Source organism: Mustela lutreola, chromosome 15 (genome assembly GCF_030435805.1).
Source record: "Mustela lutreola isolate mMusLut2 chromosome 15, mMusLut2.pri, whole genome shotgun sequence".
Lineage (NCBI taxonomy): Eukaryota > Metazoa > Chordata > Mammalia > Carnivora > Mustelidae > Mustela > Mustela lutreola.
This window is the reverse complement of record NC_081304.1, coordinates 20,981,101-21,101,325: the sequence shown is the minus strand read 5'-3', so window position 1 is coordinate 21,101,325 and position 120,225 is coordinate 20,981,101. Positions and strand designations below refer to the sequence as shown.

Genomic DNA, 120,225 nt, shown 5'->3' with positions numbered 1-120,225 from the left:
CTACTAATATTCACATGAAATTACTAACAGTAGAAAATGAAGATAAGGGTCTAAGTTAATCTGTATACATTTTATTTAATTTAATTAATTTTTTTTCCAGTGTAGTGCATTTTCTCCCCAAATCAGTTGTTTCTGTGGTAGGAAGGACCTGGACTCTTTAGTTCCAGTACACTATTTAGACTTTAGACGTGGTTCAGTGTTTAAGAGGGAACTCTCTGTAGGCTTCTGTGCAGGATCATCCCGACCTTCACACCATTCCACTCAACTTTGACTCACTCATACTTCAAGCCATGATTCTTCTCACTTGCTCCCCACCGCTTCCTTTAAGTATACCTGTGTATCTGTGCATGATAGCAGAGCATGTCTATATGGTTTTCCTGGATGGCATGTAGATTCAAAAGGACCATATTAGGAGTCAGAAAGCTCTTTACTAATCACAGTCCTGCTCATTGTCTCCCTTGTTATGGTAAGTCATTCACATTCTAGAGCTTCATCCTTTCTCCTTTGCAAGATAAGAATCATAATATCTACATTCTTGTACTTGGAATATTATTTTCCATAGACAATCATAAAGTGCTACACAAACTAATCATTATCCAAGTAAGTTGCAGATCAAATTTGAAGTAAGGAAAAGGGGAAATAACCAGTCTAAAGAAAAAAAACATAGCTGCAGACAAGTAGAAGAGGAAATCTATAGGAAACAGCAAGCATTTATTTAAAGGTTCATACCTACAATTAAAACAGCTGGCACATAAATTAATAAAATTTATTTTTCATTTTTTTTTTTTTTTTTTTTTAGATTTTTTATTTATTTATCAGAGAGAGAGAGGGAGAGAGCGAGCACAGGCAGACAGAATGGCAGGCAGAGGCAGAGGGAGAAGCAGGCTCCCCGCCGAGCAAGGAGCCGGATGTGGGACTCGATCCCAGGACGCTGGGATCATGACCTGAGCCGAAGGCAGCTGCTTAACCAACTGAGCCACCCAGGCGTCCCAAATTAATAAAATTTAAATTTAAGAAAGTACTCTATGAGTTGGGAAAAAAGGATTTTTTTTTTTTTTAGATTTTTTATTTTATTTATTTGTCATAGAGAAGCGAGAGCAAGCACAGGCAGACAGAGTGGCAGGCAGAGGCAGAGGGAGAAGCAGGCTCCCTGCCAAGCAAGGAGCCCGATGTGGGACTCGATCCCAGGACGCTGGGATCATGACCTGAGCCGAAGGCAGCTGCTTAACCAACTGAGCCACCCAGGCATCCTGGGAAAAAAGGATTTGTAATCTCTGCTGGTGTCCCTGGACTTCAAGCAGATTTATCTTTGAGTGAATACCTGCCAAATTGCTCATTCTTTTACTTAGGACTAACTAACATTTTCAGTATTTTAAAAATAATTTAATAGACATTTATTGAGCAGTTCCCACGTGCTAAGCACTGTGATAAATTTTAGATACATAACCGTGAACAAAATAGACCTCATTCTTGCTCTTGTGGAACTTGGAGTTTGATGGAAGGTTTACCATACACATATTATTTTAAGTTGCTGTTATTATACATTATGATAGGAAGGGTTCTAAGAGCATAAACATTAAAAGCAGAAGGAAATTATTTTAACATACTAAGAAAAACAGTATAGGGAGGTTTTCAGATTCTCACAGAATTTCATGGCAGAAAGAGATCACTCTTATTTAGAATGTGGTGTTACTTTGAGTTAAGCTTATAAAGATAAAGAAATTATTACTGTTCTGTATAGAATGTTATGTTTTCATAATTATAAATATTTAAAGTTATAGATTTGAAGCAGTTGTAAAGTAATACGTTTATGATAGTAAACTCATCTCTTTTATTGAAAAGACTTGTGGTGCTTTATTAAATTTTTTTTTTTTCTTTGCCAGGGTCTGAGAGACCTGGAAATAACTCTCCTTTGTTCGTAAATTAGGACAGTGAATCCTAGAGCGGTGAGGTAATTTGCCTTAGATGGCCTGGTGACTGACTTGTTATAAACTAAATATAGGAGCTATTGAAATTGAGCTACCTTTTTGTGGTTTAACATGCAAGTTTAAAGTATGTGTCAGAGATACTAAACATTTTATTTTAAGAAACAAAATTCACCTTTTTCCTTTAAGCAAATGCAGGAAAAACGTGGTGATTCTGATTAGATGGTAGATTTTCAAATTGCTGAAAATCTGCATACATGTACACATGCACCTGCACACACACACAAGTACTTGCCCAGTTTTAATTATACCATCTATAGTCAGTGGAGGTATGGGGAAGGAGAAAATTCTTCCTCTACCCTTGAAGGTCTTCCAGCTGGCCTAAGAATTAAATTTACATGAGAGAGATTAACAGGAGAAAACACCAAAGTTTTATTATGTGCTCATGGAAGGCCAGTAATGAAGTTGAGACCTAAAGAAATGACTAAGGCAGGCAAAGAGACAATACGTGAGAAATTGGCAGGTCAAAAAAACCCTTAACTTTGGGAACTTCAAATAGTAGGAATTGGAAATGGAATTTGGGCTGTGGTAGTAAATTAGGAGCAAGTAAAAGGTAGCAAGGTTTGTTTATATACGTCCTTCTCAGCTTTACATTTCTTATCTCTGGTAATGATGAGGATGTGTCTTTACCTCCTAATACAGGGAGGGTACCTTTCACAATGGAGATTTATTTCCTGCTTTCACAGGGACAAAGGAGGATCTGGATGTCCTTGCATAGGCTATCTCTGAAGTAATTTTTATTTAAAATAATCAGTATAAAAAAATTAGTATGCCAGAGTGGCACATCTTGGGGTAGCCTGCCCTTGGCCCTACAGGGGTATCTGTGACAGTGAAGACCTAATTCAAAGGTTGATAATAAAAAGAAAATAACAAAATAGGATTGTTAGTTTCTTGCTTCAGATCTCTCTTTGCTTGGAGCTTTCAGTCTTAAAACCCTTTGCTTAGGGAGCCCCAACCTCAGGGTCTTTGCATTGCTTCTCTCCTCCTCCCCTCACTTCTTCTCCCCATCTTCAGTGGACTCAATCCATGAGTTAGTAAGCTGCTGTTGTGTCTGGAACAGCATCTCCCCTCCTCTCCTGCCTTGTCATCTTCTAATTTTCAGCCTGGATAGCTCAGAGGCTTTCCATAACTATCCCTCACCCTGACACTGAATCACCAGATCTGGAGTTTAGTTCCTCTGTGTGCTTGCATGCCATGCTGCTCACATCAATCATAGCAGGATCCACATGGCATTATAAATATATTCATATGCTTATGGAAAACACATGTATTGTGACTACAGTAACTGGTTTGTCTTAGGGTTCCTGGGTGGCTCAGTTGACCGAGCATCCGACTCTTGGTTTTGGCTCATGTCATGATCTCCTGGGTCATGAGATTGTATATTGGGCTCTATGCTCGGTAGGGTGTCTGCTTGAAAGTTCTCTTCCTCTGCCCCTCCCCCCACTCTCTCTCTCTAAAATAAATACTTTTTTTTAAGGATTTTATTTATTTCGGGGGGGAGCTGGTAGAGAGTGAGAGTACAAGCAGGGGGAGCAGCAGGCAGAGGGAGAAGCAGGCTCCCTGCTGAGCTAGGAGCTTAACGTGGGACTTGATCCCAGGACACTGGGATTATGACCTGACCTGAAGGCAGATGTGTAACTGACTGAGCCACCCGAGTACCCCAAATTTAAAAAAAAAAAAAAAAAAAAGACAGCTTGTCTGCCTCCCTCATCAGATTTGAGAGAAACTTGAGAACACTCCATGTAATAACATTTCTTTTATCTTTACAATCCTAACACAGATATGGTGCCTGGCACAGAGGAAGCACTCCTGAAATACTGGCCAAGTGAATGAATGAATGGACTAAATTCCTTGTTGGTATTATTGTAGCCTGAATCCATGTATCCCATGGCTGCTAAGTTCTGTTCATTCAAACCACTAATAAGCCTGGGAGATTGTTTGAGAAATCCCTCTCTGGAGAGACTGACAAACACACTAAGGACATTGAGAAACACATTTATTTAAAAGTTTTTATTTCTTCTCTTCCTTGCCCTGCCTTTTTCTTTTTTGCCTTTATTCTTTTGGTTTTAGCCCAATGTTTTTCAGATTTTGAGTTGTGCCTTTGTATATGAATGACACATATATACATTACACATGTATATGTATACTTCTTGATATGTGTAATATATGAATTATGTATGTATTCTCTCTTTAAGGCTGGGTAAAGGGTAATCTCAAGATAAAAGTAAGTAGATTGGTAAAAACAAAACGAAGTCATAGATTAAATCATGTTTATTTTTTGCATTTTGTTTCTTTTTAAAGATTTTATTTGTTTATTTGACAGACAGAGCACAAGCAGGGACAGGGGCAAAGGGAGAGGGAGAAGCAGGCTCCCCACCAAGCAAGGAGCCAGATGCTGGACTGGATCCCAGGACTCTGGAGCCAAAGGCAGATGCTTAACCAATTGAACCACCAGATGCCCCATTAAATCATATTTAATCAAGCCTTAGCTCTAGTTCTCAGCTCATCACCTGGAAAGTTTTGACATTCTTTTGATTTGAATTTCTGTGCCAAGGATGGTGGCAAGTAGAGATACAGTGCCCTGCTTCTAGAGTTGGCCACTTAAGTTCTCTTTAAGGGAAAATGAAGTTGAAATTGGTAGACCCATTAAATAATCCAGATCTTAGAACTGAATACCTGCCACTTTTAATCTGTGAGCCAATAGATCCTTTTCTGTTATAATTGGATGTGATGATTTTGTTAAAGATTCTTACATTTTTTTATTTTTCTTACATTTTTGAAGTTGATGTCATAACTGTTCACTCAGCTTCTGGCTGTTGGTATTAGAGGCTCTGTCATATGATAGAAAGAATTGGGCTTTAAAATCAGACATACAAGGAGCTGAATTCTGGAGTTCTTACTAAGTAACTTTGAGAGTGTTGAATAATTCTTAAAGCTTCATTTTTCTCATCTATGAGTGATATTTTAAGGATTATGTGAGTTACTATGATTTACCCAGCAAAATGTAGGGAAATAAATATGGGCTCACCTCCAAATTGTATTTGGCTGAGGAAAAGGAGAGAACATAAAAGATAACCAATTTGAAGGTAACAAGCCTAGGAAGCTAGCTAGTTCCAAGCATTCTTCTAACAGATTATTTCTTTTAATAGAATAATCATCTTATCTTTACCTTTTTTTAAAAAATTAAACATATACCCCAAACTCTGACATACACAAACAACAAATCTTGCCAGAGAAATAGTTTATTGGAAAACCCATCATGAATTTTTTTTCTCTAAGAAAATATCCAGTATAAGAAATGGGATCCACAAAGCAACATGACCAGAAAATACAGCCGAGCTCTTAAGAGAATTCATTAGTATTTTGATAATAGATGATATTCATCTACCTAAATGAATGAAATGGTTATTCAGCCAAACAATCATAAAAAAGGGTCTCAATTTTTCTTTCCGTTAAAATGAAAGGTAGATTTTCATATCTGGGCCATCTGGTCTGCCTCAGCATCTGATAAACTGCTGAGGCAAGTGAATACTGAATAGACAGCTTCTGGGTTTTTCATTGTCAGGCACGGAGCAAAGCAGCCATCATTCAGCAGCAGCTTGAGATGCAGGGCTCACAGGAGGGCTGAGTGAAAGTCGTGAGGTTGATGGTCTCCAGGCCTGGGGTGGGGTGGCAGGAGTTGAGCAGGAAGCAGGTGGGCACACAGGGCTGAGGAATGTGGCAGGGTGGGGGGCAGTTGTCACAGCAGGTTGGCTCCAGTAACCAAGTGGTGTGAGGGCAGGTGCTGGGCAGGCAGACTCCACACCGGCAGCATTTGTCAGAGGAGCAGATGGTGGTGGCGGGGCCGGTGGGGACACTGCAGCAGCAGGGAACACAGCAAGCCATGGTGTTGAGAATCTGGTCTGCTCTTGGTTTCTTGGAAAGATGAGGTTTCTCAGGTTCAAATGTCTCCTCTTGCTTTGGGGCTTTTATATACGCTCCCCAGTGGGTGTTGGTCCAACCAGAAGGCTTCCTCTCATTTTTGTTTATCCCACTCCTCTTCACCAAGATTCTCTAATCAGTTTGGTATTTACTTGTCCATTAAGAGTCCTGCCCTTATTAAGGTAAATCATGTTTTTGACTCACTGACTTGTCATTTTTGTCGTAAGATGATTACATTTTATCTTCACAGGGTCCTGGAATGCCAAACCTTATATGAATTATGGATAATCGGTCTGAGAGACAATTTAGCTATTGTTTCAGAGGTTATATTCTTTTCCTTGTTTTTCCCCCTTAATTTAAAATAGTTGCATAACATGATACAATTTTTAATTACTAATTTTAGTACATATAACTCAAAGGGTTAATTGGACCATCCTCTCAAGAAAGTCAACAGGGACATGGCTACTTCTAGATGAACACTGCATATGGCTGTATGCATCTCAGACATATTTACTTTATTTATTGAGGCTATAATTCAGGTTCTATTGAGTAAGTAGGGTAGAGCCAGAATGGAATAAGATGAAACTCCTTTTCATTATTTTTAATTTATTCCAAGTTTCTGAAATCTGTATTACGATTTTTTTTTTTTTTAGCATTCTTTACTCAAAGTTATGTCAAAATGTAAATTCACTGGGAAGAAAGATCCACACAGTTGCTGGCTTTTGTAAAATGTACTGTTAAAAGAAAATTTACCTCATCTTTATTCATTTTCAAATGAATGCACTACTAAATTTAAAATAAGTTGAAACAAGGACTAAAAGGAGTAGACATAAGATTCACAAAATGACAGTGGGTTCTGGAAGTCCATCTTATCCAATGTGATTTAGAACTATAGAAATCCTTACTTCATGGACTTATTTCCTATTGTGCATGTTTATTTGTTTTCATATCTTGGATCTTCAATTAACGTTGTAAATTCCTTTGAAGAATGCCTTATAAAGCATTCCTCACCTCACTTGGCCTTGGTTTGCCAGAGTCTATGTTGGTAGATGAGGAAGTTGGACTGAATAATCTCCAGGGTGTAATATCCTGATTCCAGCATCTTCCCCTTGTTTAGCACAAAACTACTCAGGTAGTAGAATCTAAAATACATAATTTGTTGGATGGCAAGTTGTTGAGGAAACATAAAGTACGCATTCTTTGGTGGGCTGAATCCGAGGGGCCATTACGGAAAACCAACTTGGCCTGTTTAAAAGCGAAGAAACCTGGTTGAAACAATCAGCAGAAAATACTAAATGTCATTGGTAAATAAGCTTCATGCGTTTTATTGGAAGAAAAACTCATTAGTGAAGTTGGCTTGATTTTTGCTTGAATATTGATATGTGTCACAAAGCTTATCAAATAAAAATGAAAGTTAGCGCCTTCTAGGAACTTTGCATCTTTGTGTGATCACCCATTGCAGTGTCCTTCCCCAACTCTCTACTTCTCAAATCCTGCTTATTCCTCAAGTATTAGCTCATTTATTTTCTTCATGGCAACCTTTAGGTGGTTCTTCTAGATGTTTTCATTCTTTGCTTTCACAAAGTATGCTGCCTATCGTTTCATGTAAACCTTGTTTCAGTCTGTTATATATTATGGCTCATCATTTTTATCTGTCTTCCTCACTCCAATGCAAACTCTCTGAAAGTGGGAATTATGACTTCACTTTCTTTGTCTCTGTCAAGTACCTAGGTCAGAGTAGTCATTTGATAAATGTGATTTGAATTGGATTAAATTGCAGATTAGAATGTAAAAGGTATGTATTTATTTTTAGAATATCCCTTAATAATAATAATAATAATAATAATACTTTACATAAGCAGAATGATTCATTTCATTTCTGAAGTGCATTTACACTTGTCAAAATGGTTTTACATTTGAAACTTCACCTAAATGAGTAAAAAATATGGCTCAGCTCAGTTTTTGGGGTCTCTTCTGTATGTGGATGTTTAATTGCCAGTTTCTCAGAATCTTTAAAAGGAGAAACACGATGTAATTACTTAAAGAGGCAGGGAAATATTAAAATTAAAAGTAAGAGCTGACTTTGGAATTTAAAATGATTTTAATCTTAGGGTTAATATATTTGACCGTTCAGGCAATTTTCTTCAAGTATGTGCATATCCTTGTGAGGCCTCCTTTTGCCTCTGAGATTTATGTTGATGTCATCAGATTGTGTCATTCTCCTGGACGTATTTATAGGTTTATGATGTGCACACATGTGTCAAGAGTTGTTTGGTAATTATAGCATTAAACACGAGACAGCACGTGGTTTGGGCACAGTGATGTTTATTTAGTTTTAAAGTGAGGAGGTCCATGACAGTGTTTATTTGACTTCTCACTGGAAATCATTCAAAATGTAGAACAGTTCTGCAAAACTGAAGGCACAGGGTCAGAACATTTTCTTCCAGAGTTTTTAATTAAAGACCATTTGCTGAGTGGCCCTTAATGACTATCGTTGTCTCTTGGGGCAGTGTGGGCAAGCTCTTGGACCTATCTTTGGCTAGCAGCTTGGTGCTTCACACTCACCGGGCTGGACACAGGTTGTGACAGAGATCCCGCTCAGGTGTGGAGGATGGTGGTCGCTGTTGAGCAGCCAGCATGATGGAACGTAGGAGTCAGGCTCACAGTGGGGTGGGGGGCAGGTGTCGCAGCAGGCGGGCTGGAGGAGGCTGATCTCGTGTGGGCAGGTACTGGGCAGGTCGACTCCACATTGACAGCACAGGTCAGAGGAGCAGATGGTGGTGGCAGGACCTGTGGGGATGCTGCAGCAGCCTTGGAGACCAGACTCACAGCAAGACATTTTGTTGCAAAGGAAGATATTCTACAGAGTTGTTCTCTGAGTCTTTTATATGGAGCTGTCTCAGGGAACACAGCTTCTGTCCATCATAAAGTTTCCCTGTTGTTGTTTGTATAATCCCATACAAATAACTCACTAACTTCTTATTTATCAGCTGTGGGATGAGCTCTCCTTCAGTTTTATTTGGTTGTGTTGCTACATTTCAAACGTGCTTCCTGTTGCTGTTTCAAAATGGTATCAGTGTAGGTTCTCTACTTACTCAATCACGGGCAAATATGTCACGGTCTTTTCTAACTTTCATCTTTTTTACCAACCAGAATGTGTTCTTAAAAAGGATCACTGCTGAGTGTAAAGAATCAAGAGTGATTTCCCTAGAAAGTAAGAAATGATCCTTCTTAAAATGTGTGTTCTGGATATATTTGGGAAGTCAAAACCTCTGGGACTTTTTCCCTGCCAGATTCACCTTGCTATCTTTCATGGATTTGAGGAAATAAATGAGTATCAGAAATTTAAAAAAAAATCATCTTCATTGGGAAGTTCAGAGCCTGCTAGATGATTTCTGTACCAATCCACTACATTGTCTGTGTATGCAATTATGTATAAATAAGCTCTCAAAGGACATTTTTTTTTAATTTTTAACCAGGAGCCTGAACATATTAAAACATAGGTCCATAAGATTATATATGGTCTGAAAAATGAGCTTTCCTCTCTTTGCAAAACACCAAACTTTTCAGAAAAGCCAAACTGCTGACCTGCCTATTTCATTTTTCAATACTACTGCCAAAGCTGGTAGTCACCTCCCATCAAACTTTTAGAAAAGTCCTTCCACTTTAATTCAAGGTAATATTAAGATGTCATGGCCAAAGCTAGTACATAACTACAGTAAAGGACACTGGTAAGCAAATCTATTCATTATAAATCAAATATTTATTCAATCTGTAATACATTCTGAAAACTGTAGGAGAGAGAGAAAAATAGAAGGCATGGTGCCTGCCCTCCAAGAGTACCAACTCTGATGGAAAAGGCTACATATCCCTTTGCATATGATTCAAACAATGTATAATTAAGTACAAGACAAGGTTATGGGAGGAGTGCTGGAGCTAGGTTTGAATCCAAATTATAAATTACATGTTGTGAGACCTAGATCAAGTTATTTGGGCTTTAGTTTTCTCAACTACAAATTTGGGAAAAATAGTAATATACACCTACTATAGTCTTACTTCAAGAATTAAATAAAGATGACATGAGAATTCCTTATGCAAATCATTCAGCCTTGCGTGTGACACTGTCAGGTCATTTTGGTGCAGTTTCCCGGATAGGCACTGTGAGAATGTCCACAGGAGGAAATACAGTGGAGGGGCTTAGTGATCAGAGATGCCTGCAGGGTTTGGAATAAGTCGTTTTGATTAGACAATGCTTAGAAAAGAGATTAGTGTCTTTGGGGCAAGGAAAACAATGACTTCTTCCATGTTTTGCCCCTATGCTGCCCCTGTCCTTGGTAGAGCTGGCCAGGCCTTCTTGGGCCTTGATTGCAACCCCTATCTACCCATAAAACTTGGCTGCAGTTTTTGCACACGTGTTGGTTCTTAACTAGAATGTAATCTTCTTCAAAGCAGAGACTATGTCTTATTTTTCCTGGTTTCTGTAGTACCTAACCATAGGGCCTGGATCATGGGATGGAGTTTTGGGGGTGGAACACATGGAAGGAATGGTTGAGGAAGGAAGGTTGGAAAATAATGATAACTGACGTTTATGATGCAAATAAATCTGTATCAAGTTTAGTCAGGAAAACCTCACACAAAGTATTTCAACAGAGAGAATTTTAAGTTAGGGGATTGGTTAAATAGTTATTGGAGGACTGAAAAAACCAAAAAGGAAAACTGAGGTAACAAACACAAGAAGCAGGCTACCAGCCTTAGGGCGGGGACTGGGGAGAAGAGGCTGGGGGCAACTGAACCCAGATGCTTGGAAGAGTGGCCCTACAGAGCTGGGCACAGACCCCGGGGGCTAGAGCACCCCACTGGTGCTCTTGCCTCAGAAGCTCAGGGGAGAGGCCCTGTGGGGCCAGAATGTGGGCCTTCATGGGTGGGAGTCACCCCCTTGCTGGTATAGGTGTTTCTGAGGGGGTGCAGTGATGCTATTTTTGGAGCATCATAGAAAGAAGCTGGAGACTAGAATCTACTGTGGCTGCCTGATAAAGGACTGGATGCTGGGGCAATAAGATCTTCTCTTCCTTGGGCCTTACAGGCTCCTTCTAGTGCCCTCCATTGGTGGAATCTACTAGAAAGTCAGGCAAAGGAGATTAAGAGTCCTCACCCCAAGCATCGCAGAGTATAAAAAGATGAACCTGGAGGTTGAGGTTGACAGTTGGTACACAGTGTTCTAAAGGCTGTACATGTTTTAATTAACTTAATCTTGACTACAGTTTTAGAAGGTATATACTTTTTTGTAAAACTTTTTTTTATTAACATATAATGTATTATTTGTTTCAGGGGTACAGATCTGTGATTCATCAGTCTTACATAATTCACAGGATCCCCAAAGCAATATCCTCCCCAGTGTCCATCACCCTGCCACCCTATCCCTTCCACTCTCCTTTCCTCCAGCAACCCTCAGTTTGTTTCCTGAGATTAAGAGTTTCTTATGGTTTGTCTCCCTTTGATTTCATCTTGTTTCATTTTCCCCTTCCTTCCCCTATGATTGAGTCTTGTTTATCAAATTCTTCATATCAACTATCGTATGATAATTGTCTTTCTCTGATTGACTTATTTCGCTTAGCATAATACCCTCTAGTTCCATCCTCATCGTGGCAAATGGCAAGATTTCATTTTTTTGATGGTTGCATAATATTCCATTATATATGTGTATGTATTTATATACATATGTACATCCCATCTTTTTTATATGTTCATCTGTTGATGGACATCTAGGCTCTTTCCATAGTTTGGCTATTGTGGACATCACTGCTATACACATGGGGGTATACATGCCCTTTGGATCACTACCTTTGTATCTTTGAGTTAAATACCCAGTAATGCAATTACTGGATTGCAGGGTAGGTCTATTTTCCACTTTTGAGGCACCTCCATACTATTTTCTGGAGCGGCTGCACCAGCTTGCATTCTCACCAACAGTGTAGGAGTGTTCCCCTTTCTCTGCATCCTTGCCAACATCTGTCCTTTCCTGACTTGTTGATTTTAGCCATGCTGACTGGTGTAAAGTGGTATCTCACTGTGGTTTTGATTTGTATTTCCCTAATGCTGAGTGATGTTGAGCACTTTTTCATGTGTGTGTTAGCCATCTGAATGTCTTCTTTGCAGAAATATCTGTTCATGTCCTCTGCCCATTTCTTGATTGGATTACATGTTCTTTGGGTGTTGAGATTGGTAAGTTCCTTATAGATTTTGGATACAAATCCTTTATCTAATAGGTCATTTGCAAATATCTTCTCCCATTCTGTCGGTTATCTTTTGATTTTGTTGATCATTTCCTTTGCTGTGCAAAAGCTTTTGATAGTTCATTTTTGCCCTTGCTTCCCTTCCCTTTGGTGATGTTTCTAGGAAAAACTTGCTGCGGCTGAGGTTGAAGAGGTTGGTGCCTATGTTCTCCTCAAGGATTTTGATGGATTCCTGTCTCACATTGAGGTCTTTCATCCATTTTGAGTCTGTTCTTGTGTGTGGTGTAAGGAAATGTTCTAGTTTCATTCTTCTGCATGTGGCTGTCCAATTTTCCCAGCGCCATTTGTTGAAGAGCTGGTCTTTTTTTTCCATTGGAAATTCTTTGGAGGTATATACTTTTAAAAAATGTTTTTAAATTGCAATATAGCTGACACACAATGTTACATTGGTTTCAGGTGTACAACATAGCAATTGGACAGATCTGTACATTGTGCTGTGCTCAACACAGTGTGGCCACCATGTGTCACTATCCAACACTATTGCAATACCATTGACTGTATTCCCTGTGTTGTACTTTTCATCCCCGTAATTTATTCATTACATAACTGGAAGCCTGTATCCCCCACTCCCCTTTACCCCCTTTGCCCATCCCCTACCTCCTTCACTCTGGAAACCACCAGTTCTCTGTATTTATACATACTTTTCAAAAATCACTTCTTTATTCTTGAATAATTTTAGACTTACACAAAGTTTGCAGATAGTACAGCATTCCTATCTACCCCTCACTCAATTTCCCTTAATGATAATATCTTAACAATGACGTTGTGCATATATTGAAACTAAGAAACCAACATTGGTACATTGCTGTTAATTAAACTTCAGATGTTATTCAGATATCACTAGTTTTTCCATTAGTTTTTCCATTACTGCCTTTTTTTCTGTTCCAGGATCCAATCTGAGATCCCAATATACATTTAGTCATCACATCTCCTTAGTCTTCTCTGGTCAGGGACAATCTTTTCTCAGTCTTTCCTAGTTTTTCATGACCTGCACAGTTCTGTGGTATACTAGTTATGTAGGTTACAAACTATTTTTAATCTTATTTGACAGTTGAGGAACCTGAGGCAGAGAGGAGTTAAATGAGATGACCAAAGGACACATAGCTAGTAAGTGTTAGAGATATGATTTAAAAGCAAGACAGTCTGGTTGCAGAGACAACTCTCTTGACTATCAGATAGGGGACATTGCTCTGACAAGTGTAGGTTGCACAATGCCCCAGGATTAGTAGCAGGTAAGATTCGCTGGAATTGACTATATCAGGTTATTGGGGGGTCTTAAAAGCCACATTGAAGAATTTAGCTTTGATTCAGTAAAATAATAAAAATAATAAATTTTGAGTTATCCTAGAGTTTTGAGCAATCCAATTTAGCCAATATTTATAATAGGAATAGAAGCTTGGTCTCACAGAGGTATAGTTTGGATGAAGGGAGAGGCATGGGATTATTGAACTAAGGTTAACTAGGAGGCTGTGATCAGGGGTCTGGTGATCTGTGCCTAAATTAGGGTAGAATCAGTGAAGATGGAAAGAAAGGTCTGGAGGCCAGGATAAATTTGAAAGAAAAATGATATGACGGGTTTCTGTTCTCTTATCATGGATAAACAATTATTAACTTTACAGATAGTTTGTTTTTGCATTGAACTGGGTTATTGAAACTCATTAGAAAATCGAAAATGTGTTTGAGTTGCCAAACATTCCATATTTCAGTGCAGGCTTAATGACCCAGTCCATGTTTTTCCTGTGCTGAGGTTGCTAATCACTATTTAATGTCTGACTTAAAAAAAAGATGATTTGTTTTCACCTTAGAACCTAAACAGTTTTTCCTAGACTCACTGTATATACTCATTTTGTCTTAAACTATAATCACCCCAGAAAGAGTGAGTTACTATATACAATCAGATATATAATTTAGGGGGATAATTGAAAATGTATTGTTAAGTGGCATATACTTTCTCCTAGATAAAGAGAGCCATGTGTAATCTTATTTATCTTGAACATAGTGCTGTTTGCAAAGGAGCTGTGTACTTTGGTATAGTGGAAAGAGAAGCAGTTTTTGGACCCAGGTGGTTTTAGGTTTGATCCCTCGTGGCACTTACTATTTGTGTAACTTTGGGAGCCTCAGTTTTCTCTCCTGTAAGAGAATGGTGGTAGTTATCTGTCTGTGTTTTTTTGTTAGAAATGAAATAATGCCCATGAAGCATAAATTAGAATTCCTGGTAGATATTCACCAAATGTTAGCTATAATGAATGAAATAGCAAAAGTGATAAAGTGGGGTGGAGTTGGTTAGTGGCATGGAATAATTTTACTCAAAATGCTTCTGGACGATCTAGAGCCATAGAATTTTAAAGCTGAAAGTGTCCTAGAGAGCTTCTGATCAACCAACCCTTTTAATTGATTTAAGATGCACAGACTCCAGTGACCAGCTCAGGGCCGCAGAGGCAGCTCAAGCGCAGAGCCACATCTTTCCTGGGTTGCATCTGGGGCATTTTTAACTAGAGCCAAGGGTCTTTGATTGCCTAAAGGTCCACAGAGGTAGTACTGGGACACTCAGACTTATTTTAAGTATTAAAAATAAAGTCTAAATATTTATCCCTTACAAGCATGTATGAAAATGTCAGACTGCTTTGCTTTTGACTAAAAAGAAAGGTAACGGGTATATTAATCCTAAAATTCTCACTGATGCTTATAAATGTATTTTGAACAAACATGAAGGAAGCAATGAATTATTTTACAAAGGTACATGGGAAAAATAATGTTTTTCTAGAAATAAGGGGGTGCCTTTTGGTGAGGAAGCTGGGAATCCTTGTGTGGCAATAATGGCGAGTGTCTCTCACCATCCAGAGTGGGGCTGTCAACACTTTGGGTTGTTTGATTCTCACAATAATCCTGAAACATAAGCAGGGATAAGAGTATCATTTCTGCTATGATAACAAGGAAACTTAGGCTGAGAGGAAGTGCATAGCCCAAAGTTCCAAGGCAAGTCTAAGAAAATATATGAGATTGCAGTTTGGGTATTGGTAAAAATCTTGCACACTTGGAATTTTACAGGACAACTGTGGAGATGAATTAATGGTCATCACCAAAGTTTTGTTCTAAGAGAAACTGTGTGTTTTTGCTTCCAGAATTGTGTGCCTGTTTCTTGTGTTTGGAGAATACTGTACTACAGTCTGATACTTTTAATTCATTTTAACACCATGATATTATATGACACTTGGACTAATAAACTTCTAAGGAGAATTCTGACTCATGTAAACCAAGCCTTATTTGAAGGATCAAGGAATAACCAATAAATGCTAATATTCAGAATTGATTTTTCTAGAAGATAGCATATATGAAGAAATGGGTATTTGGTCTTCCCCAAATTACATTGCATTTTGAGCTTGGAATTTTGCTGATGGCTATAACTAAGGGAATCAAAATTATTTCTACAAATTGGCCAGTTTGTTTAGTCACCTAGGGAAGAAAGAAAAATCAATTTCAGGGTCAGTGGAAATTACAATGAATAAGACATTTAAAAAACATATTAATCTCCAGGTTCCAGGATAGGGCTTGGCATAGTGGTTGTCTTCAAAAAATACCTATTGAGTAAAAAGATCTTACAAGATGACCTAGTGAATTTTTCACTTTTCAACCCATGACAAAGAGCCAGTATCTAATTTTTCAATGATTCCACCACACATGCTCTCCTTCTGCTGAGATAAATCTTGGATACGATGAATTGCTGTTCAGATTTAGGTAGGCATTCCACTTTCCCTGAGAGGAAACACGAGAATAAATCATCACAAAGCAACATTTGCTAAGCCAGAATAAAGTTTATTAAGGAATAGTCAAAATAGTTATTTCTCAAAGAGCCATGAAATGGCCTAAAAGACAGAAAGAAGGTCTTTAACTCCACTCAAAGGAGGAGAGAAGAAGTTGAGTGAATTCATGAAAACATGGCCCAGGGACTTGGGATTGATTTAGCCTGATGTAGGTGGTAGCAGGGGTTGAAGGTCAGATGATGAGCCCCACATCCCTGACCTATGCAGAGATAGGGTTGCTTAGCAGGGCTCACAGGGGCTCTGACAGCCAGGCTGCACGTAGGTGGTCAGGTTGATCCCACTCATTCCAGGGGTTGGGTAGGAAGAATTGAGCAGCCAGCAAGTGGGCACATAGGTGTCAGGCTCACAGCAGGGTGGGGGGCAGGTGTCGCAGCAGGTAGGCTGGAGGAGGCTGATGTCATGAGGGCAGGTGCTGGGCAGGCAGACTCCACACCGGCAGCATTTGTCAGAGGAGCAGATGGTGGTGGCGGGGCCGGTGGGGACGCTGCAGCAGCAGGGAACACAGCAAGCCATGGTGTCAGGAGTTGGGTTTTTGTTGGGTTGAGAAGAGAAGTCTGTTGGTGTCTCAATGCTTCTCTCTTCTGCCTTGGCTCTTTTATACTCACCTCCCTGGGCGTCAGCCTATTACCACGATTTTTTTTTTCCGTGTTTCAGTTTATAGCTATCACCATTAAAACCGTCTAATTACTTAAGTGTTTATTACCTGAGACACATTCTTTACCTTATAAAAAGGGTTTAGGTTGTTTTGTTGTCAAATTAGGACTCTTCATGTTGGCTCTTTGTCACTTTAAGGACACTTCATTTCAATCTTCAAAGGCACCGAGTCATTAACCTCTAATCATTATACATCATTAGTGATGGCCTGGTATGTTAGGTATCTGCAAATCATCCCCACATTTCTTTTGTCTGTTTTTCAGATAAGGAGATAAGTAGGCTTTTTGATTGCTGGTCTTCTAGCAACCAAAGATTCTATGGGATAATCCAGGTCTTCTGCTTGAAAAAGTGCTAAGGGTCTTAGATTTATTCTTCATGGCTCCGACAAGCTGAATTTAGATGAACAGTTGGGATCTGTAGAGAAGGAGATTCTGATTCTGTGTAAAGAAACACCTCCTTAGCTGTAAAAATCTTTTGCTTTTTATTCCCTCCATGCGGGCCATGAACGATAACTTGTCAGGGACAGGCAGATGAGAGTCAGAAACTGTACAGTGACAGATGCCCTTTAAAACTCCATCCAACAATGTTATGAACTAGGATTATTCGTAACCCAAAGAACCGTCATATGGGACCATTTAGAGACTAAACAGTATTTCATAAAATGAGTTCCATGAACACATGTTTGAAGCAACATGTGTTGCTGGTAAATACATTTGGGAAATAGAGTTTTTCATTGGTGGACCTTCCAGGGCCTTTAATATGCAAAAGTGCTCTGTGATTTTCCAATAAAGAGATGTAACATGTATTTTTCTCCAAACTTGCTTGGCCATGGAATCATTTCATTTGTTTCCATAAGTTAGCTTCTTAAGTTAGTGTTCTATGGAGCACATTTGGGAGATCTCCAAGTTACATCTAAACTACTAAAGCCTTATTGATCATATTATTCAATTAAATAAAGATATAAAACTTACTGTGATGTTTTAGAACTAGTAAACCTTCAGGAAATATTTTACTTTGAAAGTCCTTTTTTTTTTTTTTAAAGATTTTTTTTATTTATCTATTTGATAGAGAGAGATCACAAGTAGGCAGAGAGGCAGGGGGAAGCAGGCTCCTCGCTGAGCAGAGAGCCCGATGTGGGGCTCGATCCCAGGACCCTGAGATCATGACCTGAGCCGAAGGCAGAGGCTTAAACCACTGAGCCACCCAGGCGCCCCACTTTGAAAGTCTTAAAGAATATGTTTTCTTGACGCATCTGCATATAAAATGGCTCAGGCTTTAAAAAGATAAGTAGAAAATTGTACAACATAAAGATGTCAGAAGCCAAAATCAACAAGACGATGGATCCAAAAGCTGCTTTACATGAAAACTTTTCATTTTAGCCATCTTATCACTACTAGAATGATTTTGTGGTTTTGGATTTTTCTGCTAGAATTTTGCTTGTCATCCACATTCCTCCCACAGATATCTCTTGTTCAGTCAAACCCTCATTGGTCGAACACCTATTGCAATTCAGACATTGCATAAAAAAGAAGCAAATATGTGCCTGCCCTTGAAGTGGTAGAGAAGAGACACAGAGAAGTCAACTGGTAAATGACAACGGGGTTTTACATCCAGCTGTTTTGGGTGAGGTGTGGGAGTTTAGAAGGAGGTACCACTGACTCTACGTGGAAAATTCAGGAAGTGCTTCATGAAAAGAGAACAATTGTGTGGGTATCGGAGCATGATGAGGAGCTTAGCATGTAGGAAGGAATAGGAAGGGAATTTCAGCAAGTAAATCAAGGAAACAAAATGCCGCGAGTGTTCATGGGATGGCAACAGGGTTGACTGGGGGAAGCACAAAGCATGGACTCCTGATCTTTACTCGGGGAGGCTGTGGAGGAGGAGCAGTGCGAGATGGAGTTGGAAAGGTGGGCTAGGGCCACATAGGAAGAATTTGCTCTAGTAGGCTCCACGCAGGATTTTGAACTCCGTCCTCTTGGCAATAGAGGTTAATTAAAGATTTTGAACAGATATAGGGCATGTGTGGATTTGTTTTTAGAAAGATGACTAGTTTTTGAGTAGAGGCTCAGCAACATCGTCACTTACTAAGTATTAGGCCTTGTGCTGGGTGCTTAACATGTGTTACACAGTTCTCATCCCAGGCCGAGCCCGGCAGAGTTGTTATTCCTGCCACTTCCCAGATGAGGATCCTGGGCCGTAGACAGGCTAAGTAACTAGTCAGAGAGTAGGTGATGGAGCTGGCATTTGAAGCCAAGCAGTTTGGCTCCAGGTTGTGCACTCTCAGCCACTCTACAGATTTCCTCTTGGTGGATGGGGGTGGGGTGGGAGTGTTGTTCTGACTAGACAACCCTAAGAGAAGTTGATGTAAAATGGGTGGGATCAGGTTATTGAAGTGCTTGAGACCATAAAAAAAAGGGGAGTTGATTTGAAAGCCTGTTTTCTTAACCAAAATGCTAGCGGTAGAAAGGAGATAATTTGAAGGCAGGGGCAGTAGATGGGAAGCTATTTGGGTGTCCTTTGGGGGTATTGAGGAGGGTGTGGTTTTTGTCCTACAGACAAAAGAGGGGATATATCTGGGATTTCTCGTCAGATTATTCAATTTCCTGGGGACCACTGGTGGCTTAGCAGTTTCCACAACAAAACTAATATTCTTTTTTTTTTAAGATTTTATTTATTTATTTGACAGACAGAGATCACAAGTAGGCAGAGAGGCAAGCAGAGAAGAGAGAGAGGAGGAAGCAGGCTCCCCACGAGCAGAGAGCCCAATGTGGGGCTCGATCCCAGGACCCTGGGATTATGACTAGAGCCGAAGGCAGAGGCTTTAACCCACTGAGCCACCCAGGTGCCCCCAAAACTAATATTCTTGTTTTTAAGATGACTACAATATGGTCATCTTCTCCTCGGCTAATAGGTAACAATTATTGAACATATATACCATATGCCAGGTATAATACATAGTATTTTATGCACATTTTCTTCCTTATTTCTTACAACCCTATAAGACCAGGACTATTACTGTACCTGCTTCCCAGAAGACAAAACTAAGAGTGAGGATATTAAATAATGATTTAAAGTAATACGGGTAGTAAATGGCACCTTGTCTAATAGCAGTTCCTCATACTTATTAATAAAAATCAGCATTTTTCTGGAATTAAATTTACATAACTGTAAATTGTGTTCATTCATTTTTTAAAATTAGTTAAATCATTCAGCAGATCAGCCAGCACTGTGGTAGATGCTGTACATACAGGTGTTAACAGACCAGATAAAGTCCTTGTTATCAAGGTGTTCATTCTAGTAGGGGAAAACAACAATAAAAAAATGAAGGAGTAACCATGACAAGTGACAAGTGCCAGGAGAAAATGAAACAGGGTGAAGTGATAGAGTGGTTGGAGGTCAGGGCAGTCAGTGACAGCCCTTGCCAGGTGGCTGGTGTGCGTGTGGCAAAAGAGGAGTGTGAAAGTGCATGAGGTTCACAGAGGTAGGCAGATGCTGGGCCATGTAGGATTTTTGTAGGTTCAACACAGTTTAGCTTTTATTCTGAAGGCACTGAGAATGCACTGGGTGCTTTGCAGCAGGGGGTGAAAGCATGTGTTATGTTCTGGGGAAAGGTAGGTGCTCCAGGGCCAAAGTGAAAACAGGCAGAACAATCCATGGTCCAGGTGAGAGGATGAGCTGTGGTGCCAGTGGTGGAGGAACTGTTAAGAGGTGGAAGAGTTGGAGAGACATTTTGAAAGTAGAGATGGTAGGTTGTGCTCATCAGGAAGATGTGTGGAGAGAGAGACCAACAACCATGTTTAGATCTCCGATTTACTCATAGGTGAGAGGGGAACTGAGCCACAGAGCTGCCATCTGGGGCAGTGGGAAGAGGTGGATGATGAAGTCAGTGTGGGACCTGCAAGGTAAGCAGCCTGAAGCCCTTGAGAGGGAGCAGGGCTGAAGACACAAGAGGCCCCAACACCCAGACGCAGAATGTGCTGACTGCCAAGTTCTTGGCCTGGGATGAAAGGTCACTTTTATGTGTGTTAGTCACAGTTATTTTGTGAGCCTCTGTGTGCCTTACCAACATCCTGGATTTCCTGGGTGCTGTCGGGAAAACCCTCCCATGACAGCACCTCCCGAGTCAGCAGGAATGTCAGTGTGGGGAGATTTCACACTTCGAGGCAACTCAATTTTCTTTAAGCCTGAAGGAGCACTTCATCCCTTCACAAAAGCAGGCTATAGGAGCCTTTTCAGTTTGTCATCCTAATAAAAATGCCTGTAAGTAAAAACATTTGGTCTTTGTTTTCTGAATTGCATGATCTATTCAATTTCTGGTGAACTCCTTTATGATATCATTTGGAAGAGCAAATAGCTGGCATGAGGACGGCTACGGACGTCAGTCTTTTCATTGCATGATGTTCACTTTATTCTTTGCTGAGCAGGCAGGCAGAGGATTCTGGGGTTGGGTTAAGTGGTGGACTTTGGGGGCTTTTTCTAGATATTTTCTAGTGTGTGGTTATAGCCAAGACAGAATCAAGGCTTGCTAGCTTATTAGCCTGTGCCGACTGGATTTCTTTTAAATGGAAATAATGTTTTGCGACTTGAAGACAGCTGATACTGGCTTAAAGGGAGGGGTGAGTGAGCCCTTCCACCCTGTGTCCCATGGACACGTATGGTCCTGCTGCAACATGCCAGAGCAGGTTTCGTGGTACTCAGCCACACGGCACATGCATGCTTCACCCAGCTTCTCCTCACTGGCAGTGCTGCCTGTTTTTCTTGGAGGGTTAATTCTCATGTGTTACTGTGGGCTGTAGAATGTGCAGTAGTAACAGGAAATTATACACAGTTAAGGAAGGTATAAATTATATGTGTTAAGTAAAATTAACCTGGTTGGGAAAATGGATGTTTAATAAAATTTGGATGCCTAATACATGACAGGCATTGAGGAAATTAAATTTTTGGCTGTTCACTGTGTGAAATCTAGTATTGAGATAGTTAAACATAATTATTCTATAGTAAACATAGGGTTTTTATTCCTTGGAATTATTTGCTAACAATAGTTATATCAAATAATTTTATTTTGAATCAAATGTTTCTCATTGATTAGTTAGACAAATCTAATTACTGGGTTAAATTAAATAGCTACTATATTTCCAAAGAATTCCTGTAAGTGGCTGAAATTTTTAAAAATTAAGATAATTAAATGTTAATGTATTTAAATAACTGGCATGATGACTTTAAAATACATTTTGAGTTGTTAGTTTACTATAATATGCAGCTGATTATATAATAACAGCAAACCCTTATATAGCATTCACTATGTAGCAGATATGGTTCTATGCTTTGCATGTATTATGTAATTTAATTCTTACAGCAGCCCCTTGTGGTTGTTATTAAAGATATCCTCTGTTTTACAGATGAGGGAAACTGAAGCATAGCGAGAATAAATAAGTTGCTCAAAGTCAGCAACTGGTAAATAGTGGAGTTGGGATTTGAACTATCTGACTCCAGAGTCTGTGTTCTTAATCACTGTATACTAATCTATAATCTCTCCATTGTTGCTGTTATATTTTTGAGGAGAAAAGTCTTTGTTGAGCCCCTGCTATTTGCCTTGCACTGTGGTAGGAGACTGAGGGGACTTAGGAATGAGCAGGACACAGTTGTACTTTCAGGTGGTTTAGATTCTACTGGAGTTCTTTGGGCACACAGGACTTGAAGACAAAGCAGAATAGGAAGGTCATTCCAATTGTAGCGAGCAGCTGCAGTAAAGGCACGGATATGGAAAAGAACCAATTGTCATTAGGGAGCAGTGAATATTATACTGTGTCTGGAAAAGAGTCTTGGAAGGTAAAAGCTAGATGGAGAGTCTTGACTCACAGGCTGAGGAGTTTGAACAAAAGTAAAGTAGTTAGACCATTGAAAGCCACTGGCATGTTTTTCTAAAGCAGGGAAATTACTTCATTAATCTCCCCATTTGTAAAATACCACATCACTAGAATGTTTAAGGAATAAAGTAAATAATGCATTAAGAATGTTTAACACGGTGTCTGGAACATAGCGAGTGCTCAATAAATGGTTCTAAATAAAGGGTAGTTATTAATTAAATGAAGGGGAGCTAGAGTTCTTTTTCCATCATTTACAGGTGTTCTATTTAACAACGAGGTAGTCTGGGGTAAATCCTAGGAGTTTAGCTTTCCAGTCTCTCAATGTCTGAAAAGTCTTCTGCCTGTTCAGTCTTCACTATAACTTTGCAACCAGTAGGAGCTCCACCTCTCCAAAGGAAGGCCTAGTGGCTCTCCGCCTTGCTTTGCTGGAACCCTGTGAAGCTATTGGGAAGCAGTGTCTTCTTCTCTAATACCTTCTGCCATGTTGCTATTTTGTGGAGGTAGTTCTTGCAAACCCTCAGTAAGATTTATTATTTAGAAGGGACTGAAGCACAGCTCTGTCAGGGAGTATGGTTTTTTCCATTCTGAATTCCTCATTAATATCTATGGTTTATGGGAAATGCTACAATTCACACTGAAATTGAAAAAAAATTTTTTTTAAAGATTTTATTTTTTTAATTGACAGAGATTACAAGTAGGCAGAGACGCAGGCAAAGAGATGGGGGAGGCAGGCTCTTCGCTGAGCAGAGAGCCGGATGTGGGGCTCGATCCTAGGGCCTTGAGGTCATGAGCTGAAGGCAGTGGCTTAACCCACTGAGCCACCCAGGTGCTCCTGAAAAAAATTTTTTTAAGACTTTATTTTACAGAGATCACAAGTAGGCAGAGAGGCAGGCAGAGAGAGAGAGAGAGAGAGAGGAAAGCAGGCTCTCTGATGCAAGGCTTGATTCCAACACCCTGAGATCATGACCTGAGCTGAAGGCAGAGGTCCATCCCACTTAGCCACTCAGGCGTCCCCAGTTTGAAATTTTAACTGGAGAACTATGATGTATTAGGACAGCTTAAAATCATAGCTGGTCAGCATTCATCAGTAGAAATTTGGCTTCTTGGTCAGTTGGGAAGAAGTACGTGAAAAGGAGAGGACCATCATCTGTGGGAAAAAATTCCTGCAAGTATTGAGTGTTTTGATTTTTCTGAGTGCAGATGAGTTGGATAAAGAAGAAGCAACCACCTAAATGGAGTAAAACATCACCCTGGACAGCCTTCTTCCTAGTTTTCTCAACTTTATCCTCTACTCTTGTGTATTTGGGTATTGTTAACCTCCTAGTAGTAGGGTTTTGTTCTCCTGAAGATGTACACTTGAATGGAGAGGAGGAAGAGAAAAAATTATTTATTTTTTTTAAATGCCAAGCACATTACTATTGATAAACTTATTTTTAAAAACTATTTTATTTATTTGACACAGAGAGAGAGAGAGGTCACAAGTAGGCAGAGAGGCAGGCAGAGAGAGAGGAGAAAGCAGGCTCCCCACTGAGCAGAGAGCCCAATGTGGGCCTCGATTCCAGGACCCTGAGACCATGACCTGAGCTGAAGGCAGGGGCTTAACCCACTGAGCCACACAGGTGCCCAATAAACTTATTTGATACAGGGACACTGAGATATTAGAACCCCTATTTGATAGGCAAGATATAACTGGGTAGATTTGTGATTTTCATCTTAGGTCTTCTGATTCTTTTTTTGGTTCCATCCTACAATTAAAAAGGTCTTTAGAGTGATCAAAGTGTACAGTCTATACTCAAATACAATATAACAAGATATTTGTTTGGCTTACTTCCAGTTTCAACCTCTGGTCCACACGAATTTCTGTTCCTAACCTCTCTTTGCTTCTCTCTCGTTTTTGCCTCTTCTGTTCAATAAAACAGTAAGTGTTGGGGTGAAGTTTCAAAATGCTAAACTCAGAGTTTCCTGAATTCTATCTTTAGGATTCATTATATTATCTCCTGCCTTCCCCATGATGCCCTCTAGGGTAGAACCATGAATTTCTCCTGCTTCGAGATCTTCTGGCTGTTACTCTACATAAACCTCTGTCATCTTGATTCTTCTCAAACTTTCTCATGGCTTACCACCTCAGAGGCTCTGAAAATCCTGTGTTCCTTTGTTTCTCCATCCCACAATGTTATAAACCTACTAGGATCTTTTCTGCAGGCCTACAGGTCTGATCTTTTGAACAAATGAATACTATCTTTACTTTATTCTGGCTCCATTCAAACCAAGATTCCTCCCATCATTTTGAGAAAAGATTTAGTTTGTCTCTTCCATCGAAGATAAATACTGTATTGAAAAGTCTTAAAAAAAATGAAGAGCCCCAATATGAACAGATATTTGGTGCTTTGGATTAGTCTCTCTCAATTTCACGAGAACACTTTTACCTAACTTTCAAATCCCCAGGCTCACCTAAAGCTTTCATGCTTCTGTTGATGTGATGATTCAGCATTTTCTCCCTTCAGTTTCTCAAAATCCCTTTGAATTCTTGGACTTTTAAAACTAAGTTTGCCTATTAGTGTTTAATAGAACAATTATGATGGAAAGCAGAGAAACCTGCTTTCTATCATAGTTGTTATAGTTTTGGGGATGTCAGTAATTAACAAAGGGCCACCTGCTGTCAGGTCTCCATGGCACAGCCCACTTTGCATAGAAGGTTTTTATAGACATGGTAGAGCTTTCCTAACTACAGAGCTAAATGGTCCTGAGTAGTCTGTCTTGTTCCTCAGTCAGAATTTGTCAGGCCTATAATGTGATTCTCTGGCTGCCACTGCCAAAGCTCAGAGTTTTTTTTAAAGATTTTTATTTATTTATTTATTTGACAGATAGAGATCACAAGTTGGCAGAGAGGCAGGCAGAGAGAGAGGAGGAAGCAGGCCCCTTGACGAGCAGAGAGCCCATCCCAGGACACTGAGATCATGAGATCATGACCTGAGCCAAAGGTAGAGGCTTTAACCCACTAAGCCACCCAGGTGCCCCAAAGCTCAGAGTCTTATTTGTTCCATAGTTAGTTCCCAGGATTAGCCAAAGTTAGATGGGAAGTCTGAACAAATGGTTCAGTAGATAATCTGAATTTTTAAAGGCAGTAAGAGTGTAACAGTAAGGGTCCCTTCAAGAAACAAGAACGGTGGGGCACCTGGATGGCTCAGTCAGCTCAGGTCCTGGGATTGAGCCCCACATTGGGCTCTCTGCTCACCGGGAAGCCTGCTTATCCCTCTTTCTCTGCCTGCCTCTTTGCCTACTTGTGATCTCTGTCTGTCAAATAAATAAATAAAAATCTTAAAAAAAAAAAAAAAGAAACAAGAACCACACCCATTATTTGAATCAAGTAAGTTGTATATGGAGACTTTAAAACTAAGCTCTTAAAAAAAGGAAAGGGTTAAAAGGGGATACTGAGATGTTACAAATGTAGGAACTACAGAGAACCCTGGGAAAGATAGTTTCTTTCAAGGGAAAAGGGAGGGAATTAACACTTAGAAATTTAGAGAGGGGGTTGTCCTGAGAATCAGATGTTTCAGGAAAACTGGCTAGCTGGTGACTTTGAGTGGGGTGTGCTGTGAGGTAGTTTCTCCAAGTGTTGAGAATATCGCAGACTGGATTTAGGTGCTTTTTGGGGAAGGATCTGGGGCTGCTGGAGTGAACAGGTATTACTGGGGGAGACTCCTGGGAATTGTCAGCATTCAGGAAGTCCCAATTAAGCAGAAGGAAGCAAAAAGGAAGGAGCACGTGCCTTCTTCCTCTTCAGCTTTGCAGCTTTCCTCTGTCACCCCCTAGTGGCAAAGCCCGACAAAGTGGTTTGCAGAGCATCACAGGGCTGATAACAGCAGGGAGGGCATGCAGCTGGGACAGTATATTAGCACCTGGCACAGAAGAGCTTACTCTGAAAGCCCAGAGCTTCCCAAATAGCCATCTTTAAATCAGCTGAACCAACAGTATCAGCAAGGGAGACAAACCATAAGAGACTCTTAACTATAGGAAACAAATTGTGACGGTTGCTGGAGGGGAGGTGGGTAGGGGGAAATGGGGTAACTGGGTGTTGGGCATTATTAAGGAGGGCACGTGATGTAAAGAGCACTGGGTGTTGTATGCAACTGATGAATCACTAAACTCTACCCCTGAAACTAGTAATATGCTGTATGTCAATTATTTGATTTTAAATAAAATAAAAAATAAATCATCTGAACCTTCCCACACCATTCTTTATTTCCAATTCCTTAATGTCATTGTCTCATTATGAGATTTGGAGTCAGAGTTGGGTTCATATTTTAGCTTTTCTTTGTGAGCTGTGTGACTATAAGCAAGCTATTTAATTTTCTTTAGTCATTAAATAACTACTTTGAGATATGATTGACATACAAAAAACCAAGTTTAATGTAAATAACTTGATGGGTTTGGAGGTAAGTATATGACCAGTGAAATACCAATAAATACCAATAATCAAATGCCATAAACTTGGAAAGTTTCCTCTTCTTTTTTTTTTTTCTCATTTTCCTCTTTTTTTTGGTGATAAGAGCACTTAATATACATCTTTTTAGCAAATTTTGAAGTATATATTGCAGTATTGTTAACTATAGACCCTGTGGTACACAGTAGAACTCTAAGACTTACTCATTTTACATAACTGAAGTTTTGTACCCTTTGACCATTACCTTCTCAATTCTCCCCACTCCTGAACCTCTGGTAACAGAGTGAAATATTGGGGTTCAGGAGCAAACAAGAAAGAATTCTTGAGACATCTTTGGTGCAAAAAGGGTAGTTTTATTAAAGCACAGGGACAGGTCCTGTGGGCTGTATTGGGGTTGTGAAGAATGGTTGATTTTATACTTTCAAGTTGGGAGGGGTTTGGGGATAGCCTGAGTCTCTAAGGAACTTGGAAGCAAGGTTTCCAGGACCCTGAGGGACTAGCAGGTGTTAGAAAAACTCCATTTACTACTGTCTAGTAAAACCTTAGTCATGAGATGCTTCGGGTGAATATCAGTGGACCATATGCTTGGAGGATGATTGCTAACATATATCTTGGGTCAGGGTAGAGATAAAGGAAGTTTCCAAAGGGGTTTTTACAGGATCCTGGAGGTCTAGCTAATGTCAAGCTAAAGTTGTCTTTTGCCTTTAGCAAAGTATTAGTGGTGAAGCAGTTGAGTTCCTGGAGAATGTCACTCTGCTTGTATCAAATACTTGTTGATGGGCTGTAATGTAAGGAGATTTAATTTGTTTTTTTTTTTTTTTTTTTTTTTTTTTTTGCTTTTTCACTCCACATCAGTAACCACTATTCTTTTCTCTGCTTCTATGAGTTTGACTATTTTAGTTTCTCATATAAGTGGCATCCTCTAGGATTTGTTCTGCATCTGGCTTACTTATGTTAGCATAATCATCCATGTTGTTGGAAACAATACAATTTACCTTCTTTTTTAAAGTTGGGTAATATCCCATTGCATATAAATACCATATTTTCTTTATCCATCATTCATTGTTGGATACTTACTTTGCTTCCATGTCTTAGATATTGTGAATAATGTTGTAATAAACACGGGAATACACCTGTCTCTTGAGATCCTGGCTTCAGTTTGTTTAACCTCTTTCAAATTTAATTTACTCATCTTACAAAACCAAGGTAACTGTCTGTTTCACAGAACTGATAGAATATTAAATGAAATTGAGTTCACTTGACGTTTAGTCTGGGTATAGCATATGGCACTAAACAAGGGAAGGAGAAAGGAGAAGAAAAATAAGGAAGAAAATCCACATAGTTTCTATAATCCTTCTAATTGGTCACAAGACTGTAGTTGATACTTGTAACTCTCTTCCTCCTCTATCCGTTTTATGTTTTCTTTATGCTCAGTCAAGACTTGAGTTGGTGGAGGTTCTTAACCTGACAGGGAATGATTTAAATCTTCATTTCTGAAAGGTCTTGAATCCATAGTGGGCCTTTTTCAGGTTGTCAATAAATGGGTTACACTAGCACACTCACATAGAGTATATATTGAATTCAGAATCCAAAAAAGCCCACCAAGAGTTGTGTTTTTCCCCAGCCAAAGACAGTTCAAGGGACAGCAGTTTTTATTTCATCCTAAAAAGGAGATCTCAACATGTTCTTGACAGTTTGACTCTAAGAAGTTTCACTGAGGTGGGAACCTCCTTAATTTTTGTGGGGTTTATCTTCAACCTGGAGTTCACATGTGTTTACTAAGACATCTAAAGTACTTGCTACTTCCTGCTCCTCAGAAACAATTAGCATGATGTCATCTGTAGTGTCAATGTAGTGGACTGATATGCTGTGGGGAATATCAAGTTGATTAAGATCTCTGCTGAGTATATTATGACAGAAAGCAGGAGAGTTGACACAGCCTTGAGGCAGTATGTAAAGTTGCTGTTAGTCATGCCAGGCCAGTTAAAAGCAAACTACTTCTGATTGTCCTTGCAAACTGATATGGAGAAAAAGGCATTTTCATGTCAAAAGCTGCATACTTCTAATTGCCTGGGGCTATGTTGATTTGTTCCATGAAATACACTCCATCTGGAACATAAGCTCCAATTGGAGCCATTACCTAAATTAGTTTAAATAATGGTAGATAATTACTCTTATATTCTAAGATTTCAGCTTATTGGATAAATCTTCAGCTTATTTGGATAAATACATAAGAACACAATTGCTGGATTGTATGATAAGCCTATGTTTAACTTGTTAAGAAATAGCCCAACGGTCTTCTAAAGTGGCTGTACCATTGTATATTCCCACCAGCAGTGAGAAGAAATCTTGTTGCTCCAGCAGGATTTCACCAGCATTTGGTGTTGTCACTAGATTTTTAGCCACTCTAATGGTGTGCAGCTTGAACTTTTTTTTTTTACTCTTTCCTCCCATTTAGAATGATCTTCATGGGCCCCCAAGATTACCTCCTTTGTGAAGCCTTTCCAGATGCTACTCCTGACGTAACCTCTGCTGGTCCCAAAGTGATCTTTTCCTTTTGAAATCCTGTTTCTGTAGCCTACATAACCAAAGTACTACTTTCCACAGCAGTGGTGTTACTTTATTGTAGTTCTCCCTGCTCTGTCTGGGTCCTGAGTTGTCTCCAACTCCCTTCGAATCGAATCGACCCAGACATGAAATTCAGATCTTCCACTGGTATTCACAGGAAAGTTGATCTACCCTAAAGATTGTGTGAGTTTGGTAACTTAAGGGGAGGAGTCATAGAGTAATATTTATGACCTCTTGACTGGGTCTCTCCTCTCTTCTTTCTTCTTCTCACTCCCTTTCTGGAGTATTAAAAAAAAAAAAATCCTTCTCTTTGTCTCATGTGTAATTATTTTACATCCTTCTTTTAGGGTTTTGGGTTTGCCAGCATGCACATCACATGTGATGCACCTATTGTAAGTTGGACCTTTGAGGCATATTGCCACAAAAGCCTCTTCCTAAGATGGAGATTTTTTTCTACCAACTCTCAAGAAAATACAGCTTATCTTGTTAAATTGTTTGTAGCTATTTTCTTCTTCTTCTTTTTAAAAGATTTTATTTATTTATTTGACAGAGATTACTAGTAGGCAGAGAGGCAGGCAGAGAGAGAGAGTGGGGGAAGCAGGCTCCCTGCTAGCAGAGAGCCCGATGTGGGGCTCGATCCCAGGACTCTGGAATCATGACCTGAGCCGAAGGCAGAGGCTTTAACCCACTGAGCCACCCAGGTGCCCTATGTAGCTATTTTCACACATATACTTTTTCTTACTGGATAGCAAATTCCTCAAGGATAAGAAATAAGTTTTCATCTTTCTGATCTCCATAGTCCTTGCTTTAGAAGTGGTGATCAATAAATGTTTATAGAATGAATGAATGAATGAATGAATACACTATATATGATTTTAGTTTCTTTTAAAAAGAAATAAATGTATTTCTTTCAAGTAGGCAGTCATGAATTGTCACAGTTAACCCATTTTATGTATAAATAGATGCACAGACTATGGTTTATTTGCCCAGTTATAATATTTATTAAGAGATGACTGAGAACACTGTATCACAGATGTAATTGAAATAGCCAACAGGCAAGATCATTATGATCCCCTCCCCCTTGCAAAAAAAAAGGGATGGAACCAGATGTTGAACTATGAAAAAGTCTAGCCTACTTCTTAGAGGATGAATGTTAGGTGAAGAGCTTCCATTCTTTCTGGTGACAACTGAGAAAAGTCACTTGGCTATATTTTGGTGCTTTTGATGTTAGAAAAATGCTAGGTAAACAGAGCTAAGAATAGATTATAAAGCAGGGAAGAATTAGAGTTGTGGGTAGTTCTCAAGGATTAATTCTACAGTATATCAGTAATTTTCAAGCCTGCAAAAAAAATCAGAAATAGATATCTAAAGCATTTTGATAGTCAGCTGGTAGGTTCACAGCATTCCCGTGTTTGCAGTGGATGGTCAGGGTATCTACTACAGAATGAAATCAGCTAAAACTCATGTACTTGGTAGCCCCCATAACAAAAACGCAAATGGAAGTCTAAGAACTTGTGATGGTCCAGGGTGGTTGAGGAGATACGCTATTCAGAGATACTGTATTCTGGGCAACTGGAAATCAGCAGCCTTTCTTTTAGCAGGTGGGCTCACAGCAGGTGGGCTGGCAGCAGCTGGGCTGGCAGCAGTAGCAGCAGCAGGCTGGGCGGCAGCAGGACTGTCCACAGTAGGATGGGCGGCAGCAGGGAGCCTGGGCATGGTGCAGCTGGCAGCAGGTTGGGGGTGTGCAGCTCACCACGCAGCAGGGGGGCAGGCAGGTGTCCTCCACGCGGCAGTCAGGGCGGCACCACCTGACTCGGCAGCTCACAGCTCCGCAGCCACCCTCCTGGCCACCACCAGTGCCACAGCTGGTCCCACAGCAGCTGGGCTGGCAGCAGCTGGTCTGGCAGCAGGTTGGCTGGCAGCAGCTGGTCTGGCAGCAGGTTGGTTGGCAGCAGCTGGTCTGGCAACAGCTGGGCTGGCAGCAGCTGGTCTGGCAACAGCTGGGCTGGCAGCAGCTGGAGCCACAATTCCCACTGGTGGCACAGGTGGGAAATCCACAGAAGCTAGTGGAGCAGCAGGCCATGGTCAGGACTTGGGATGAGAGTTGGGTTGCTTGTAGGTGTTTTGGTGGTAAAGTCTATGTCGGACAGGCCTTTTATATAACTGAGCCAGCTTCTATTTATAAAATTCTTAACATATCTTCCTTGTTTTTGTTTAAATTTGTTCCTCATTGGTCCTCTGATTGGCTTACATTGAAATACTTACGACCTATTATGAGCAGCAGTTTAGAAATTACTTTGTTTTATAGTTTCATTTGGACTCCTCATATTGGTTCTTTGCTCTTTGGAATACATTTGTGGTTTTCCATGTTCAAAGAGCTCTTCCACTTTAGTCCACGTCAACACCCTCATTTTGTAGAGGTGGTTATTTCACGTGACACTCTGTCCATATCTTTAAGGCTAAGGATAATTGTGCTCTTAGTTTTAACTATTATTTTTTCCCTTTGGCTGTATGGACTGAATTCTGTTGAATGTAGGACCTTGGAACATCCACTGAATTGAAGAGTACCTTTGGTTATAGATAATTAGAAGCTTCCAACTAATTTACTCCAACATTAAATCAAATTACTATCATAGTTCCTTTGGCTTCAATCAACTTGAAATATGTAAATATTATTCATATTCTAGGTCAGAAATCTTTTCTTGTGAACCAAGTGACATAGTTTATATAAAGATATCTCGCAGAGGGCTTAGCTTCAGGTAGATCTTTAATAAATGCTTACCAAATCTGATTTTGAATGGGTGGAGTAAAAGACATGATTCATGGGCACATGTACCAATTATAAATAATTTAATAGAACTCTCAAGCTGTAGTGCCTCTCATGGAGGAGTCCTTGTTATTGTCAAAAGAAAGTAGGAAGTCCTGAAATATTTTTCTGCATCGAAAAGTTGAACCAAAGCTCAGGGAAAAACATCTGGGAGTTAGGACATTTTGAAGAAGGCACTGCCATCTACTATATTCTTTGAAATGCATTTGATCTATCATTGTCAAATGTTTTTGATCTATTTTTGCTACCAGTTAAATGATAGAGGTAAATTCTGGGAGCTTGTAAATAACTTGGAAAATATTTTTCATGAAGTGTTCTATATTTTGTCCTATTGTGTTTTATATATTGCACTAAAATACTTAATGAGGAATTAAAAAATTAAATGGTAAAAGTATTTTTTAATTCTAGATTTATGTTAATTTCCTAAGAGAACATCTTTCAAATTGGGTTGCAAAATGCAATATACAGAGCTCGAGATTTGTAATGCATGTGTCTGACCATTGGTTATGGTAGAACTCACAGGGTATCTCCCTGGCTCTTTGTTCTACTGTCATTTAGATTAGAGATACATTTTATACAAACTCACAATAAATGAAGGTGAGTATTAGCAGTTAAAACTTAGAGAGCAATTTGGGGACCAGTGGTAAGAATATAATAGGTATGACATAGGAATTAAACCTAAATGCTCTTGGAAAAGAGTATCTAAAAGATAGTATCTGGTAGATATTTTAAAATGTACATATTAAGTAATATAATCTTTAGATGTTAGGTATACCTGAAGGAGAAAATCTAGTATATAAACTGGAAAGAGATTAAAACAGTAGAGATATATCCAGGTAGAAGTCCTATAGATTTGAGCAACCTCAAAATTTTAGCCAAAAGTGATTTTACTGGCTTAGACCTAATCATAATAGGTTAGAACATTTTAGCTATTTGAATAAATACAAAGATTATTAAATGCATGGAAGATTTTATTAACTGATGGATTCAGCATAATGTAACTAGTATTTAATCTTTCTGGTTTAGAGTTTCTGTTTATGCTTTAGGATTATTATCAAAATGCAAATCCACTCTTCTTGAATTCCAGCTAAGGGTGGACAAACTTAGAGGTAGAAGTAAGAAAATAACTCAATTTGCTTTACACATTTAACATTTTATTTGAAATTAAGGGGATATTCAAGGAAAAATGTCTGAAAATAAGTGGGGATCAAGAGAAAGGGAGGAGACCAGAGATGTCACTGAAATGAAGAAATACCCCACCCTGGTGCCTTTTCAAGCAAGGCAGGATATCTAGATACTTTGACTGATACATGCTTTCAGCATGCTAGTTCAGCACATCTAAGAGGGTCCTGTCTAAGACTCATTATTTCTGAGTGGCTTAGAAACATCATGATACTCAGCATGGGAGTAAAATTGAACACTTCTTCAGAGATCAGAGCAGTTTGCTTAGCTTCTCCTTTCATTCTTTCTTAATCAGCAGCCTTGCTTTAGCAGGTGGGCTCACAGCAGGTGGGCTGGCAGCAGCTGGGCTGGCAGCAGTAGCAGCAGCAGGCTGGGCGGCAGCAGGACTGTCCACAGTAGGATGGGCGGCAGCACGGGGCCTGGGCATGGTGCAGCTGGCAGCAGGTTGGGGGCGTGCAGCTCACCACGCAGCAGGGGGGCAGGCAGGTGTCCTCCACGCGGCAGTCAGGGCGGCACCACCTGACTCGGCAGCTCACAGCTCCGCAGCCACCCTCCTGGCCACCACCAGTGCCACAGCTGGTCCCACAGCAGCTGGGCTGGCAGCAGCTGGTCTGGCAGCAGGTTGGCTGGCAGCAGCTGGTCTGGCAGCAGGTTGGCTGGCAGCAGCTGGTCTGGCAGCAGCTGGGCTGGCAGCAGCTGGAGCCACAGTTCCCACTGGTGGCACAGGTGGGAAATCCACAGAAGCTAGTGGAGCAGCAGGCCATGGTCAGGACTTGGGATGAGAGTTGGGTTGCTAAGAGGTTTTTGAGCTTTGGCTGCACCTTCTACAGCTGGCCTTTTATATATTTCCTAGAGCTGCCTATTTCCTTGACATTCAACATTGTTCGTTAATACCATTTGCAAAGTAAGTCTCTGATTGGCTGATCCCTGAGTTGTTTAGAAAGTTATTAATAGCATTTCAATAACCTGTTTTGGTCATTATTCAATTAAGTCTCATTGTATTTCTTCTTTGCCCTCTGGATCATTATGGAAGCCAATCAGAGCAACACCTCTTTATGTGAATCACATGAGAGACTAGAGTTGGGCCAACCCTGGCTTGCTTTGTCATACTTGTCCTTTGTTAACCTTTAGGCTGAGTTTGTCTAAACTGAGCATTTTCTTCCTAAGTGGTCACTTGGGACCAGGACTTCATAAATAGAATTTGTTCAGATTTGGAATGATTAACATTAGTGTCATCAAGACATGAGCTATCTAAATGAATCAGCATCCAAAAGCACTATGGCTTTCTAGGATCTGTCTGTGCAAGTTAGAGGATACAAGAGCTCTAACCAGTATTTTTACCTTTATCCATCCAATGGATTTTACCTTTATCCATTTCCAATTGAAATCCTTAATGACTTTTGCTGGTAGATTGTTTTCTCACTCTACTAATTAAAAATGTATGCTAGTATTGAATACATGTTTTAAACAAGTCAAACAAGTACACAGGCATATGAAGAAATTTAATATTTTCCTCTCTTCCCCAAAACACCCATCCTTTCCAAAACTAGTACTTCAGAAATAATAAGTATTAACAGTTGGGTACCTATTCGTTGACACCTTTTCCCCTGCTTTTGCAGACATAAACCAGCATACATAGATAGATAGAAAGATTGTTCATCTAGTTAAGTAAAAGTTGGGGTCTATATGTATTTTTAAAAAGTTTTAATTATAATAATATAATATAAAATTTACCATCTTAGCTATTTAAGTGTACTGTTCACTGGTGTGAAGTACATTCACATTGGTGTGCAATCTCTAGAACTCTTTTTAACCTCCAAAACTGAAACTCATTGTCCATTAAAGAACCTTTCTATTCTGTCCTCCCTAGGCCTTTGGTAATCACTTTTTCACTCTTTGTATTGATGAATTTGACCAAACTAGGTGTCTCCTGTAAGTGGAATCCTACATACATCTTTTTAATGAATGGCTTATTTCACTTAGCATACTCTCCTCAAGATTCATCCATGTTTAGAATGTATCAGAATTTCCTTCCTTTTTTAGGCTGAATAATATTCCATTGTCTGTATACAGCATGATTTGTTTATCCATTAATTCACTGATGGACCTTGGGCCCGTTTCCAACCGTTTAGGTATTATGATTAATATAACCATGAATGTGGGTGTACAAATATCTCTTCAAATTCATACTCTCAATTCTTTTGGCTATATTCCTAGAAGTGGAATTGCTAGATCACATGGTAATTCTGTTTTCAGTTTTTTGGGTAACTGCCATACTGTTTCCCATAGTGGCTGCACATTTCCACCAACAGTGGAATTTCTTTACATCCTTGCCAACACTCTTTGGGTTTTTTGAGTGTAGGGATTCTAGTGGGTATGATTATATGTTATTGTTGTTTTGATTTGCATTTTTATAAGGACTGTTGATATGAAACCTTTTTTCAAGTGCTTGTTGGCTGTTTATCTTTTTTGGAGAAATGTCCATTCATGTCCTTTGCCCAATTTTTAATTGATGTTGAGTTGTAGGACTTCTTCATATATTCTCGATATTAGCTTCTTATCAGATATATGATTTGCAAATCTTTGTCCCATTCTCTAGATTGAATTTTCATTTTGTTCATTGGTCCTTTGATGCACAGAAGTTTTTAATTTTGATATAGTTCAATATCTGTGTTTTTAATTTTTGTTCTATATGTTTTTGGTGTCATATCCAAGAAATCACTGCCAAATCCAGTGTTATGGAAAACACATGTCTCCCTGTGTTTTCTTCTAAGAGTTTTACAGTTTTATCTCCTAACTTTAGGTTTTAAAATCTGTCTTCTGTTAATTTTTGTGTATGGTGTGATGTAAGAGCCCACCTTCATTGTTTTGCACGTGGATATCCACTTTTCCCAGCACCATTTGTTGAAAAGACTGTCCTTTCTCACAAGGATCTTGTGAATGATCTTGACACTCCTGTTGAAAATTATTTGAATGTATATGTAAAGGTTTCTTTCTAGGCTCTTTCTTTTATTCCATTTGTCTATAGGACTGCCTTTATGCCAGTACCATGTTGTTTTGATTACTGTAGCTTTGTAATCTAGTTGGAAATCAGGAAGTGTGATGTCTCCAGCTTTGTGCCTTTTTCTCAAGATTGATTTGGCTATTGAGAGTCTTTTGTTGTTCCATACAGATTTTTGGATTTTTTTTTCTATTTCTGTGAAAAATACCATTGGAATTTTTATAGGGATTGTAGTGAATCTGTAAATTGCTTTGAGTAGTATGACATTTTAACAGTACTGATTCTCCTAATTCATGAACATGGAATACCTTTTCATTTATTTGTACCTTCTTTAATTTCTTTCAACAATGTCTCTTAGTTTTCAGTATACAAATCTTTCATCTTCTTGGTTAAATTTACTCCTAAGTATTTTATTCTTTTTTGATGCTATTATAAATGGAATTGTTTTCTTAATTTTCTTTCTTTTTTTTGATTTATCTTTATTATTATTATTATTATTATTATTATTATTATTTTTAGAGAAAGAGAATGAGAGGGAGAGCAGCAGGGAGAAGGAGAGGGAGTGAGAGAGAACCTTAGGCTAGCTTCATGCCCATTGTGGGGCCTGATGTAAGGCTCAGTCTCACGACCCTGAGATCATGACCTGAGCCAAAATCAAGAATTTGACACTTAACTAACTAAGCCACCCAGGCCCCCTTAATTTTTCTCTGATAGATTGTTGATAGTATATAGAAATGCAGCTGATTTTTTTTTAATATCTTGCAACTCTACTGAATTTGTTGATTAGTTCTAAACATTTTCTTCTTTCTTTCTTTCTTTCTTTCTTTCTTGTGGAGTCTTTGGGGTTTTCTATAGATCATGTCATCTGCAAGAAGAGACAGTTTTACTTTTTTCTTATTTGGATGCTGTTTACTTCTTTTTCTTGTCTAATTGCTTTAGCTGGGACTTCCAGTGTGATAAGAAATAGAATAGATAAAAGTGGGCAACCTTCTCTTTTTCTTAATCTTAGAGGAAAAGCTTTCAGTCTTTTACCACTGTGTATGATTTTATTGTGGGCTTTCATATATGGCTTTTACCAGGCTGATGTACTTTCCTTCTATTCCTAGTTTGTTGAGTGTTTTTGTTTTCTGTTTTTTTTTTTTTTAATTATGAAAGCATGTTGAATTTCATCACTTTTTCTCCATCTATTGAGATAATCATGTGTTTTCCCCCCTTTGTTCTGTTATGCGATGTATTATATTCATTGATTTTTTTTTTTTTTGTCTGTTGAACCACTCTTGCATTCTAGGATAAAATCCCATTAGGTCGTGGTGTGTAATCTTTTCAATGTACTGTTGAATTCTGTTTGGTAGTATTTTATTGAGGACTATTGTATCAATATTCATCAGGGATATTGGTCTCTAGTTTTATCTTCTGTAGTGTCTTTGGCTTTGGTATCAGGGTAATGCTAGCCTCATAGAGTGAGTTTGGAAGTGTTCCCTCTTTAATTTGTTAGAAGAGTTAGAGGATGATTGATTTTTAACTTTTCTTTAAACGTTTGGTGAAGTTTACCAGTGAAGCTTCTGGTACTGGGATTTTATTTGTTGGGAGGTTTTTTTTTTTTTTATTACTGATTTAATCTCCTCACTAAATCTGTTTAGATTTTCTATTTCTTCATGATTCAGTTTTGATACATTATGTGATTCTAGGAATTTATCCATTTTTTAAAAAGATTTTATTTATTTTATTTGACAGACAAAGATTACAAGTAGGCAGAGAGGCAGGCAGAGAGAGAGGAAGGGAAGCAGGCTCCCTGCTGAGCAGAGAGCCCGCCCGCCCGATGCGGGCCTCGATCCCAGGATCCTCAGATCATGACCTGAGCAGAAGGCAGCGGCTTAACCCACTGAGCCACCCAGGCGCCCCTAGGAATTTATCCATTTTATCTAGCTTATCTATTTTTTTAGCTTATCCCATATGTATTAGTTATTCTTTTAAATAGCTATGCACTATTCCAGAGTGTGATCATACCACAGTCTATTCAGTCATCCCCCTATTGACAAATCCACAAGTACTTTTAGTTTGTGCTTTTGAATTAAAGAGATCATAGAATTTTAAGCTAAAAGGGATTTTAAAGGAGTCCAGCTTTAGGTGATTATGAGAACTAAATTAAGCTAATAGAACTAAACAGGCTTCTCAAACAGGTTCTACCAACAAGTGTATTCTGTGACCTCAGAATACTTAATCCCCCTGAACATTGTTTTATTCATCTGTAAAATGAGATGATCTCTCAGACACTACAGGGCTAAAATTATATAATTGTTCTTCCAGATCATTCATTCCTTAAGGCATGATCTGCTATGTCTGATTCATTTTGGTATTCTACATAGTGCCTTCTGCACAGTCTTGAATATAGGCACTCAGTAAAGGCTTGTTGAATCATGGAAGGAATGAATGATTGGCAGTGTATTGTAATGATAAGTAGCCAGATTTGCATTTTACCCAATTCACCTGTCATTTTATTTTATACTTTTTTCTCAGCAGGAGCTCTTAGGTAGTGATACCTGAATGTGGTCAGTAGTTAAAGAAACAAGAGGACAAAACATGTTTCCATTTTTGTTCTGTTGTTCAAGGGTGTCTTCTAGGTTGGATCAGGTCTCTAGAAGAAATGTTGGGGAAACATTCTTTGCTTACATGTTATCTTTTACTCATGCTTTCTAATTTCTTGACTTCCTAACTCTTTTTAAAAAAGTTTTATTTATTTATTTTTAATTTATTTTTTATTTTCAGCATAACAGTATTCATTATTTTTCACCACACCCAGTGCTCCATGCAATCTGTGCCCTCTATAATACCCACCACCTGATACCCCAACCTCCCACCCACCACCGCCACTACAAACCCCTCAGATTGTTTTTCAGAGTCCATAGTCTCTCATGATTCACCTCCCCTTCCAATTTCCCCCAATTCCCTTCTCCTCTCTAACTCCCCATGTCCTCCATGCTATTCCATTAACTCTTTAATGAATTAAGTATTGTAATCTTCACCAAAGTAATATATTTTTTTAAGATTTTATTTATTCATTTGACAGAGTAGAGAACACAAGCAGGGGGAGTGGGAGAGGGAGAAGCAGCCTTCCTGTCTAGCAGGGAGCCCTAAACGGGGCTCAATCTCCATACCCTGGGATCATGACCTGAGGTGAAGGCAGCCACTTAAGGACTGAGCCCCCCAGGCGCCCCATTAACCAAAGCAATATTTTAATGAAAAAGAATTATCTTCAGCTCCCTCCAGTTCTTTTTTTTTTTTTTAAGATTTATTTATTTTAGAGGGAGAGGCGGAAGGGAAGAGGGGAAGAGAGAGAGGGAGAGAAGAAGCAGAGTGGAGGGGCCAAAGGAGAGGGAGAAAGAGGCCATAGTAGACTCTGAGCTAAGCCTAGAGCTTAGTCCCATGACCCCGAGATCACAACCTGAGCTGAAACCAAGAATCGGTTGCTCAACTGACCACGAGGCCCTGGCTCCCTCCAGTTCTGAGTCCGAGAAAACACAAATTAATCTTGATCCTTGTCTGAAAACTACCCAGATTCATGAAGTATTTCGTAATGCTGTGTTTAAATCTGTGTGCATTCTGGTGTGCCAGGTTAGTGTCTGTCCTGAGCTTAGGTCATGATCCCGGGGTCCTGGGATCGAGGCCTACATCAGGCTGGGAGCCTGCTTCTCCTCTCTCTGCTTGCTGCTACCCTTTCTTTTGCTCTCCCTCTCTGTCAAATAAATAAATAAATATGTATAAGTTCACTGTATGTATTTTTTCATTTGTTGTGTATTATGTATGCATACATGTGTGTATATATAATAAATACATGTATTTCTAAGTGAAAATTTTAAACCAAATTAGTTACATTATTATCTTCACTTTCAGTTTAGAAATGGGAAAAGTTAAATCCTCCATCTAACTAAAGGCATATTTCCTCAGAGAGCCTTCTGCAACTTGTAGCTTTCTTGCTTTACTCTGCAAGGCTATGTATAAATGGAAGAGTGTAATATATTAGCCTTATATTCCCAGAGTTTGAAGATTGCGTGAAAGAGCATTCCTTTAACAGACTTAAAAAAATACATCATATTCTGGCTCTGGATTCAGAGTTCCTGGCTTCTATAACTTTCTGGTTATAAAAGTACTTTATGAGGTCAGGATATGGAAATAGAGCCTGTGCCACTTCTGAGGCCCTTTATAACTGCCTTTGCTCTATCTTTCTCTGGGGATTAACCTCCATTAGATCGGATAAAATTTCCTCGAAATAATTGTGGTATAGCAAAGGTAGACTAAAATCTTTTGTGGCTTTTTATGAAATATGTATCACAAACACATTCAATGAAGAGAAAGAGATATGTTTGCTGCACCAAATAGATATAATTTAATAGGCATTGGTATATTATTCCTCTTTCATAAAAAGTGCAGTTTGCAGAAAGGTGGAGTATAGGAGGTAAATATAGGAGAGATGATTCTTCTGTGGCATCGGTGACACTGAGTCACAGAGTAGATTCAAATGTGTGCTGAAGCAATTTCTTGAGTTAAGTTTGTATTTTGGCAGCGTCATTGGGGTGATCAAGGTCTTTCCGGAATTGAATGGAATTAGATAGGTCTGTGAGGCCCAAATATTTGGTATCCCCCCACAACAAAAACCAAATAAAAATTCAAGAATTTGTTAGCCATCCATGGGTGCTAGAAGAGATAATTAGTTCATGAATTGATTTGGAGGTTGAAACTTCAAATCAGAAATCAGCAGGCTTGCTTTTAGCAGGTGGGCTCACAGCAGGTGGGCTGGCAGCAGCTGGGCTGGCAGCAGTAGCAGCAGCAGGCTGGGCGGCAGCAGGACTGTCCACAGTAGGATGGGCGGCAGCAGGGGGCCTGGGCATGGTGCAGCTGGCAGCAGGTTGGGGGCGTGCAGCTCACCACGCAGCAGGGGGGCAGGCAGGTGTCCTCCACGCGGCAGTCAGGGCGGCACCACCTGACTCGGCAGCTCACAGCTCCGCAGCCACCCTCCTGGCCACCACCAGTGCCACAGCTGGTCCCACAGCAGCTGGGCTGGCAGCAGCTGGTCTGGCAGCAGGTTGGCTGGCAACAGCTGGTCTGGCAGCAGGTTGGTTGGCAGCAGCTGGTCTGGCAGCAGGTTGGCTGGCAGCAGCTGGTCTGGCAGCAGCTGGGCTGGCAGCTGCTGGTCTGGCAGCAGCTGGGCTGGCAGCTGCTGGTCTGGCAGCAGCTGGGCTGGCAGCTGCTGGTCTGGCAACAGCTGGGCTGGCAGCAGCTGGAGCCACAGTTCCCACTGGTGGCACAGGTGGGAAATCCACAGAAGCTAGTGGAGCAGCAGGCCATAGTCAGGACTTGGGTTGAGAGTTGGGTTGCTAAGAGAAGTTTTTGAGTTTTGGTGGTGACTTCCACATCAGGCCTTTTATAAGCCTTGACTAGCTATGATTTACATAATTCTCAAAATCTCTTCCTTGTTTGTGTATAAATAATCTGTCTCTGAATAATAATTGCCCTATTCCTGAGTTATTTGTTCAACTTCTGAAAGCTTTTATAAGTTCATTTTATTTGGTCTTCAATTAAGATTCTTTACCACAGTCAAGTAGTCATTGGCGTTCTCTGGGTACATAACACAAATGCCCCATATTTGTTAAAATTTGGTGATTACCTTAAGAATAATTGATGCCTCACCTTTAAGGAATGTTGTATTACTCAGTGTTGACTCTGATAATCGCGCTCTTGGGTCTCACATGACAGTTTAATTCCCAGCAATGTGGTTCCAATGTCAACTACTGCCTCTTTATCTTTTTCATCTTCAACCTATGAGGCGAAGTGATCCAGCTGGCCAGAAAGGGATGCTTTTTTGGGGGACTGAGGAATGTGGATGAATTGTTACTAATCACAATTTCTGGAGCACTTTGGTGCAAATGGTTCTGACTGCTTTGCATTTATCAGTTCATTTAATTTTTTACTGCAGTCATATGAGCCATGCCTATAGCTACTTCCATCATCCAAGTAAGGAAACTGAGCCTCAAGCAGATTTACGTCTCTTGCCCAGGTTCACAGCAACAAGTGGTGAATTTGAAATTTGAATTTACATCATCTGACTCCATACTGAACTCTATTCAACCACTGCAGTCAGTACTCTGTTTTCCATGTAAGCAATTGTTGTAGAGAAAATCAAAGGGTAAAAGAAAGATGTAAAAATTTGTTCACTTTCAAACTTTTTAGAGTCCAGGGAAGAAAGGCAGAGCTTTGGATGAGTAATAACACTATTTATTAGGACTTCTCTGGAAATTTTTGGTGGTTTTTTTTTTTAACTCCATAATAAGCACGTTTTGAGAAAAATCTCAAGTGCTTTTAAAATGGTTAATCTATTTGACTTGAGACTTCATCTAAACTTTGGTATTAGGATGTCTTCTGTATTTAAATATCCTTATCTGCATAAAAATGACAGTGTATTAACACTGGAGCACATGACACACTATGGTGTGTTAGATCAGCGGCTTGCAGTTTACTGTGCATATTAGGAACTAGTCCAACTCGTTGAAAGTTAGTATAATTTGAGACAACTGATGAGGGTGAAGATGAAATTTTTGTGTAGGTACAATGAAAGGTGACCTGGCTTTCATTGAGTATGGATTATATTGTAGGGAAATGGAAGTTAAAATACCACATACAGAGTTTGAATCAGAAGGAAGTGGTGATGCAACATGGGGGCTTAAGTGGGTAGAAGAAGAATCAATGAAACAAGATGGGATTGGGAGGGAGACAAACCATAAGTGACTCTTAATCTCACAAAACAAACTGAGGATTGCTGGGGGGAGGGGGTTTGGGAGAAGGGGGTGGGATTATGGACATTGGGGAGGGTATGTGATTTGGTGAGTGCTGTGAAGTGTGTAAACCTGGTGATTCACAGACCTGTACCCCTGGGGATAAAAATATATGTTTATAAAAAAAAAAAAAAAAAAAAAGAATACCAAGTTTTAGTTCTGCTTCTCCAGAAATGACAGCTTTGAGTTAAGATCATAACTCTTCTCAAATCAGAATTAAGACGTTTTCAAATCCCACATCAAATGTGAGTTAAAAGGTATGTGAGTTTTTTGCCTCCTCTCCTTAAGCAAATCTACCACACAGATTCTTTGATAAGCTGATTTATTTATTTATTTATTTACCTTGGATGTTTGGAACATGTAGATTTATCACCATTACAATCTCCCGGAGCTACTTCATTCATATTTAAATTCAGTAGAATGTTTTATTTTGACAAATGATAAATAATAAAAACATTTATCTCCCCTTGCAAAAATTTAGATGTTTGAGGAGTTGAAATACTTCCTGGTAAGGGCACTGGACATAGTGGTATTGTCTTTTAGGTCTCCGTTTCTGGCTTTTCTGGTGTGGCACTGTTTATAGCCTCTCCCTTGGTGCAAAACTTAACTCAGTTTTCTGTTTCTGGTCTTTTGTTGCCCTAAGAGAATTATTAGGTGTTTTAGATGGAGTTCTCCAGAGTAACAGAACCAGTAGGATAAATATAAAAATATGTAGGAAGAGATTTATTGTGAAGGATTGGTTCACACAAATAGGGAACCTGAGAAGTCCACCAAGAGCACTGAAGTCTGAGGGCAGGAGAAGATGGATGTCCAGCTTAGGCCACAGAACAGTTGTTACTTTCTCTGCCTTTTTGTTCTATTTGGGGTCTCAAAGGATTGGATGATACCCACCCACATTGCTGAAAGCCCAGGTTCTTTACTCATTCTACAGATGCATATACTAATTCCTTCTGTAAACACGTTCACAGACACACAAAAAATGTTCTACCAGCTATCTGGGGATTCCTTAAGCTAGTCAAGTTGTTACATAAGATTAATCCATCACATAAGGTATGACACTTAAATTTGAGAATTCTGTTCTTCTGCCATAGACTAATCTGAATATTCTCTTATCTTCCCTAAGTAAGTCAAGAAAATAAAAATTATTTCCTTCTATCACTTAAATCTATTTATTTTTGATTGGTTTTCATACAAATGGAGTAAGAAGTTATAGTCCTTTGTGATGTTTCGCTGTGTAGATTTTTCAGACTTGTTTAAAGGCTGGAATTCCCCATCTGTGGTCTTTGAGAAAAGAATGCCAGGAACTTTACACTTAAAAAAGTATTTTATTACTATGCATATTCTCTTTGGTTTTCATTACTTCATTTAAGCAATGGGGCCCAGACCCAATAGTACCATTTGGAGAAAGGATGTGTTTGTCTCTTATTATTGAATATTTGCCTTCTGTTTATAGATACTAATATTTGAGTTATTTTTCTTTAAGAGATCAAGGTTCTGGGTTTTTTAGTGTAAATTTTGGGGTGTCTCTCAATTCCTTAAAGTCCATTTTACTAGTTCTTTAATTCAGCTGCTTCTGCCTTACTTAGGTCCCTGAGTGATAAGACGTGGTTTATATACCAAAGAGTTGAACAACCCCAACTTTTTATTCTAAATCAAGTAATAAGATTTTTTCTCTGAATGTCAACCTGGCTCTTTCGGGTCTAATCTGAAGCCTTCTAAATCAAAGGTACAGCAAACCTAAGTCTTCCTAATCTGTTGGAAGATAAGAGAGTGGTATATGAGGGGCACAATATTGAACAAGTTTTAGACACATTGTGTATGAATATGTAGGTTTCCCCTGTTGGGGGGCTTTGTCCACTCAGAAGTTGGAGAATCTTCTTCATGAAAAGATGCGCAAGCTCAGTAAGCTGTGTATTCTTCAGACTATGTCTACCTAAAGGGGGTGACTTTTTCTAATTCTGGTGAAGTCGTACTAGTGGAGACAGCATCCCTTTGACTTAGTTTTTGAGTTGAGGTGAAATTCACATAACATATATTAAACCAATTTAAAATGTTCAGTTGAGGGGCGCCTGGGTGGCTCAATGGATTAAAGCCTCTGCCTTTGGTTTAGGTCATGATCCCAGGGTTCTGGGATTGAGCCCCACATTGGGCTCTCTGCTCAGCAGGGAGCCTGCTTCCTCCTCTCTCTGCCTGCCTCTCTGTCTACTTGTGATCTCTGTCAAATAAATAAAGTCTTTAAAAAATGTACAATTGAGTGGCGTTTAGTGCATCCATAATGTTTTACAACCACCATTCCTGTCTCTAGTTTAGAAGCTTTTTCATCGCCTTAGAAGAATCCCTAATAATCTTGAGTAATCACTCCCCTTCCCCCTTTATCTCCAGCCACTGGTTTACCACTTTGATTTTAAAATCAAAGATTTTATCCATTAAAAGGGATGTTCTTATTAGGTGTTTTTTTTTTTTTTTTTTTTTTTTTTAAATGTTATCCTTGCTTCATTCTAGAACTCTGTTTGGAGATTAGAATAAGAATGGGCATGGTGAATGCCAGGATCGTGCTCCTTTAAATCCATTCCTGTAGTGAATATTTATTTTCTACTTAATACATGAAACAACTATATAGATGTTATAGAAACACTAGTTGGAATTTCCTTTCATCATTTTCCAAAGTATATTTTGAGGAATACTAGTGTTACAGGATGTCAGTTGATAATAAATGAGTGGAAGATTCTCTAAATCAGTTTGGGAGTAATAGTTATAGAGCTTTCTTTAATGTTCTAATGTGCTTTGAAAACCTTCAAGATGGTGAAAATATATGCAACGTATTTGACCATTGAACACTTTTTCCCTGTTGTGCATCTGAAGAGTCTGTCAGTGCATTGTCTGTTTAGGAAATAATCTGTCCAATGCCTGGGAGAGATGTTGTAAGCAATGGAAGTCAGTTCTTTCATTTTCCAGGCTTTCTGAACTGGTGCTCAGGCAGGCAAAGGGTCTTGCTCAAGAATCCATGGATTCTTAGTTACAAAGTGAGAACAAGAACTCGGGATGTCTTTACATTTTATGCTGATATTTTGAAATCTTGTGTTTATTGTCTTTCCGATTATGTATTACCCATTTATATCCTTGGTAATTCAAAGAATTGTACACAGAGTCATATGTGAATGAAATGAATAGATTTGGCAACACCTCAAGAAGCTAAATGACATAAAAATTCCTTTTCTTAAAGCTGATCTTCTGGAACACCTAGCCCACCAGTTGCACATGTGAGGACCTTGGAAAATAATTTCTAAATACTGATAGATTCTTTTAATCATACATTTTGGCTGCAGAGTATTGGGCCACTTAATGTTAAAACAAAGGAAAACCGTCTTTTAAAGACCTTTATAAAAGGACAAAAATAAAGACCAACCATACTGCCATACCATAGTTAGTACGATTTTGAGAAATCCAAGTACCCCAATAGCAATAAAAAATTCCAATGAAAAGAAAGCTCCAACCATGACTTCATCACTGAAGAATAAAATTTTATTAAATCCCAAATCTAATGAGCTGTTGAACTATTTCAGATGATATTTATAGTAAAGTTTTACATATTCCTCTTAACCTCGGGACTTCTATTCATATCCAGGTTTATGAAATATTTTTGGTTTTTGATTATAAATTCACATTTCATGAAAATTATATAGCCATGTGACAAAAGTTCGCAAGCTGGGTTATGAGTATTGGAGCTCAGAAGTTTGTTGGGACTCTACATTGGCTCATTTTGAAGTGCCAGTTTCTCAGGATTCCTTTAGAAGGTCTTCAGCAGGTTGGCTCACAGCAGGTGGGCTGGCAGCAGCTGGGCTGGCAGCAGTAGCAGCAGCAGGCTGGGCGGCAGCAGGACTGTCCACAGTAGGATGGGCGGCAGCAGGGGGCCTGGGCATGGTGCAGCTGGCAGCAGGTTGGGGGTGTGCAGCTCACCACGCAGCAGGGGGGCAGGCAGGTGTCCTCCACGCGGCAGTCAGGGCGGCACCACCTGACTCGGCAGCTCACAGCTCCGCAGCCACCCTCCTGGCCACCACCAGTGCCACAGCTGGTCCCACAGCAGCTGGGCTGGCAGCAGCTGGTCTGGCAGCAGGTTGGCTGGCAGCAGGTTGGCTGGCAGCAGCTAGGCTGGCAGCAGCTGGTCTGGCAACAGCTGGGCTGGCAGCAGCTGGTCTGGCAACAGCTGGGCTGGCAGCAGCTGGAGCCACAGTTCCCACTGGTGGTGCAGGTGGGAAATCCACAGAAGCTAGTGGAGCAGCAGGCCATGTCAGGAACTCGGCTGAGAGTTGGTTTGCTTGGTGGAGTTTCTGGGTTAGAACTGCTTATTTCACTTGGGCCTTTTATAGGTCTTGGCCAGTTCCTGTGTTTGTGATGGGCAGCATTTTTATCTTGTTACTCTTTAAACAAGCTTTTCCAGAGTCCTTTGATTGTTCAAATATTGAGTTATTTTAAATGCATTTCAGATTGGTTTTTCCTTATTGCTCAGCTAATGCTCACTAAATGTTTTTGTCCTTGGTAGAAATGTTGTTTCATTTCCAAACAATGCTATAATTTCTCCTCAAGTCTCAGCTTCCATTCTGCATTTACAATCATATCACCTGACAAAGTGACTCTCACTCATAAGATAATGTGAATTTTTAGGGTCATATTCACCAGACTCAAGTTTCCAGAGAAAAATTATTAACAACTGATTGTCTTTTATGTCTTTGTATTTTTTGATTAATAAGATTATAGTCCCTACAGTCAGCCAGATAAAAACTCTGATAAACTTCACATTCATAGAAATTCATAGATTTTTCCAGAAACTGGATCTCTCCAATTCCCATGATCTCTCCTGAACTTCACACATTTAGACATCAGAATATATCACTGAGGAAGATCTGTAGAACAAAAATGGTTCCGTTCCAATTTATTGTGGATATTTTATTAGCATGAATTTAAAAGGTTAAAATTCATAGCCAATAATTAGGAAAGTATCACACAAAATTTCAAGTATAATTTGTATTTCTCTATGAAAGGTAATAAAAATCACTGCTATGTAGATTATCTAGATGGTATTTTTTGAATTTTTTGAAGCTCAGAGAAAATTAAAAGTGGTCCATTCCACAACATCAATCCCTTTACACTTATATCTTAAGTATAAGGATATTTAATCTCTTTGCACTTATGTCTATTGAATGATATTTGATCATTCATTTCCTACTCTGCCTTATATACACTGTAATCCAGAAAAATTATCTCCTAACTCCTGCTTTTTCTTTTATTGATTCCCCCTCATAAAATCAATTGTCATGCTCTTTGGCCTAATATCATTTCACAGGACACATGGTATAGTTACATAAAATGAAAATCCCACCTTTAAGAAATACTTTCTAGGGGTGCCTGGGTGGCTCAGTGGGTTAAGCCTCTGCCTTCAGCTCAAGTCATGATCTCAGGATCCTGGGATGGAGCCCCACATGGGGATCTCTGCTCAGTGGGGAGCCTGCTTCCCCTCCTCTCTCTGCCTGCCTCTCTGCCTGCCTCTCTGCCTACTAGTGATCTCTCTGTCAAATAAATAAAATCTTAAAAAAAAAGAAAACAAGATTCAATCTGTTTCATATCTTGCTCTAGTGTACAAATCATTGTAGTATTGATAGGAGGGATGAATCAAGGGAAAGAGTCAAATATATTATCATCCATTCTCATAGTTTTAAGTTGTAACACTGATGTTGTGGTACAGACTACTTTTAATTTCCTCTTGGCATCAGCTGATGTTAGTATACTACTGAGTCCAGGAGTGACTGCATTTTGGAGAGGTTAGTGACTTACTTTATTCACACAGCACACAACAGAAGAGCTGGGTATAAAACTCCTACCTCTCCCTCCTGTATCAGTTCATTTTATTTTATATCATGCTGTTTTTCAGGATCAATAAATTATTAAAACTCTTTGTCTCCTATTAAGAAAATACTTTAAAAAAAGAAATACTTTATAATAGCTCAGGAATAGAAATATTAGTAGTGAGCAGAAATGTTATGGAGTAGTAACTTTAATCACATAGTAAATAAGCATGAAGATTTCAGATTCTTTTAAGTGTCTTCTGGCCAGAAGGGTTTTCTCTAGACCCGCAGTAACACATTTGATTTTTAATTGTTTCTTGTTTCCCACATTCATATTAGGTAACATACCTTGGGTTTCTATGTCTGCCATATTCTTTGTGTCTTCTTTATTCTGTGGCTATCATCTTAGTTCAGTTCTTACTGTGTATCACTTGGACCAGTACAATGGCCTCTTAATTTGTTTCTGTATAGCCGTAATATGTCCAGACTTTGGAGTTCTTTTTTGATAAGCAGCTGCCATAAGAATCATCCTGTTACCCAATGCCTGTCTGCCATTCTCTTTCCCCACGGCTTTCAACAGGTCCTTTGAAATTATTGCATTAAGGGCATACTCCTTTGGTTAGTATTCAAAGCACACACATTTTCCAAATCTATCTTCCATTATGCCTTTGGGCTCTCTGCTCTCTGCTCATTCTACTTATGTCCAGTGTTCCCAGCCAAACTATCCTCTGAACAATCCTTCTCTCTATACATTTGTGCACACTGTTACCAGTGTTGAGAATGCCATCTGCCCTTAGATCTGCATGCCAAAATCTTAACCCATATACAATGCTAGTTCCCTTTTCAGTCCTTGTTCTCCCCAATCAATAGTGATTTCTCTGTTGACACCAAAGTGTGTTGTACTTTTTTTTTCATTTTCTAATTTTTACTTGCATTATTATGACTTTCATTTCTCTCCCTAGAAGTTTTTAAAAGAGGGGCACATTTTTAACTCAAGTTTAATTGCTGTTGTATACCATCTAGCCTGTGATTTGCCAATGTTAGGCAATCAGTACATTTTTTATTTAAATTTAATGAAAAGAATTAGAATGAATAAGTAATTTGCTAGGCCAAAGAAGAGAAGTTTATTAGAAAACAAGCATGCCACAAGACCCAAGATCTACAGTGGGAAGAAGGGAGTTGATACTGTTTTACAAAGACTTGAGAACAGTCTAAGTCTTAAGAGATGAGCCTGGATTTCCATTCATCATCTGGTTGGCTTGGATTTTGATGGTTCAGGGCAGGAGGTTTGGTAGGTAGAGATGAGAATATGGCTTTTTTTTTCAGAAGGTTGATTGCTTGTTCTAGATGGTCAGTACACTTCTCAGCAGCAGGGGGAGGTCCTACAGGTGGTGCGGCAGGGGGCAGGCTGGCAGCAGGGGGGGCGGCAGCAGGGCGCCTGCACAGAGATGGGCTGGCAGCAGGTGGAGGCCCAGCAGCAGGGGCGGCAGACCACGGCCGTGCAGGACGTGGGGCAGCAGCTGATGGGGCGGCAGCAGCCCTCCTGCACACCGCAGGGGTCACAGCAGACGGGGCGGCGGCAGGGCTCACAGATGGGGCGAGTGCAGCGGCAGGTGCAGGTCACGGGGCGGCACACGGTGGTCTGGCAGGACACAGGGCGGCAGCAGCAGGGGTCGCGGCAGCAGCAGGGCTGGCAGCAGGGCTGGCAGCAGCCTCCCCCACAGCCTGAGGAGGAGCAGGTGGAGCCGCAGCAGGAGCCGGACATGGTGATGTCTGGGGTTGGTTAGGGTTGGACTGATGAGAGGATTTGGGTGTTGTCCGGTGTGAATGTCTCTGTCCTACTCTGGGCCCTTTATATATCCTGGCCAGCTGCTGATGACACCCCCCACCCCATTTATCTTTTGGCTAATTAAGTAGAATTTTGTTTTGACTAATGATTGCATTGCTTGTGACATACTCACGATCTCATTAGAGAATTCTTGTTGCTTTCCTAAATATGGATCTATTCATGCTGTTCATCATCAAAATCTAAATACTCATAGTCATTTGAGATAATAACAGCTCTTAATATTTATGTTGGGTAGGTAGCACCTGATGAATGTTGGGGAAAATGGCCCTAAAGGAACTGTAAATTTTAAAAGAAACATGTAGGGCTCTCTAGATCAGTGACTGGATCCTGACTTGACCCCCAGGAGATGCCCTGAGAAACCTGCATGTGAGTCAGACAGGTATTGGACATGTCCTTGGGTCTGGACTCCTTGGAAGTTTATTGACATATCACTTGATACAATAGAATGCATATACCTTGAATAAGACAGCAGTTCAGATAATTTGTATGGGAAAGATAAAAGGTTACTTTTGTAAGTCAGTTAAGTTATTGAAATAAAATATCCATAGTTGCATTTCATTTTTTCCCCTTCTTTTCTCTAGTTCAAGTTTGAGCGACTGTTGAATGTTGAATATCAACCACAGAATGTTGATATTTATTTCTGAGATGTGACTTTTTTTTAATATTTGGCTTTCTTATATCTATGATAGAGAATTGTGTAACAAGAATTTTTTTTCTTAATATCCTTGACATAGGCACTGTATGACTAAGTGGTAAGATGGAGGTTTTAAATCAGAATTGCAGACATAGATAATACATTGATCAGAGGAGGCATGTAGGAGGCTGCACAGGTGTTCTGTGATGATACTGCTTCTTAGGGAAGTTTTGTTAGAGGCCCTTGGGGAGTTACATGGGGGTAGAAGTCTCATTACTTTGTAGCTTTCCCCCTTTTATTATTCACCAGACAAGGACTTTTGGTCACTTTAGGATCATTCCCATCATTCAAAAGAAAGTGCCTCAAGCCCCAGGAGCTAAAGATCCCCCAATGAAATTTTAAAGATTTTTATTTATTTATGTGAGAGAGAGCATGAGAGGTGAGAAGGTCAGAGGGAGAAGCAGACTCCCCTCGGAGCTGGGAGCCTGATGCGGGACTCGATCCCGGGACTCCGGGACCGTGACCTGAGCCTAAGGCGGTTGCTTAGCCAACTGAGCCACCCAGGCACCCCCCCACCCAATGAAATTTTAAACATAATTCTAAAACTTTAGAAGGAATGTAAACTGACTGAACATATAGTCATACTTGGGGAAACATAAGAGGGATAAATGAAGTGTGGTCTCATCAATGAAGACCTTTGATTCTCTCACATTTCATGTTCTTTCTCTTGTCCACAGACACACTTAACTTTCTTCCAAAGCAGCAACCAGGGCCAAGATAAAAACTCATGTATTCTACTCTTTCTTGTTTTTTTTTCTTTTCCCCAGCTTTATTGAGATATAAGTGATATATAACATTTTTTAAGCTTAAAGTGTACATTGGGGTGATTTCATGCATGTATATATTGAAAGATGCTTACCATGATAGAGTTGGTCAACACATCCTTCACTGTACCCTATATAATTATCATTTTGTTATTGATTTTTGTTTTTGTTATTGTTTTTATGGTTTTTGTTGTTATTGTTTTTATGGTGAAAAGATTAAAGCTTAACTCTCACAGCAACTTTCAAATGTACAGCATAGTATTGTGTTTTTTTTTTAATTAAATTTTATTTTTTCAGTGTTCCAAGATTCATTGTTTATGCACCACACCCAGTGCTCCATGCATGCAATACATGCCCTCCTTAATATCTACCACCAGGCTCACCTATCCCCCTATCCCCCTTCTTTCCAAAATGCTCAGTTTGTTTCTCAGAGTCCACAGTCCCTCATGTTGCATCTTCAGCTCCGATTTCTTCCAATTCACTGCTTCACTCTCTCTCTGCCTGCCTCTCTGCCTACTTGTGATCACTGTCTGTCAAATAAATAAATAAAATATTTTAAAAAACACAGTTATTCTAAGACTTGGAATATACACACACATCATATATATATTGTTCATACATATGCCATATGTGTGTGTATACATATATCTAATTTTCTATATGCATTCATCTATCATTTGACATTTAGATTGCTTTAATGCCTTAGCTCTTGTGAACAATGCTGTAATGAACATGGGAGTACAGAACCTCTTTGAGGCCATGATTTTGTTTCCTTCAGATATACACCCAGAAGTGGGATTGCCTGGGTCATATGTTAGTTCTGTTTTTAATTTTTTGAGGATTTTCCATACCATTTTCCATAGTAGTTTCACCAGTTTATATTCTCACCAACAGTACACCAAGGAAGGTTCCTTTTTCTCCACATCCTCACTAGCATTTGTTAGATCTTGTTATACTAGTTGTTCTAACAGGTATGATGATATCTCATTGTGGTTTTGATTTGCATTTCCCTGATAATTACTGATGTTGGGCACCTTGTTGGCCTCTGTATGTCTTCTTTGGGAAAATGTCTATTCAGGTCCTGTGCCCATTTTTCAATCAAATTGGTTTTTTTTTTGTTTGTTTTGCTTTTTGTTTTTATTTGTTATTTGTAGTCCCACTTACTGATTTTTTTTTTGTTTTGTTTTTGTTGCCTGTGCTCTTTTCAATACACATTGTCTCATCAGTTTTTCATATTGTTGGGGGTTTTCATGATCACATTTTATGTAAAGGGAGCCTTTCAAGGATACATAAAACTTTAAGTTAACAAGACTAATATCTCTACTCTGAACACTTGTGATCCAAAATCATTCCAAAGAGATTTTTTCTTTCTCCTTTGTAAAGATCCACAGAAAGTCCGTGAGTCTCTCAGAAAGCAGTTTTAGTGTTAGTCTAAGATCCTCATCCCCAGCCCATATTCAAGCTTCATGTGTAGGCAGAGAAAATATGGGTCCAATTTCAGTAATTTGTGCCACAGAACTCTGTGTTTTGACATTGGTGGCAAGCCACAGAGCGTTTTTTAATGCCGCTCATCCTAAAACTAGGTAACCTTCACTGAAAACTTGGCCACTTATTGGCTGCGTGTCCTTGGGCCATGAAGGTTAATGATAGGGCACACCCAGGTTGTTGTGACAGTAAATAAGCTATTATTTGTCACTGGCTCAGAACAGTGCCTGGCACTTAGCAACTGTCTTATGTTTATTAAGTGAATATGTGGTGCCTTTATAACCTCTAGCTTTTGAATTTAGAATAAAGGTGAGCATATTTGATATGGCAAATGGCCCACTCTTTCAGTTACCACTCTATTCAGTTACCACAGAATATACACTAAATAAGATAACCTATTGGAGAGTCTCATTAATAATGAAGTAAATAAATGAAGTAATAATGAAGTAAAATAAAAATGCCTGGAAGGAAGATATAGAGCTCCGTGTTTTTAATACCAGTTACTCAAAGGGGAGTTAGGTTATTGTTGTAAAACCTATAAGAAGAATATGTGTCAGAATTGTGGATAGTGGCCTGAACTGTACTGAGAACCCCACAGTCCATGCAACACAGAGTGAGCTCTTAGAAAAACTTCCATTAAAAAAAGCCTTAAAGCTGATTTAGACAGATTCCTGGTGGTGAAGGGCAAACATATTTTGTATTACTAATGCTAGGACTTTATTTAACACTATCATTTAAAGTAACAGTATGATCAAATTTTAACATGGAAAATATTGTCTTATGTTCTTAATTCTCAATTGTCTATTCAAATGGACAAAAATAATTATACCTGTAATTTAAAACTGCTAACAATTGAAACAAATTTTAATTGGGATATATCAAATTACACACCTTATTTAAGCAGTTGAGATGATCCCAAAGAGTTAAAATGTAAATCAGTGTTTAATAATTTGATCAGTTTAAAGGTATCAGAAAGTCCATCATATATACCATAGTGATATTATCTTCTATATAAAATAAAATACTTCTGAGTACAAATATTTGCTAATTATCTGCTTTACATCCATTTAGACTCTGATAGGTAGGTTTTTAAAAGCAGAGCATAATCATGAGAAAGGTTCAAATATTTTTCCCAAAATAGATACAGGTTTTAGACAGTACATTCCATTAAAAGGAAAATATATGTTCATTTTAAAATTATGTAAATAAAAATTACAAAGAAGAAACTGAGTATTATCCCCAGTTACTCTTAGATTTTGTTGCATCATGTTTTAGATAATTTTTTAGGCATAAATATACATAAAAATGCAGAATACATTTTCCTTACAGAATAGTTGACTATGTTACAGCTTGTTTATTTCTGACTTAAAAATGACAAGATAATTGTACATGTTTCCTAGTAAGTTTACAATCTTCAACTATTTTTAACTACTTGACATTTCTTCTATATTTATATTGCTTGCAGTATGTACTATTTGACTTTTTTTCTTATTTATACTTCATCTCCCTAAATACATTGTAACTTCTTTGAAGCAAGAGCCCTCTTTATTCTTTCATATTCTCTCAATGTGGTCAGCTCAGTGTCTTGTTCATAGTAGATATTTAACAATGTGTAGACTGACAGTGATTGATTAATTTACTTGGAAAATGCCATTACTGCCCAGTTCCTGAGCATAAAGGTGAGCAGCCTTGAGAGCCAATGTCGATTCAGTACCCACAAGACTTGACACCCTGAATAACACTCAAAATGACTACCAGATCTGTAACACATAGAAAGGAATTATCCGAAACCACAGTTATTCTTGTCTATACAAGACCAAAGAGTTACTCTGGGCAGAAGAACATGTCTCCTACCATACTGAGAGGAAGTGTTTGACTTTTAAGGGCTTAATGTCAGGGGGCATATGGTCTCCTGGAACTTTAATGGACATCAGTGATTATATTAATAAGAAACTTACTCTATCTTTCATTAGTCATTGCTCTCCAGCTTCACAAATGTGTTTGACCAGATGTTGCCTGAGGTTCTTTCCACCTCTAACACACTGGGTTTTCTAAGCTTGCCAACAGGTATCAGATCAGTGACTGAACCCTCATCAGCCTAGATGCAGCCTCCTTACCGGGTATTGTTCAAGGACATTTCCCAGATGTTTGATATGTCTGGACTGTGAGCACATCTGACTCTCTCTGTGTGATGAAGATTTAGCTGTGTCCACCTTTCTCACTTGGTTACTGTGCCTTATAAATTCCACTTACAAGGATAATAAGGAAACCACCCAGACGGGTTATTTTAGAGAACAAGTTGAGAGGATTATTCTGCATCTTGCTTTGAATATCTGTGGACAAAACAGACAGAACTTACTAAAAGAAAGTATCACAAAGACCATGATTTCTATGCTGGAAATACTAAGTTTATTAGGAAGCAGATGACATGATTGAGGAGTTAGACAGGGTTCCTGGGAGGACAGGGTACTCTTCATGAGTAGTCAGACTGAAAAAGGGGTTCAGCGCCTACTCCAAGCTAGGGTGAAGAGATGCAAGACGGACTTCTCAGAAAAGGCGTGCTGTTCTGTCATGAAGAACAGGATGGATGGACCCCATCTTCTACTGGGGACCATCAGTAATTGATGCACTGCTCAGCAGCAAGGGGAGGTCCTACAGGTGGTGCGGCAGGGAGCAGGCTGGCAGCAGGGGGGGCGGCAGCAGGGCGCCTGCACAGAGATGGGCTGGCAGCAGGTGGAGGCCCAGCAGCAGGGGCGGCAGACCACGGCCGTGCAGGACGTGGGGCAGCAGCTGATGGGGCGGCAGCAGCCCTCCTGCACGCCGCAGGGGTCACAGCAGACGGGGCGGCGGCAGGGCTCACAGATGGGGCGAGTGCAGCGGCAGGTGCAGGTCACGGGGCGGCACACGGTGGTCTGGCAGGACACAGGGCGGCAGCAGCAGGGGTCGCGGCAGCAGCAGGGCTGGCAGCAAGACTGGCAGCAGGGTTGGCAGCAGGGCTGGCAGCAAGGCTGGCAGCAGGGCTGGCAGCAGGGCTGACAACAGGGCTGGCAGCAACCTCCTCCACAGCCCGAGGAGGAGCAGGTGGAGCCGCAGCAGGATCCGGACATGGTGATATCTGGGGTTGGTTAGGGTTGGACTGGTGAGAGGATTTGGGTGTTGTCAGGTGTGAATATCTTTGTCCTACTCTTGGCCCTTTATATACCCTGGCCAGCTGCTGATGACCCCCAGGACACATGATCATTTCCTTGTTTGTGTTTATTTTTTCTGAAATGACACTGATAGTTTAGCAAGTTCCCTAGACACTTTTTTTTTAGGTGCTCAGGTACTCGTGAAAGACCATTTGCTTTCCTTATTTAATAGAGACCCATTATATTTTGCTATTTATGGTTCAAATATGAACTTAATGACCCTAACTTCAAAGTGTCCAATTATCTTTATAATTCAGTGATGTTTTGCCAATTGATGTTTTGATGACACAGAGTAGCTGTCATGCTCTTATTAATAGTGGAAGTGAATTCCCCAAGTTGTGAGTGTCTGTTTCCACTGCTAAGCTTCCTGGACAAAACAAGTTCAGGAAAATAATAAAGGAATGCTTCTCCCTCTGTATCTCAGTAAAAGAAGTTTTACTGTGTACTTCTGGGAGCTATAGGAATCCATCTTATTGTCTTGTCATCAGTGTGGTTTTTTTTCCCCCAATTTTTAAATTTTGGTAAAATACATATATAACATATACTTTTTAAGTGTACAGTTTAGTGATATGGTATATATTCATACTGCTGTGAACCATTAGCACCATCCATCTCTAGAGCTCTTAAAAAAAGATGTAATTAAATAATTAGTTAAAAATTAATTAATGAGAGGGTGGTGGGTGGGCAGGCAGAGGGAGAGAGAGAGAACCCCAAGCAGACTTCACACTGAGAGCAGAGACTGAGGTGGGACCTGATCTCATGAGCCTGAGATCATGACTGAGTTGAAATCAAGAGTTAGATGCTCAACTGACTGAGCCATCCAGGTGCCCCTAGAACTCTTTTCATCTTTCAGAACTAGAATTTTGTACCTATTAAACACTAACTCCCCACTGGGACATCTGGGTGGCTCGGTTAGTTAAGTAGCTACCTTTAGCTCAGGTCATGATCCCAGGGCCTGAGATCAAGTCCCATATTATGCTCCTTGCTTGGTGCGGAGCCTGCTTCTCCCTCTGCAACTCCCCGTACTTGTGCGTGCTCTCTCTCTCTTTCTCTCTGACAAATAAAAAAAAAAAAAATCTTTAAAAAAGCCAAACCAAAACAAAAAACCCCAGTAACTACCCATTGAAACCCTCTCCCCGGCCCCTGGCAACCACCACTGTACCATTTTTTTTTCTTAATTATTTCTTCACCCCAACATCCCACAGTATTGGCTCCAACACTAGGGTGTCATGAGTGTGTGACTTTAGACAAGTCACTTATCTGGTTCCTTATGTACACAATGTACAATATAAACTCAGCCTCTGGTAATCCCTGTTCTATTCTCTGTTACTGTGACTTTGGCTTTTTTTTTTTTTTAATTTGTCTTAGATATGGGCTCATTATTTTCCATAGTCGTAGCTTTCCAAACCATGGAAAATTGCATTTTTTAAATCTTCACAATAATGTATCATTGAATTCTAACAACTATATTCTAAATATTGTGCTAAAACAAATACATGTATTAATTCTCACAATAATCCTATGAGATAGGTATTGTATTCCTCATTTTACACATAAGGAAGTAGAGAAGTGACTTGCCTAAGATCATACACCTACTAGGTTGGAGCCAGAACTTACTGCAAAAACATCTGTGGGAACATTATTTGTAAGCTGAAGAATGGAATATGGTTATCATATTCCCCTGCCATTAAGGAACATCTGTTCTATGTATGAATTTTAACAGTTAATTTATCTTTAAAATAGTTGGTATTTATGAAATGGCTAATTTTTAGAGTTATTTGAAAGGATTCTTATGTCTTTCCCATATCCTCAGGAATTCAAAGAATTATCTCCCACATAGCTTTCTAAAAATCCCAAAACAGGGGCACCTGGGTGGCTCAGTGGGTTAAATCTCTGCCTTTAGCTCAAGTCATAATTTCAGGGTCCTGGGATCGAGCCCTGCATTGAGCTCTCTGCTCAGCGAGGAGTCTGCTTCCCCCTCTCTCTCTGCCTGCCTCTCTGCTTACTTGTGATCTCTCTTTCTCTGTCAAATAAATAAATAAAATCTTAAAAAAAAATTCCAAAACATACCCTAAGGAGATAGCATCAAAGTTGGACCTAACGAAGTGGTTATGAGGCACTATGAACAAAGCCACTGTTGAGAAGGTATAATTTACTCTACCCTTTAAATTTCTTCTAGCTGGACTAAAAACCAGATTGACATGTGACAGATTAAGAGGAGAAAATAAAATTTAATGGCATACTTATGGGGAATCCACACAGCCATGGAAATTCCAAAGACATTGAGGCAACATGATACTTACATGAGCTAAGGAGAGAGGTGGGGGTCTGGGGAGAAAGACCATTAGCTGGAAGGTGAGAGGAGATGTTTGGAAAACAAAGTTTGCCCTATTAGCAGATACGTGTCTTATATAAAGAGATATCTTTATTAATAGGTTTCTTCCTGGTAGAGGCAGGTATTTGCAGGGGAGGTAAAGAACATTTCCTGAATCTGCTGGGTTTTGATTGCTTTTAACTCAGGAAAATGTTTATGCCAAAGTGGCCCATTTTGGGGCAGACTGCCCTTGGCCCCTACACCACCATCTAGATGAAGGTTGCAGTCTGCCATCATAATAGAGCACCCAGGTAGTGATCCTGCCAAAAGTGGTTTCCAAGCCTGCTTTGTCATACCCTGTATCTTGTTCCCTTATCTCCCCATGCACTATGCCTGAGCACACTCCTGCTCCCAGAGCCAGCTGTGATTCTCAGTCATTTGGGACTGAGGAAAATCACTTCCCTCAGCCACTTTGTAGACTCTGTCTTTGGATTTGCTTGGTTCTGATCTTTTACTTTACAACTGATTCTGTTGTAGATCTGTGGCTGAAGGCTATGGTGCAAGCCTCCTTTCTGATCATTCTGCTTGCATAGTCTTGCAGGCTTACCCAGATCCACACCAACCACTGTGGTTGACCATGGCATGGAGTTACTCTGAAAATAAGCACAGTTCAATAATGATGATAAGCTTGGGAGTACACAAAGAATTCTACATCTGAGAAACTAATGTAAGACAAGGAATTCTGTAGGAAGACAACAAAGAAAATTCTGAGAGGGGAGAATTTTTTAAATGGTGTCCAAGAATGTGTAGAAAGGCTCACAAGTCCAGTTTCTATATATCAGTAGATAGACCCTTACTAAAGAGAAGACTCTGTTGTGCGTGTAAATGTTTTGACTGCAATGGACTTCTTGTTGAGAAGTTTTTTTTTTTTTACCATATTTCAAGAAAAACACTTCTTTCATAAGGTGGCTTATTTATTTTTATTAGAAGAATGTACATGTCCAGCATGAGGAGAGAATCAGTGAGGGATAGAGATGTTTTTCTCTTGCAACCCTGTAGAACTTATTCATTCCCTCCTTCAACAAATTCTGATTTTATCCTGTGTGCCAAGTATGGCACAGATCAGTGGGAATCCAGCAATGAAGAAAGTCATTTAAGTTCCAGACCTTCACAGAGCTTACCTGGCCTGCCTCATCTCTCTGGACAGGTAGATATGCCCAGTGTGGATTAATGTTTTACCACTTCAACTACTTGGGGATTGTTTTAATGGTAAAGTCATTTGGAGTTCTAAATGATGATGAACATTTTTTCATGTGTCTGATAGCCATTTGTATGTCTTGATTGGAGAAGTGTCTGTTCATATCTTCTGCCCATTTTTTGATATGTTTGCCTGTTTCGTGTGGGTTGAGTTTGAGGAGTTCATTATAGATTCTGGATATCAACCTTTTGTCTGTACTGTCATTTGCAAATATCTTCTCCCATTCCGTGGGTTGCCTCTTTGTTTTATTGACTGTTTCCTTTGCTGTGCAGAAGCTTTTGATTTTGATGAAGTCCCAAAAGTTTATTTTCACTTTTGTTTCCTTTGCCTTTGGAGACATATCTTGAAAGAAGTTGCTGTGGCTGATATCGAAGAGGTTGCTGCCTATATTCTCCTCTAGGATTCTGATGGATTACTGTCTCACGTTGAGGTCTTTTATCCATTTTGAGTTTATCTTTGTGTACGGTGTAAGAGAATGGTCGAGTTTCATTCTTCTACATATAGCTGCCCAGTTTTCCCAGCACTATTTATTGAAGAGACTTTTTTCCACTGTATATTTTTTCCTGTTTTGTCGAAGATTAATTGACCATAGAGTTGAGGGTCCATATCTGGGCTCTCTACTCTGTTCCACTGGTCTATGTGTCTGTTTTTAGGCCAGTACCATGCTGTCTTGGTGATCACAGCTTTGTAGTAAAGCTTGAAATCAGGTAACGTGATGCCCCCAGGTTTATTTTTGTTTTTCAACATTTCCTTAGGGATTTGGGGTCTCTTCTGATTCCATACAAATCTTAGGATTATTTGCTCCAGCTCTTTGAAGAATACCGGTGGAATTTTGATTGGAATGGCATTAAAAGTATATATTGCTCTAGGAAGTATAGACATTTTAACAATGTTTATTCTTCTGATCCAAGAGCATGGAATGGTCTTCCATCTATTTGTGTCTTCTTCAGTTTCTTTCATGAGTGTTCTGTAGTTCCTTGAGTTCAGATCCTTTACCTCTTTGGTTAGGTTTATTCCCAGGTATCTTATGGTTCTTGGTGCTGTAGTAAATGGAATCGATTCCCTAGTTTCCCTTTCTGTATTTTCATTGTTAGTGTATAAGAAAGCCACTGATTTCTGCACATTGACTTTGTATCCTGCCACGTTGCTGAATTGACTTCTTCATTGCCAATTTGGATACCTTTTATTTCTCTTTGTTGTCTGATTGCTGTTGCTAGGACTTCTAATACTATGTTGAACATGAATGGTGAAAGTAAAGTTCTAAAGGAATGATTCCAGCTTCTTATCTCATTTTTCCAGCAGCAATGACTCCATTAGAATCAGAATTGGCCATAGTAGTACTGGAGGGGAGCTGTAGGACAGATGGGATAGTGTTTCTTCTAGCCTAGGCCTTCAGTGGTTCAGGATTCCCAGGTACCACTTATATTAATCACTGCACAGTTTTCTAAATCAGGCTATAAATGCAGCTCTAAATTAGTCTTCCTCTCCCTTATCACATGTGTGGGGATTACTCATGGGTCAAGTTCATGATCAGAGAAACATGTAGTCTCTCCATTTCCTCAGCATCACTACAAAACCTGTGGCTTGAGCTATAAAAGTACCTCACACAAGAGGTTCTACATTATTTGAACTGCTATTAAAATTACAGATCTTGCACCTGAATTGTTCCTAAAGCTAAAAAAAAAAAGTCCCTGAAAAACCCTTCTTTCTTTGTTTTTTTTTTTTTTCTGATTATGTATACCATACCATAACCTAAAAATAAGCTTTTGAAAATTAATAAACAATAAAGAGAAACCCATTTGCTTCCCAGAGATAAAATTTTTATTATTTTACCATGTAAACCCCCATCATAAATATAATGATATCCTGGAAAAGTATCCCATCTTATAATAGTAGAGATGTGATGATGAGTCAGTGGGGTAGAGCTCCATTCAAGAGGAACTTTGATCTTTGTTCACTAATTTTTTCAAGCCAGGAATTCAAATGGTGAAAGTTGGGATGTTTCTAAAGATTGTAGAAGAGAGGCGGGATTAACTGGTAATTATGTGGGAAAACGGATAGACAGCTACTGTTGAGTTAGTTGTTGAAGAGCATGTAGGTTGCAAAGGAATCTCTCATTTGATCCCTTGGGTTGGGAAAAGTTTTTACGTTTCTCAACACTTGGGAATGTTTCTCAGTGGGCTATTCAGCAGCAGGGGGAGGTCCTGCAGGTGGTGCGGCAGGGAGCAGGCTGGCAGCAGGGGGGGCGGCAGCAGGGCGCCTGCACAGAGATGGGCTGGCAGCAGGTGGAGGCCCAGCAGCAGGGGCGGCAGACCACGGCCGTGCAGGACGTGGGGCAGCAGCTGATGGGGCGGCAGCAGCCCTCCTGCACGCCACAGGGGTCACAGCAGACGGGGCGGCGGCAGGGCTCACAGATGGGGCGAGTGCAGCGGCAGGTGCAGGTCACGGGGCGGCACACGGTGGTCTGGCAGGACACAGGGCGGCAGCAGCAGGGGTCGCGGCAGCAGCAGGGCTGGCAGCAAGGCTGGCAGCAGGGCTGGCAGCAGCCTCCCCCACAGCCCGAGGAGGAGCAGGTGGAGCCGCAGCAGGATCCGGACATGGTGATGTCTGAGGTTGTTTAGGGTTGGACTGGTGAGAGGATTCGGGTGTTGTCAGGTGTGAATGTCTCTGTCCCTTCCTGGGCCCTTTATATACCCTGGCCAGCTGCTGATGACCCCCAGGACATAGCTCATTTCCTGGAGTTGTGGTTGCCCATTGACCTCTAGATTGGTGGATTCAATTGCTGAGGCAGCAATTCCAACATCATGGAAAGATGCTTTCCTTTCTGCCTGTCTGCTTTCTTCCTCATTGAAATGAATACTTGGTAATTTATATCATCCAAAAAATTGCTCATGGAATAACCAATCCTTCCATACCATGTCACATGACCAGTTGACATGTCTTATGACAAGTTGACATGTCACATGACAAGATGAAAGTTTGTAGAACCCAGTGTTGCCACCATCCTACTTTCTTCTTGTTTGTCTTATTCACCACCCGTGACTAAGTATGTGACTGTAGGGTTCACGAGGTCATATACCTGGTTTCTAATTGATATTGAGATGAAGTAAGAATTTCTGAAAAACCAGGATGACTCATGGAAGGAGACATGTACTGATTCTGCTATGGGAAGAATGGTCCAGTGCTTCTGGAAAATAGAATAGTGCTTCACCTTGTTTTTAAGGAAATAGTCATGAGAGCTACTGGAATGACTCTAGTTTGCCTATAAATCTGAGTCACTACTGAGACTCTTTCTGTGTAAGCAACAGCATCCTATTTGGGAGTGGAGAGGGAAAGGAATAAAAGGAAATTCTAAGTAGTTTCTCATCACACAGTGATTACAGATCTTAGGATGGCGAGACAAAGGCACATAAAGCAATGAAAGGAGAAGACTTTTCATTGGGCAAAAAGGTCAAACTAAGTGATGACTTTTTTGTGCATTTTGAATGCCCCTCCTTGAGTATGGTCTTAGAGTTAAAATTGGGATTACTCTTTCTTTCTAGGTGTGACCATAAGAGCACTTGTATTGAGTTCTTCAAAACAGATTGAAGATATTTGTAAAGGAGCCAATTATCTTTCTGTGGTAGATACTTTGGTTTCTTGGCTGAGGGTTTGATTGCTTATGAAGTGTGAAATTGGCTTCAGGAAAAACAAAGGGAGCCACATGTACTGATGACTGATAAAATAGCTTTGTCTTTTCAAACCATAAGAGACTCTTAATCTCACAAAACAAACTGAAGGCTGCTGGAGGATTGGGGGAGAGAGATAGGGTGGCTGGGCATTGGGAAGGGTATGTGAAAGGGTGAGTGCTGTGAAATGTGTAAGCCTGATGATTCACAGACCTGTACCCCTGGGCAAATAATACATTATAGGTTAATAAAAAATATATTTTAAAAAGCTTTGTCTTTTTAAATCATAGTTAAGTAAAGTGAAAATGTAGAAAATAAATTTATAGTTAAAAGGGAGGTTAAGGATGATATCCTCAAAGGCTTGCTGATGACTCTCAGACCAAATTTGTCTCCACAAAGTGTTTCGTTTGCTAGATCATGTTTTATACATTCGTTGGCCTGCCATAGTCCTGGTCGTTGAAGGCCTTTGAGTTTGTGACTGATCATATTCCTTCACAGTTCTTGAGGGGCCTGATATGTGAAATGATTTCTCTAAAGTCATGCAGATAAAAGAATGGCAAAGTGTTGACAACACTGTGATCTTCTGATGACCGTAAACAGTGTTGAATGACCCCTAGTTTTTTCCAGCTGAGTTATTTCAGACTAGTGAACAGGTAGTCATAGTTACCAAAACTTCTGTCCCATCTAGTGAAGTAAAGTGGGAACTTGTTGATTTATGATTTAGAGTATTGTTATTTTGGCCTAGAATATATACAGCAATTCAAATAGTAGGAATTAGAAGATGTCTGTAAGCTCACTGCGTTTGTTAATTAACAGAAAGGACAGAACACTAAGAAATTCTGTGTCCTGAAATCACAGACTGTCAGAAACTTTGCAGTTTTAAGCCACATCATTAAGAGTGGAAGGTCCCACTATTTCTGGGACAGGATCTTAGTCACCTTAACACAGAGAAGCAGCCTCAATATCCAACCCAAAGGCAGAGTTTCAGATAAGAGGTTTTAAGGTACGATAGTTCTCATTTATCTTAACTATGTAGTTTTCAGGGAAAGAGGACCTAAGTTCCATCACAACCCAGTCCTGATGTTAATACTTCTGCTCAAACCTCTGTTTTGCTTTGAGCCCATTAAAATACCATTTCATATAATTTTATGTAAACTCTATGTTCTTCAAAAATCCTATTTAAAAAAAAAAAAAAGCTTTTCCTTTGTTGGGTGGGATGCCCCTGGTCCCCTGTGTTGCGTAGTTTCCTTTGCTGTAGCACATAAATAAGCCTAAGCTTGTTGGACAAGAGATTGTCCCTCATCTTTACCACGTGAGCTTTTTTAGTCCTATTATTTGAACTCCAGATGGAGTTCCCACCAGAGTGGGAACAAGTAAATGTTAACTATGGTGGTGATAAATTGTGAGATTTTGTGGTTGGATTGAAAAAGTATGCAGTGTTGGTAACTTTTTCTGATGGTGAACCATGCCTCCTCCTCCATAGTTGCATGAGTTGGGATTTGTTAGGAACTGGCCACTGGATGTTAGGAAGGTTTTTAAATTCTGAAAACAGAATATGCAATCCCTGTTCTCCAAAATGATCTTTGAAATACCATCCAATCATCAGAGTCAGAGATGGAGATGGGAAAGAGTGAGGGAGAAAGGGCAGGAAGAGGAGAGGGAAGACAAAGAGGGATTCAGATGCTTCCTCCCTCACCTAGCAGTTGTGTGGCTTAGAGCTGATACCCGTCTCTCTGCCAGCACATTTCCTCAGTTGTAGAAGGGGAAAGGTCATCTGTCCCTAATGTTCTTCATATGCCAGGTTTGTCATGAAATCTGTACAACATGGAAGACAAAAGAAATGGATATCATTCATTGAAAAGAGAATGTTTTAGATGGAAAAATTCTAGATGATCAGGGGGTGGGTGTGATTTTTTTCTGGAATTTAACAAATAAATATCTTTCCTGCTTGGGGGCACCTGGGTGGGTCAGTCAAGTGTCTGAGTTCAAGATTGTGAGTTCAAGCCCTGTGTTGGACTCCATGCTGGGTATGGAGCGTACTTAAAAAAAAAAAAAAAAAAAAAAAAAGTTTTCTGCCTAATAAATACCATTTGCCCAAAGCCAGGGAAGACTAACCCAAGTAATCTTTTAGAGTTTACTACAGTCTGAGTTGTTTAATTCCTTTGGGCTCTTTAGGGTGAAAGGAAAATTCCATCAGATGCATGTATTCTCCCCAGCTCTCCTTGCTTCTGATGCTAAACACTTATTCTTTTTTTTTAAAATTAATTTATTTATTTTCAGCATAACAGTATTCATTATTTTTTCACCACACCCAGTGCTCCATGCAATCCGTGCCCTCTATAATACTCACCACCTGGTACCCCGACCTCCCACCCCCCGCCACTTCAAACCCCTCAGATTGTTTTTCAGAGCCATAGTCTCTCATGATTCACCTCCCCTTCCAATTTACCCCAACTCCCTTCTCCTCTCTAACTCCCCATGTCCTCCATGCTATTTGTTATGCTCCACAAATAAGTGAAACCATATGATACTTGACTCTCTCTGCTTGACTTACTCAGCATAATCTCTTCGAGTCCCGTCTATGTTGCTATAAAAGTTGGGTATTCATCCTTTCTGATGGAGGCATAATACTCCATAGTGTATATGAACCACATCTTCCTTATCCATTAGTCCTTTGAAGGGCATCTTGGTTCTTTCCATAGTTTGGCGACCATTGCTGCTATTGCTGCTATAAACTTATTCATTCAGCTTGTAATCTAGGGGCTCTTTCCTGTGGATTAGCCAATCTACTTTTGTAGAGCATTTTCATTTTGAGATAGCCTCAATCTGATGATAATTTTTTTTGCCCTCTTTTCTTATACTTAGGAAATCTTAGGAATATGTTTTATTAGGAAATTTATTAGGAAATTTATTAGGAAATTAGGAAATCTGTTTCTGCCAGTGGATGTGGACTGTCTTGAAAAAACAAAAGGCTTCCCCTCAATCTTCTCCCACTCTCAGTGACATAATCTGTAATAAATAGCACATCTTTTGAGCCCATTTGATACAGTGATATTCAGATGTGCAACAAGGAATATCAGTGCATGGTACTGAGTAAATACTGTGTGCCAAGCACTTTACACGCATAAGGTCATTTAACTTTCCCAGCAACCTACAATGGTAAGGATTAACCTTATCATTTGGCAGAAGAGGAAACCTGAAGGTCAGAGAAGTTAAGTTGTACTGATGCTGAAGATTCTGTTTTAAGTAGAATATCTGCCTTTTAGAATTCTTGTCATGAAGACAATTACCTTCTAATTTTGTTTGATTCAACAAATAGAAATCAAGTACCAACCATATTCTAAACATTGAGCTCCATACTGAAAGCAAGAATAAATAAATTGTGGTCCCTTCTTTGGAGACAGAGAAATGGACGATCTCAATATGATGCTATATGGGGAGGGAAGTAAGCATAGGATGCTATTGGCATGTTAGGGGCACCTAACCCAACCTCTCTGTGTGTATGCACGTGTGTGTGGGTGTGTTTCTGTGATGGAGGGGTTGGGGCAGGGCTGTTACAAAAGGCTGAGCTGAATCTTTGAAATGGCTCAGTGTTAGGTAGGTGAAGAAAGTGGAGGGCTGGGGTAGGTGGAAAAAAATATTCCAGATAAATGAAAGAATATGACAAAAGCAAAGACCTACGGAACTGCATGGTATGTGCCACTTACTGTGAGTTTAGTGTTACTTGCAGTGAAACTTGGTGGGGGTTGTTGAGACATGAACCTGGACATGTGGACAGTGGACAGACCCTGGAGGACCCTGTGTGCACAGATTTCCTAGCCACGTAAGCAGTCTGAGGACTAGCCCAGCCATCCTGTACCACCTTCCGAGATTCATACCAGGATTCCTAGCACCTTTCCCTTTCCTCTCCTGTCTTCCTCACCTTCTTTGTTTTGTCTTCCTTCTTCCTGTTCCTTGTCTGATCATCTACATACACTAATAAACATTGGACTACTGAATGAATCAGAGAGCAGGGAAGTTTACAAGAAAACTTAGTTTATTGAAAACAAGCAAGCAGCACCTTACAAAAGATGGCGGAGAGGGTTTGAGCAGTCCTCAGAGTTCAGGATGGGTTTGCAGAGTCTACTCTGAGGGGTTTTGAAGAGAGATTTACCACCCATAGTGTCTTCTGCTGTTGTGGACATTTGCTTGTATATCCAAATGGTAGGATGTAAAAATGACTATTGTCACCTTATGAAAAATACCTATTTTTCTTTCTACTTTCTTAAAATGCAGAATAGGTGTTCAGGCTCCAGTGTGTTGCTCTGTGGGGATAGTGGGAATCTCAGCAGCAGGGGGAGGTCCTGCAGGTGGTGCGGCAGGGGGCAGGCTGGCAGCAGGGGGGGCGGCAGCAGGGCGCCTGCACAGAGATGAGCTGGCAGCAGGTGGAGGCCCAGCAGCAGGGGCGGCAGACCACGGCCGTGCAGGACGTGGGGCAGCAGCTGATGGGGCGGCAGCAGCCCTCCTGCACACCACAGGGGTCACAGCAGACGGGGTAGTGGCAGACCACGGTTGTGCAGGACGTGGGGCAGCAGCTGATGGGGCGGCAGCAGCCCTCCTGCAGGCCACAGGGGTCACAGCAGACTGGGCGGCGGCAGGGCTCACAGATGGGGCGAGTGCAGCGGCAGGTACAGGTCACGGGGCGGCACACGGTGGTCTGGCAGGACACGGGGCGGCAGCAGCAGGGGTCGCGGCAGCAGCAGGGCTGGCAGCAGGGCTGGCAGCAGCCTCCCCCACAGCCTGAGGAGGAGCAGCAGGAGCCACAGCAGGAGCCAGACATGGTGATGTCTGGGGTTGTTTAGGGTTGGACTGATGAGAGGATTTGGGTATTGTCAGGTGTGAATGTCTTTATATACCCTGGCCTGCTGCTGCTGACCCCCATGACACATGATCATTTCTTAATCTTCTGGCCAGTTAAGTGAGGATTTAGCATTGAGTAAATGATATTTTTAAAATCTTCACCTTATACACACCTATGCACACAACCACAAACATTCCTTTGTTTTCCATATTGTTTATTCTTACCAAATGTAGACATTGGATTCAATTCTGATGAATTTTTCTTTGAAATATTCCTAACTCATGGAAGAGAAAAGAGTGTGTTTTCTAAACTAGAATAGTATCTACTCACTCTTCCTTTAGCCGACATTTTATTGCTGGACTTCAAAGACTCACATAATTACCACCCAAACAGTGACTTGCCATATTTACATCTGTGGTCCTAACAGTAACAGGTTAAATAGCAACACTCTTGTGCAGGCTGGTAGGTATCTGCTTCCTGGATGTCTCCTTTCATGACTCACCGAGGGGCAGATTTGTGGTTTTCTGGTGAGGAGAGACTACATTGTATCCTGCACCCCTGCCACCCTGGTTTAGTCACTATTCCCTCGTAGGGCCTGGGCTGTTCTGCCCTGGTTGTTGTCTCCCCCATTCACCTGTAATGCCCTCTCCTCCTTCCAGACCAAACTCTACCTTGGCTGTAAAATTTTCATCAAGGATCTGTTGCAGTTTTTACCTTTGTAATTTATTCAGTATTAATCGTTATATGTGTAGATTCTGGGAAAGGACTGTAGACAACATATAGCTCTATCCCCTCATCTTAAAGGAGAGGTCATGTGGGTTCACCATAGTCACTCAGTGGGTCTAGGTCTCCTCATTCCTCAGTAAGCAGCCTCTACTATGAGTTTTATGTTTATCAGGTTAGTAGACCATAGTCTTCAGACAGGAGAGAGAACATCCCAAGTATTCCCCCATTTTTTATCTCAAGTCTTAAGTAAGCATTATTAAAAGTGATGCTGGAAAAAAGTTAGGAAAAAGTATCTTGTTCCAATGAGAGATAATCCAAAAGGGCCCTAGGACTTGTTTGCAGGGTCATATGTGCACTAGTGCAGAGGTTTCTCTCTGAGGAGGGATCAACAGAGCTTGGCTTATTGGTGGGTGGAGATGTGGGGGGGGGGGTTGCCTGTTCTGAGATGTTCTAAGTGTAGATTGTTCCCTTTGGTAACACATTGTGGCACTGTGAGATAATGCGCTTGTCTAATTCCTTTTATTGTTTTTTAATTTATCCTTCACCCCATTTCTACCCTTTGTGATGAGTTCCATAAATTTGCCTCTTACTTGTGAAGTAGAGATGTACTTTTCCTTTGGATTTGAGGTGAAAAAAAAAAAAAAAAAGCATCCTGTTCCACTTACTTTCTGTGAGCACTAAATGACAGAAAGGGCCAGGAGCTTGCAAACCACCAATCAGATGTCCTAAAATTAGTACCTTGAGCTTTTAAAGGGAGAGGCTTCCTATTGTTTTCATGGGGGGATTAGTTTTGTTTTGGCTTCAGTCATATCATGGACGATATCATAGTTTTGAATTATATTAAATTCTCTAAATCTCTTCATCCCAAGATTCTCTCTTGGCTCCTTTACAGTATTTGTTGATTTTTTTCATGTGCGGGTGCAGACTAAGTAATTCTCTGAGATAATGTGGCTGGAATTACATGCAAGCTAGTTTCTTGTTGCCACCATGGTTGAGTTAGTCAGCTGTGATGCATAACAAGCAACCACAAACTCTCAGAATGTACAATAACAAGTATTTATTTCTTGGTCATATGTCTGCAGGTCAGTTGTGTTTTGTCTGATTAAGGCTGGTCTTGGCTTCTGGCAGTGGGTTGGTTTGGGACTTCCTTTTGAATTAGAGTTGCCAGATTTAGCAAATAAAAATGTAGGTGCCAAGTTAAAATTGGAATTATCTTTAGCATAATAGATCTTCAGCATAAGTTTGTCTGAGTATGCATGAGGCATACTTATATTAAAAATTTGTTCATTATAGAGGGCACGTATTGCATGGAGCACTGAGTATGGGGCATAAACAATGAATTCTGGAACAATGAAAAGAAATTTAAAAAATAAAAATTAAAAAAAATTGTTATTTATCTGAAATTAAAATTTGATGCGGTGTCCTGTATTTTAATTGGAAACCCTGGTTCTGATGGCATAAGCACATGGGAGCAATGCAGTCCTGCATATTTTTTAAGTCTTTGCATGGATCATGTCCTCTAACCTCTCATTGGCCAAACAAGTCACATGGTGGAGTTCAAGTCACAGGGTGGGAGAGTGGGAGAAGAGGATACTTCTCCCAAAGGGGTAGGAAGAGGAAGAGAGCAAACATTAATGAAGAATAATCTAATCTGTCAGAACAGCAAATCAATTATTTTGGGAATCTTTGTTGTAAAGCTTGGATAAAGACTTTTAGAAAGTCAAATTAGATGTTCACTGCATTTCCATTCATTTGAGTAACTTTTATTTATCTTCCTCCTTCTCTTCCTGGTCAACCAGGAAATGTCATTGACTTAAAAAGGGACTTCCTGATCTACATATTTAAAGCAATCCCTATCAAAATACCAGTAGCATTTTTTACAAATCTAGAACAAACAGTCCCAAAATTTGTATGGAACCACAGAGGATCCCAAATAGCCAAAGCAATCTTGAAAAAGAAAAGCAAAGCTAGAGACATCAAAATTTCAGATTCAAGTTATATTGCAAACATGTAGTAATCAAAACACTGTGGTACTGGCACAAAATAGACAGATAGGTCGATGGAACAGACTAGGAAATCCAGAAATGAGCCCACAACTGTATGGTCAAGTAATATTCAACAAAGCAGGAAAGAATATTCAATGCAAGAAAGACAGTTTCTTCAACAAATGGTGTTGGGAAAATTGGAGAGCAACATGCAGAAGAAAGAAACACTATACACACAAAAAAAATCAAAATGAGTGTGAACCTAAATCCATAAAAAATCTTAGAGGACAGCACAGGCGGGAATGTCTTTGACATTTGCATAGCAAATTTTTTCTAGATAGGTCTCCTGAGGGAAGGGCAATAAAGCAAAAATAATCTATCAGGATTACATCATAATCAAAAGTGCCTGGATAGCCAAGGAAACAGTGGACAAAACTAAAAGGCAGCCTGTGAGGTGGGAGAAGAAATATTTCTGATAGGGGAAAAATTCCTTTACTTTCCTTTTCAGCATTCATTTGGCTAATCTTGGACCTTTTCTTTTCTATATGCATTTAGAAACCATTATACTCTGTTTAAAAACCTCATTGGAACTTTGATCCAATTAATAGCATTAAATTTACTGATTCAACTAGGAAGAATTGACATATTTGTGATATTAAATCTTCCCAGTAATAAACCTGATATTAACTCTTCATTTACATATAGATTTCCAAAGAATATTTCAAACTTTTCTTCATAAACATTGCACAATTTTTTAGGCTTATTTTGAGGCATTTAATAATATTTGTAGCTATTTTTAATGAAATCTTCCTTCCTATTAAATTAGAATTACTAACTGACTCTTGCAAGTTATAAAAATGTTATTGGGTATTTTTATTTTATTTATTTATTTATTTATTTATTTATTTGGTCAGTACTCTATATACTGACTTCTCTGAACTCTTCAGCACAAGTTTGTGGGTTTTCTTGGATTTCCTATGTTGACAACAGTATTGTCTATAAATACCAACATTTTTTTTTTTTTTTTTTTTTTTTTTTGGTAACACTCTTTTCTAATTGGATTGCATTGGCTAGGATCTCAAATACAACAATGAATGCTAGGGAGTGATATGAATTATCTTTGTCTTATTCTAAACTTTAGTAGAATACTTTTCATTTGTTAACTATTATGTTTGCTACGAAGTTTTAATAAATAGCATTCATTAGGATAAAAATGTCCTCTTTTAGCCCTGTTTTGCTTAGAGTATTTTAAATAGTAAATGACTATTGTGATGGCCAATTTTATGTGTCAACTTAACTGGGCCATAGGATGCCCAGACATTTGGACAAACATTATTCTGGGTATGTCTGTGAAAGTGTTTCTTGGTAAGATTAATATTCAAACCATTAGACTGAATAAAGCAGATTGCCCTCTCCGATGTGAGTAGACCTCATCCAATCAACTTAAGGTCTGAATAGAACAAAAAGGCTGACGTCTCCCCACTTTGATTAAAAAGGAACTCCTCCTGTCTTACTCCCTTGACATTAGTCTTTTCCTGAGACATTGGTTCTTCTTGGGTCTTGAGCCTGCTGGCTTTTGAATTGGAATTATACCATCAGCTCTTCTGTCTCCAGCTTATTGAATGCAGATCTTGGGACTTCTCAAATTCTGTAATCACATAAGCCAATTCCTTAAAATAAATCCCTATATTTATATCTATATCTACCTATATATATATATAGAGAGAGAGAGAGAGAGAGAGAGAGAGATTTATTTTGTATCTACCTATATAGGGAGAGTGTGTGTGTGTGTGTGTGTGTTGGTTTATGTATATGAATGTGTGTCTATATCTATTTATCTATCTCCTATTGGTTGTTTCTCTGGAGAACCCTGAATAATACATTTATATATTATTGAATATAATATATATTAATGATATAACAGCTATTGATATAATCCTGAAGTTTTCCCCCTTTAATGTAGTAGTATCAACAAGCTTATTTAAATATTTTCTAATTTTGAAGCATTCCTGAATGTGTAGGAAACTGTGGTTGGTTATGATATGTTATTCTTTTTATATATTGCTAAATTTCATTTACTAGTATTTATGGGAATTTTGCATCTATGATCTTCAATAATATAGGCCTATAATTTTCCTTTATCACATTGTTCTTGTATGTTTTTAATATTATTGTTTTACTAAAAATGGGAAGATTTTCCTTTCTTTTGTTCTTTTTCCTCGTTGGAGTGGGAGAGAACTTTAAGGCTTAATAAAATTACTAATGAATCAACATGGTTCTGGCTTTTTAGTATCAATATATGTAGAGGATAGATTTTGCATCATAGGTATAGTTTCTTTAATGGTTATTGGCTTATTTATGTTTTGTATATCTTCTGGAATTACCTTTATATTTTTCTAGACAAGTCAATTCAATCATAATTTTCAAATATATTGGTATAAACTTATATGTAATGTTCTAGTATGTTTTTAAAAAATTTCTACTCTTTTGGGAGCTGATTATTCCCCTTTACAAACATAATGGTATTTGTCCATCTTTCAGTCATCTTCTTTCTCTCCCTTTCTCTCTCTTTGACAAGTTTTACCAGATTTTTCCATTAGTTTTTTAATCTTTGTTTATATAATTAGTCTCATTAAACTTTTCATTTTTTATTCATGTAATTTTGCTAAGCTTTTCATTTAAAAATATGTTACTAATGTTTAAATTTGTCACTATAACCCTCTTTCTACATTGGGTTTACTGGTTAGTGAGGATATAATAGAAGGGGGATATCCTAATGTGTGATTCCAAAGCATGTCTTCAAGAAGGAGGACCATGTGCATTATTGGTAGGGATGTAAATTGGTGAAGCTATTCTGGGAAACAATATGGAGGTTCCTCAAAAAATTAAAGATAGCACTGCCATATAATTCAGCAATTTCACTCCTGGGTATTCATCCAAAGTAAAGCAAAATATTAATTAAAAAATATGCATCCCTATGTTCACTGTAGCATTATTTACAATAGCCAAGATACAGAAACAACCTAAATGTACATCAATGGATGAATAGATAAAGAATATGTGGTATATATACACAGTGAAATTTTATTCAGCCATAAAGAATAAAATCTTTCCATTTGCAACAACATAGATGGATCTTGAGGATATTATTCTAAGTGAAATAAGTCAGACAAAGACTAATACTATATGATTTCACTTATATGTGGAATCTAAGCAAATGAATAAACAAAAAAACCTCATAGATGCAGAGAACAGATTGGCTGTTGCCAGGGAGCAGTGGGGATAAGGAATGGGGAAACTGGGTGAAGGTGCTTAAGAGGTATACACTTCCAGTTATAAAATAAATAAGTCATGGGGATGTAATGTTAGCATGGTGACTGTAGTCAGTATTATTGTGTCACATACCTGAAAGTTGCTAAAAGAAAGAATTTTAAAGTTTTCATTACAAGGAAAATATTTTTGTAACTTTGTATGGTGACAGATAGTAGCTAGACTTAATGTGGTAATCGTTTCTTAGAGTATACAAATATCAAATTATTATGGTGTATACCTGAAGGATATAATGTTATATGTCAATTATAGCTCAATAAAAATTAAAATTTATAAATAAGAGGTAAGGACATGAATTAAATCTGTCCTTAATGTGTATGTGCACATGTACTGCTTTTGTTCCAGTATCTTAAATTATGTATATTTGAAATAGCACTTATTCTCAAAGTGGTTTCAACATGAGTGTTCTTCCTGTATCATCATGTAAAATATAGTTGCCTAGTTACTGAGTAAAATGATCATGAATACAATAGACAACAATGCCGATGAATTTTTATGTGTAGAAAAGTTTATTAGAAAGCAGAGAAGCAAAAAAACACAAAAAATTCACTCTTTTAGAAATACATAATTGGACCCCCAAGTCTAAGTGTATAACTGAATCCCAGGTCAGAGAGTATCAAGTCAGTACTGCATAGGTATTACAGATAATATTTACTTTGTTAAGAAGGATAATTTAGAGCTCCATAGTGATAAGTAAGAAAGAGAAATTTAGAGGAGTGGGATGATTTTTTAGCTGATGGATTACAAAGTAATATCCATATTTGGCACTAGTATTGAAAGAAAAGATAATAATGGAAGAGCTTAACATGAACGAGAATGTGCTCACAGAGTCAGTGGGTTGGGTTCACTGGAATCATGAGGCTCAACCTGTGAATGAGGTCAACCAGACTCTATCTGTCTTAATGCTCAGCACAAAAGGAGAAGGGTCTACATCTGTAGGGCAGAGGTAAGCAGAGATCGTAGTCAGAGGGCAGGGGGCTCAGCAGCAAGAGGAGGCACAGCACATGGGGCGGGGGCAGGTGGAGATGACACAGGTGGGGCGATAGCAGGTGGTGTGGCAGGAGACCTGGCCACAGACTGGGCGCAGGCAGCAGGAGGGGCAGCAGCAGGAGGGGCGGCAGCAGCTGGATCCACAGCAGCTGGATCCACAGCAGGAGGGGCGGCAGCAGCTAGAAATGCAGCAGGAGGGGCGGCAGCAGCTAGTGCCACAGCAGCTGGAGCCACCACAGCTGGATCCACAGCAGGAGGGGCGGCAGCAGCTAGGCCTGCAGCAGCTGGAACCACAGCAGGAGGGCTGGCAGCAGCTGGACACACAGCAAGCGGGGCGGCAGCAGGTGGTCCTACAGCAGGTGGTCTGGCAACAGCTGGGGCAGCAGCAGGTCTCCTGGCCACAGCCCTGGTCAGAGCAGGAGCCACAACAGGAGTTGACCATGGTGATAGAGGTTAGAGGTTCTGGGTGGGTTTCCAGAAGAATGAAGTTCTCAAGTGTGATCTTTCCCTGCCCTCTGTCACTTTTATACCCTGCTGAGGGCTACTATGACCATGTGCAGGACTCTTCTTGTTTATCCTAATAGAAAAAGCAGTTAGCTTTAGTAAATTAGATAATTATGTTTATTTGGTAAACATTCCTATATATAGAAAAGGCTCCATTTCCTTTTCCTGTTGTACTGTGAGCTATCTGATTTGGTTAAAACCATGTAAATCAGCTTCCATATCTCTTCCCTTGCCTACTGTGTCTTCCAAACAAGACACATAGCATTGTTTCACTGGATTTCACAAGTATTAAATCTTCATTTATGTATTTAACTCCAGGATAGTATGTTGAGAGTGGATTTTATGATGACTAAATCTGCTGTTAAAGAGGTTAACAACCAGTCATATAAAAAATGCTGGTAGGAAAATAGGGTGAAAGAGCCATCTTGGGGGGGGGCAGTCCCTTGTGTGCAGTAGGGAATATGGTGATTCCTTTAGATTTTATGGATGGCCAGTAAGGTATAAAGGATCTTAACGAAGTTCCTATCTGTTTTGTCTTACTCAGTTATTCAGTTTGAAAATCATAACGCAATGATTCATTGCTATTGAATAGTAAAAAACCCCACTGGCATGAATAGGTCCTTTTAAAAATTATTAAATTTTTATGGACATGTTCTTCAGAAATAGGGCATCATAAAGGAGTATTTTTTCTCTTATTTTCATGGATGAACATACCCAATAGAATATGCATATTGAATATTTTCTTGTATTCTGAGCTTTTGTCTCTCAAAAAGTTATGTTTGAGATATTTTGCTTAATGTGAATGAGGTCTAAAAGATTAAGCTTTAATCTGTGTTCTATAGGCATTGAATAAGACAAGACACATATGTAGGGGTTTGGCAAGCATGTAGAACATAGTATGATAAATAAAAATTATGTATTTAAATCTGTACACTTATGAAATATGAGATAATAGTAATAGTTACTATTTTTGAGTGCCTATTGTGTGTCAGGAATTTTCTGAGTCTTTAATTGTTACCTTGTTTATGCTTCGTAAGGTCTCTAAGAGGTGGTCACAATTTTTCTTAATTCCTCAGACATGAAGTAATTGAGGTTCAGATAGATTGAAATCATATAGTCAATAGAGAAGATGGTTCTTTCTTAGAAGTTTAAAATGGGTATGAGGAATAATAATTCCATGTCATTTCTCATACTGTTTCATTTGTTTAAATATGCTTTCTATCTTGTCAATTCACAAACTCTTGCTCATACATAGAAAAGGCCAGATATTTAGTCTGGATACCAACTCACCAACTCATCTCTAATGTCTTTCTTGACATCTACCACACTCAAAATGAATCCTTCTTTTCCTTTTAATCCAAGGTACCTGTGATATAGGGTATCACACTCTACTGTAACTGGTTTATATCTTTTTCCCCCCTATTCCTTCTGTATACCCCATGAGGTCAGAGATTGGCTTATTCATATATATAAACAGGGTGCCTAGCAATTGCTCTGAATGAATGTTAGTTGAGTGAATGTGGAATTTACTGAAAACATAAGGCATTTACTCACCCTTTATCATACTATAGATAATCTAGATGGGTGGAAAAAAGAAAAACATTCAGACAATGGGGATATAATTGAATGGGGGTTTATTTTGGCTTCTCATGGAGTAAATGACTTGTCTGGTTGGTATGTATAGGATAGTAAAGACAAATAATAGTCCACTGCTAAAATGAGGAGAATGTAGAGATATTCTTGAATTTATACAAAGAAACTGTATCATCACACAGTTGGGAGAAAGGTGTGAGAGAACATCTAGGCCTTTAAAATATTATTTGCCTGGGGGTGGAGTAGTAACGGGAAGTAGGAGGAAAGTTTAGGTGGTGGCTGTAGGCTAAGGATGAGAGATGAATGCCTATCTAGGTTGGTGGCAATGGGAGTAGTAAGGAGGATAGAGATACAATCAATAGCACTTCAAAGAGAGTCAACCAAGATCACTTACAAAATGGGGCAGTAGAGGTAACAGGAGACCTCATCATTAAAGAGGACTCATAATTTAATATTTTTTCAATTGTATACACATACATTTTACAATTAAATTCAGATAGTGAAAAGATAATTATTTGTAATAAGGAAAATAGTTTAAAATCTCCAGAAACAAAGTAAAAAGACAACCGACTGAATGGAAAAAAAAAATACCTGCAATTTATACCAAAGACAAAGAGCCAATGATGTTAATATATAAAGCACTTCTAAAATTATACTGGAGAAGAGGAAAAACCTGATGGAAAAATGAGATTCAGATCATTCTCCATCATAGAAAGATGTCTAGTCTCATACATAAGAATGGAAATGAAATTATATAGGATACCACTTCTCACCTGTGAGACTGTAAAAAATTCAAAATTTCACAATATTCTCTAATAGTAAGATTCTGTGGAAATAGACATGCTCATACCTTTCTTATGAAGATTTGACAGTAATTCTAAGCATTATTCTTTGACTCCAATATCCCTATTCTATAAATTGTCAAGGTACTCAGGCAAAACTATGAAAAGATGTTATGCAAGATTACTTATGGCACTGCTATTTGTAAAAACAAAACAATAACAAGAGCTAGACACAACTTGGGTGTCCTTCAGTAGTGTAGTGGTGAATGAGCTCTGTTGTATCCCCATGATGGAGTACTATTCAGCTGTAAAAAAGGAATAAAGAGTATCTTTATATGCTACTATGAAGTAATCTCCAGTATATTGTTAAGAGATGATAAAGCAGATGGAGCAAAGTGTCCATAATGTTCTACCATGTGTCTAAACAAATAAGGGAGGGATGTGGGTGGGGGATGGGCTAGATGGGTGAAGGGGATTAAGGAGTACTCTAGTTATGATGAGCCCTGGGTGTTCTATGTAAGTGATGAATCACTAAGTTCTACTCCTGAAACCAATATTATACTACATGTTAACTAACTAGAATTTAAATGAAAATTTGGAAAAAAAAATACTGCAGGTAGAAAAAAAATAAGGGAACACATATAGAAAATCTATTTGCATATATTACATGAATTTTTTAAATACTGGAAGAACAGAGAAAGAGCAGAGGAAACAAAACAAAAATTAAAAAGGGACTTACAATTCCTGCTGAGGAGTCTTAGGGACTAGATTTACACTTCTGCCTGAAGCAACTAAAAAAACAGTCAAAATAAATGAAACTGTGGCTTTTAGACATTGGCTATCAGGTCAGAACACTGGTGCCTTAGAGAAGGGAAACAAATGAGGTGATCCATAGAATTGCCTCAGTTTATTTCTTGAAGAGTTTCTGGGGGGGGGGTGTAGCTCTGGGAGAGAGAACCAGGTAGAGCCTGGTAATCCTCCTGACTTGAGGAGACAGAGCTGGCATGAAGGAGACCAAATCAACTGCAATTCACAGGATATGGTATCAGAGAGGAAAGAGTTGCACAGAGAACCCCAGAGGTCTGCAGAAGATCCACCTGCATCTTCAGCTGAGTACTTACGAGTGCATGTGCATGAAGAAACTGCCCAAGGGCAGAAAAAAAATCGGCCCTGCCCCACCCTACCCATGTAAAACAAAGAGAATCTTTTGATCTTCATGAGGTCCCCAAAGTTCATCTTCGCTTTTGTTTCCTTTGCCTTTGGAGACATATCTTGAAAGAAGCTGCTGTGGCTGATATCGAAGAGGTTACTGCCTATGTTCTCCTCTAGGATTCTGATGGATTCCTGTCTCATGTTGAGGTCTTTTATCCATTTTGAGTTTATCTTTGTGTATGGTGTAAGAGAATGGTCGAGTTTAATTCTTCTACATATAGCTGCCCAGTTTCCCCAGCACCATTTATTGAAGAGACTGTCTTTTTTCCACTGTATATTTTTTCCTGCTTTGTCGAAGATTATTTGACCATAGAGTTGAGGGTCCATATCTGGGCTCTCTACTCTGTTCCACTGGTCTGTGTGTCTGTTTTTATGCCAGCACCATGCTGTCTTGGTGATCACAGCTTTGTAGTAAAGCTTGAAATCAGGTAACGTGATGCCCCCAGTTTGATTTTTGTTTTTCAACATTTCCTTAGAGATTTGGGGTCTCTTCTGATTCCATACAAATCTTAGGATTATTTGCTCCAGCTCTTTGAAAAATACTGGTGGAATTTTGATCAAGATGGCATTAAAAGTATAGATTGTTCTAGGCAGCATAGACATTTTAACAATGTTTATTCTTCTGATCCAAGAGCATGGAATGGTCTTCCATCTTTTTGTGTCTTCTTCAGTTTCTTTCATGAGTGTTCTGTAGTTCTTCGAGTACAGAACCTTTACCTCTTTGGTTAGGTTTATTCCCAGGTATCTTATGGTTCTTGGTGCTATAGTGAATGGAATCGATTCTCTAGTTTCCCTTTCTGTATTTTCATTGTTAGTGTATAAGAAAGCCACTGATTTCTGTACATTGACTTTGTATCCTGCCACATTGCTGAATTGTTGTATGAGTTCTAGTAGTTTGGGGGTGGAGTCTTTTGGGTTTTCCATATAAAGAATCATGTCATCTGCGAAGAGAGAGAGTTTGACTTCTTCATTGCCAATTTGGATACCTTTTATTTCTCTTTGTTGTCTATTTGCTGTTGCTAGGATTTCTAATACTATGGTGAACTAGAGTGGTGAGAGTGGGCATCCTTGTCGTGTTCCTGATTTCAATGGGAAGGCTGTGAGCTTTTTCCCATTGAGGATGATATTTGCTGTGGGTATTTCATAGATAGATTTTATGAAGTTCAGGAATGTTCCCTCTATCCCTATACTTTGAAACGTTTTAATCAGGAACGGATGCTGGATTTTGTCAAATGCTTTTTCTGCATCAATTGAGAGGACCATGTGGTTCTTCTCTCTTCTCTTATTAATTTGTTCTATCACATTGATTGATTTGCGAATGTTGAACCATCCTTACAAAATCAAAAGCTTCTGCACAGCAAAGGAAACAGTCAACAAAACAAAGAGGCAACCCACGGAATGGGAGAAGATATTTGCAAATGACAGTACAGACAAAAGGTTGATATCCAGGATCTATAAAGAACTCCTCAAACTCAACATGCACAAAACAGACAGTCATATAAAAAAATGGGCAGAAGGTATGAACAAACACTTCTCCAATGAAGACATACAAATGGCTATCAGACACATGAAAAAATGTTCATCATCACTAGCCATCAGAGAGATTCACATTAAAACCACATTGAGATATCACTTTACACCAGTTAGAATGACCAAAATTAGCAAGACAGGAAGCAACATGTGCTGGAGGGGATGTGGAGAAAAGGGAACCCTCTTCCACTGTTGGTGGGAATGCAAGTTGGTGCAGCCACTTGGGAAAACAGTGTGGAGATTCCTCAAGAAATTAAAAATAGAGCTTCCCTATGTCCCTGCCATTGCACTACTGGGTATTTACCCCAAAGATACAGATGTAGTGAAAAGAAGGGCCATCTGTACCCCAATGTTTATAGCAGCAATGGCCACAGTGGCCAAACTGTGGAAAGAACCAAGATGCCCTTCAACGGACAAATGGATAAGGAAGATGTGGTCCATATACACTATGGAGTATTATGCCTCCATTGGAAAGGATAAATACCCAACTTTTGTAGCAACATGGATGGGACTGGAAGAGATTATGCTGAGTGAAATAAGTCAAGCAGAGAGAGTCAATTATCATACAGTTTCACTTATTCGTGGAGCATAACAAATAGCATGGAGGACAAGGGGAGATGGAGAGGGGAAGGCAGTTGAGGGAAATTGGAAGGGGAAGTGAACCATGAGAGGCTATGGACTCTGAAAATCAATCTGAGGGTTTTGAAGGGGTGGGGGGTAGGAGGTTGGGGGAACCAGGTGGTGGGTATTGGAGAGGGCACATATTGCATGGAGCACTGGGTGTGGTGCAAAAACAATGAATATCGTTATGCTGAAAATAAAAAACAAAAAACAAACAACAACAACAGCAACAACAACAAAAAACCCACAGAACAATCCTTGGAGCTGACAAGAGGCCAGAAACACCTCATGTTCCCATGAGCCAGAGTGAAAAATCTTGTAATTCATGGGTCATTGGTTAAAGGACTTAGAATAGTATTGCCTCAGGAGTGAGGCAGATTTTTCCCTAGAGTAAGGGCTGCTCTAATCCCACCATCAGTTTATAAGCAAGTCTTGAAAGGATCAGACTGTTAAATCAACTTAATTGCATTCCAGAACAATCAAGTCCTCGGATTCCATCAAAATAAAAATTAGTTTTCAAAAGATACTGTTTAGGCAGTAACCTCTTCGATATTTGCTGTAGCAACTTTTTTCTAGATTTGTCTCCTGAGGCAAAGGAAATAAAAGCAAAAATGAACTATTGAGAATACATTAAAATAAAAGCCTATGCACAGTGAAAGAAATGATCAACAAAACTTTTTTAAAAAATTTATTTTCAACTCAAAATGGATAAAAGACCTCAACGTGAGACAGGAATCCATCAGAATCCCAGAGGAGAACATAGGCAGTAACCTCTTCGATATCAGCCACAGCAGCTTCTTTCAAGATAGGTCTCCAAAGGCAAAGGAAACAAAAGCGAAGATGAACTTTTGGGACTTCATTAAGATCAAAAGCTTCTGCACAGCAAAGGAAACAGTCAGCAAAACAAAGAGGCAATCCACAGAATGGGAGAATATCTTTGCAAATGACAATACAGACAAAGGGATGATATCCAAGATCTATAAAGAACTCCTCAAACTCAACACACAAAACAGAGAATCATATAAAAAAATGGGCAGAAGACATGAACAGACACTTCTCCAATGAAGACATACAAATGGCTATGGGACACATGAAAAAATGTTCATCAACAAAACTTTTTAAAAAGCAACCAACTGGGGGCGCCTGAGTGGCTCAGTGGGTTGGGCCGCTGCCTTCGGCTCAGGTCATGATCTCAGAGTCCTGGGATCGAGTCCCGCATCGGGCTCTCTGCTCAGCGGAGAGCCTGCTTCCCTCTCTCTCTCTCTGCCTGCCTCTCCATCTACTTGTGATTTCTCTCTGTCAAATAAATAAATAAAATCTTTAAAAAAAAAAAAAAAGCAACCAACTGAATGGGAGACGATAGTTACAAATGATGTGTTTGATAAAGAATTAGTATCCAAAATATATGCACAACTTATAAAATTCAACACCCAAAGCAAATAACCCAATTATATAATGGGCAGAGTACATGAACAGACATTTCTCCAAAGATGACATATAGGTGCTCATCATTATTTACCATCATGGAAATGCAAATAGAAATTATATTGAGATAGCACCTCACACCTTTCAGCATGACTACAATCAACAACAGAAGAAACAACAGGTGTTGGTAAGGAAGTGGAGAAAGGGGAATCCTCCCACGCTATTGGTGGGAATGCAGACATTGGGCGGGGTGCTTCTACTGTGGGAAACAGTATGTAGTTTCCTCAAAAAGATTAAGTAGAACTACCATATGATCCAGTAATTGCACTGCTGGATCTTCCCTACCCTCCCCAAATACCAAAACATGAATTTGAAGGGATACGTACATCCTTGTGTTATAGCAGCGTGACTGATGGTAGCTCTTGGATGGAAGCCCAAGTCTCCAAATGTCCACCTACAGATGGATGAATAAAGAGAATGGGGTTTCTCTTGCCAGTGGAAAAGTATTCAGCTGCAGAGAAAAATGAAATCTTGCCAATGGCAATGATATGGATGGAGCTAGAGAGTATAATTCTAAGCGAGTCAGTCAGTCAGAGAAAGACAAATACCATATTATTTCACTCATACGTAGAGTTTAAGAAGCAAAACACATGAGCAAAGGGGAAAAAATATATATATAGAGAAACCAATTAAGAATCAGACTCCTATGTGGAGAAAGGGGAACCCTCCTACACTCTTGGTGGGAATGCAAGCTGGTGCAACCACTCTGGAAAACAGCATGGAGGTTCCTCAAAAAGTTGAAAATAGAGCTTCCCTATGACCCAACAATTGCACTACTGGGTATTCACCCTAAAGATACAAACATAGTGGTCTGAAGGGGCATGTGCACCCAAATATTTATAGCAGCAATGTCCACAATAGCCAAACTATGGAAAGAACCTAGATGTCCATCAACAGATGAATGGATAAAGAAGATATGGTATATATATACAATGGAATACTATGCAGCCATCAAAAGAAATGAAATCTTGCCATTTGCAATGATGTGGATGGAACTAGAGGGTATTATTCTTAGCGAAATAAGTCAGTCAGAGAAAGACAACTATTATATGATCTCTCCCTGATATGAGGAAGTGGAGATGCAACGTGGGGGGTTTGGGGGGTAGGAAAAGAATAAATGAAAGAAGATGGGATCGGGAGGGAGACAAACCATAAGAGACTCTTAATCTCACAAAACAAACTGAGGGTGGCCAGGGGGAGGGGTTTAGGGAGAGGGTGGTGGGGTTATGGACATTGGGGAGGGTATGTGCTATGGTGAGTGCTGTGAAGTATGTAAACCTGGCGATTCACAGACCTGTACCCCTGGGTCAAAAAATATATGTTTATAAAAAAATTTTAAAAAATTAAAAATAAAAAAGAATCAGGCTCCTAACTATAGAAAACAAACTGATGGTTACCAGAGGGTGGGTGATGGGTGAAATAGGTGAAGGGGATTAAGGAATTCACTTGTTGTGGTGAGTGCAGGGTGATGTATAGAATTGTTGAATCACGGTTTTACATGAGAAATTAATATAACACTATTTTAGCTACCTGAAATTAAAATAGAAATTAAAAAAAAGATACTGTTTAGGAAATTAAAAGGCAAGCCACACCCTGGAGAAAATACTTAACAGAACATACATCTCACAAGGATTTGTATATAGAACATATAAAGAATTCTTACCACTCAATAAGAAGAAGAGAAGCAACCCAACAAAAATGGGCAACAGATTTGAGACCTTCATCAAAGCAAATACACAGGTGGAAAGTCAACCCATGTAAAGATGTTTAATATCATTAATCATTAGTAAAATTCACATTAAAACCACAATGAGATAACACCATATGCACTCTAGAATGGTTGACATTAACAAGACTGACCTTATGAAGTGTTGGTGATAATATGAAACCATTGGAACTTTCATACAAGGAAAGAACATAAAATGGCACAATCCCCTTGTAAAACAGTTTGACAGTTTTTTAAAGAGTTAAAGATATACCTATGATATGACCTAGCCATTCCACCCCAAAGTATTTACCTGAGAGAAATCATAGGAACAAAGGTGGGGGGTGAGAGGAAACCCAAAAAAGTTACTCTTAACCATAGAGAACAGATAGTTACCAGAGAGGAGGTGGGTAGGTGGATGGGTGGTTAAGAGTACACTTACCTTGATGAGCACTGAGTAATGTATGGAATTGCTGAATCACTATATTGTACACCTGAAACTAATATAACAGTGCATGTTAACTATACTGGAATTAAAATTTAAAAAATAAAATTAAAATGATATATCCAAGACTTATTTACAAATGTTCATGGGGACTATTTGTAATATAAAAAATCTGGGAACCACTCAAGTGTCTACCAGCAAGTGAACAGATAAATGTCATGTGTCCATACTGTGGAAGTCTTCTCAGTCATAAAAAGAAATGCACTAGTGCTCACTTGGGCCCCACATATACTAAAGTTGGAACAATACAGAGAGGACTAGCATGGCCCCTGTGCAAAGATGACACACAAAGTCACGAAGTGTTCCATATTTTTGAGAGAGCATGGCACACATGTGCATGGGAGAGACAGAGGAATGGATTAAAATAAAACATGAACTTGGAAAATATAGAAAAATTAGCTGAAAAAAAAAGAACTAGTGATACACATGACAACATGAATTTCAATATAATTATGCTGAGTGAAAAGGCAAGGTAGGGTACACAATAGTAGGATTCCATTAAATTCTAGAAAATGGAAACATTTATAGTGACAGTGGATTGGTGGTTGACTGGGGGTAGGGGATGGGAAGGAACTATAAAGGCGGTGATAGATGTTCATTACCTTGACGTGGTGTTGATTTCAACTGTATATATCAAAACATCAAATTATATGGTTAAAGTAAGTGCAACTTTTGTATGTCAGTTGTACCTTAATAAAACTGAGAAGAAAACAAAAAGTAATGGAAGTATCAGAGTGGCGAAACAGAGGATAAAAGCTAAATTCTTGGGATATACCTTGTTCTGTAGGATTGACTTTGGACTCATGTCAATATTTTACATGGTTATAAAATAAAATTAAAGTTTTTGAAATATCAAAATCATTAAAACAACAACAATAATAAAAGAATGTAACTGTATATCCAGGCATAAAAAGCAACTATTCGAAGATCAAAAATAAATAAAACAACTGAAAAACAGTCTTGTTTTCAATATCCATATTGTTGTTAGTTGTTGTTAGTATTGGTAATGTATTCTGAGAGTGTTGGACAAACATATAGAATATATAGAACATATAGAATATAGAATATATATAGGACATATAGAATATAGAATAAAGAAAATGAGTAAATACAATGGTGTAATTGAGACATTTTTGGCAGAGGAGAAATGAGAGTTATAAGTAAGATATATGAGGTTTAGTAAAAGCCCTGTAGTTCTCAGTAGAAACCCATGACATGGTTTACCATTTAAATACATATTTTCTAGTTGTGAATGTTGGAAAAGCTAAAACAAAGTGATTTACTAGTAATGAACACCTGCATATTTCAGTTTATGGTCTCAAATACTGTTTCCTCCTGAAAGGAACTGGCGGGCCTCAGAGAAATTGTTGATTAGAAGTCTGGGGAAGGAAGTGTACAAACAAGTCTGTAATATCCTGTTACATGAAAAAGAGGAATTTTCAAAGATTACTAGGTCTTGGAGGCCAACTTGAAGTTGCTTATTTGAGGATCAATAGAGGGATATGAACTGGAACGGACTGATTCACTATCAAGTATATTGAAATCTATGAGTTCATATTAATGCAAAATTAAGAAAAAACCAGCAAACTCTTACATCAGTCTTGGAGTATGCAAACTGGTAAATAAAAGGGAAGAATCAAACATTTATTTTGCCTTTCCTATACATGTGGATTACTAAATTTGATGTGGGGAAGTTTCTCTGTATGGAATTATCCCAGCTAATAAATAGCAGGCAGAGCAACAATAGAATTGCAATATCATGATTTTGCTATGCCTAAATGAAATATGGTCCTAGGTGATTATCACCAACAGCAAGCAGACTTTAGATCTTGTGGGATACAGTCTCCCATTAACACATTCAGCTGTTCTCTGGGTTAGTTGTGTAATTTAGCCATAGTTATTGGTCTGTGACAAAGTGAGGTGTGAGAAGGTAGTGAAGGGAGCTTTTATTGCCTGTTTTTCAACACTGAAGCTTCTGTATCATCTTCAAGAATGGAGGTGGCGCTAAAAGTCAACAAGGAAATCTTATCACTTTTGCAAGCCCAGAGGATTCAGGGAAATTTGGGAACTCAAGATCTTCAAGTGCTTCATTCCAGATGTCTCCATCTCCTATCTCAGGGTCTCCTTCTCTCCCAACTAGGGCCCTGACCTTGGCATGGCAGAACTACCCAGGCTGAATGAACAACCACCTCTGGAGCTCTGCTCCTCCTCTGACGAAGTCCTAGCCTTGGTCCTCAGCTTTGTTTAATCTTTAAGAGAGTCCATTTTTATGCTGCCAGTGAAACCTTTGACTTTTACATCTGTCCTTTAATATCTGATTTATCAACCTCAGCCTTTCATTATGTTTTCCCCAAATCATCAATTCCTCACAGCTACATTCAATTTCATTTTCCTTATAGTTACTATTTTTTTTTTTTTTTAAAGATTTTATTTATTTATTTGACAGAGAGAAATTACAAGTACATTGAGAGGCAGGCAGAGAGAGAGAGAAGGAAGCAGGCTCCCTGCTGAGCAGAGAGCCCGATGCGGGACTCGATCCCAGGACCCTGAGATCATGACCTGAGCCGAAGGCAGCGGCTTAACCCACTGAGCCACCCAGGCGCCCACCTTATAGTTACTATTAACTGCGTTCACAGATACATAGTATGGAAAAGATGTCCCAGGGAGCATTAATTTCTTACAGGTTTTCCAAAAAAAATTCTCTCTGATTTTTATCCATGAATTCCCAAGAATGTCTGTTTTATCTAAGAACTTAATAGACTGCCAGTGAAACTGAAGCTGTGACTAAATTGGGCTTTCCCTCTATTGAAAAATTGACAAAGCCATGTTGTCTGTCCTACATGTATAGGTAAAATATAGTTGTCCAGACTGCATTAAAAACTTTTTTAAAAATTTATTTTTTATTTTATTTTTTAATCCAAATTCAATTAACATATAATGTATTTTTGGTTTCAGAGGTAGAAGTCAGTGAGTGACTCATCAGTCTTACCCAGTGACTGCACTGAAAATCTTAAAGAAGAGTACTAATACACTGAATTTTTGTACAGGAAAGTGTTGGTTTATTTTGGCATAGAGTTATAACATAAGAAAGGGGATTAAGAATTATAAAAGAATCCACTGGACAATTAAGAGAGACTATAAAAATCTGTAATGTAGAAATACTGCAATCAAACTTTAGCCCCTTGAGCTTGATGAGTTGGTGCCTCAAAATTAAGGAGAATTTGGGAGAGTTGGTCAATACAACAGTTGGTATGTTGTAAGAAAATTCACACTTGGATGAAAGGGAGAGGTCCACTAGTAGAATTTGGACTGAGGCCAGAATATGCTCATAGTGTCAGTGGGACACTGATGGACTCATTAGAATAATGAGACCAAACTCAGTTGAGCAACATTAACCCCATTGCATGTGTCCTAAAGGTCAGCACAAAAAGGGTCCTCACAAAAAGAATCTATATCTGGGGGGCAGAGGTAAGCAGAGATGGTAGTCAGAGGGCAGGGAGCTCAACAGCAAGAGGAGGCACAGCACATGGGGCGGGGGCAGGTGGAGATGACACAGGTGGGGCGATAGCAAGTGGTGTGGCAGGAGACCTGGCCACAGACTGGGCGCAGGCAGCAGGAGGGGCAGCAGCAGGAGGGGCGGCAGCAGCTAGTGCCACAGCAGCTGGAGCCACCGCAGCTGGATCCACAGCAGGTGGGGCGACAGCAGCTGGAAATGCAGCAGCTAGGCCTGCAGCAGCTGGAGCCACAGCAGCTGGAACCACAGCAGGAGGGCTGGCAGCAGCTGGACACACAGCAGCTGGGGCGGCAGCAGGTGGTCCTGCAGCAGGTGGTCTGGCAGCAGGTGGGACGGCAGCAGCTAGAGATGCAGCAGCTGGGCCTGCAGCAGCTGGAGCCACAGCAGCTGGAACCACAGCAGGAGGGCTGGCAGCAGGTGGGCTGGCAGCAGGTGGACACACAGCAGCTGGGGCGGCAGCAGGTGGTCCTGCAGCAGGTGGTCTGGCAGCAGGTGGGGCGGCAGCAGCTGGACACACAGCAGCTGGGGCGGCAGCAGGTGGTCCTGCAGCAGGTGGTCTGGCAGCAGCTGGGGTGGCAGCAGGCCTCCTGGCCACTGCTCTGGTTTGAGCAGACGGATCCACAACAGGAGTTGACCATGGTGTCAGTGGGAGGAGTGGGGTTCCACAAGTGGGTATAGGTGGGTTTCCACAAGAGTGGTTTCTTGAGTTTGAAAGTTTCCTCACCTCTGTCCCCTCTTATACTCTGCTGAGTAGCTGATGTTACCACAAGGAGCATTCTTGTTTTTCCTACCAGGAAGCAATTAGTGTTACAAGTTAATAATTATGTTTATTAGGTTAAATATGCTGATATCTGAGAAAAGCATCATTTCCCTTTTCCTGCAGCATTGTGATTCACTGAACCACATTTGCATATTTTTCTGTATATTATATCTTATATGTTGGAACTGTCATATGATATTCTATTATTGACTTTTTCCATGTGTCCCATTTTTGTGTATGACTCCAGTGGTCATATTTTAATTCAAGTATAGTTAACATACATTACATTACATTAGTTTCTGGTGTATGATACAGTGATTCAGCAGTTCCATACATCACCCAGTGCTCATTACAAATGCACTCCTTAATTCCTATCACCTGTTTCACCTAGTGATGAGTTTCCTCCTATTTCCTTATCAGCACCCCACCTGACAGTAGCACTTTTCCACTTTGCCCTTCCCCCCAAAAGAGAGAGACTGTCGTTGTGATATAATCCTCAAAATATGATCAAGAATTTAATTCCTCTTTTTCCATGATCATATTTTGAGGATGGCTTTTATAGTGCCAAGTCTCTCTCTCAGTCTCTCTCTCTCTCTTTTGGTCAAAGTGGAAAAATGCATTCTAGTGTCAGGTGGAGTACTGATAAGGAAATAAGAGGAAAGACTCATCACTGGGGTTACTTGTCTACAAATAATGGGAGGACTGGACTGTATTTCCTGGATAATTGGAGAGTCAGGGTGTCACAGTGTCTAAACTCATTGTAATGAATCCTCCTCAAGTTATAGCTTTGACTCATTCCTTTTTGATGAAAGAACAATTTTCAGAAATGAACTTTTTCCTTTAGGAATCTTCACATATAGTATGGTAAAGGTGAGCAGGTTTGATCTTTCTTTTGATTGTCCAACATATGTAATAGATTCTGCATTATAAATAAAGTTTTATTTAAAGCATCTTTTTCTTGTGTTCTTTCCATAATTCAAATTCAAATCATTCTGCTTAAAGAAGATATAAACAGATAAGTTTTGCTGTTTGTATGGGCACTTAACTATGATATATTGAAAGACAAGATTTGGGCAAATATTCCAAGAATTTGTGTCAAAAACAAGCATTATGTATTTAAGGCTCATTTACCTACAGTGAGAAATGAGATATTACAGATACTGTTTATGAGTACTTGCCATGTGCCAGATAGTCTTCTGAATGCTTTGTAATTACTTTTTTGATTTTTCTTCTTAAAGAACCCATGAAGTACTCATTATTCTCTAAGAGTTCACATAGAGATGTGTTAGGTTGCTGAGTCTTATGAAGTGTATACCTTTGATTTTGCTATTAAATCTTAGAAAGTGCATTCTCCCACATCAAATCAGCAATTCCAGGGCACCTGGGTGGCTCAGTGGGTTAAAGACTCTGCCTTCAGCTCAGGTCATGGTTCCAGGATCCTGGGATTGAGGCCCCCATCAGACTCTGCTCAGCAGGGAGCCTGCTTCCCTCCCTCTCTCTGCCTGCCTCTCTGCCTGCTTGTGATCTTTGTCTGTCAAATAAATAAATAAAATCTTTTAAAAAATCAACAATTCCTTATTCTTTCTTTAAGTTCCAGCCCAGAGCGCTTCATCCTCTGTTATGTTTTCTTAGACATTTCTTCTTCTTTTCTAAACCTCATCTGTTCCTCCTTTATGTTTGATATCACATTGTGGAGCACTCAGATTCTGCACATCTACTGTAACCTGAATGTGATGGTCTGTCTCCAGCTGGATGGAGACATCTGAGGTGAATGCTTGAAACTTACAGTATTTTCATCATGCATGGAACAGAGCACATCTTCAGTGGCCTTTTTTTTTTAATTTTGCATCTTCTATATTTTAAAATTTAAACATCTTGAATATCATTTTTTCACATGTATTCCTCTCACCTTTCTTTTATATATATATATATATATATATATATATATATATATATATATATATATAATTTTCAGTGGCTTTTTAAAAAAATAGTTTTTAGGAATCCCTTTTTATTTATTTTTTTTTAATTTTTTATTTTTTATAAACATATATTTTTATCCCCAGGGGTACAGGTCTGTGAATCACCAGGTTTACACACTTCACAGCACTCACCAAATCACATACCCTCCCCAATGTCCATAATCCCACCCCCTTCTCCCAAACCCCCTCCCCCCGGCAACCCTCAGTTTGTTTTGTGAGATTAAGAGTCACGTATGGTTTGTCTCCCTCCCAATCCCATCTTCTTTCATTTATTCTTCTACCCACTTAAGCCTCCATGTTGCATCACCACTTCCTCATATCAGGGAGATCATATGATAGTTGTCTTTCTCTGCTTGACTTATTTCGCTAAGCATGATACGCTCTAGTTCCATCCATGTTGTTGCAAATGGCAAGATTTCATTTCTTTTGATGGCTGCATAGTATTCCATTGTGTATATATACCACATCTTCTTGATCCATTCATCTGTTGATGGACATCTAGGTTCTTTCCATAGTTTGGCTATTGTGGACATTGCTGCTATAAACATTCGGGTGCATGTGTCCCTTTGGATCACTACATTTGTATCTTTAGGGTAAATACCCAATAGTGCAATTGCTGGGTCATAGGGCAGTTCTATTTTCAACATTTTGAGGAACCTCCATGCTGTTTTCCAGAGTGGCTGCACCAGCTTGCATTCCCACCAACAGTGTAGGAGGGTTCCCCTTTCTCCGCATCCTCGCCAGCATCTGTCATTTCCTGACTTGTTGATTTTAGCCATTCTGACTGGTGTGAGGTGATATCTCATTGTGGTTTTGATTTGTATTTCCCTGATGCCGAGTGATATGGAGCACTTTTTCATGTGTCTGTTCGCCATCTGGATGTCTTCTTTGCAGAAATGTCTGTTCATGTCTTCTGCCCATTTCTTGATTGGATTATTTGTTCTTTGGGTGTTGAGTTTGCTAAGCTCTTTATAGATTCTGGACACTAGTCCTTTATCTGATATGTCGTTTGCAAATATCTTCTCCCATTCTGTCAGTTGTCTTTTGATTTTGTTAACTGTTTCCTTTGCTGTGCAAAAGCTTTTGATCTTGATGAAATCCCAGTAGTTCATTTTTTCCCTTGCTTCCCTTGCCTTTTGCGTTGTTCCTAGGAAGATGTTGCTGTGGCAGAGGTCGAAGAGGTTGCTGCCCATGTTCTCCTCAAGGATTTTGATGGATTCCTTACGTACATTGAGGTCCTTCATCCATTTTGAGTCTATTTTTGTGTGTGGTGTAAGGAAATGGTCCAATTTCATTTTTCTGCATGTGGCTGTCCAATTTTCCCAGCACCATTTATTGAAAAGGCTGTCTTTTTTCCATTGGACATTCTTTCCTGCTTTGTCGAAGATTAGTTGACCATAGATTTGAGGGTCTATTTCTGGGCTCTCTATTCTGTTCCATTGATCTATGTGTCTGTTTTTGTGCCAGTACCATGCTGTCTGGATGATGACAGCTTTGTAATAGAGCTTGAAGTCCGGAATTGTTATGCCACCAACGTTGGCTTTCTTTTTCAATATCCCTTTGGCTATTCGAGGTCTTTTCTGGTTCCATATAAATTTTAGCATTATTTGTTCCATTTCTTTGAAAAAGATGGATGGTACTTTGATAGGAATTGCATTAAATGTGTAGATTGCTTTAGGTAGCATAGACATTTTCACAATATTTATTCTTCCAATCCAGGAGCATGGAACATTTTTCCATTTCTTTGTGTCTTCCTCAATTTCTTTCATGAGTACTTTATAGTTTTCTGAGTATAGATTCTGTGTCTCTTTGGTTAGGTTTATTCCTAGGTATCTTATGGTTTTGGATGCAATTGTAAATGGGATTGACTCCTTAATATCTCTTTCTTCTGTCTTGCTGTTGGTGTAGAGAAATGCAACTGATTTCTGTGCATTGATTTTATATCCTGACACTTTACTGAATTCCTGTATAAGTTCTAGCAGTTTTGGAGTGGAGTCTTTTGGGGTTTCCACATATAGTATCATATCATCTGCGAAGAGTGAAAATTTGACTTCTTCTTTGCCGATTTGGATGCCTTTAATTTCCTTTTGTTGTCTGATTGCTGAGGCTAGGACCTCTAGTACGATGTTGAATAGCAGTGGTGATAATGGACATCCCTGCCGTGTTCCTGACCTTAGCGGAAAAGCTTTCAGTTTTTCTCCATTGAGAATGATATTTGCGGTGGGTTTTTCATAGATGGCTTTGATGATATTGAGGTATGTGCCCTCTATCCCTACACTTTGAAGAGTTTTGATCAGGAAGGGATGTTGTACTTTGTCAAATGCTTTTTCAGCATCTATTGAGAGTATCATATGGTTCTTGTTCTTACTTTTATTGATGTGTTGTATCACATTGACTGATTTGCGGATGTTGAACCAACCTTGCAGCCCTGGAATAAATCCCACTTGGTCGTGGTGAATAATCTTTTTAATGTACTGTTGAATCCTATTGGCTAGTATTTTGTTGAGTATTTTCGCATCTGTGTTCATCAAGGATATTGGTCTATAGCTCTCTTTTTTGGTGGGATCCTTGTCTGGTTTTGGGATCAAGGTGATGCTGGCCTCATAAAATGAGTTTGGAAGTTTTCCTTCCATTTCTATTTTTTGGAACAGTTTCAGGAGAATAGGAATTAGTTCTTCTTTAAATGTTTGGTAGAATTCCCCCGGGAAGCTGTCTGGCCCTGGGCTTTTGTTTGTTTGGAGATTTTTAATGACTGTTTCAATCTCCTTACTGGTTATGGGTCTGTTCAGGCTTTCTATTTCTTCCTGGTTCAGTTGTGGTAGTTTATATGTTTCTAGGAATGCATCCATTTCTTCCAGATTGTCAAATTTATTGGCACAGAGTTGCTCATAGTATGTTCTTATAATAGTTTGTATTTCTTTGGTGTTAGTTGTGATCTCTCCTCTTTCATTCATGATTTTATTTATTTGGGTCCTTTCTCTTTTCTTTTTGATAAGTCGGGCCAGGGGTTTATCAATTTTATTAATTCTTTCAAAGAACCAGCTCCTAGTTTCGTTGATTTGTTCTATTGTTTTTTTGGTTTCTATTTCATTGATTTCTGCTCTGATCTTTATGATTTCTCTTCTCCTGCTGGGCTTAGGGTTTCTTTCTTGTTCTTTCTCCAGCTCCTTTAGGTGTAGGGTTAGGTTGTGTACCTGAGACCTTTCTTGTTTCTTGAGAAAGGCTTGTACCGCTATATATTTTCCTCTCAGGACTGCCTTTGTTGTGTCCCACAGATTTTGAACCGTTGTATTTTCATTATCATTTGTTTCCATGATTTTTTTCAATTCTTCTTTAATTTCCCGGTTGACCCATTCATTCTTTAGAAGGATACTGTTTAGTCTCCATGTATTTGGGTTCTTTCCAAACTTCCTTTTGTGGTTGAGTTCTAGCTTTAGAGCATTGTGGTCTGAAAATATGCAGGGAATGATCCCAATCTTTTGATACCGGTTGAGTCCTGATTTAGGACCGAGGATGTGATCTATTCTGGAGAATGTTCCATGTGCACTAGAGAAGAATGTGTATTCTGTTGCTTTGGGATGAAATATTCTGAATATATCGGTTTTGTCCATCTGGTCCAGTGTGTCATTTAAGGCCTTTATTTCCTTGCTGATCTTTTGCTTGGATGACCTGTCCATTTCAGTGAGGGGAGTGTTAAAGTCCCCTACTATTATTGTATTATTGTTGATGTGTTTCTTTGATTTTGTTATTAATTGGTTTATATAGTTGGCTGCTCCCACATTGGGGGCATAGATATTTAAAATTGTTAAATCTTCTTGTTGGACAGACCCTTTGAGTATGATATAGTGTCCTTCCTCATCTCTTATTATAGTCTTTGGCTTAAAATCTAATTGATCTGATATAAGGATTGCCACTCCTGCTTTCTTCTGATGTCCATTAGCATGGTAAATTCTTTTCCACCCCCTCACTTTAAATCTGGAGGTGTCTTCGGGCTTAAAATGTGTTTCTTGGAGGCAACATATAGATGGGTTTTGTTTTTTTATCCATTCTGATACCCTGTGTCTTTTGACAGGGGCATTTAGCCCATTCACATTCAGGGTAACTATTGAGAGATATGAATTTAGTGCCATTGTATTGCCTGTAAGGTGACTGTTACTGTATATGGTCTCTGTTCCTTTCTGATCTACCACTTGTAGGCTCTCTCTTTGCTTAGAGGACCCCTTTCAATATTTCCTGTAGAGCTGGTTTGGTATTTGCAAATTCTTTCAGTTGTTGTTTGTCCTGGAAGCTTTTAATCTCTAGGAATCCCTTTTTAAAATTTAAATGTTGTTTTGCAATTATGGAAAGTATTTGTAGTCCCAAAATAAATTCAACAAATTGAGGCATGTTTAAGAAAGTCTTGTTATTTCTGTTCCTTCCTTCCCCCACAGAGAATCATTTTTATAATGTAAAAATTCCCCTCCCATGGCTATTTTTTAAAATTTTTTAAAAAGAATTTATTTATTTATTTGACAGACAGAGATACATGAGATACACTTTACTCCAACTTGCTTTGCTTCACTTAACAATTTATCCCAGAATTATGTTATTTCACAGTTGTATAGTTCAGATATTCTTCATTTCATTTTTAGCCACAAAGTGTCCTGTTCTGTTGCCATAATATGATTTATTTATCCAGCTCCTTATTTATGGACATTGGTGTTGTTTTCAGGCTTTCATGATTAAAATAGTATTGTGCACTTGAAAACAAGAGGTATCTTTTTTACCTTGAGGTTTGATTTGATCCGTATCTGCAAGATCTGCCTTATTAATTATGTGTAGTTATTTCCTATTCTTGTTAATTTTTCTTCGTATGGTTTTTCTTCATACAGTGTGTTAGTTTTTTTAAATATATGTTTAAAATTTTTTTTATGAACATATAATGTATTATTAACCCCATGGTACATGTCTGTGAATCACCAGGTTCACACACTTCACAGCACTCACCATAGCACATACCCTCCCCAATGTCCATAACCCCACCACCCTCTCCCTACCCCCATCCTCCTATCAACCCTCAGTTTGTTTTGTGAGATTAAGATTCTCTTATGGTCTGTCTCCCTCCTGATCCCATCTTGTTTCATTTATTCTTTTCCTAACCCCCAAACCCGCCACATTGCATCTCCATTTGGGAGATCATATGATAGTTATCTTTCTCTTATTGACTTATTTTGCTAAGCATAATACCTTCTAGTTCCATCCACCTTGTTGCAAATGACAAGATTTCATTTCTTTTGATGGCTGCATAGTATTCCATTGTATATATATATATATATATATATATATATATATATATATATATATCACCTCTTCTTTATCCATTCATCTTATAGCAGCAATGTCTACAGTAGCCAAACTATGTATGGAAAGAACCTAGATGTCCATCAACAGTGTGTTAGTTTTTGATTTTGGCTGTGTCTTTTAATTCTTGTAACACCTTCTGTTTCTGAAAGTTTAGCTTTGTTGTTATATCTTCATTGTAGCCTTTAACATCATGAAGTATCCCACTTTGTGTATCCCACTTTTTGGTATAAATCTCACTTGTTTGGTATCAAAATTGTGACTTCTGCTTTCTTTTATTTGCATTTTCTATGATATGTCTTTATTCTTTTAACCTTCTGAAACCGATTGTTTTAGTTGTATCTCTTGTATACAGCAGTGTTGTGTTTTTATTTTTTAGCCAATCTGAAAATCTTTTTCTTTTTACAGGTGAGTTGAGCCTATTATGTGTATTGGTATGATCAATTGATCAATATGTTTAACTTTAGTTATGTAATTTTTATTATATATGTAGTTTATATATATATGTGTCATAATGAATAGTGATATATAATATATAATGAATAGTGTCCTACAACATATAGTGAATTATGCATATGTAATATAAGTATTAAATACCTACATCTCTACATCTTTCTCTCTCTATTTCTAATCCTTCACTGCTTTATTCTCTGTTTCTTTTTCAGTATGTTTTTGATATTTAGGAAGGTTTGTATTTTATACTAACAGTTACCTTTAAATGAACATTTGTATATAATACTCTATCATACTAATTTGAGTTGAGTTTCATTCTTCTACATATAGCTGCCCAGTTTTCCCAGCACCATTTATTGAAGGGACTTTTTTTTTTTTTTAATTGTACTGTATCTATGTGGTCAATCTGTATCCATCACATTAATACTGCCTCTTGCCTGTTCATTATTCATTCTTAGTTCTGCAGATAATAAGTATGCATTTCACATATATATTCAGCCCATAATATATTTATATATCTCCCTCTGCTAGTATTCATGAAGATTATCCCTCCCATACCTTCACTGATCTTGTTGGTTTAAAGCTCATTCACTAATAAATCCCTTAGAATATATCCACAGAAGGATTATTCCCTGAGCTCTCTCATGTTCACAGTAGTTTATTTGTAGCATGGACCTTGGTTTGTCTGGATATAAAATGCTGGGATCATGTTTTCTTTCCTTGTATGTCTTAAGAATGCTACTTTATTTATCTTCTGATGTGAAGTGTTGCCATCAAAATGCATGAATGCAATCTTGTTTCCTTTTCCTTTTAACTGACATGGGTATTTTGCCTAGATATTCAAATGTTTTTTTTCTTTGAAATCCAATAGTTTGGGATCATCATACTATAATACAACATAATAAAATATATCATATATTATAAATTTATTATGTCTCAGTTTTTACCACCATGGCCTGATTTTTCCAGGTACATACAACTGTTCCTTTATTTGAATTATAATTCTTAGTATGTTTTATTGCTTTGTTTCTCCCTTTGGGATATCTATTACATATATTCTCTACTTTTTTTTTTTTTTTTTTTTTTCAGTATGGGAACCCAGCCTTCTGTTAGTTCTCACCCCAAGTGAGCAACTGATGAATTAGCTCCATTCTTTTCTTCATCAGTGAATGTATCTCTCCTTCCCTCTCCTAACTTGAGCAACCTTACTGTGGCTCTATGGTTGAAGGGTGGGGTACATCATTAGTAAAACCGTCCTTTGGGAACTGTGTCTCCATATGTATCACAGATACTTTCATCTGAAGAGGGGCTTCAAAGCTCAGTCTTATTCATACAAGTAAAAGCACAGAGAAAAAATATTGTGTAGAAACCTGAGTGGACAAACGTATAGAAAAAACTTTACTATTTACTAAAAAAGTAAATAACTCTACCAGAATATCTGCTCTATTACTGTAGAGAGGTTTCTGTGTGTTGGTCTCTGCATTTACTACAGTACTTTTAACTGTGCCTCCCATGTAATAAATGCTCAATAAATATTATTTGGTTGAATGAATGAAGAAATTGGCTTTTGGGAGGGTCAATGAAATGAGACGCACTTTACAGTGAAAACACTGGGTCCCCATTTTCCCATGGAAGCAATTGACAGGAACTTAGGAATACCCTCTTATGTGGTCATGCAGTCTATACATTGCTCCAGTTTCCACCAAACACTTGATCTTATTAAGGGCATGCTTTACTCATCTAGGCAAACTGCGTGTCCCTTGAATTCATAAGGATCTGAAACTTCTCTATCAAAAGGAAAAAAAAAAATGAGACTTGACTAAAGCCCTATCATAAACAGAGTCAGAATCAGTGAAAATTTAATTTGCTGCATGGGTGACACCAGTGTCATTGAGTACAAGTCCGAATACAAATTTGTAGACTCTGCTGAGCAATAGATTGCATAGCTATGGTGGCTGGTGTGATGCATTAAACATATATTGTGTTATTTTTGCTTTTATCTACCTACAGTCTTCCAAACTTCTAGTTTTCACTTTTTTGTTTATTTTCCTAGGACAGGTTCATAGTGTTAGGTGATTTGCCCATGAAATAAGGAGGCACATAGGAAAGATTCAGGCAGTGAATAATGGAAACTATTTATTGAGAAGTGACAAGACCATGTGTGTTTGCTGCAGGTGTAAGTCAAATACAGTTGCCTATGAGCTGAAGACAAAATCTTAAGGGAGCAGTAATCACACTGAATTGTTAATGCAGGGAATTGTAGCTTTATTTTGGTACAAAAATATATCAGGTTACAGTAAAAGCCTAGAAAAGGGAAGTTAGGAGAATGATTTCACCAATTGTGGAAGGGTAAAATTTGTTACTGTACAAGCAACTATAAGCCAGCTCCATGCCACATCCATCTTCTTCAACAGTGTGATTGGTTCCTCCATGGAATCAAGGCCCAATTCAGTTGAGCAGCATCATTTCCACTCCATGTGTTTAAAAAGCACAAAGGGAGGGTCTACAAATGTGGGACAGAGGTAAACAAAGTCGGTGGTCATCACAGGGAAGGGTCTCAGCAGCAAGAGGAGGCACAGCACATGGGGCGGGGGCAGGTGGAGATGACACAGGTGGGGCGATAGCAAGTGGTGTGGCAGGAGACCTGGCCACAGACTGGGTGCAGGCAGCAGGAGGGGCAGCAGCAGGAGGGGCGGCAGCAGCTGGAGCCACCGCAGCTGGAGCCACAGCAGGAGGGGCGGCAGCAGCTAGAAATGCAGCAGGAGGGGCGGCAGCAGCTAGTGCCACAGCAGCTGGAGCCACCGCAGCTGGATCCACAGCAGGTGGGGCGACAGCAGCTGGAAATGCAACAGCTAGGCCTGCAGCAGCTGGAGCCACAGCAGCTGGAACCACAGCAGGAGGGCTGGCAGCAGCTGGACACACAGCAGCTGGGGCGGCAGCAGGTGGTCCTGCAGCAGGTGGTCTGGCAGCAGCTGGGGCAGCAACAGGTCTCCTTGCCACAGCCCTGTTCAGAGCAGACGGAGCCACAACAGGAGTTGACCATGATGTCAGAGGGTGGAGGTGCTGGTATTAGGAAGAGAGTTAGCTTAGTGAATTTGAAAATCCCTGTGCTGCTTGTCCTCTTTTATACTCTGCTGAAGCTGCTGTGTTTTTATCCTGGACCATTTCCTAGTTTTCTTTTCCTGAGGAAGTATTAGTCATTAAATTAAATCACTGTGTTTTTCTGGTTAAATATTTTCAGATGAGGAAAAATAAGATATCCTTTTCTGGGTATGTTAAGGTTTCCAATCTGGTTATTCTCAAAATTGTCTTTTCTATTTTCTTGTTTGTCAAAAGGGCCCATCGCATGGGTTCCATCATTGAGGTTTACCTGTGATCTGGGTATCACTCCATGATGTTGTTTGGACAAATTATTCACATCTTTTTGATGTCAAAAGAGAGGTAGAGAAGTGAGTTGGGGGAAATTGGAGGGGGAGATGAACCATGAGAGGCTGTGGACTCTTAGAAACAAACGGAGGGTTTTGGAAGGAAGAGGGGGTGGGAGGTTGGGTGAACCTGATGGTGGGCTTTATGGAGGGCATGTATTGCATGGAACACTGGGTGTGGGGCATAAAGAATGAATTCTGGAACACTGAAAAGAAATTTAAATAAGTAAATAAATAAATATTTAAAAATTTGCTAGAAAAAAGAAAGAGAGAGGTAGAATTATAGTAGTGGATAGAAAAAAGTTCATCTTTATGAGATACCTGTGGGCTATGAGGAAGATAGACCCTATCAGTGAGTCATAAATTCTCATCAGAGAATGGACTCTGGCTGTTTCAAAGTATGTGCAAGGTATTACTTCCTGTGTTCAATTTGAAACCGTTACCAAGAACTCGTTGTTTGTAAATATTAAAAAATGTTTGGAGCTTCTTTGAAGGGACTCTCACTGGTCCACTATGGGACAACTTGAATAGCAAAATGAATAGCAATAGTAATGGATTTTAATCCATTAAAAAAACTCCCACAAGTCCATATTGAGACTAATTAAAGAAATGAAAAGAAAGATGAGGAAGTTATCCATGGTAGTAGAATGTCAACTAATAAATGTAGAAGGAAAAACTGAGTTTAAAAAAAATCACCATTTACCCCTCATAATAAAACTTGATTCAGGTAAATATCATCAGTGGAGGCTACAGCTAATAGGTGAGTTTGTTGGGGGACAAAATATTTGGACATTTAAAAAATATTTCCTCATTGGTCATTTATTAATTTCAAAGGGGAAAATGCTAACTTTACTGTGGAGAAACTTGAGAAGAAAAGCTTAACCATGGGATCAATGTTAGCATTGTTAATAATAAGACAAATGGACATGTGTCTGCCTAAGTCACACACTGAAAGGACACATCATGTATGTAGTATTCCTGTCAAAATGCATCACCCAAATGTTCTTGGAATCGTCAGAAACAAAAGCAAAAATCATACCACACAGAAATAACTGCTATGAAAGAAAAACTCGAAATTAAAGACACAGTAAGCCCAAAGAAAAGAAACCACACACAGGTTGCATGGGATGTCCACAGGAGAAATGTTACAAAGTATGCAAGAGGGAAAAATATTACAAAGTATACAAGAGGGTATTCCACCATGAGTAGCATAGTCCATTCAAGAAAAGAAAATGTAACCTCAAGAATTTAGATAATTGAAGATTATGAAGACTATAAATAAATTGGAGTTCAAAGAGGTTCTTAAATCTATGGTTTGATGTTTCCATTACTTTTATTAAATTGCTCATCATCCATCTATCTCTTTGTTTATAGCTTCTTTCCTGTTCTCTTTTCCTGGGACTCAAATTTATGTGTACATTTGATCTTTCACTTTGTTCCATGTGTACCTCATGCTCTTGTCTGTATTTTTCCAACCTTTTTTCTTTTTGTATTTTAGTGTGGATATTTTCTATTTCCAGTGTGCTCTTTCTTCTGTCCAATCTGCTAAACCCCTTTATTGAGTTCTGAGTTTCAGGTTTTTAATTTTTTAATTCTAGGATTTTCACTAGACTTTTCATTTTTGTTTTTATTTTTGTTTTTACATATTTTGGTTCTCTGATAAAATTTGCCATTTTTTCATCTATTACTTTAAATATATTAATCATAGTTATTTTAAAGTTAGTTTTGATTATTTACATGGATCATTTCTGAGTATATTTCTACTCTCTTTTCCTTGGTTTTATTTATTTTTATTTATTTATTTTTTATTAATTTATTTATTTTCAGCATAACAGTAGTCATTATTTTTTCACCACACCCAGTGCTCCGTGCAATCCGTGCCCTCTATAATACCGACCATCTGGTACCCCAACCTCTGGCATATCTATTTTTAATTGAATACCAGACATTTTACATGAAAAACTGGAGAGGCCTAAGGCGACTTTATCTTCCAATGTAAAGGATTTAATTTTCTTCTAAGACTATGGGACGCTCAATCCTGCTTGCATAGATCAATTCCCAGTGTTTAAAATCAATTATTCTCTTAACTTTATCCAGTTCTTATAGTTATCCTCATTGAGAGGTTCAGTCTGATACCAGCTACTTTGTCATAGCTGGATGTAGAATTCTGTCCTTTGATTTTTTTTTTTTCAAGTTGCCACTCTTTTTTGGACACTGTGCTCTATTACTTGCCTTCCCTCTGACTATTCCTTTCCAGTGCCTGTGTTTGCTCTTGCACTTCCTTCAGTTTTCCCATGGCCCAAGTCATAGATGTCTGCTCTGTAGACATTTCCTATGACCCAGGAAATCACCTGCAGGCCCGAAGCATTGAAACCCGTTTTCAGATTTGTGAGTACCTCTCTTACATACTGTAGTTGGCAAGCTCTACGGTGACTGCTGGTACTCACGTCCTTGTGTGATCCCTTCCCCTTGAGTGTGAGCTAGACATGGTGATTCATTTGGAAAATAATGGAATTCAGCAGTACTGAGAATATGTCACTCTCAAGATTAGGTTATTACAAGCTTGTGGCTTCCATCTTGGGTTTTCTTGTTACTTTTCTCACTTTCTTAGATTACTTGCTCTGGGGGGAGCCAGATGGCATGGTGCCTGAACAGCCCACATGGTGAGTGAAGAACTGGTCTCCTTCCAGCAACCATGTGAGTGAGCCTGGAAGTAGATTTTTCTGCCTCCATAGGAATATAGCCCTGGTCATTGGACTTGCCGGCACTTTTGGATTGCTAACCCTCAGAAATATGTGAGATAATAAATGTTGTTTTAAGCTGCCAGATTTTAGGATAACTTGTTACACAACAAGTGTAGATAACTAATATGCAAACCAAGTCCATGTGTGTGAAATTCTGGATTTTCCATTAAATCCAGGGTGGGGATTTTTTTGTTGTTGTTATTGTTTTCTTTCCAATTCTTCCACTTACAGTCTTTTTCTTTAAGATTTTCTTTATTGTTAAAGAAAAAGTACTAATAAAGCCTCTCCCTCTCAAAAAAAAAAAAAAAAAACCAAAAAAACCCCCCAAAAACCAACCCAAGTTTTTATGCTTAAGCCAACTGATGGTGCAACTAATTTTCATCTACCATCTCAGATCTATTAGGAATTTTGTAACTTGAGTGGAGTTGAGAGATAATGTCTCCAGGCAAGTTAAATTAATTTATGGAGTTAAACACAATCATGACTCAGTCCCACTGTATTACTTATTAGCTTTGCAACTCTCAGAATATGCATTTAGTACAAAGCTTGCTAAATCTTTCTTCTGCTTTCACTAGCATGAGTTTATCAGAAATTAATTTTTAATTTTTTTTTTTTAACCTGGGATAGAGTCCATAAGGATTTGGGAGTATTCTGGGCTTACGAAGAACCAAACTGGTGCATTGATTGATTTCTTGTCAGTCTCACACTCCTCATAATATTTGTTGACAAAGTGCTCCTAAACATGGCTATAAGTACACATCCCAGAAAAGTCATTAAGATAGGGAAATATTAAAATTTGAGTACTTCCCATTTTCTGATATCCTCCAACTACTCAGGGTGGTTGATTTTCCTGAAAGATCATTATTTTGTTGTTAATTGTTGGAGATGAAGTTAGAGAAGTTGAGAGGGTAATAAATTGGATTACATAGGAGATGGATAGACCATAAGGAAAACCTTGGACCCCCTGGTTTTCCAAGAAAACCAGACAAGGGAAGAACAAGGGAGATGGGGAAAGGAAGGGAGACAGAGGGATGAGATATCTATCAGGAGTGGAATTGTAGGGCAAAGTAGGCTTTCAGAAATATTGAAGAAAGGCTTGCTGTGCTATACAATTCTGCTCCTCCATACCTCCGAATTTTTTACATAAAAATCTTTATGATTCTTCAGTGCTTTTGGACATTCTGTATATTGTTATTTCTGTGTTGGTTGGTTGGTTGGTTTTTAATGCCACACTCCACGTTCAGATTTTTCCTGAAGGTGAGAACAGGGACTAGAAAACCTGATAGAGTAGCATGTTGGCTATAATTTCCCAGGAAATGAGGACACTGCCAAACAGCAGACACAAGAACATTGTATTTCTAGGCCAAGAAAGTGGATCTTTATTCAAAAGTAGTAATAAGATATGGAAATCTTCCTATAAAAGGACACAGACTTTTGGATTTGAGGCTATGACAACAGTGCCCTTGAAGGCTCTGCTGGAATTTCTGTGTTTGGGGCAGGGTTACTTGGTGCCCAGAAATCAAAAGGTCAGAAATAGAATTTGGGCAATTCTAGTAATTTCTTTCTATGAATATCATCTAATTTCATATTCTGGGCCCACTTGAGGAAAAGGTGAGAGTTTGGCCTGAGGCTGGGATGTAGACACATAGTTGCTGGGAGTGGCCACCTCCCAGCATATGGTGTATGAAGTCTGTTGCTATGATGAACCCAATGAAGGGAGAGGGTGGGTTCAGGGAAGGGGCTCAGCAGCAGGAGGAGGCACAGCACATGGGGCGGGGGCAGGTGGAGATAACACAGGTGGGGCGATAGCAAGTGGTGTGGCAGGAGACCTGGCCACAGACTGGGCGCAGGCAGCAGGAGGGGCAGCAGCAACTGGAGCCACCACAGCTGGATCCACAGCAGGAGGGGCGGCAGCAGCTAGAAATGCAGCAGGAGGGGCGGCAGCAGCTGGAGCCACAGCAGCTGGAACCACAGCAGGAGGGCTGGCAGCAGCTGGACACACAGCAGGTAGGGCGGCAGCAGGTGGTCCTGCAGCAGGTGGTCTGGGAGCAGGTGGGGCGGCAGCAGCTAGAGGTGCAGCAGCTGGGCCTGCAGCAGCTGGAACCACAGCTGGAAGGGCAGCAGCATGTCTCCTGGCAGAGGTCGTGACCGCAGCCCTGGCCAGAGCAGACAGAGTCACAAGAAGAATTAACCATGGTTTCAGATGGTGGAAGTTGTGGGTGTGTTTCCAAGAGAGTGAGTTTGGAGGTGTCCTTGCCACATGGCTCCTTTTATACCCTGCTGAGGGACCTCTGTGATTATGAAAAGACAATTTCCTTCATTTTGTTTATATGACTACAAATGCAGTTAGTAAATTAGATCATTATATTTTTCTAGTAAAAACTCCCCATGAATAGAAAATAGTTATTTCCCTTTTCTCAAGTTCCCTAGGGTTTTCATGTGAATCACTTCTTATTTACTCCTTTGTTTTCAGTGTCACAAGCCTTTAATCTCTGGGTATCATGTGACACAGGTAGGTTCCTGTCTTTTCTCTGTTTCTCATATTGCAATGATTTTGGAAGAACTTCTGATGGAGAAGAATCTTTAGTGGAAAATTAATATTTCAATAGATGGAATGTTGGTAGAAAACTTGACCATTCTCTTACACTGTACACAAAGACAAAATGGATAAAAGACCTCAATGTGAGACAGGAATCCATCAGAATCGTAGAGGAGAACATAGGCAGTAATCTCTTCGATATCAGCCACAACAACTTCTTTCAAGATATGTCTCCAAAGACAAAGGAAACAAAAGTGAAAATGAACTTTTGGGACTTCATCAAAATCAAAAGCTTCTGCACAGCAAAGAAAACAGTCAAGAAAACAAAGAGGCAACCCACGGAATGGGAGAAGATACTTGCAAATGACAGTACAGACAAGTTTGATATCCAGGATCTATAATGAACTCCTCAAACTCAACACACACAAAACAGACAATCATATCAAAAAATGCACAGAAGATATGGTAGAAAAAAAGGAAGCTAGCTCCTTCTTTTTGAGGGTAAGAGGAGACTTATGATTCATTGTGTATATTCTGGTGGTCATTGGGTTAATGAAATTCCTACAACATTCCAAGCTGTGTTATTTCTCATCACTCTGATGTACTTTGAAACCGTTAGCAGCAACTCAGGATTTTTAAATAACAGAGTCATCTGGGATTGATCTGTGTTGATTTTCAGAATTGTCTTCTGGTCTGGGCTAGCATAATTGGGCTGATAGTTTTTGATCTGTCTTTTGAAATGTCAAAATACACCCTGGTTATACTTTATGACATTTTTATTTAAAAATCTTCAAATATTCTAACCTAAAATATCTGTTAGTTTTTGTGGTATCATTTATGTTTTAAGATTTTCTTGGAAACATGAAGGGGAATATAAATATTTTTGTTCTTGCATGTACTTACATAGTAATTACAGCCATAAAGAGTTTTATAATCAAGGCCACATCTGGTTCACTCCTAAGAGGTATTCTTAAGTGCCACAGGTATTTAGGGAATAAAATATTCAAGGAAAGAGTGAGTTACATTCATGATAGTCCCTCTTCCTGCAAAGTCTCTTGTGAGCTCAGTGTTTTCCTAGTTATTTTTCCCATTGAGTTCAAATGCCACCTTCCTCCTATATCTTCCTTGGCACGACACAAAGTGAAGTCTTTGCTCCATTGCAGTTCGGTTGTTCTTTGTATATACATAGGTTCCATCATATCATTTTCTACCAGAAATGCATTTATGTTTCTGGTTCCCTCTAGAATATAAACTCCATTAGGGCAAGGACTATGCTTTGCTCATTTTTGTATCCCCAGAGCCTGAAATAGGATGATTTTGATAAAGGAGATCTCTGTTTAATGAGCATAGATGTTGTCTCAGCCATGAGAGAAGATGCATTGACCTTTTGTTGTTTAAGAGAAAGAACAACAGTTGAGAAGGGGCATAACTCTGGCTTGTGATGGTGAGAGGGAAGTGTCTGGAGGGTATACTTTAAGAAGTAGTGAGAGATAAATTGAGATTGCTAGAATGAGGGAGAGAGTGTGTAGAGAGAGTGAGGGAGAGAGTGTTAAATTTCAGGAAAAATGGTGGGTCTATTAAAAGCCATTAGGCAGGAATGCAATATATACATGTCATATATAGTTTACTTTAAGTTTTTGATTTGCCATTAGAAATGCCAAAATACACTTGGCTTTCTGGGGAGAGATGCTAAGGTTGAAGTGGAGCACGGTGAGTGGAGTGCTTATAGCTTCCGGTGATGATAATGAGCATAATAGAGTCACTTCAAAGGAAACGCTTGAACCAAATTGAAGATAGAGGTATAAGGAAGGTTTTTCATAAAACTTATAAAACACACTCCACCCATTTTTATGTATTTTATAACTCTCCATGTATACAATGCATGCCTTTTCCTCGTAAAAGCCAGTAATTTGAAGTTTTAAGGGATACATAAATTAGAAAGCATTTATGTGCTAAAAAAGAACTGGAGCCATTTAGAGATAAGGAAGAGATAGTTGGCATAATTACACACTGATTATACCTGTTCTTTTAAGGAGCCTACACAAAATGAAAACACAATGGATTGTGGAATTCTTGTCCTTCTTTGCTTCCTTCTCTAGGCTCTGAGTATTACCTGCTGAGTACTTTGCTAGATGCTGCAGTAATACAACACCCAGCACGTTATACAGTTGTTTCAATGGTTTATACAGATTAGCGCATTTGCCAGTACTAACTGCCCAGTGCAGTTAGCTTCACTATAATCTCCCCTTTACAGATGAGGAAACTGAGGCACAGGGAGAATTAAAATCAATAAATAGGAAACTGATTTGTTTCCAGGCAGCCCAGCACTGGAGTCCACATTTTTAAGCTCTGTATACTCTGCCTCTGAAAAGTCAGATGGGAAAGAAATTGTCTTTACCTTCATGTTACCCTAGGTTAATAATGCACTGTACATTATTAACATACAAATAAGCATGAAACTTACATAGAGTCGTTTGAAACCCCACTGTCAGCAAATATCTATGGACATGTATTCTGGGGGATTTCAGATTCTGTTTCATGGGCCTAAGGGTCTAAGAGCCCCCTGATGTTCACTATTCATATAATATTTTTCTGTTTCTTTTTGGAATTAGCTGTGACCATCATGCATTTTTCTAAATAATTCAAACTAAAATCTGTAGTCCCTTCCAGATGATGTTATTTATATTGTAATAAAGGAGACCATGTAATACTTGAACAGTTCCCTTGGAATTTATCTCTATACCCCAAACATGCTTGCTGATTATTTAATTCTTCTCTTAGATAGTAGGGAAAGTGCATACCCAGGAAAGCTGCCTCAAACGAGGCAACTGAATTATGATTTGATGCCACAGTGGTGCCTACCATTTTCCCCTGGGGGATGGAAAACTTTCCCCCAACCCCAAGTCTTCGCACTGTTTGAATCAGGCCTCTAGTCATAACCACTGAGCTGGGCTGTGTGTTGTAGCTCTGTGTCCACCCCTCTATCCATATAAGCTTTGGCAAGACCAGCATTGCTAAGACATGAAAAGAAATCTCCTTTAGAAGGAATGTAGCAAAAGTTCAAAGGTTGCTTAGCATTGTCTTGGATAGGGAAGAAGTAGAGGGTGAAAACCAAAAGAACGAGTCTCTGGTGAAATATTTTTATATTTTGCATCTTTTATATTTTAAAATTTAAACATCTTGAATATCATTTTTTCACATGTATTCCTCTCACCTTTCTTCAACAGGCACCTAGGTTCCCCCCCTTGAAGGCAACCAGAGCTCCCAGTTTTTTGTTACTCATTCTGACGATATTTAACACATAAGGAATAAGAATGTTTATTCATTTTTTTCATCTATACAAATGGTAGTACATCAGTCATGATCTTCCTGCTTTGTTTTTTCACATGAAGCGTTCAGGTAGTATATAGATCACTTTGCCATTCTTTCTTTCTTTTTAAATATTTTTTATTTTTTTAATGTATTTTTTGTATATTGTATTTTTTGTAATGTATTTTTTAATTTTATTTTTTTAATATAATGTATTATTAGCCCCAGGGTACAGGTCTGTGAATCACCAGGTTTACACACTTCACAGCACTCACCATAGCACATATCCTCCTCAATGTCCATAACCCCACTACTCTCTCCCTGCCCCCTTCCACACTCCCCAGCATCCCTCAGTTTGTTTTGTGAGATTAAGAGTCTCTTATGATTTGTTTCCCTCCCGATCCCATCTGGTTTCATTTATTCTTTTCCTACCCCCAACCCTCCCATGTTGCATCTCCACTTCCTCATATCAGGGAGATCATATGATAGTTGTCTTTCTCTGATTGACTAATTTTGCTAAGCATAATATCCTGTAGTTCCATCCACATTGTCTCAAATGGCAGGATTTCATTTCTTTTGATGGCTGCATAGTATTCCATTGTGTGTGTGTGTGTGTGTGTGTGTGTGTGTGTGTGTGTGTATCACATCTTCTTTATCCATTCGTCTGTTGATGGACATCTAGGTTCTTTCCATAGTTTGGCTATTGTGGACATTGCTGCTATAAACATTCAGGTGCACGTGTCCCTTGGGATCACTGTATTTGTATCTTTAGGGTAAATACCCAGTAGTGCAATTGCTGGGTCATAGGGTAACTCTATTTTCAGCTTTTTGAGGAACCTCCATGCTGTTTTCCAGAGTGGCTGCACCAGCTTGCATTCCCACCAACAATGTAGGAGGGTTCCCTTTTCTTCGCATCTTCACCAGCAGCTGTCATTCCTGACTTGTTAATTTTAGCCATTCTGACTGGTGGGAGGTGATATCTCATTGTGGTTTTGATTTGTATTTCACTGATGCTTAGTGATGTGGAGCACTTTTTCATGTGTCTGTTGGCCATATGGATGTCTTTCTTGCAGAAGTGTCTGTTCATGCCCTCTGCCCATTTCTTTATTGGATTATTTGTTCTTTGGGTGTTAAGTTTGCTAAGCTCTTTGTAGATTTTGGATACTAGCCCTTTATCTGATTATGTCGTTTGCAAATATCTTCTCCCATTCTGTCAGTTGTCTTTTGGTTTTGTTATGGTAGCATTGTATTTCATTTATGAAGGTATTATAATTTATTAAATCAGTTTTCCACTGCTGGATATTTATTTTGCTTTTAGTCTTTTGAGATTATGTATGATACTGCAATGAATAAGCCTGTTCATACATAATTTCACATGTGTGAGTGTTTTCTGTAGAATAAATTCCTTCAGAAATAGAGTAGCTGGATCAAAGAGTATACATTTGTTCATAATATTTATTAGATAATGCCAGCTTCACCTTCCATAGAGATTATAGCATTTTACACATCTACCAGCAATATGTGAATGTTTAGTCTTTCCCCAATTTCATTAATGCGGTGATGCACAGGATACACAAATACATAAATACATACATAGCAATATGTATGTATCTATGTATATAGACACCTGTGTATTTATCTTTAATCTTGGTCAGTATGATAGGTGAAAAAGTTTCTCTAGGTTTTTTTTTCTTTTTCAAATTTTAATTTAAATTCTAGTTAGTTAACATATAGTTTAATACTGGTTTCAGGAGTAGAATTTAATGATTCATTACTTACATATAATACCCAGTGGTCATCCCAAGTGCCCTCCTAAATACCCATCACCAATTTAGCCCATCCCCCACCCACCTCCCCTCCCTATGTGATTTTTTAAAAATTTCTTGTTATTAACATATAATGTATTATTAACCCCAGGGGTACAGGTCTGTGAATCAGCAGGTTTATACACTTCACAGCACTCTATGTGATTTCTTTTTAAAAAGATTTTATTTATTTATTTGACAGCGAGAGAGACAGTAAGAGAGGGAACACAAGCAGTGGCAGTAGGAGAGGGAGAAGCAGGCTCTCTGTGGAGCAGGGAGCCTGACGCAGGGCTCTATCCCAGGACCCTCGGATCATGACCTGAGCTGAAGACAGATGCTTAACATGACTGAGCCACCCAGGTGCCCGTCTCTATGTGATTTTTCATTTGTATTTCCCTTATTGTAAGTGGGATTGAGCAGCTCTTCAGATGTTTAAGGCTATTGGTATTTCCTTTTCTTTTTTAAAAAATTAATTAATTAATTAATTAGACAGAGATCACAAGTAGGCAGAGAGGCAGGCAGAGAGAGAGAGAGAGAGGGAGAAGCAGACTCCCTGCTGAGCACAGAGCCCGATGCCATGCTTGATCCCAGGACCCTGAGATCATGACCTGAGCTGAAGGCAGAGGCTTTAACCTACTGAGCCACCCAGGTGCCACGGTATCTCCTTTTCTATAAGAAAAAAATATAGAAATCATGTAGAAAAATCATAGAGAATTTTCTGTATTGTCTATATTTATGTTTTTATGTTTTTCTACTGTGGTTAGCCTTTATACATTGATTTTATGTAATATGAATTTCACATATTTTTCCTAGTTTGTCTTTCTTCTTTGACTTTGCTTATGTCATTTTTGCCATGCAGCTGTTTACTTTTGATATAGTCAAATTTATTAATCTCTTCTTTTATGACTTCTGGGTTGGTGTCATACTTTGAAAGACTGTTCCAGTTATAACTTTGAATAAACATTGCTTTATAATTTCTTCTGTTCAAAGTTTCATGTTTTATATTTTCAAATATTTAATCCATCAGGATACCAAGATGTGAGGTTTAAATGTTTTTAAATCTGATGTGACCATAACTTAGCACCACTTACTAAGCAATGCATTTTTCCCCCTTCTGATTTAAGATACCACCTTTTCATATACTAAATCTCCTTATGTATTTGGGTCTATTTCTGGACTTGCTTTTTCAAATTCATTGATGATTTTTCACTCATGAATGCCACAATTATCAATATGTAGTACTAACTTGCTATTAATGGTTATCAAGTCCAAGCCTACCTCACTAGATTATGGCAATGTGCTAGTGAACACAAACATCTGTGTAGCCAAACCATAAATCTATACTTGATTCTCTGCCATACATGGCAGAAGCTGAAACTGGCATGGAAAAGAATGCAGTAGGCAAGTCTGGAATGGCATATAAGTCTGGCTAAGCTTGTTGTGCCTCCTATAAAGTTCTGATAAATTAGTTACAACAGAAGCAACTGGGGGAAAGAGCTGTTTAATCACCAGGAGTCTGTTGTTAATCTCCAGGAACTGTCTTCCCATACACAGGACTGTTAAAAGTGTTTGTGGGGATTACAAGGCTCCCTTCAGCTATCACCTTCATCAGAGCAGCCTGAACTGGAATTCAGTATGCTTAGAGTTTACTACCTATGAGGGCTTGAGCAATTCCAGTGGTACATATTTAACAAAGACAAATAAAACTGGATGAAAGACAGACTTAGTCCATGCTCTATTCACTTTAAATCCATCACAGCTCTGTGTTCAGTAAAGTTGGTGGGACCACAACCACACTTTCCCATTCATAACTGTTTCTACCTTGGTTTTCTCTGCTGCGGTATCTCTGGTATTACTTCTGGATGTTTTTTTAGAGCACCGCAACTCTCTCTCATGGAAATTACTGAACATTGAGTGCCTCTCTGTAGTAATCCTAAGAAGTTTGGCATGCTGCCTTTGACTACTTCACCCAAATCCTTGCATAGGTCTTCAGGCATAGGGTACTGCTCCTTGCTATTATGAGCCCTGTGTATTAAGTTATTCCTTGTTGCTTTCCCTAAAAGTTCTGTCCACACTTTTGTAAATACTCCTTTTATTACACAGATTCAGACTGCTATCTTGTTCCTGCTGTGACGCAGTTCTTGTTATAAAAACAGGAATTTTTAAGCCTCCTATACTTAAGTGCTGAAAAGGCAGTATAAAACTTACACTCTTTGATTCAGGTCTACTAATTTAGCATAACATTAAAACAAGAGCCTGCATCCTATAATTAGTAGTTATCAAAGAGGAACATATGGGAGGATAAAAGATTTGTTAATTCTGGTGTGTGAATAGACAGGGCTGTATTCTGTAGAACATTCCAGAGTAAGTTGAAGCTGAAAATGTTTACCAGACATTTCTATGATATGCAAAGAATGTGATATGTAACCTGTGTTGGGGTGAACCCCATTTTATATAAACTCCTATCTGGTTTGTCTCTTACTACTTCTCTTTTAATGTTAGAGATAATAACCCTCAATTGTGCTTGTTAAATTTTTGGGAAATATAACTCAGCTAATAGATGAAACTGATATATGTACAATTTGAATTTAAAATGTTTTTGCTGTACTTCAGAACCAAAATGTATACACCCTTATCTTTCTATAAACATTATATTGTTATATATATCGTGACACATTTTATTACCTAAGGAGGATCATTCTTACCTGAGTCTGGATGCTAAGAAAACTGAGTCTCAAAGAAATATCCTGTAAATATTCTTTTAAGTAAAACCAGGCAAGGTAATAAAGGGCCAAAGTGGGAGGGAAAAAAACGTCAAGAAGATGAGAATCTTCGGGAACATGAGAATTTTCATGAGACTCAAAAAATATGGAGTTTTGCTGTGAATTGTGTAAGACTGATGATTCACAGACCTGTACCCCTGAAACAAATAGTACATTATATGTTAATAAAAAATACAGAGTTTTGGTCTAGAAATTCTAAAATTTTGAGCATCTGTTAATGAAAAGTTTTTAAATTTTTATGGAAAAGTTGCCATGGACTTCATAGATTTTCAGAAATTTGGATTTAGAAGGTATAATTAATATTCTAAAAGAGAGTTTTTATGCTTAGAGAGGAGAGGAGAAAGTGTCTGAGCTAGGTAGAACACCTGATATTTTCACAACCAATAAAGGAACTTACTAGAAGTCAAAATATAGTCAGGTGAAATTTACGTGACTTTATGATGTCATCTAACATACTTTTTTAAAAGGGACATTTGGGACATATACTAAAACTTAATTTTGAGGTATAGAGGATCGTGAAACAATTATGTAAACTTTCTTTGCTGTTTTATCAAAGACAGTAACAGTACTATCCTATGATAGTGTTCTAGTCCAGGGTAGTGTTTCAAGAAAAATAACCAAAAAGAATATTTGTTGAGAGCTTACATTATGTGTCCTATTCTGTGCTAACTGTATTACTGGATTATGTCTTTATATCTTTGAAGAACATAGTGTATTGTCCCCATTTCTCAGAGAAAGCAAACTGAGGCTTGGAGAGATTAAGCAATTTTGTCCATGTCATACACCGAATGCCTAGTGCAGTCTTGATTCCATTGTAAGTAACTGTTCTTGAACATATTCTCCTGCATTTGAAGCAAGATAGCCTTTGGTATGAGGTGATAGGTAAAGACATACACACACACACACACACACACACACACACACACACACAGAAATGCACATATGCATGCATCAGGAGAAATGGCTGTTTATTAAGAACATATGAAAACAATGTCATGTAAGAGCATCATGATCAGTGTATACATAGGATGAAGATATTGCTGGCCTGAAAATACATGCATTTGGGCCTGGGTTAAAAATCACTTGACAGTTGTTTTAATCTGTCATTTCCTAGAACTGAATGGAACTCTGAATGCCAAATCAGAAGATGAATAGTTGGCAGCTAAGGAGTCCATCCCATAGCTACTGGTTGGCTCTAATGCATTTTATGTGACTTATGAAGATATCCATATGTCACAAAGATTTTAGGCAGAGAGACTCAGCAACAGGAGGAGGCACAGCACATGGGGCGGGGGCAGGTGGAGATGACACAGGTAGGGCGATAGCAAGTGGTGTGGCAGGAGACCTGACCACAGACTGGGCGCAGGCAGCAGGAGGGGCAGCAGCAGGAGGGGCAGCAGCAGCTGGAGCCACAGCAGGAGGGGCGGCAGCAGCTAGAGCCACAGCAGCTGGAGCCACCACAGCTGGATCCACAGCAGGAGGGGCGGCAGCAGCTAGAAATGCAGCAGGAGGGGCGGCAGCAGCTGGAACCACAGCAGGAGGGGCGGCAGCAGCTGGAACCACAGCAGCTGGGGCGGCAGCAAGTGGTTCTGCAGCATGTGGTCTGGCAGCAGGTGGGTTGGCAGCAACTGGAGCCACAGCAACTAGAACCACAGCAGGAGGGGCGACAGCAGCTGGAGATGCAGCAGCAGGGCTTGCAGCAGCCGGAGCCACAGCAGGAGTTGACCATGGTGTCAGAGGATGGAGGTTCTGGGTGCGTTTCCAGGAAAGTCAAGGTCTTGAGTGTGGAAGTCTTGTGCCGTGGCCTCTTATATAATGCCCAAACAGGGTGATTTGTCAACATGTCTTCCTTATTGTTGTTTACCCAATATTTGAGTAATTATCAGATACAGTACTGTTTGACTAATTGTTTAAATGTGCTGGAAACAAATTTTCTTTTCTAGATGTGATCAATTCTATCTGGTTTGCTTTTCCTCCTGATTCACACCCTCTGGCATCTTTTGGACCACTCTCTCCTTCTTTTCCTCCACAGAGGGCTGTTGTGTGACAGGTAGTGTTTGCAATCACATTTCTTTCCGTCCCCTATCCCTTTGCAGGATGGGATTAGGGCAATTATATTTCTGCTTGTTCATTTCTTCCAATGATCAGTGGGGAGGAAATATGTGCATAGCGTGGCATGTGGGAAGTGGCATGAGACAAGAGGAAAAGGACCTCTATTATGGGTCATTTTTGAGGAATGAGGAGACAGCTCTACATGGTGTGACATTTCTGATCTCTTTGGCACTGGAATGGCTTTTCTTGGATGTCTCAAACTTTGGATCATGTTCTTTACTCTAAAACAATGGTAGGTAGTTATCTGTATGGTTCTTTTCACTACCATGTTCCATTGCTCAGAATTGTTACTTTGCTGTCATATATATTTGTGTTGTTTTCTCCAGCTGGTCTTTAGTTTCTGGAAGGTATAGCCTCATTTTTATTCCTCATCCCATTCTTGTTTTTTTTTTTTTAATTAATCAATTAATTTTCAGTATAACAGAATTCATTGTTTTTGCACCACACCCAGTGCTCCATGCAATCCTTGCCCTCTCTAATACCCACCACCTGGTTCCCCCAACCTCTCACTCCTCGCCGCTTCAAACCCCTCAGATTGTTTTTCAGAGTCCATAGTCTCTCATGGTTCACCTCTCCCCTTCCAGTTTCCCCCAACTCCCTTCTCCTCTCTAACTCATCCCATTCTTAATTAAAAATACTCTTCAACAGAGCAGAGAAAATGTTGGCTAATCACAATGTGTCTCTCCTCAGAACTTACCTCTGTATGAATTTTAGTCAATTTAACTTCATTTAGTTACTATTTCTACTTATCCTTTATTTAGTGATAGTCTAACTTGAACATGCATCATATCATCCAAAGAGCTTATTAATGTGGTTGGGACAATTCTCAGAGATTCTAACTACAGGGTGGAACCTAAGGTTTACCCAGATGATATTGACGCTGAAGGACCCAAGTACCCTTAGAGACCTATTCCTTTATTCTGTTCATTCAAGCTTTGAGGAAGTACCTCTATCAAATTCCTGCTTGTTTATAAGGCATATTTGTTGAGTGGATAATCTTGAGATACATATGTTGCCAGTAATTGGGGTTATACATGTGATTTAGAATTTGCTCCCCAGGAATTTACAGATAACTCTGACAATCACATACATGCATGTGTGTGTGTGCACATGAACACACATGCTTGCACATCAAAGGAGTGCAACATCAAAGGAGTATAATTTAACTAAAAGAGTGGTGTCTAAGATGAATTAGCCAGGTGACAATTTGGCAAAGACACAGATTAATTTTTTTATGGTTAAAATTTTTTTAAAATTTTATTTATTTATTTATTATTTTTATTAACATATATTATTTGCCCCAGGGGTACAGGTCTGTGAATCACCAGGCTTACACCCTTCACAGCACTCACCATATCACATACCCTCCCCAATGTCCATAATCCAGCCACCCTCTCCATAACCCCCTCCCCCAGCAACCCTGTTTGTTTTGTGAGATTAAGAGTCTCTCATGGTTTGTCTCCCTCCTGGTCCCATCTTGTTCCATTTTTTCCTTCCCTACCCCTCACAGCTCCCCGCCCTGCCTCTAAAATTCGTCATTTGAGAGGTCATATGATAATTGTCTTTCTCTGATTGACTTACTTCACTCAGCAAAAAAACCCTCTAGTTCCATCCACGTCATTGCAAATGGCAAGATTTCATTTCTTTTAATGGCTGCATAGCATTCCAGTGTGTGTGTGTGCGTGTGTGTGTATCACATCTTCTTAATCCATTTATCTATTGATGGACAACTAGGTTCTTTCCATAGTTTGGCTATTGTGGACATTGCTGCTATAAATATTCAGGTGCACATGTCCCTTGGGATCACTGTATTTGTATCTTTAGGGTAAATACCCAGTAGTGCAATTACTGGGTCATAGGGTAGCTCTATTTTCAGCTTTTTGAAGAATCTCCATGCTGTTTCCAGAGTGGCTGCACGAGCTTGCATTCCCACCAACAATGTAGGAGGGTTCTCTTTTCTCCGTATCTGTCATTCCTGACTTGTTAATTTTAGCCATTCTGACTGGTGTGAGGTGATATCTCATTGTGGTTTTGATTTGTATTTCGCTGATGCTGAGTGATGTGGAGCACTTTCTCATGTGTCTGTTGACCATCTGGATGTCTTTCTTGCAGAAGTGTTTGTTTACGTCCTCTGCCCATTTCTTGGTTGGATTATTTGTTCTTTGGGTGTTGAATTTGATAAATTCTTTATAGATTTTGGATACTAGCCCTCTATCTGATATGTCACTTGCAAATATCTTCTGTTCACTGACATCCAACTCTTGGCCACAAGTTTACCAATAACATAGTCAAATAACATATTTTTTATGTTGTGTGTCTTGTATACTGTACTCTAAGAATAAAGTAGGCCAGAAAAAAGAAAGTTATTAACAAAATCATAAGGAAAAATTTTAGAATACTGCACTGTATTTATATAAAAAATGCACCTATAAATGGACTCAAGTGGTACAAACCTGTATCATTTAAGGCCCAAATATAGGATCAATCAATATTTAATCTAGTATTCCTTTCTTTTTTTATATATAATTTTTTATTTTTTATAAACATATATTTTTATCCCCAGGGGTACAGGTCTGTGAATCACCAGGTTTACACACTTCACAGCACTCACCAAAGCACATACCCTCCCCAATGTCCATAATCCCACCTTCTCCCAAACCCCCTCCCCCCAGCAACCCTCAGTTTGTTTTGTGAGATCAAGAGTCACGTATGGTTTGTCTCCCTCCCAATCCCATCTTGTTTCATTGCTTCTTCTCCTACCCACTTAAGCCCCCATGTTGCATCACCACTTCCTCATATCAGGGAGATCATATGATAGTTGTCTTTCTCTGCTTGACTTATTTCGCTAAGCATGATACGCTCTAGTTTCATCCATGTTGTCGCAAATGGCAAGATTTCATTTCTTTTGATGGCTGCATAGTATTCCATTGTGTATATATACCACATCTTCTTGATCCATTCATCTGTTGATGGGCATCTAGGTTCTTTCCATAGTTTGGCTATTGTGGACATTGCTGCTAAAACATTTGGGTGCACGTGCCCCTTTGGATCACTACGTTTGTATCTTTAGGGTAAATACCCAATAGTGCAATTGCTGGGTCATAGGGCAGTTCTATTTTCAACATTTTGAGGAACCTCCATGCTGTTTTCCAGAGTGGCTGCACCAGCTTGCATTCCCACCAACAGTGTAGGAGGGTTCCC

The 120,225-nt window shown here is 39.2% G+C and overlaps 14 protein-coding genes and 1 non-coding gene across 18 annotated transcripts; 1 reads left to right on the top strand and 14 right to left on the bottom strand.

Moving 5' to 3' along the window:
- Positions 1-5,573: 5,573 nt before the first annotated feature.
- LOC131816851 (keratin-associated protein 3-3) lies at positions 5,574-5,870 on the bottom strand. The gene has a single exon (XM_059149921.1). It carries the CDS (start codon positions 5,868-5,870, stop codon positions 5,574-5,576), a length of 297 nt encoding a protein of 98 aa, XP_059005904.1.
- A 10,369-nt stretch (positions 5,871-16,239) lies between these two features.
- Positions 16,240-16,533, bottom strand: LOC131816852 (keratin-associated protein 3-1). The gene has a single exon (XM_059149922.1). It carries the CDS (start codon positions 16,531-16,533, stop codon positions 16,240-16,242), a length of 294 nt encoding a protein of 97 aa, XP_059005905.1.
- A 14,614-nt stretch (positions 16,534-31,147) lies between these two features.
- LOC131816204 (keratin-associated protein 1-1-like) lies at positions 31,148-31,636 on the bottom strand. Its single transcript, XM_059148678.1, has one exon. It carries the CDS (start codon positions 31,634-31,636, stop codon positions 31,148-31,150), a length of 489 nt encoding a protein of 162 aa, XP_059004661.1.
- A 2,231-nt stretch (positions 31,637-33,867) lies between these two features.
- Positions 33,868-34,326, bottom strand: LOC131816205 (keratin-associated protein 9-3-like). The gene has a single exon (XM_059148679.1). The coding sequence runs from the start codon at positions 34,324-34,326 to the stop codon at positions 33,868-33,870; it is 459 nt and encodes a 152-aa protein (XP_059004662.1).
- A 7,001-nt stretch (positions 34,327-41,327) lies between these two features.
- LOC131816203 (keratin-associated protein 9-3-like) lies at positions 41,328-41,906 on the bottom strand. Its single transcript, XM_059148677.1, has one exon. It carries the CDS (start codon positions 41,904-41,906, stop codon positions 41,328-41,330), a length of 579 nt encoding a protein of 192 aa, XP_059004660.1.
- Positions 41,907-47,188: 5,282 nt separating this feature from the next.
- LOC131816801 (keratin-associated protein 1-3-like) lies at positions 47,189-47,677 on the bottom strand. The gene has a single exon (XM_059149795.1). It carries the CDS (start codon positions 47,675-47,677, stop codon positions 47,189-47,191), a length of 489 nt encoding a protein of 162 aa, XP_059005778.1.
- Positions 47,678-50,593: 2,916 nt separating this feature from the next.
- LOC131816725 (keratin-associated protein 2-3) lies at positions 50,594-50,995 on the bottom strand. Its single transcript, XM_059149665.1, has one exon. It carries the CDS (start codon positions 50,993-50,995, stop codon positions 50,594-50,596), a length of 402 nt encoding a protein of 133 aa, XP_059005648.1.
- Positions 50,996-56,655: 5,660 nt separating this feature from the next.
- On the bottom strand, positions 56,656-57,129 carry LOC131816724 (keratin-associated protein 2-3-like). Its single transcript, XM_059149664.1, has one exon. The coding sequence runs from the start codon at positions 57,127-57,129 to the stop codon at positions 56,656-56,658; it is 474 nt and encodes a 157-aa protein (XP_059005647.1).
- Positions 57,130-68,774: 11,645 nt separating this feature from the next.
- Positions 68,775-69,269, bottom strand: LOC131816723 (keratin-associated protein 2-3-like). Its single transcript, XM_059149663.1, has 2 exons — positions 69,013-69,269; positions 68,775-68,931 (listed from the first exon to the last, which is right to left on the bottom strand). The coding sequence occupies exons 1-2, from the start codon at positions 69,267-69,269 to the stop codon at positions 68,775-68,777; spliced, it is 414 nt and encodes a 137-aa protein (XP_059005646.1).
- Positions 69,270-76,310: 7,041 nt separating this feature from the next.
- LOC131816158 (keratin-associated protein 4-8-like) lies at positions 76,311-76,763 on the bottom strand. Its single transcript, XM_059148595.1, has one exon. It carries the CDS (start codon positions 76,761-76,763, stop codon positions 76,311-76,313), a length of 453 nt encoding a protein of 150 aa, XP_059004578.1.
- A 9,702-nt stretch (positions 76,764-86,465) lies between these two features.
- Positions 86,466-86,572, top strand: LOC131817141 (U6 spliceosomal RNA). The gene has a single exon (XR_009348350.1). It is a non-coding gene; the product is annotated as a U6 spliceosomal RNA (small nuclear RNA).
- Positions 86,573-89,759: 3,187 nt separating this feature from the next.
- On the bottom strand, positions 89,760-90,410 carry LOC131816252 (keratin-associated protein 4-6-like). 4 transcript variants are annotated; one of them, XM_059148810.1, is made up of 2 exons: positions 90,196-90,410; positions 89,760-90,135 (listed from the first exon to the last, which is right to left on the bottom strand). In XM_059148810.1, the coding sequence occupies exons 1-2, from the start codon at positions 90,408-90,410 to the stop codon at positions 89,760-89,762; spliced, it is 591 nt and encodes a 196-aa protein (XP_059004793.1). The 4 variants fall into 4 exon arrangements, with proteins under 4 accessions (XP_059004793.1, XP_059004794.1, XP_059004792.1 ...); XM_059148811.1 differs by having other exon boundaries at positions 89,760-90,075; positions 90,211-90,410; XM_059148809.1 differs by having other exon boundaries at positions 89,760-90,179; positions 90,213-90,410.
- Positions 90,411-100,864: 10,454 nt separating this feature from the next.
- On the bottom strand, positions 100,865-101,350 carry LOC131816321 (keratin-associated protein 4-12-like). Its single transcript, XM_059148960.1, has one exon. The coding sequence runs from the start codon at positions 101,348-101,350 to the stop codon at positions 100,865-100,867; it is 486 nt and encodes a 161-aa protein (XP_059004943.1).
- A 4,868-nt stretch (positions 101,351-106,218) lies between these two features.
- On the bottom strand, positions 106,219-106,671 carry LOC131816715 (keratin-associated protein 4-11-like). The gene has a single exon (XM_059149654.1). The coding sequence runs from the start codon at positions 106,669-106,671 to the stop codon at positions 106,219-106,221; it is 453 nt and encodes a 150-aa protein (XP_059005637.1).
- A 9,499-nt stretch (positions 106,672-116,170) lies between these two features.
- On the bottom strand, positions 116,171-116,641 carry LOC131816714 (keratin-associated protein 4-6-like). Its single transcript, XM_059149653.1, has one exon. It carries the CDS (start codon positions 116,639-116,641, stop codon positions 116,171-116,173), a length of 471 nt encoding a protein of 156 aa, XP_059005636.1.
- Between the last annotated feature and the right edge of the window lie 3,584 nt (positions 116,642-120,225).

Bases quoted from the DNA above. Each gene is read 5' to 3' on its own strand.
- LOC131816851 (XM_059149921.1), bottom strand. From the start codon at position 5,870: ATGGCTTGCTGTGTTCCCTGCTGCTGCAGTGTCCCCACCGGCCCCGCC.
- LOC131816852 (XM_059149922.1), bottom strand. From the start codon at position 16,533: ATGGCTTGCTGTGTTCCCTGCTGCTGCAGCGTCCCCACCGGCCCCGCC.
- LOC131816204 (XM_059148678.1), bottom strand. From the start codon at position 31,636: ATGGCCTGCTGCTCCACTAGCTTCTGTGGATTTCCCACCTGTGCCACC.
- LOC131816205 (XM_059148679.1), bottom strand. From the start codon at position 34,326: ATGGCCTGCTGCTCCACTAGCTTCTGTGGATTTCCCACCTGTGCCACC.
- LOC131816203 (XM_059148677.1), bottom strand. From the start codon at position 41,906: ATGGCCTGCTGCTCCACTAGCTTCTGTGGATTTCCCACCTGTGCCACC.
- LOC131816801 (XM_059149795.1), bottom strand. From the start codon at position 47,677: ATGGCCTGCTGCTCCACTAGCTTCTGTGGATTTCCCACCTGCACCACC.
- LOC131816725 (XM_059149665.1), bottom strand. From the start codon at position 50,995: ATGTCCGGCTCCTGCTGCGGCTCCACCTGCTCCTCCTCAGGCTGTGGG.
- LOC131816724 (XM_059149664.1), bottom strand. From the start codon at position 57,129: ATGTCCGGATCCTGCTGCGGCTCCACCTGCTCCTCCTCGGGCTGTGGA.
- LOC131816723 (XM_059149663.1), bottom strand. From the start codon at position 69,269: ATGTCTGGCTCCTGCTGTGGCTCCTGCTGCTCCTCCTCAGGCTGTGGG. The intron at 68,932-69,012 runs GTCCTGCACAAC...CCGCCCCATCAG, and splicing joins CCCATCAGCTGCTGCCCCAC to CTGCTGCCCCACGTCCTGCA.
- LOC131816158 (XM_059148595.1), bottom strand. From the start codon at position 76,763: ATGGTCAACTCCTGTTGTGGCTCCTGCTCTGACCAGGGCTGTGGCCAG.
- LOC131816252 (XM_059148808.1), bottom strand. From the start codon at position 90,410: ATGGTCAACTCCTGTTGTGGATCCGTCTGCTCAAACCAGAGCAGTGGC.
- LOC131816321 (XM_059148960.1), bottom strand. From the start codon at position 101,350: ATGGTCAACTCCTGTTGTGGCTCCGTCTGCTCTGAACAGGGCTGTGGC.
- LOC131816715 (XM_059149654.1), bottom strand. From the start codon at position 106,671: ATGGTTAATTCTTCTTGTGACTCTGTCTGCTCTGGCCAGGGCTGCGGT.
- LOC131816714 (XM_059149653.1), bottom strand. From the start codon at position 116,641: ATGGTCAACTCCTGCTGTGGCTCCGGCTGCTGCAAGCCCTGCTGCTGC.